We start from the raw sequence: 144,179 nt of genomic DNA, 5'->3' as shown, positions 1-144,179 counted from the left end.
CTTCATTCTTACACTGCGATGACTCACGGGTATCAAGTAAGCATAGACAGGGGCTTTAGAGGGTATTCTACAGTAACACTCGAAAGTTGTAAATTTCATCATCTCTGTGGTGATGTTTACATTTTATTTAGGCAAACAAAGGCTTTATTTGTGGATTTTCTTTTATTCAAAAGATTTTATTGCCCAAGAAATACCACAAGGAAGGGGTATTACCTCAAATAAGATATTCAATATGGTACATTGAAATTATAGATTTTGTTTAGTCATTGAATTTCAACATGGAGGACATTTTTTACAAGATTTATCTCCCTTTCAATATTTCCCATGCAGAGCTAGCATCTTTTTTGAGCTCAGGTTTAGTACTCAAGGGAGATAAATCTATATTTTTTAGTCATAGAATTGAGTTTATGTATTACTAGACACTAATTTCTTCAGTTTTCCTGTATAAATGGAGCAAATTGCTATGGTTGTTAAGAAGATTGGTCATAGGTTGTTATGCAATTCATATCTATTGTCAGATGGGAACTTGGGCTAATACAATCTCCTTTCGTTTTCATAGATTCGTCTCCGAAGCCGTCCTCCCCAAATACACCAGTGTCAGGTAGTAAACGAACACCGATTGATAAAAAGGTGAATAAAAGAAATGATTGTGGGGAAACAGCTCTACATGGAGCTGCTAAACGAGGAGATGTTAAGGAAACGAAGCGATTGATAAAAGCTGGTGCAGATGTTAATGTTACAGATTATGCTGGTATGTCCATCTCTTTTATTATTGCATATAATTAGTTTGTGCTAAACTATGAAAATATAATTTAGTGGGGAAAAAAAATACAATCCTTGTCCTGTTTTGTAAAAATAAGGAGAGAGAAATGGGGATTACAAGTCCACCCAACACAAAGAAAGTTATTTCAGAACTACATGTAACATATGGTACAATTTCATTTCAATAATTCACTCAATACAATGTCAGAAAATTCGGAACAAACATTTGGTACAGTTTTATTTAAATAATTCCCTTGCACGTTGGGGTCTTTAGCACTGGAAGGAAACAGGAGGACCCAAGAAAACAAACGAGGTTGAGGAGGCGAGTAGTGCGCAACAGGTGCTCCGATATGATTTGTATCACAATTCATATCCAGGTGAATATTTACCAAAAGAATACCAGGTTATAGAATGATTGATATTTTAATTCCTGCCAATGTTGAAGAAATAAAACTGTTTTATATTCAGGGCTGTCGGTAATTTTTCACAGCTGATTTGATTAGCAAATTTTAAAAATTGATTAGCAAATTTAAAAAATTGATTAGCAAATTTTAAAAATTGATTAGCAAATTTAAAAATTAAAAATTGATTAGCAAATTTAAAAATTAAAAATTGATTAGCAAATTTAAAAATTAAAAATTGATTAGCAAATTTAAAAATTGATTAACAAATTTAAAAATTGATGAGCAAATTTAAAAATTGGTTAGCAGTTTTTCAGTTTCAACATAAAACACCTAAATAATAAGAAATTACTTTAATTCATAACAAATGATTAGATTTCATTCTCAGATTTTTTTAGCACTGTTAGTGCTACAGGTAACTGTGGCAGTTTGTGAATGTGATGTAGACTTTTGGTTAAGTCTGATGCCTGAAGCCAATTCTTGGCAGTGGCTTCCGAAGCCTCACTCATTTTAATTATTTCTTCGTTCGGTTAGAAATCTTTGTTAGAAAACAATTTCGTCTGCTTTTTATCGTGTGTTACTATTTTTGTTCAGTCGTACACACGCGGAAATTAACGAATAAACTCGATTAACTAGACACACAGGATAGAAACAATAATATATACGGGAATTCTTACCTTGATTTTTCATTTTACAGTACATTTGCATATATTTTTTTTTTTATATTTTATTGTCCCCCGCCTTTCGAAGAAAGCAGGGGACTATTAAAATGGGTTCGTCCGTCTGTCCGTCCGTCTGTCTGTCCGTCACACTTTTTGGGACACAATAACTCTCTTCCTAATTGAGCTAGAATGTTCAAACTTGGTGTATGTGTTTATTAGGTCAATGCCTTGATGGAGTTCGAAGATGAGCATTTTCCGCTTAGGGTAAGCAGAGATAAGCAATTTGATTGGTTGATGCTTTGGGACACGATAACTCTCTTCCTAATTGGGCTAGAATGTTCAAACTTGGTGTATGTGTTGATTAGGTCAATGCCTTGATGGAGTTCGAAGATGAGCATTTTCCGCTTAGGGTAAGCAGAGATAAGCAATTTGATTGGTTGATGCTTTGGGACATGATAACTTTAGTTCTAATTAAGTGAGAGTGATGAAACTTGGAGTATAGTTTCATTACATCAATACCTTGACTAGGTTCGATAATGAGCATTTTCTGCTCAGGGTAAGCAGAGCAATAAGCAATTTGATTGGCCGAGACTTTGGAATACAATAACTCTCCTTCTAATTGAGCTAAAATGTTCAAACATGGTGTAGGTGTTTATTAGGTCAATGCCTTGATGGAGTGTGAAGATGAGCATTTTCTGCTTAGGGTAAGTAGAGGTAAGCAATTTGATTGGTTGATGCTTTGGGACATGATAACTTTAGTTCCAATTAAGTGAGAGTGATGAAACTTGGTGTATAGTTTCATTACATCAATACCTTGACTAAGTTCGATATTGAGCATTTTCTGCTAAGGGTAAGCAGAGCGATAAGCAATTTGATTGGCTGAGACTTTGAAACACAATAACTCTCCTTCTAATTGAGCTAGAATGTTTAAACTTGGTGTAGGTGTTTATTAGGTCAATGCCTTGATGGAGTGTGAAGATGAGCATTTTCTGCTTAGGGTAAGTAGAGATAAGCAATTTGATTGGTTGATGCTTTGGGACACGATAACTTTAGGTCCAATTAATTGAGAGTGATGAAACTTGGTGTATAGTTTCATTACATCAATACCTTGACTAAGTTCGATATTGAGCATTTTCTGCTAAGGGTAAGCAGAGCGATAAGCAATTTGATTGGCTGAGACTTTGGAACACAATAACTCTCCTTCTAATTGAGCTAGAATGTTTAAACTTGGTGTAGGTGTTTATGAGGCCAATGCCTAGATAGATTGCGAAGATGAGCATTTTCTGCTTATGTTAAGTAGAGATAAGCAATTTGATTGGTTGATGCTTTGGGACACGATAACTTTAGTTCTAATTAAGTGAGACTGATAAAACTTGGTGTATAATTCATTACATCAATACCTTGACTAAGTTCGATGATGAGAATTGTCTGCTTAGGCTAAGGAGCAATAAGCATTTTGATTGGTCAAAGCCTTGGAACATAACAACTCTGCTTCTAATTGAGGTAGACTGTTTAAACTTGATGTAATGTTCGTCTTGACTTGAGTTCAAGGATTAACATATCAAGCTAAAGCTAAGCAGAGATAATCAATTTCTTTGGTCGATGCTTTGGGACAAGATAACTTTGATTCTATCTGATAGAGAGTGATGAAACTTAGTGTATAGTTGATAATCAGTTTGATTACTTGATACTTTTGAAAAAAATAGATGTGCGATTAATTAATATGTGTCATCCATTTATTAGGGGATTTCGGCGGGGGACATCAGCCTCACTGTTGGCTTGTTTACACTACGTCGGGGATACACTGGATTTATTTTTTTCAAATTGAATATTACTGATATAATTACTAGAAATTGACATGTCTCGCAACATGAGTGGTACTATTTGATTCCCTATTTCCGGTTTAATAGTCCCTATTCATAAAGTTATGTCCCTGTGTTATAAGTATAATGAATTGTGTCTGGGTAGTTTGAGAAGAAAATTTTATTTGACATTTTATACACATTGAAAGTGTTGAGAAAGCCTTCTAGTCTTCAAAATGTGGATAAATCTTCGGGTTAATACCCAAAATGACAGGCATATTATTGATTTGCAGTTACTGCGAATCAAAAACGTTAGACTTTAATTTTTGATTAGCAACTGACAAAATATGTATCGCAAATTGCGCTGCGATACTGGTTATTGGCAGCCCTGAATATATTTTGCCAGCACTACAGGCGAAATGACCCTACTCGTTTTCATGTACCGGTACCTGCTTGTGATTATAACCACGGCATTTGACTCAATTGCATTTGACTCAATTACAGACTTGATGATCTATAGTCCCCATGTTGGACCAATCAACTACCCCCACCTCCTTTGAAAAACATATCTAGGAAACAATTACCAAAGGCATGATTGAATACAGTTTAATATTTGTGATATGTTTATTTGCAGGTTGGACACCATTACATGAGGCTTGTATACATGGTATGCTACAGGTGGCTAAACAGTTATTGAAAGCTGGAGCTAATGTTAAAGTTGAAGGTTTAGATAATGACACACCCCTTCATGATGCTGCAGTGAATGGACATCATAAGGTAATATGGTCACCAAGATATTCACCATAATAATTATGTTTCTCTAATAACACACTTTTTATTGAATAACAATTACTGAATGCCATTCAAAGAATATATTTGGCATCAGCTGGCAGTCAACAAACCATAGTAATTGTTATTCCATAAAAAGTGTGTTATTTGATTATGTCCCAATTACTAAAAGCCATTAAAGGGACAATAACACTCTTGCTGGCTTAAAAGCTCCAGAAAATAAATAATATCTCTATCTAAGTACTAGATGTTTAAGTGTACTACCTGTTGTGTAAATTATCCATTACATCCTATTTTACTTGTCCAGAGGGTTCGAAAATATTTTTAAATCGAAGTTTCATTTGAAAAGGTTTACGTTAGACGTTTCAAACCATTATGTTGACTTTTTCAAAATGTTTAAAAAAGGTGTGTTAAGATGAAATTTGTATCATCAATTAATTGAAATATTCTAAAATAGTACAATTTGTTGACCAGAATAAAGATTGGGACATATTATTCAGTTACAACAAGAGTGGTATTGAGCCTTTAAAAGAATTATATTTCTGATAGGTATATTAGAGTATATTTTTAAATCATTTTCTAAGATGATATGCAATAAAATGGGGATTAACATTCTATTTTTCCTCTCTAACCGTGCTAATGAAGATAGACATGGGTCATACAGTGTGCTATGAGGAAATATTCCACCTGCTCCTCATCAAATTCCAAATCTGATTAAAAAGATCTATAGTTCGTTTCGGTTTTTTTATATTTTCGATGGCCTTTACTACATGAAGATCTGACCAATTGTAGTGGGAGGTCGGGTCAGAGGTGAATCGAGCATCTTTGGGCCTATGACGCCATACATTTGATTAACCAATCAGCGTTAACATTTCTAGTGGTTTACCCAAAGTTGCGTATATCGTAGGCCAAAAATTCGCTATAACAGATTGTTTCATTGGCTAATCCCTCATATCAACCTGATTGCGGGTTATAAAACAACTCTTCCAGATCCTACTAAAGATCAGTAAAACAAAATTTTGAACTATAAAAAAAACAAAACGAAATATGATCTGTGTTTTAATCATATTGTCAAATTCCTAGTGTTTCTTTATGTGTAGATGATACCTCATTTTTTTTTTATCTCATCCGAATGACTAGAGACAAACGAAGCTTGGACTAGGCTGGAAAACACAAGAGCTATGTATTTTCTAGTTAAACAACTTGTCTGTGAGCAGTCAGCAGTGATTTTGAAATTTTAAAGACAACAAGTATATATATAGAAAATATGATTTTTTTGCAGTTGGTTATGTTATTATTAAAACACGGTGCCAATCCTCATCAAGCCAACTCAGAAGGAAAAACAGCAATAGATGTCGCCAAATCTCCTGATCTAGAAAGACTATTGAAGCGAGAGATAATAATGTCGAACAGTGATAGTTCTAGTGTTGATGATGTTCGTTCCCCGATGTCACCAGAGAGTAATTCCTCTTTAAAAGATGAAGATAGACAGCTAGAAATCGAGCATTCAGAGGGTAATTATTATAATAGAGGAAATTTGTTGTATTAGTAATTGGTTTGAATATGAAATGAAATGGGGTTTAACGTCCTTCTGTTCTGCACCAACTGGGATAATGAATACGGGAATATGCTGTACAATGTGCTATAAGGGAATTTTTGCCTGACAGCAGCAGTACGGCCTTCTCTTATTTTGAATTCTGATTAACTTTTTCGGCCAACACCAGGATTGATGAACATGGAACCTCCAGGCTAGCGAGCGAATGTCTTGCACTTGGGTTATTGTCAACACCACCTAGTGAATGTATCGGTCTTGTGTTATTGGGAGTCCCACATATTTTGTGCGGAAGAGCTTTGTGATAATACTGTTGTGAATCTTATTGACCCTCCACTTAATATTGAGGTTTCAGAGCGTACTAAATAATATACAGAAAAGTGTATTATATATTTAGCAATGTCTCAATGTTAAAATATTGCCAAAAAATGACCAAAAATACAGCTGGTATTTTAGGGTTTTGGTGGTTTTTTTTAATATACTTTTTCTTGCTGTTTCAAATCTTAGTTAAATCCGTACAGTTACAAAACGTTAAACTAAAATATTTTAAAAGAGCAAAATATTCATTGGTTGATAGTTGAAATCCTAATACAAATAGCTCTGAGCCAATAAAAAGGTTGCAGTCTTAAAATACTTTATATTAAGGTTCTGTGATTAAGACCCCCTGGGCCCTGTTTCTCGAAATTTTAACTAAAGATAAAATCCAATTTTAGTAGATACTTCAATTATGATTGACTAAGCACTAAAATCAATCTAATATTATCCAGTCAAATTACTAAAATTTGGATTTTATCATAGTTAAAATTTCGTGAAACAGACCCCTGGTGTACGTGCATGTTACATCGTGTGTATTTACTATATATTGATATTGTTGTCTATTTTAGATTTTCCGATGCGTGGTTTTGGTAAAGATGGTACCGGTGGAAGTGGCAGTCGGCGAGTTTTAATTCCGAAATCGCCAGATAAAACAGGCTCTCCTCGTTTATTAATTAAATTTAAGCCCAAAACTTTACCTGATCGTGATATCACCCAAAAATCAAAAGATACTAAAGAGCCTCAGTTTAAATCTTATAGTGTTACTGTTGATACAGGGGAACATAAGGATAGTTTTTCAGGAACAGGAAGTCCGGTGTCAAGTGTCGATAGCGATTTATACGATCCCGGTCTCGATAACCCACAGTTAATAAGAAAAGAAGAGGACTCGAATAAACAATTTTCTTCTAATTCAGTGTACGAAACGTTCAGCGATAAAAATACCAGTTCTAGTGTAGCGGAGAGACCTTTCTCAGAACTTGGCAAAGAAAGTTCCTCTTTGCAAAATTATGATGAATTAAGCGAAGGAGACGAAGAAAGATCACATGCCACATCAGGCTTGAATAGAGGATTATGGGATTACTCTCACATTCCACAAACTGAGAGAAATCATTGTGTGACATTGCGTAGTTCTTCTGTAGCGATGTCCGGTGTTATTCAAACATCCGAAGCATCATCTGCACCCAACAGCCACCATGTGACTGTCACTCAAAATTCTGATTGGGCAAGTTTGAATCCTGTTAAAAAGAGTGCTATAGGTGTGACTAGTGGGAATAATGTCGCCGACACGAGTGATAGCGCCGACAATAAACGATGGGACTCGCCTCAAATGCCCCAGTTTGAAGACAGTGTTCAGTTTTCTGAAGACAATTCCCAAAGTTCATTAACTAGACCTGAGGATGACGGTGATGAAGTTGAGAGCCGACCTTCATCACCCAAAGTTCCTCCTTTAAAAATTATAATTCCGCCAAAAACAGCCGACAAAGAAAAAGTGTCGTTAAAAGTGACGTTAAAGCCGGGGGCTGGGGCACTACCATACGTGTATAATCCATCACAGGGTGAACAGTCATCTTCAGAACAACCTAGTAGTGCTCCAGCCGAATTATTACGAACTGCCAGTCCGGCAACCTCAAGACCCATGACGTCATCTAGTGCACCTCCAGTGTCAAATGTGGAGGATTACGATAAAAGTGATAAAGAGGACACAGTTAGTGAAAAAGGTAGTGATACGAAAACTGAGACGGCAGAAAGTGCGGCGAAAGCGAAAGAAGATACAGCGAATACAGAAAAAGAGGAAAGACGGGTTACCAGGCAACTCAGGTCACACACTGCTCAGTTACAGCAGCAAAAAGAACAACAAAGTCAACCGACTTCTTCTTCATCTGCCAAAAACAGTGACAAAAATAGTGAGTAGTTTCCCCTGGACTTAGCAGTTTTGATAAATTATTTGGGCTGGAGATTTACTGTATTTCCAGGTGGTCATATGTGTTTATACATTATATTGTTGTTGGTTATCATTGTGAAAATATATCTCAATAGCCAGATTTTTCAAGATTTTTTTTTATAAGTGGCCGTGCCGTGTTTTGTGATTGCTATGGTATCTTATCAATAATCACAGATTTATGTCCCTTGTTGGGAAATTTTATGCGTGCTCTACACATACCTGAAATCGGTGAATGTTATAAAAAAATTTCTTGAACTTGCTGATTGTTTGGATATGGCTTGAATTTGTTTCAACATGCAGACATCAGTAGTTATTCTTGGGCAAACTCGCATACTTGTGCTGCTACTAACTCTGGGACTGTGACTGGATAGAATTTCCGTAACAACAGCTCCACGAATACTGATTGCGGTTCAAAACTCATATCAGCTTTAATTTATTAACAGAATCTTATATTTTACACTTCATGCCATTTACTCACTGTTAACTATATGTGGTTTTTCATTATGAATAGCCTACATGAAGATTTCCCATAGATTTTCATGAAAATGTTTAAAATGTGTACAGTTTTTTTGCTAACATCAATGCTAACAATTTAGTTATGGATTCATCACACTAACTTTCATTCTTCACAATTGATAAACTTGAGGGATTTGGACATTGTACAACAATCAATATGTCATCCAAACAAAGTAAATCATTTTTTATGCCCAGAAAAAGTTGATTGTGATTATGTTTTTAATTTGACCTTTCGAAATTTTGCTTCTTATTTTTTGGTGGAAAAAAATAATTTAAAAACAAAAAGTATTTGCTCTTCTCAAAGGCTTTTAATTCCACATATTAAAGTTTGGAAATTTTGAATCTAAAAAAAAAAAATGTTCACTGGATACAAATGGATATTTATGTATAAAGATCCGAAAAACTAAAAATTGATTTTGTTTGGTGTTAGTTACAACTCAAAGTGTTATTTTAGCAAATAAAAATAGTTTGTGTTTGGACAGTGATAGTCAGAAAATGAGAATAATTATTTTAGATTGTTTTATAGTTGTGGAATATAAAAATTGTATAATATTTACAGATTCAGAAACTGCAGCGGATACCGGCAGCTATCAGAAACCTGAAGAAAATGAGGATTCATCAAGTCATATTCATCCTCGGAAGCGAAAATTACGACCTAAACCAGAGCCAGAGGAAAAACCGGCTGCTACCACGGAGGTAGTTACGATTCCTAATCCTGCTTCATGGTATCAGATGCCTCCAAATCCTTATGAACTATTTTTGAGTATTAGAAGACAGGTATGTTATTAAAGATACATTATGGAAGATTAGATAAAGACCTGGCAGTTCTCACTATAATAGTTAAAAACTAGATAATGTAAAGGCAATTGGCTGAAAATTCCAGTCAAATTGATCCACTATGAACCGAGAATTAAGCGATTGAAGTTTCGGCCTAGCCTCGGGTCATCATTACTAAAGTCTGTACGATAAAAAACATTGTCTCGATCATCCATTTCATGATTAAATTATGAAGTCGAGCAGCAAATAGGATCATAATCCAGTAAATATCGCAGGCTAGTGATGCCATCAAGGTATGATTATAATCTGGATAAGTTAATTAATGTCTAATTAATAATTTAGATAACATTTCAGGCCTAATAAGAAAGTCTTGCAATTGGCAGATTTAGCTCTTGCATAATGCATGTTTAAACAATTCAAGACAACTGATTAGCACTTGTTTAAGTTGCATTTAGTAATTGAACAACAACACACGAAGACTATTTATGGAATAACAATTACTGGTTTATTAACATGCAACGATTCGACGATGATACTCTTGTTTTTATCACGCTTGATAAACCAGTAATTGTTATTCCATAAATAGTGATAGTGTGTCACTGATTAGCAGTTTCCAGGACAAGCGACTTTTCAAAGTGCAATATTGTTGTGCTTGACAGCTTGGTTAGCTGTAACAATCTCAACAATAAGGAGAATACCTATTCTCATGATGTGGGGGTTGGATTGGATGGCTGTATGTGACAATTAGTAGGGTCGCCTGTCCAACCTTGTCGGTTTTCTCCGAGTCCTCCAGTTTCCTCCCACTGCTAAAGCTCCTTATGCACAAGCGAATTATTGAAATAATAATTGACCTGTATGATGTTAGTCTCAAAGGATCTAGTTTGTGTCTAGTGGAGGTTAACCGCCCCTCCCTCTCTCTCTCTCTCTCTCTCTCTTTCTCTCATGAAAAGATATGGATTATGTTATTTGAACAAAACCAGGACATCCTCCATTTATTTCATATTCCAGCCATTTCTCAATCATATTTACTTACATGTATCCATTCATGTAGCTAACTTTACCGTTGAAGACCTGTTCTGAGAATTTTTTCTCGACTAGGAGTCATTTTGTATCTAGTGAATCAGTCACTATATTGTTTGTTAATATCTGGCTTTTTACTCAAAACTATTGCCAATGTAGAAAAGTTACCAATAATACTATAGTCGAGTTTGTTCATGTAAGTTTTTGTTGAATAATGGGCAACGAAAGTGACACAATGAGAGAAATCTGTCCAGCACTTTACAATGTTACCGCATTCAGTAAGGCTGACCCGTTTGACTTTCTCTGCAATATTTGTAACATATTCTAATAAATTGACTTTTCAGTGTAATAATGCAAATATTATTTATGTTATAGATATCGTCACGGCGTAAAAATTTATCACCAGTAACACCAAAGCCACCTAATGGATATAAAGATTATTTGATGGTTAACTGTACATATGTCTTACAAGGAAATACAGCCAGTACACTCTCAGTACCTATGGTATGTGTTATACTAATAAATTCATACTTTCATCAGATGATTTCAAAAAACAAATCATCTAAAATTAATAGCAAAATGGAAATTGTTTGGGTTGTAAATCTAGTTATTCAGATGGTACAAAAAAAACTAATAGAATAACCATACAGAATTAGAAACATTTATTTTTAATCCATAGCAGGCTAACTCCTATTAGCACCTATTTAACCCCTGTGGTTAAAAGCTTTGTAGAGTACTAGAAATTTAAACAGTGTTTGTGATTAAATTGTTTCAATGGCATTTAGTAATTGAACTGGAATATACAGGTCACAATTTTATTGAATACAATTACTGCTTATTACTGAGCAACTAGGTTTCGGTCTCTAGTCATTATTAAGCAATGATATTATGAAATGTAACAAAACAATATATACATGTAAAGCCTAGTTGAAACGTTGCTCAGTAATAAGTAGTAATTGTATTTTATAGAATTGTGACCTCTATATGTTTGTGATTAGTCAAATATAGCCATAGAATGATACATTTATCCTGCCCATATTATCATAGCATCTTATCAGTATGTTATCTGTGCTAGCGATGGGCTTGTATTTCGAGTACAACATGAGTATATATATATGCAAGACAGATCTAATGGATTTGAAAACAAGCCAAAGCTTTTATAAATTCATCTTCATTGAGATTTCTCAAGCTGTCATGGAATAATGATGTGAAACAGCTGGGTTGGAGAAATCTTACAGACATAACTTATTTAAAATATATTGTTGATGACCTGATGTGAGCTTTCATACTAATTGTAATGTTTATTATATTTCAGTTATCATGTCCTCATTCTGTGGAGGGTCCTATGAGAGATTTATTTAAAGAACAGGAGAATGCTAGATATAAATTACGACTACAACATTTAATAGAAAGGGTAAGAATCAGCTGACGAAATCTAATTTTCCCCAGCTCATTCCATAATAAAGGGTACTGGAATTGATTAACATTTAATTAAGAAATCAAAATATGAATGGGTGCGACTCAGATCATAAGGCCTGTCATTGATTCAAATGGCATGGTTTCGATACCACACTTGTACATGAGTTTTCTCCAGGTCTTCCGGTTTCCTACCACTGCTAACACGCAAGCAAATTACTGAAATAAAATTTTACAATACGTTTGTCAAAAATTGATCTATTTTGGTTTGAGTGGGTGTTGAACCCCATGTATCTCTCTCTCTGTCCATTTTCCAAAACTGATATGCCTGGCCATGACACATGTTTTATGTTTTGTAGGAAAAATTGGTATTATCAGCAGAACAAGAAATGTTACGAGAACATGGTCGTGCTGCTAGAGCAGACATGAATCAATCTATTCCTCTCAGTGCTTGTACTGTTTTACGGGAGGAAGAAATATATAACTTTCTACAATTTGATCAGGTACAGTATTTCACTTTTTGATCCTAGTAAAACCTGGGGGGTTGGATGGCCGTATGGTTAGCAGGCGTGGTTTCAAATCCCCGGTTGTATGTGACAAGGAGTAGGAATGCCTACTCTCTCTCCCTAGTAAAACCCTCCACAGTTTGTATTGGGAGATGAAATTGCACATGGAACCAAAGACAGTCCTTCACATTTAAGGTTGGCTTTTGCTCCTGCACGTCACGACATATATCGACTTTCCTTCAGGGTAACTCATAAAAGATGGTCGCAAATTAGCTAAATTTCTCTCCTAAATATTGAGATTAATAAACTACTTTCAGTTTTTATACGCCCACATTTAAATGTGGTCGTATATTGTCGTCGCCCCCGTCCGGCGTCCACAATTGCTTGTGGACGCTCTAGAGGCTAAAGTTGATATCCGATTGACTTTAAATTTATACACAGTGTTTAAGGTCATGAGACGAAGAAGCCTATTGATTTTCAGCGATTTCCAATAATTACTGCCAGAGTAATGGCCCTTGATCACTTCAAAAAATCTTGTGGACGCTCTAGAGGCCAAAGTTAATATCCGATTGATCTTAAATTTATACACAGTGTTTAAGGTCATGAGACGAAGAAGCCTATTGATTTTTCAGCGATTTCCAATAATTACTGCCAGAGTAATGGCCCTTGATCACTTCAAAAAATCTTGTGGACGCTCTAGAGGCCAAAGTTAATATCCGATTGATCTTAAATTTATACACAGTGTTTAAGGTCATGAGACGAAGAAGCCTATTGATTTTTCAGCGATTTCCAATAATTACTGCCAGAGTAATGGCCCTTGATCACTTCAAAAAATCTTGTGGACGCTCTAGAGGCCAAAGCTAATATCCGATTGATCTTAAATTTATACACAGTGTTTAAGGTCATGAGACGAAGAAGCCTATTGATTTTCAGCGATTTTCGATAATTACTGCCAGAGTTATGTCCCTTGATCACTTCAAAAAATCTTGTGGACGCTCTAGAGGCCACAGTTAATATCCGAATGATCTTAAATTTATACACAGTGTTTAAGGTCATGAGACGAAGAAGCCTATTGATTTTCAGCGATAATTACTGCCAGTGTTATGTCCCTTGATCACTTTAAAATATCTTGTCGACGCTCTAGAGACCAAAGTTAATATCCGATTGACTTTAAATATATACACAGTGTTTAAGGTCATGAGACGAAGAACCCTATTGATTTTCAGCGATTTCCGATAATTACTGCCAGAGTTATGGCCCTTGATCACTTTGAAAAATCTAGTGGACGCTCTAAAGGTCAAAGTTAATATCCGATTGACTTTAAATTTATACACAGTGTTTAAGGTCATGAGACGAAGAAGCCTATAGATTTTCAGCAATATCCGATAATTACTGCCTGAGTTATGGCCCTTAATCACTTTGAAAAATCTTGTGGACGGCCTAGAGGTCAAAGTTCATATCCGATTGACTTTAAATTTATAATCAGATTTTAGTGTATTATAAATGTTTCATTACTGAAAATTAAAAATATTTGACAACTCTTGTTGCCTGCCCGGACGATTTAGCTGCTGTGGGCGTATGTTTCATTGCCTGGCAACCTATCTTTATTTATTTTTGAACTGCATACGTTTGAGTAGAGTGGCTTCCTCCTTTGAACTATCAGTGTTTCCATGGTAATTCTGAGGCTGCCATATTCAGCATAGAACTAAATACATGTGTAAATCGAGTTGTTTATGGCTCCCACATGATTTAGTATGGCAATATGATGAACCACATTCTTTTCCTTCAACATTTCCATAATTAATCATTTCCATCTTTTATGTGTTATGTATTTTTATGTAGCCGGAGGATTGTGAAAAGAATGTAAGAGCTCGTTACAATAAAAGACAATTTTTATCCTGGTTACAAGATGTATCAGATAAATATGAAAAAATAAAGGTTGGTGTTTTTACATTTAATAAGCATATCAGGGTAATGGTATAAAATAAAATATTGGCTAATAAAGTTCCTCAGTAGTTTCCAGATTGATTTCTCCTAGTCAATGGTGCAGAACGATCATATACCATGCAGTGTGCTATGAGGGAAATTTTGTCTGTTTAGTGGCGCTATGGCCTACTCTGGTATCGAATTCCAACTGCCAAGTGTTCTTTTATGTGCACTCCACAATGTGTACATGAGACCTCTGTTTTTCGTTCCATCCAAACAACTATACGTTTTCCCTTGCCAGACCCTCTGTCCTGCACAACAGACAAGGGGGAACCATGCCAGAAAATCCATATGAACTTTCTCAGCAAGCTCTGGAATGGAACCCTGGACCTCCAGGTTAGCAAGCCAACCTAGCTCTCTATGGAGTCTAAATAACTGAGGTCCTGTATGTTCCACTGACAATTGGAAATAACAGGACATAGCATCGCTGGCCAGGCAAAATTCCCTCCGCCCCCTTAAAATTGCTTATGTGAACAAATTAAACTATTTTTGTCTCAAAATGACCAATCCTGTCTGCTGGGCATGATGACTCAAGTTTGCCTATGGCGTCTCCTCAGTTGGGCTAAAGCCTTTTATTGGTTCATTCCACTGTTAATGATAATGAGTTTAGAAAGAATGAATAAACCCAATAAAAGATTGGATAGACCTAGTAATGTGACCGGTTATAGATTTTCAGATTAAACCAGTATTTAAACTAAATCTTTATCTATTTCAGAAATTTTTATTGTATCGTCATCGTCACGAAGCGGAATCGTTGAATGCTGTACAAAAATTAGATTGGGAGTGTAAGTTAAAAGAACTTGGTTTATGTGATCACAATGTGACACCAAGTATAGACGAACTTCACTTACCTATGGTTACTGTTAGTGATGAATTTGAATTATTGCCTCTCTGATAGTTTTATTCTCGATCATCATTGTTTGTTTTTTCGTCATAAGGCCATTTAACGTGGCTAGTAATGTGTGTCATAGCAAATTGGTTTCGGATGCTAGCTTTATAGAGAAAACCTGGATAATGGTTCTACTACTTTCATTGTCATCATTATGAAATGGCTGGATATATGTGACTTGCTAATTATTATACGCTCTAGTGCTACAAAGGATTTTAATGTGTGCTCCTAAAGATGTGGATATTCATCGTGTAATGTTCTGTGTATCAACCGATGAAAGATTCATCTTTGGGAATGATTTACCAGGGCAATTTCTACTGAAGTATCGATTGACTTTTATTCCTATCTATTATTTCTAATTGTTCATTTAAAGTAAGAAAATCTTCTCTTATTTTAGAACTTATTTTGTTAAGTGGTGGTTATGTATCTGTAGTCTGCATCTAACTCAATGGAAGCCATTTTACTCCTTGGCCACAAACTATTTTAGACATAGTTAAGTTCAATCTGATTAAAATACAGTCTGTTTATTGGCTTATCCCACACTTCAACCAAAACGCCGGTAATATAACCACTCTTCCAGATCCTAGTGTAGTAAAGGCGAAACGAAATTTTGAACTATAAAAAACAAAATGAAATAAGATCTGTGTTTTAATCAGATGGAGTTAAGTTGAACTAAATGTGATTCTATGAATCATGTAATAATTACAAACACGTGTAATAAACTGATACTAGTGAACAATTGTAGCATTGTTCAGTAAGACAGAGGGGATACTCTATTGTTATTCAGAACTTTCCGAATAAACAGAATTGCAATCAAGTCAGACCTGACAACCAGGGCTCTGTGAGAAAAATTGTTATGTAATTAAACACAACTAACATGTTTCAGCTGTCATGGTTGGTTGACATATTTTCTTAATCAGATCGTACATGCGTTGTAGTCAGAAATCTCACTTTTTAACGATTGTCACTATTTGGGAATTAAGAGAATTCAATTTGGAACATTCAATCCCGGGTATAACTAATTACACAATCACTACAGGAATTGTATTCCTATAGAATATCGGCTCCAAGGTGATCATCACTTTTTTCAGATGAAACCTTGACCCTTCACTCCACATTCTATATTTCATTGTCACGGTTGATCTATCTCACTTGTGTAACCTTGGTGATTCGGCATTTGAGCAAAAGGGGAAAAAATTTAATATTTATTATGTACAATGTCTTTAAAACCAAGTTACAGAAAGAAATATATTTCTGTTAAAAGAATGGTATTGTGACATATCATAACTATATTGTAATAATTACTATGGTAATACTTTAAGTCAATGTTTATGATCGATATTGATGCATTGTTAGACCGAGCTCACATTGGTGGTACCTGAAGTAAATAGCATAGGTTCAAAATTTACATTCACACTTATCATTGCATAAGAATTTTTTGTAGCGGATGAAATGGATAAATCCATTGATGGCACAGCTGTATACAATATGGATACATTTGTATAAAACTTGATGGATTAAGAAAACATGGTGTTCACACTGGGGTGGGGGGTGCTCAATTGCAAGTGGAATGTTCAGAATTACAGTTGATTGACACAGAATTGAGTCCTGTCAAAGTTCCATCTGTCCAGTTAATAGATATTGTGCAAGTAGAGTCTTGACATGACAAAACACATGGAACTTAGTCAAGACAATATTTTATTAAGTTGCACTTGTCTTGGGTTCACTCACTTGTCTGACACTGTGATTGAGAGAATTGAGTGTCATCCCATCAGCATCCTGCTTTTAACGCAATGTAAATTATCCATTTACAATTACAGGATTAGGATCTCAAAGTTATAGTCACGTTCAGCAAACTACAAACATTGTTTCTACAAGACCATCGAGGAAACATTGTTGCCATTTAACTATTTAGACTTTATTTTGACATAATTTCTACTTCGACTTTACTTAAACAGGCATTATGTAAGATTTAGTATATAAAGTAAATCTGCCTCTTGCAGGTCTTTCTTTAGGCCTGAAATGTTATATAACTTATTAGACATTTATAAACATGAAAAGACCATAATCAACTCTCGATGCCATCTTATCTGTCCGATTTTCATTGGATTTGAATCCAATTTTCTGTTCAACGTCTGTTGATGATTAAACACAAAAATGGATAAACGAGACTTTTTTAATTATCGTAACATGACAATCTAGGCTACAAAGGTTTTAAAATAAGGTTTTCTCGGCTTAGAGTGAAGCAATTTGACTGAAACTTTCAGCATATCCCCTTTACATTATCTAGTTTTGAACTATTATAGTGAGAACTACTGCCAGCTCTTTATCCAATCTTCCATAATGTATCTTTAATTATTTAAAACAAACTATTGTCTGTTTTAAGAAAAGTACCATAGATGGAAGGATGTTTATTCAAAGTTTTTAAGTCATTATTTTCATTATTTTAGGCATTATTTCATGTGGTCATAAATTCTATGTTGTTTTTTTAATCGTAGTTCTGTAAATAAAACAACACAAAGACATTTTCGTTTGTGTTTTTTGTGACAAAGAGGATATTGAATTGTACAGATAATATTCCAATGTATATAAGTTGATATATAGTACATAAATATTACCGTAAACACATTTCATTGTTTGTCCTGTCATACCACATTACATCCAGAGTTATCTGTTCATGTCATGCTGTTTTAGTTATCATTTGGTACATATGGCTTGGTGTGCGAATAAATACATGTAATACATGCTACATAGTGTGCAAATAAATACTTGTAATACATGATGCATGGTGTGCAAATTGCTGCGTGGTGTGCGAATTAAAAGAGAATTGTGTATAGAAGCTTGTGAGTTTAGCTTGGCCATTTGTAAGAATCATACAGAATTTTTATAATATCTTGGTTCATGCCATGTATAAAAACTCAGAATCGCTAAAGTTTGATTTTACCTTTTATAAGTATAAAGATGGTCACATTTAAGAATCACCTATCAACTAAATATAGCGTTTTGATGTCTCTAATAGAAGAATGAAGCAATTTGGTTTTGTCATTCTGAAAATACTGACCCACGGTCAAACCATTAGTCATATAGTTAAAAAATATTTCAAACGAACTTCCTACCCAGGTGTGACAATTGATATCTATAAGCATGACAGATACGAAATACTCGGGATGACCCCTCCCCCCCATCCATGAATAGATGAAAGTATAGATGTATGATTTTAGAAATATTGTCAATTCGATTTTTATCACTTACTACATGTATGTTGTTAAATCACATTTTGCATCCTTTGGTTCACTGAATCTTTATTTTTTATATAGTATAAGATTCACGATTTTTCTGTGATTTTGTTGTTAGTTATTTCCTCTCTGTTGTGGAAATAGATACTTTCTTTACTAGAAGTTGTTTTGTTTTTGTTGAATAATTTCAATGAACGTATTTTTCTGAAATTATTTTTTTTATTTAGATTTCAGCTCAAATAGTCTTCTACACTCTTAATACACCAAATGTGAAATTAACAAGGGCAAACCAGTAACATACCCTTTTAGGCTTTTAGCTAAAGCACATTAAAAATTGTTAGCTTTTTATGGAAAGTGGGAATTGTTGTTTGGTGCTCCAAAACAAGTAAGCATACTCTGCTCATAACTGTACAGGCAATCATTAGTGTTAAGTCGCTATTTTGGCAGTTGAAATTATATTTGAAAGCAAGTTAATGGGTTTTTTGGGTTTTTTTTACTAAATTAAGAACCTATATTCAGAGTACACTTTATATTCCCAAATGATTAGGGCTTAATAGCAAGCATTATTAGCTCACCATTGCTATATTAAACAACAGATACGGTCTATTATTTTCATTGGTCTACTATGGTCGCTTACCAAAACACAAACATTGATTAATCTTTTTAGAATTGTAATATTAAGCTCATAGTCCTTATATTGTGGTAATATTATGAATAGTGCTAATTTAAGCTCTTGATAGAGTAAAATGCAGGAATTTCAGGCATTTTATACAAGGTCCAAAAAAATAAGGGAACTCCTGAATTCCTTGTGGAAATACGTTCTGCTGGAATGTTGTGTCAGATAATCAGATTTAGCCATGATCTGCAGGAACACAGACAGGCTTAATGGAATGCAACCCTTGGGATATGACTCCATTCTTATTGGAGCTCAATGTCGAGTTCGTCAAGAATGACTGGTGCAGGGTTACAGAACTAGAACACAAAGTTGCTGTACACTGTATGTTGCTGCTTTAAAAAGTTGACAGCTACGCAAGCACTATTGTCCTGGAAGACAAAGTTGCAACCTGCTCTATTAACCATAGAGTCACATGGGGTCTTAATTCTAACCTAGACCATAATGCTTCCTCATCCATAAGCATCCTTAAAAGTGGTTGTAGAATAATACTCACTACGTAACAGCCAGACATTCACTGCCATATGTAAATCCGTCGCTAAATATCATGTGATGCCAGTGACAAACTGTCCATCCCTAGCATTGTCGAGCTCACTAGACGTCTGTCATCAGCAATCATGATGAGACCTTTGAATCGACACCTTGTTTTTAGGCCTGCTAATCAGTGCTGGAGTAGTGACATTGCAGTTCCTGAGCATAATGATTCTGATATTATCTTGTTGGACAGTGGTTTTACAAGGTCTTCCTCTCCCCTTCCTGATTATAATCTCGTCTGACGAGACGTGAAAGGATGCTTTTGGATTTCCATGAATGAATGAGAAGCTGGATTCTTGGTCCAACCTTGATAAGTATTCTCAAGGTGGCATTTTTAAGACAAAAAATGTACGTCTCATTTTCTTATATCCCGAAACACATGTGCATTACATGTTTTGTATATGCACCACATTGTGTGCAACAATCTCAAGTAGTTTAGGGTCAAGGTTAGGATGTAGTGCCCTTTCCAAGTTCACCTAACTCCAATAATGATTCTGCATTGTCTAAGGGATTTCCCTGATTTTTTGCTCCTTGCATAGTACACAATTTTAAATATCTTCTTTTTTTAAAAAACAAAAAAAACTGAAACTACTGGTTCAGTTTTCATTAATATTCCATCTGTAACAATTTGATGTAGACTTGTTAGAAAAATACAAAATTAGTTCAGTTTTAGGACCAGCTATGTTTTGATTTCATTAATTTATCACTTGACATGTGTTATAACTTATTTGACTGTTTATGGTACCTGAGAGGTATTCATGAATTAGGAAGTCAACTCATTGACATAAGACAAAAGTAATGTTTTGTTTTTGTATTCAGATATCTTGCAGAGGAAATCGGGCTCTTCAACTATATTACGATTGTATATTTTAAGAGTTCGTCTTGAAAGAAAAATTATGCTTAATTCTACATCTCCACCAATCTGATTAAAATTCAGATCAATATTACGTTATGTATATTGTAAGTGTTAGTTATGAGAAAATAATTATGCTTGATTCTCCAGTTCTTCTTGATGTTTTGTTTTTGTAATCAGATATATTGTTGAGAAAATAGGGACTTTTAAATTTTAAGAATATTAATTACAGCAATTGTATGTTTTTAAGTGTTAATCTTGAAATAAATTAGACTTAATTCTACAGTTCTACTTTATAATATAATGAAGTCTTTTCTATGTCTAAATCTTTGTAGTAGTGTTAAAATCGGTCTTTTCAACTGTTATTAAATATTATCCTGTGTAGCTTTTCTTCTATATTTCTGTTCAATTATGTTGTTCTTCAATGTATCTATATTATACCTGGGGGCCTCATTCACGAAAAACTTAAACTAAGATATTTTAAGGATTCAGCATTTTCATTGGCTGAGACTTTAAATTCTAGTAAAAAATTGCAGTTCTCAGCCAATAGAAAGGCTGCATAAGGCCCCAGGACTTTTAAACTTTCATCTAGATTATCATCATCACATGTCAAACTTTCATCTGTCAGTGTTAAAATCAATGTGTAAATAAAATATGGAAAATAATACTGGCTTTTATTATTATTTCAGCTAGAGACAACATTGACGTTATCTGTATTACAAACAGGAGTGAATGAATGAGTGTATGTGAATTAGCTTTATTTAAAGATACATTGGTTAAGAACTAAATATGCCTATTGAAAATCTTTCTATAGGCTTCAAATGTAATAGAAATTATTAATTAGACCTTTATTTACAAAACAAGCCCAAAATCAACTCTGTAGACCCTCAGAGACTGCCGATGAAAGGACTGATAATTGAGGGTAATGTAAGCATTGAGAATGTTACTTGATAATTGAGAATATGTGGGCAGAGTTATCGTCTGTCAATCAAACGATCAGCAAGTCTCAGAGACAGTGCGTAGATAGTTGATGCCTATTTCTGGTCCAAACTTCCAACAGTGATAACTTTGATCAGAATAAAGTAATTTTGATGAATATTCGGTATTTTCTTTTCTTATCATCTATTTTTGATCTTTTATATCAAGAATGGCCAACTCTTTATTAAAATCTTAACTAATGTATCTTTAACATTCGCTTCCACAGAAGTGATATCACCAACAATTGTATGTTATATATAGAAAAAAATATTTACTTAGTCATTAGCCTGAACAAATGAAATGAAAAGGGGTTTATATTCCGTTCTACTTTTCTACCCAAACTGGGCTAATTGAAGACAGGCATACACTGGTGCATAGTGCTATGAGAGAGGTTTTGCCAGGACAGTGGCGATGCGACCTTCTATTCTTTGGAATTCCAATTGTCAAGAAGGGTTCTTTTACGTGTATGCCAACGTGTGCACAGGGCCTTGTTTTTTTAGTCCCATTCGAATAACTATATGATATTCCTTGCCCTTACTCACGCAGCACTGTCAAAGAACTTTCTCTGCCAACACAGAAACTTCCGGGTTAGAGAGGCAGCACCTTTATCACTGAGACACAGAAGTGAACAAAGGTTACTGCAAGTTATTTCCTTTCACCTTTTTTTTCACTCGACTGTAAAAGAGAGAGAGAAATGGGGTTTAACGTCCACTCAACACAAACTAGGTCATTTCGGGACTAACATATGGTTTTAATTTTATTTTAATAATTCGCTTGTGCGTAAGGGTTTTTTGCTATGGGAGGAAACCGGAGAAAACCCACGAGGTTGGACAGGCGACCCTACTCCTTGTCACGTACAACCGGGGATTCAAAACCACGCCAGTTGACTCAATTCACTCGACTGTACCAGTTGTGTAGTGGTCAGATTTACTATCCAGGTTTTCAATCCCTGTCTACCTTATCAGGGGTTTGGGTGGGCCAGGCCACCTGCAGATTTCGTCACGGTCACAAGATGTAAATAGGGTAAGGGCATGTGATTGTTGACGAGATGGTGGGTTAGGTTTAGCGCTAGATCTGTTTACATCTCGTGATCTTGACGGAATCTGCAGGTTGCCTTAATATTTAGAGCTAACCAGGTTGGGTCGTCTAACACATGTGCTTTTGATCATAAGCTCTGTCATTGAGTCAAGTGAAATGGTTTCAATGCAAAGTTATACCCTATGCATTTTCTCTGGGTTCTCCGATTTCCTCTCACTGCTAAAGCAACACGTACAAAACTACACCCGACTGCCCAAGAGAAAACAGTTGGTTATATTTCTTTCAAGAACTCTTAATGGGCCAATTTTCGACTATATTTTGGAGAATAAAACTGCTTAATTTTGTGTGAAAAGCCCTCTATCTTAGGGCCGAGCACAAACTCAATATGCGTGACACGTTTTCAAACAACTTAAACCTGGAAATGGAGACCGGTGTCCCAAACTGTATAAAACGGTGTCTGGTTAAAACGTGTAGGTGAAATTTACCTTTGTTATCAAGTAGAGAACATGCACCAGCACTGTTTTGACCTGTAAAGGAACGGTAATAGATTATCAGGTCAGGTCCGGATAAGTGGTTTTGACGTTCAGACAAGGTAAATACACCAGTTCTCTATATTTTGGCGTTTAATTTTCATACGTAGAGAGAGAGAGAGAAATGGGGTTTAACGTCCACTCGACACAAACTAGGTCATTTTGGGACTAACATATGGTTTGATTTTATTTCAATAATTCGCTTGTGTAGGGGTCTTTAGCAGTGGGAGGAAGCCAGAGGACCCAGAGAAAACCCACAAGGTTGGACAGGCAACCCTACTCCTTGTCACGTACAACCGGGGATTCGAAACCACGCCAGTTGACTGAATGACAGACTTTATGATAAATCGCGCGCACGCTAACCATTCAGCCATCCCCCCCCCCCCCCCAATTTCATACGTACACAGACTTTTATTTTTGAGACTCTGTTAAAATCGGGATGGTCCCTTTAAAGGAAATTGAACTTTAGATATTTTATCCAGTCACTATAGTTTACACAGGATCTTGAAATGCTTAGCATAGATATTTTAAAGTATGTGTACCTCCATTTATTTAACCTACAAAATCATGACAAAATTAATTTGTTTAATTAGTCAAGACCAATATAAACATTCAAACCAGAACTTTGACATATTAATTTAGACCTAACTTGGCACTTTTTTTTTACTTCTGTGTGTTCTTGTTTCACCACAAACAAACCATGTTAACATAGTAAAGCCATAGATCAATTTCAAGAGAAATTATTTGTTTGAAAGAAAAACTAAAAAAAGAAGACAGCTGGTGAACTTGACTTTGCACTAAGTAGAATATGCTGACACACAATTCTAACTTTGAAGAAAACTGGGGAAATAAACTGAAAATGAATTGAAACATATATTTAAAATTAAATGAAATGAAATGGGGTTTAACGTCCTACTGTTCTGCTCCTAACCTGGGCTAATGAAGACGGGCATACACCATACAGTGTGCTATGAGGGAAAATTTGGCCGGGCAGCGGCACTACAGCCTACTCTTATATCGAATTTCAACTGCCAAGGGATCTTTAACGTGCACGCCAATGTGTACACAGGACCTCGGTTTTTTTGTCCCATCCGAACGACTAGACAACTGTCCTTGTCAGGCCCTCGGTCCTGCATGACTGACAAGGGGAAACCACGCCAGAAAATGAAACGCAGGTTTAACGTCATACCTTTCCGTTCCGACTGGGCTAATGAAGACTGGCATACACAATACAGTACGAAATATTGCCCTACACTTATATCGAATTCCAACTGCCAAGGGTTCTTTTACATGCACACCAATGTGTACACAGGAACTTTTTTTTTTTTTTTTTGTCCTATCCAGACAACAAGACAGCTGTCCTTGTCAAGCTCTCTGTCATGCACAACTGTCGTGGTGAAACCATACTGGAAGAAAACGAGTAGGGGGTGGGCGTTTGACTGCTCAATAGTTGAGTGGACTAACATGTGAACTTTAGATCTTAAGGTCTGTCATTGAGTTTAGGGGGGGGGGGGCGTGGCTTCGATCCCATGCTTGTAGATGACAAGAGTAGGGTAACATGCCTAACCTTGTAGGTTTTCTCTAGAGCTTCTAGAGCTCCTCCCACTGCGAAAGACCCCTATGCACAAGCCTACCATTAGTGCCAAAATGACCCTGTTTGGTCGTGGATCTCTCTCTATAAAGGAAATAGAACCCTTGACTTGGTGTTTGGGGGTTTAACAAAACCCATCAGCACCTGACATTGCACTTCGTTTTTGTACATTTTTTTTTTCAAATTTAGGACTAATACATCGATCATTTTGGGACAAAAATAGTAGCCTAATTTTTATTTTTATGAATAGGCCTACATGTGCAATGCGGGTTAGGGGAATTTTGTGACAGCAGTCCCATTTCTGCATGACTCCATTTCTTCGATTTACAATTGCCAATTTAGGGTTCTATGGTTAGCATGTGTGCTTTGTATCATAAGGTCTGTCATTGAGTCAACTTGCATGGTTTCGATTCCCTTGTTGTACATGACAAGGAGAAGAGTTGCCTGTCCAACCTCATGGGTATTCTCTGGGTCCTTGGGTTTCCTCAGCGAATTATTGAAATAAAACTGAACTATATGTTAGTTTCGAAATGACCTAGTTTGTGTCGAGTTGACACCCCATTTCTCTCTCTCTCTCCATTCGATTGACTAGACATAAATCTGACAAATGCAGAACAGGCTTCAAAAATAGATGGCCCAGCTGCTGGATTCAACCCTGTGATTCAAGGCAGCTAGTAGGCTAGTACAGATATTATAGCCTATTTCTTTAGTATACAATAAGGATTTATAATAGATCATGAATGACATTTACTTATTTTTTTAAATAGGCTATAGTATAAATTAACGGGCCAATCTCAATTATATTTTGGAGAATAAAACTGTCTAATTTTGTGTGAAAAGCCCTCTACCTTCAGGACAAGCAACTAACCCAACTTCAATCGGTCAGTCTTCAGCTGTATTATATGGTGTATGGATAAAACCAGACTTGTATTTTAAAAAAATAATGTGTAGATGAAATAGGTTATCAGGTCACCCAACGAAAAAATTGACCTGAAATCTTAAAAGGTTTATGTATAAGCGGTTTTCAAGTTTACAGCCAAATGACTCTATATTTGGATCTGAAATTTTCAGACAAGGTAAATACACCATTCCGCTATATTTTAGCGTTTAAATATCCTACGTACACAGACTTTTATTTCTGAGACTCTGTAAAAATTGGGATGGTCCCTTTAAACAATTATTAATTAATATTAGGCCTATTATTGGCAAGGCTAGCGTCCGAATTTGCCCCTACACTGTCATTCAATGGTACACAGTGAACCGATTATAGCATTACCGAACTTTAAACTCATGGATTTAAGAAATTTGATAGTTCAATACACAAAAGCGTGTTTAGAAAATACGAAACCGAGGCTGGTGAGATGTAAACGAAAACCACCTGAACTGCGTGGCAGAGTAACTAGAGTCTGAAGCGGTTAGTTGACTGGTCACTGAGGCTTTTGTGAGAAGCTCGAAAAAATAAAAATGAACGGATGGCTGCTTGGTGTTTGCCTTTTGGCACTTTATACTGCTTGTCAGGTATGATAGTACATATTATGTCATTGTGTGGAATAGGCTTTTTGTTCTGAAAGTTTGGTACCTAAAAGTCATAGCCACAACGATGTTTCTAAATGCAGTCGGTCACGTGACAGGGTAACCGGTCGCTATTCTTCCGTGGGCATTATAGCAGTACCAGTAGACGGTAGTACTAGTAGAAACGCTGTTAAAGTGAGAGGGTGCTGCGGTCCGAATTTTTTTTATCATTTTCTCCTTGGGATTTTTTTTTTTTCTCTCTCCCTGTGTAGGGGACGAGATATGTCTGCAACTGAAAATGAAATAGGAACGGCGCGCAGGATTATCACATCATGTAACACATCTCAATGTGATTTTTTAACAAATACAATATTATTTATTTATCTCACCGCCTTAAAATAGTGTAATGATACCTACGTTCAGAGCTGGACTACTTGTGGCTAAGTGGGTGAGGCGCTGGCTCGCTATAGCCTGAAGGTCGGGTGTTCGATTCCTGCATTGGCCGAGAAAGTCCAGCGTGGTTCCCCTTGTCAGTGATGAAGGACGGAGGGCCTGACAAGGATATCTGTCTAGTCATTCGGATGGTACGGAAAACCAAGGTCCTGTGTACACTTTGGGGTGCACGTAAAAGACCCCTTGACTGTTGGAATTCGATATAAGAGTAGGAACACTGTAGGCCTATGGTGTATGCCCGTCTTCATTAGCCCAGTTCGGAGCAGAACAGTAGTATGTTAAACCCCATTTCATTTCATTTATTTTAATTTTAACTAATTGCACATCCAAAAAATGTTTTGCCTTGTTATGCTCGGTAAGACTTTCCTTCACCCCCCGGCACCCTTTTTTTTTAAAAAATCATTGCATGTACATGTATGTAGACATATCTACTAGTTCTGGTGGTGTATTAAAAATATCAAGAAAACACATAAAAAGTCAAATCAATGCAGCACAAAATGATGGGCACCAGGAGGAGTGTGTCTGACTATGTCTGTGACAGGGGGCTGAATTCCAGGCTTGATTATTAAGCACATAATTCTTTAAATGGGGTTACATATAGACCATTGTATCTGGTTGATCTGATGTCTTAGATCAATTTGTGATGGTGTTATATAGTGCTATCCTTGTATATCATAGGCCATTCACAATACCAGTTTAGTTCTGAGAGTAGTATCTCATAAATATTCATGTATTTAGATATGTAGAAGGCTATATAAGTTTAGACATTAGTATAGCAATGAGGGAAACAGATATCGAAAGCGTAGCGAGTAGTTCTTTCTGATTATACTAAAATAGTCACTTAGAATAAAGGATATTACTTTAAATGATATTGTTTGTTTTAGTGTTTTCTACATCAACCCCAACATAACAATTATGTATTATTAAATTAATGTTGGAAAACATTATGTGGAAGTTATCTTGTCATCCCACAGAACAATCCAACAAAATCTTTAAATTTTCAGGCAGAGCTTTTTGTCACAAAAAAAGTTTTTTTTGACATCAAAATTGGAGATGAAAATGCAGGAAGAATTGTAATTGGTTTATTTGGTGAAGATGTGCCCAGAACTGTTGAGAATTTTTACCAGTTAGCTACAGGTCAACCAGGGTTTGGCTACAAAGGAAGCAAATTTCATCGAGTTATTCCTAATTTCATGATTCAAGGTATTGTAAGAAAGCTAGTAGTCTTAGACGGAGGGCCTGACAAGGACAGCTATCTGGTAGATCGTATGCGACAAAAAAACGAGGTCCTGTGACCTGTGTACACATTGGCGTGCATTTAAAAGATCCCTTGGCAATTGGAATTCGATATAAGGGTAGGCGGTATCGCTGCTGTCCAGGCAAATTTCCCTCATAGGAAATATGTGATCATCACTATTAATCAGTTACCACTACAATTTAGAAATCTTGCAATCATTTTAAATCGGGATCACCTGCTGTACTAAAAAAACATATCACTTTTAGGTGGTGATATTACTTATGCAAGACTACAATCATCTGCCTATTGCGGGTCTTTCTGTAGACCTTAAATGTTATATAGACTATTAATTAGACATTTATTAACATGACAAGACCATAATCAACTCTCGATGCCATCTGATGGGTCTGATTTTCAACAGATTTGAATCCCATCAGCGGTTAAAACGGTGGTTGATGATTAACCCTAAAAATGGATAATCGAGACTTTGTGTATTACGCTCGTATCATAACGGTAACAATGGCAATCAAGGTTAGACTGTTATTGAAATGGGGATTTCTCGGCTCAGAGTGAAGTAGTTTGACTGAATTTTTCAGCATATTCCCTTTACATTATCTATTTTTTACTATTATAGCGAAAACTATTAGCTCTTTATCAAATCTTCCATAATGCCACTTTAAGTGTTTGTATAAAAGATATACTGTTATTTTAGGTGGTGATTTTACAAGAGGAGATGGTACAGGTGGTAAAAGTATTTATGGTGAGAGATTTGAAGATGAAAATTTCCATTTGAATCATTATGGTCCTGGATGGTTAAGCATGGCTAATGCAGGTAAGAATGTAATAATTTTAACTTGATATCTCCTGACCCAGGACAGGGGCTAAGTGGGAGACGCAATGATGTGCTTTGCATCATGGTTTTGAGTTTTTGTTGCCCCCTTGCAAATGGCAAAAACAATGCTGTTTCAATGCGGTTTTCAACATTACAATCATAATGCTTAAAGGGACAATAACACTCTTGCTGGCTTGACAGCTCCAGAAAATAAATAATAGCCTTATTCTAAGTATTAGATGTTTAGGTGTCCTACCTGTTGTGTAAATTTTCCATTACATCCTATTTTACTTGTCCAGAGGGTTCGAAAATATTTTTAAATCCAAGTCACATTTGAAAAGGTTTACGTTAGGCTTTTCAAATCATTTAGTACAATTTTTCTAAGTTTTTAAATTAGGTGTGTTAAGATGATTAATTGGAATATTATAAAATAGTACAATTTGTTGACCAGAATAAAGATTGGGACATTTTATTCAGTTACAACAAGAGTGGTATTGAGCCTTTAACCAGTATCGAACATATACCGTGGGTCAGATGTGCTACAAATTGACTTTAACATGTTCCACACAGCCCAATATTACCTGGTGGCACTGGGAGGGACTTCCACCCATATAAATATTGTTTTTGGGGACCCGGACGGGACCTTGTTCCTGATACAAAATCATGTCCTGACCCAGGACATAAACTACCGGGTATGTAATAATATGCAACAGTCTAAATAAAATAAGAAATACTTTCATTTAAAGAAACAATATGCACGATTTAGAGAAAGAGCTGGCCAGTTGGACATCGATAGAAGAGTAGACCGTAGTAGAGCTGTCCAGACAAAATTTCTTTTGGTAATTACCTGAATAATTTTTGTGTTTCCATGGAAACAAATATGACTTGGCTTTAGGTATACCAGGGCACAGGACATTGAGTCTTGTTGTTTCTATTTCAGGTAAAGATACAAACGGTTCTCAGTTTTTTATTACAACTGTTAAGACGGAATGGCTTGATGGCCACCATGTTGTATTCGGTAAAGTTTTAGAAGGCATGGATGTAGTCAGAAAAATTGAACAAGTTAAAACTGGCCGTTCTGATAGACCTAACAATGATGTTACCATTGACGATAGTGGTGTTGTTCAAATGGGAGAAAAATTTTCTGTTGAGAGATCATAATGATGGTTTTCTCGTTAGGTTGATACTATATAGTGCAATGAACAGGGTTTATTTGCTTGAGAACCAACTGGCCGTGCCTACTTTAATGTGTGTGTATGATTGCAGAAAATCTTTCCCAACTGAAATTTGATTATTTTTTTTTTCATGCTGATTTTAGAATTTATATTAAAATTTCACGAATCTGTGACTCAAACCCCGCAATCTGTAGGGGAAACACTTTAGTTTAGAATCATGGTCATTCAAAATCGACCAAATGCTTCTTTTGGCATTTTGTTGGTGATCATAACTAAAAGTATTTACTTTATTGGAAAAAGTACTTTAAAATTTCTAGTGTGATATGATTATTATGAGTTGTATGAATGTAGTGAAGTAGATACAACCAATTTTATTAGCAGATAAACACTTGGGGCTTTAGATTGTATTTGTGATATTAATATTAATTATATAGAAATTTATATTTAATATTAATTATATAGAAATTTATATTTAATATTAATTATATAGAAATTTATATTTAATATTTGTTATATAGAAATATGATTGGTATTAATTAAATGGAAATATATTTGATGTTATTATTTAAAAATATAATTGATATTGATATTGTTGATATACAGTACATGTATTTGATAAATTGATATATCTGATAATTAATATTGATATATCTGATAAATTAAAGTAGCTAAGTCTCTAACTCAATATCATCCAAAACCTTCGACATTGGAAACACGAATTAGTTGTTAATTTTAATCAACATTGGTGTTGTGATCTTACCGAGAAAAGATGGGCATCTGATATCCAATATTTAAGACAAAATAAACATTTTACGATTGGTACACGAATCGTGTACCATAATGCGTTTCAGCACAATTTGTAACAAGCGACTCGAAGAACGAGGTTAAACATATTCCACAAGTCATGTCAAACCGTGACTTCATATTCTTATCTAGAGAGCATGCGCAATAAATACTATCGGTGTAGATTGGAATAACCAGACGCTAGAGATTGCCATTCGATTGAGACTACTGGCCTATTTCGCCGAACGGAACTGCTTTGAAATGTAAATGACTGAATGTAAATCAGTTTATTTACATTCATATTACATTATTATATACGTTGCGACCCATTTGTGCCAATTTGTAGGTCCCAAATATTAGCGATTTAGCTCCTTTAATATTGATATATTTGATAAATTAATATTGATAAATTGATATTGATATCTAAGGAAATATTTTTGATAATAGCACTGCTATTTTGGTTTTGAAATTAATCTGGTCCTGATGTTAACAACAATATTTTATAAAACTAAAGGAAATTATAGTCCAATTTCAGTTCGACTGGTAGAACTAGGAGTGGTAGCATCTAATACTGTTCTAGGCCCAACTTGTGTCGTATAAAAATGTCATTTATGTAACTTGGGATATTTTTTCTTGCTGTGCTATTGAGAAAAATATGGACCCTTTCTGTGCTATTAGTGCTATTAAGAAAAATATGGACCTTTTGTGTGCTATTAAAAAAAAATATGGACCTGTAGTGCTATTAAGAAAAAAAAAATGGACCTTCGCTGCATGTCTTGCCAGTAAACTAGTGGAGTAGCATTTAATAATCTGGAGAATGTTTCAGAAACAATAAAATTATTTGATCTATGCATTTAATATATTTTATAGCTATATGTTATATATTTCTTAACAAGTGGATATTATTTTTTATGTGTTTATATTCACATTGTCAAGGTGTAATAAAAGGTGGCTGATATATCATGAACTTAAAAAGCATGGATTTATTTCTACCTAAATGTCTAGTCATTTTGTATCAAAATAGTGCCTTTGTTTTAATGACATTTTGTACTTAAGCTGGAAAAACACTCATCTTCATTCCCTAGGCCAAAATAGTTCATGTGGGTTTTTCCAAAGTTAAAATTGTTAGCTATGTGATATAAGGTGTTCTAGACAAGTTACATTTGTACTTATATATGATATTTTAGAAAGTTGTTTGTTATGCATCTTTTGTAAATTTAACATACTCCCCCCAAAAAACATCAATGCCTTCCCATTAAATAGCTTGCATCCTTCCTGATTGCTTAAATAACCCTCTGCTATCCTAATAGTAACTAATAGCTCCTTTGCCAAAGTTTAGACTTTTATTGATAGTTTTTATACATAATATAAGCTGTTTCAATGTCATTTAGTTCTTGAACTAGATCCACAGTTGACCAATTGTAAGGAACTACAATTCCTGTCTGTTATTGATCAACATTCTGACTACATGAATAATTCATTATCTTAAGAAAAAGTCTAAAAAATGCTAGTCAGGACATTGCTCAAAGATGAACAGCAATTGTATTTCTTACAAATGCTCTGGTCTGGTGTCTAGATAAGAAGCTATTTAATACTATATGGATAGCAAGAAGATGTTATGGCTGTCTTGAGTATTATTATGTATGACATACTCATTGTTATTATATAAGTTTTATAATGCTTTCCATATTCCTACCATTGTAATCATGTTAAGCCTAGATCACAATCCGCTGTACGTGTTTTGACACGCTCGGGTTGTAGGGTTTGGTAGATCGCAAACCAGCCACAGGAAACCGGGTAAAAATGTGCAGGACCAAAAGTCTCTACGACCAGTCTGTGATCTTAAACGGTGCCGAACACACGCAAGTGATGTGTAAGACTCACACACGGTTTTACTAAAATTCCCTCTCGTATTAGCATGTACGGCAGGTTGTGAGCTAGTCTTTAAATATCCCCTCACAGTTAGATATCAGAATAAAAGTAGGCTGGAGCACTATTGTCCAGGTACAACTTCTGTGCTTATCATATGCCTGTCTTCATTAGCCAAGTGGTTGCAGAAGAAAAGTATGAGGTTAAAAACACTTGTTTCATTTCTACTTTTGTAACCAGTTCCTTTTCTAACATAATCTTCCATTAAACTAACTTTTCACCAACGAATTTCAACTTACAATTTATATTAATGTCCATGCTATTCTTTTAATAAACCCATCATTCCATCCGAACTAGTTTGTTCTTATGAGCTATACAATTGTCAAGATTCATTTTCATAATGATTAGGCCTACAGCTTGAAGAAGTATGTAAAACTCTTTGTAGGTGAGAGGAGTAATTTTATGGACACAAGGGTCTATGAACACTGACACCTTGTAAATTTGAAAATCGTTCAAAAAAGCAATCTTATGCCTAAAGTCTATTAAATCGTACTATAAGGGACTAAGGGAGATAATCAAATTTTTGGCAAAAACCTCATGTGAAGCCTCAATCTGTAAATATTTGCTTCTGAATTTGATTGTCCCAATAGACTTCAATCATATATACTTGGCTTAATGGGGTTTTTTGACAATTGTCTATTTTACCAAGGCCTTTGTCTTTGAGCATTTTTAAAACAATATGCACCATTCTCTTTCCCCTCTCACAAATCTTCCCTTGACTAACAATATTGACAAACATTCTACAGACGTATATCATCATAGAAACGCAAAATCTACCCAAGTCATTTACACAAATCATTGTACCATTTTCGATATAACATGGGGAGTTTTGCCCCCTCATTGACGATAGTTAATGTGTACACGGGACCTCGTTTTTTTATGCCATCCGAATGACTAGACAGCTGTCCTTGTCAGGCCCTGGGTTCTGCACCACTGACAAGGGGGAAACCATTTCGAAAAATCTCGAATTTTCTCGGCCCTCCGTTCTGCATCACTGACAAGGGGAAACCACGCCAGAAAATCCTGATGAACTTTCTCGGGCAACACTGGGAGCGAACCCGCGACCCCCAGGCTAGCAAGCCAGGGTCTTACTCACTTAACCACCCAGTAGTAATATAATGGTAAATGTTGAATGACTATTACATCAGAGACTGAACTGTACTAGTTGTTAACATGAATATTCATGACCTTTGTATATATGAATAGTAATGAGATATTTATATAAATAGTAATGAGATGTGTGTGTATATGTGCACCCGTAGATCTAGTTGTCATAGTAAAGCATGCACAAGTCTTCTGTACATCAAAGCGAGAACGTGTATTGTAAGGGTCTAATGGAAGTGAGAATTAAATACCATTAAATTTAATATAGTGTGGTTAATTAACACTATAATCACATCCTCGTTATAACTAAAGTAATTATTGCCCCTTATTAATATATCGAAATGAAGTCAGTATTATTTTACACATTTCTTTTAATAGGTCAGGATACAAATGGATCTCAGTTTTTCATCACAACTGTTAAGACACCATGGTTAGATGGTCGCCATGTTGTTTTTGGTAAAATATTGCAAGGTATGCAGGTTGTCAAGCATATTGAATCGGCACCTACAAATTCAATGGATCGACCAATCGAGGATATTGTTATATCGAATTGCGGAATGCTAGCCCTTGAAGAACAACTGACTGTAATGAAGGAAGGCGTGGAAGTTGATGATGAATAAACAAACAGAGCAATGTGTTCACCAATCAATTCATTATTGTCCAGTAATTGAAATGTCATCAATTTGAAGTCAAAGTGACACATACGATTAAATCTATCTCATGGATTTGTAATGGGTTTTTCTTTTTAAATATAGTTTAGTAATGGTTTTCATAACACTTTTATTATATCACATTTAATATTTCAAACATATTTTACGAATTATATCTTAGAGATTTTGCAACTAGATTTTAGAACTGTGATTTATTTTCAAAACAATGAATATTAAAGATACGAAACGTCATTTGCTTTTTCGCTAAAATTACTCATGGCTTAATCCACACTAAAAATGTACTCAGATTGATATGATCAAAATACCAACGCTACATAGATTACCTCCTGGCTTTGATTTAAGAAGAGGTTTAACATTTCAGTTCACCCACAACAAAATGGTTATGGTCTTATTTCATACAACACAGCGTCTGTCATTGAGTCGACTGGCGTGGTTTCAAATCCCTGGTTGTACGTGGCAAGGAGTAGGGTCGCCTGTCCAACCTCGTGGGTTTTCTCCGGGTCCTTCAGTTTCCTCCCACTGCTAAAGACCCCTACGCGCAAGCGAATTATGTAAATAAAATTAAACCATATGTTAGTTCCGAAATGACCTACTTTGTGTCGAGTAGACGTTAAACCCCATTTCTCTCTTTCTCTCTCTAGCATACAACACAATTTCAATTCAACATAACTCAGGAAATACTGAATGGCAATAAACCATTTTTTGACTTCCTATTAGAGATTCACCTTTCACAATATTGTAGTTTGCAAGTTATTCCCACTGCGCAATATTGCTTCCTGCTTATTACATAGCAAACAGAATAGATCGATGAAATTTCAATTCAACATAAATGTAACTGGACAGAATCAAGCCATTTTTTTTTATTGATTCATCTTTCACAATATTGCAGTTTGCCTGTTATTCCTTCGTCACTAAAATGATACACCAACACTTTAACATCTTACTCATAAAATATGAAACACCAAATGTGCCAAAGACAAGTTCAAATAATTTTACTTAATTTAGACCAATGAAGATTCATTTTGTTATGCAACATTTATTTTTTATATATTTAAGATTGCATATACCTCATGTTCATTATATTCTCCCAACATTAACATAATTCTGTATCTATTTTTATACAACATATATTATTGAATTAAATAAATAAATAAATCAGAGTTTATGAATATAGAAATATTGTTTGTAGTTACCACAATGGGAGAAGGAAGGATTTTCTGATTCCTGAAGGTTTTTTTTGAGATTTTGCCAAGGTTTAACAGTCTAACGGGTGCATCTTATATCATTAGGTCTGTGACTGTCATTGAATCATGTGGCATGGTTTCCATCCCAAGCTTATATGTGACAAAGAGTTGGGACATATGCCCAATCATGTGGGGTTTTTCTTTTCATATCCTCCAGTTTCTTAGCACAACTAAAGATGTGTGAATTATTGAAATGGCAATGATAATATGTTGGTCCCAAATTAACATAGTTTGTATTGAGGAGCCACGGTGGCTAAGTGGGTAAGATGCTGGCTCGCTAGCCTGGAGGTCGAGGGTTTGATCCTGATGTTGGCCGAAAGGTTGACAGAGATTTTCTGGCATGGTTTCCGCTTGTCAGTAGTGCAGGATGGAGGGCCTGACAGGGAACTAGTCATTTGGATGGCACTTAAAAGATCCCTTGGCAGTTGGAAATTGTAACGGTAGGCCGTAGCACCGCTATCCGGGCAAAATTCACCTTATAGCGCACTGTATGGTGTATGCCCATCTTCATTAGCCCAGTCAGAGTAGGAAGTTCAACCCCATTTCATTTCATAGTTTGTACTGAGTGGAGTTAAACCCCATCTCTCTCACTTATCTCTGACCAATGTAAACTGGATAAATACTGGTAGGATATGCAGCCTATAAAATCTGTACCAAAACTTATGAATATTGCAGAGGTGAAAACATGTGTTCTTTGTCACCCAATGCTTGATATGCCTATTGAGGTTGGGTGGCCGAATGGTTAACGTGTGCATCTTGTATCATAAGATCTGTCATTGAGTCAAGTGGCGTGGTTTCGATTCCCCACCTGCCTGTCCAACCTCATGGGTTTTCTCCGGGTCCTCCGGTTTCCTCCCACTGCTAAAGACCCCTACGCGCAAGCAAATTAATGATATAAGTTTGAACCATGTGTTGGCTCCGAAATGATCTGGTTTGTGTCAAGAGAAACGTTAAACCCCATCTCTCTCTCTCTCTCCCTATTGGGGCTTCACAGACTAAAGCCCAGTACTTCAAGATCTAGGCAGGCTCTGACCAAAGTGTATAATGAATTTGACATTCATTAAAGACCACATAAGATGAAAAATCTAAATTGCATGTATGTATAGCCAATGGTTACCCTACCCACTTTACGGCAAGTTCACACCAATCCGATTAAAATGAATTCGGCTATTGGCGTTTTGCACTTTAGCCTTACACATCTGTCACCATCCTCGGCTTTGTTCAATTGTGTTTATAACACACTTCCTCTAGTTGAGAGGGTGGGCGAGTGGGACGGACCTCGTAAGATGAATAGCCTAGGGCATCTTCATCTAAATCAGGCGCTAGTGTCACTATTGCCAAGTTCCAATCTAATCTGGATGTTGGATCAACCTGGATTGAAGGACACTCAACCCTGTGCTTTTTATCTCCAAAGTGAGAGAGAGAGAGAAATGGGGTTTAACTTCCACTCGACACAAACTAGGTAATTTCGGGACTAACATATGGTTTAATTTTATTTCATAATTCGCTTGTGCGTAGGGGTCTTTATCAGTGGGAGGAAACCAGAGGACTCAGAGAAAACCCACGAGGTTGGACAGGCAACCCTACTCCTTGTCACGTACAACCAGTGATTCGAGACCACGCCAGTTGACTCAATGACAGGCCTTATGATACAGCACGCGCACGTGCTAACCATTCGGCCATCCAACCCCCCATCTCCAAAGTGACCTAAATATTGCAGTTGTACACTGATTTAACCTTAAACAGGTTCTAATTCCCAATTTTTGCAAAATAATATCAAATAATCTGTCTGTTGTCTTCTATAAGGTTTTACGCCTTCTGTACCTTCCAGACAGACATTTTATGTCTCAATTATAGCCCACTCTCAATTGTGTGTCTTCTACCCTCTAATGGAGATCAATGTTTGTCCCCTGCCATCAAATTTATACCTGTGTCCTTTATTTTCTTCTAGGGGAAACTCACCACAACCATCTGACAGATGTTTGTCTGTCACATGCCTACAATTTTAGCCCAGTTTCAAATGTGTGCCCCCCTGCCCTCAATTTGTGTCTCCTGTGCTCAATTTGTGCATCCTGTCCTCAATTTGTGCATCCTGTGCTTAATTTGTTCCTCCTGTCATTTATTTGCTTCTAGAGGAAATCTTGAGCAAAATAGCACATCCCTTTTGCTACACCAGTGTATTTGCCAGCTGTTTGACTATCACAAGCCTGAATATTTGTCACTAAATCCAATATTTAAAGGAAAAAAAAATATAATTTCTGTTCATATTTTATTACTATTTCCATAACAAAGTTATTTACGAAAAAAATTGTAAAAAATATAACAATAATTCAAGCAATACTTATCATTGCTCAGAAATAAAAATGAAAATACAAATAAACGCAACTACAAACAATGGAATATATGTACATTTGTGCCATGAATTAGAAAGAAAACTGTTTGTCCTGAGGAAGCTATAATTAAGGACAGTATGTAGGCTTATATGTTCTAAACATTACAACATCTATTTAATTTTATTGTCACTGTCACCACTGATATAACTACTTCGTTGTTCGTGGTAGCTAGAAATCTAAATATTCGGACGGAAAATTAAACTATGACAATTTCGCTTTGAAATTAAAATGTGAATATGAATATATATTTTTACAAAAATTAATACAATAAAATACGACCACATAAAATGTATTTATACAAGTTCTTAAAGCACAAGGATTTTTCTTCAAGTTCTTTCGATTGGAATTTATTTCCATATTTCTTTGTTCCGAGGATTTGATCGATGTTTTGATTTAAAGTAATTAAAGCCAATGATTGACATTTGAGTGATTTTGAATCCCTTCATAATATTGTGAAAGTTGGATATCTAAAAGAAATATCAGTCCAAAAATGGTTCAATTCCATTCAGTATTTACAAAGATATGATGAATTAAAAATTTCTCAGCATTCAGCATCCTCTGCAGATAATATAAACAAGCCAATATCTTCCCTTAGTCTTAGGTAAAAATTTTGATGTTCATACTTTTAATCCAACTGGTTTTGTTTTCTTAATTAAATGTGAAATAATCATATAGAGTAAAACTGGGCATGAATAATTAGATATTGTCCCAAAATTGCAGATCCGCAGCTTTATATATTAAGATAAAGGGTCGATTTCAGAATCTGTCTTTTTCTAACAGTGATACCTTTCCCAAACCCAAACCCTTGTTCACTTCATGTGTAATATAGATAAATATTATGATTGGTAGACAGATTCTGATATGTAGCCAAAATATTTCATGATATATTTCTTAAATAAAGTCTGATCTTTATACACCAATTCAGTATTTGTTGTCGTGAGAGTTCAAAATAATACTGTTAGTCGTATTTTCATAAACTCTTCATGCAAATACTTCAACGCCGCTCTTCTCTACAGGGAATGGAAGATCTGTCTCAATGGATCCACAATCTTCGATAACGATGTCTATCTTTGGTCTGTCTAATTCTGGGTCTGTGGATACTTCTTCAATACGTTTAACGACATCCATACCTTCTAAAACTTTACCGAAGACAACATCTTTACCGTCCAACCAACTGGTTTTAACCGTGGTAATAAAAAATTGAGATCGGTTTGAGTCAACACCTGAAATTAAAATCACGTAAAAAATTTAAGAAATATTTTGATATTTTTTTCTAGTTTGGTTTGGCAAGTGAACAAACTTGATGTTCTAAAATATTTTTCAAAAATTAATTTTTTAAAGTGTTTGAACCTTTGTATTTCATAGTTCATATGAAAAGTTTTTTAAAGGTAAAGTTATCGAAAATAAACCCCAAAATTGGAAAAAAAAAAAGTTACTTTCTGCTTTTAATCTGAAAAGTAAATTCCTTAAAAATCGGAAATTGTTACTCCATTTTAAATCACCAATTCACCTCCCATCAATGTGGACATATCTCACCAAAACGGAGGACATCTTGAATCAAGAATGATTTCTATTCTCGATAATTTCACTACATTTGTACTACATTTAACCTGCTAAAAAAGATACAGGAAACTATATGCTGTATGATTATTTTCATATAGATAACAGATCCTTTTGTTAAATATATATATATGATATATCCAGTTGTGGTGTCTGTGATCTATACTATATGTATGATCTATCTATTTATCTATACTATATGTATGATCTATCTATTTATATATACTATATGTATGATCTATCTATTTATCTATACTATATGTATGATCTATCTATTTATATATACTATATGTATGATCTATCTATTTATCTATACTATATGTATGATCTATCTATTTATATATACTATATGTATGATCTATCTATTTATCTATACTATATGTATGATCTATATATTTATCTATACTATATGTATGATCTATCTATTTATCTATACTATATGTATGACCGATCTATTTATCTATGCTTTGATGTGAAGTGTAGGAGTGCTGGTGGGATCCTACACTCCTTCCTTCTTTATGCCATAATTTGTTTTAGGGAGGTGTGAGGGGGCTTATTTTCCATTGAGATTTCTGGTCTTAGGAGTCCATCAGTTGGGCCTCTTCTGGATCCAACCACCACAAACACAATATGTCTGTACTACTCCTGACCTTCTTACAAAACAGCAATCGCTCGTTGTAAGACCATAGCAAAATAATTTGAATGTAAAACTATATGCTTGTCAATTATTTTACCTGAGTTAGCCATGCTCAACCATCCTGCACCATAATGATCCAATTCAAAATTTTCATCTTCAAATTTTTCACCATAAATGCTCTTTCCTCCATAACCGTCACCTTTAGTAAAATCTCCACCTGTAAATTAAATAGATTGGGCTATACACTTATCCTTTCCATCCAAGATCAAATGAATTAATAGCTTTATCTCATTATATTCAGGAGTCGAAAAATTGCCATTTCAAATATTCTATCTTTAAACCTACCCATTTGGAAAAGTTTAAGATCACCAATTGGCTTGTGAGGGTTTTTTTCTCCTCCTATTGCGTCACATTACATCAGTTTAGAAGTCATTGTATCAAGGTGAAATAAGCTCTCAGGCCTATAAAAATTTTCACTAGCCCAAGGTTTACTTGATGATTCCTACTTAGCACCACCACCCCCCCCACCCCCCCACCCCCCATTCTATTGTGAAAACTGTCAATTTTTCTTACAATGATCTTGATTTCATTCAGCCAGCATTTTTGGACCAGCTGGAAGAAATCTGTATGGTGTGATCTGTACATTTGCTCTATATAAATCTAGCTCTATATAGATTTATTTGTATGTATCTTAATCTATTTCTTAGAAGAGTAGACTGCAAATTGACTGATTCTCCAGCCTATAAATTTCACTGCCAGTCATTTAAGACTAGCAAATAAGTCTCAAACAAGTGTCCTGCTAAAGACAAGGGGCATTTAAAACCCATTGATTTTAAACTACTTCACCTACCTTGAACCATGAAGTCAGCAATAACTCGATGAAATTTGCTTCCTTTGTAACCATAGCCTGGCTCACCAGTAGCTAATTGGTAGAAATTTTCAACAGTTTTAGGAACAACATTTCCAAATAAACCAAAAACAATTCTGCCAACTTTTTCTTCTCCAATTTTCACATCAAAAAAGACCTGCTTGGTTACCAAAAGCTCAGCCTTTGAAAAAAAAGAATTAAAAAAAAAAATTATTTCAAATGTTATTTCAAAGATTTTATTAGGATCCCTCATTTCTCCAGGTAATAAATTCTCCCTACAAAAATGGCAGACACGACCTTTGGGATACTACATGTACTTATAACAGTGGCTACCTTGGAATAGAAAACAAATGTTGCCAAGACATTTCCAAAGATTTGGTTGAAACTTGACCTATTTTAACATGATAATATATTATGCTTGCATCAGTGGATAGACAGAGACAGAAAGTGTTTACAACAGTGTTTACGTTTTCTAGCTTCTCTGGCATTGACTTTTCGACCTAAAATTAAAGTGCCACGTGTCGGTTCCATTACCATTTTCACAATCTGAACCAATGTTTTCTACTTATTTTTTAATCTTACAATTACAATTAAGCCATTCTTATGCAATTCAGAACTAAATAAACTACTTTTTGTTACTTTTCTTCATAAAAAAGACTTTAGAATCACCCCAACTAACTTTTCTTACGATAATGATCGCATTTTTTTGTTTGTGCAAACGTCGGTCAATGTGACCAAATATGATCAAAACTTGTTTAAATATTAATAATTTCGTGAGTTTAAATCGATGATTCAGCATTGCAATAACTTCAAATCGAGCAATGGTTTTACCAAGGTGAATGACCACCGAGCCACTGTTTGGAATTCGTGCAACGTGGCACCGTTATTGGACAACGCGCTCTATCTATATGGCGACCGGTGAAAGTTTTGTACTACTTTTGTACAAAAGTTTATTCTTGAAATCAAAATATCAACTTTACCTGAGTAAATGTATAACAGATCAAAATACAGAGTCCTTGTAATAAATTCTTCATTTTGTCCAACTTATTCTTCAATTCCAAACCTTTCTTCTAAGATGTTCACTTCTTAATGCCACGAATATACTCTTCAAGCTTCCACGTCTACAAAAAGAACTATATATAACCAAGCCAATGGGGGTCAGGCAGCAATGGAATAAAGTAAACCCACGTTCCTGGTTTGCTACTAGCACCAATCTTATTCTGCACAAACCTGGTTAAAGCCAGGCAAACTGAATAAGATGGTAAAATTGCATGGGTGCCACATGTACATCTTATGTGTCAGAAGTGGGTAACATGATATTAAGCTATACTACAGTAAGATGGCTGTCCCGAAATTAAACTAATTTCATTGTTTACGTTCACTGAGGCAATTCGACACACCATAAGATTACATATTTCTCAGCGGGAGACTAAATTCCTTTTAAACCTATTTCCCCGTTTCCCGCGCCATCTTTGTCTTTCCATCGGAAATAGTTTTAATATGAGTTACATTAATTGTACAACTTTTCGTCTGTTCTCGTTTAATTCAACCACAAGTAGGCGGAAACAGTCACGACCACTCTAATTAGGAAAAGTACGTATGAAGAAATGAAATTTAAGGTCTTACTTTTCTGCATTTACTGGGATAATGTATAATAAAAAAAAATCGTTCTCTTTGAATGTTATTCTGTTTATTTTTTGTCGAGTCTAGCGAAATCCAGAGTAGGCTTTTTTACGTGTAAAACAAGTTTTTGGGTTTTTGTTTTTTTCGAGAAACGGTGAACAACCTGGAAAACCGGTCAAAACTAAAAATATCTTTTAAATCCACTGTAGACCAGTATGTTATACTATGAAACCCTCCACAAGAAAGTGGACACTGATATCCACAAATTATTTGTTAATATTGTAGGCTCTATCTCAAATATTCGCATAATGGATAGAAGACAAAATACGATATCCGTGAATATCTGTTGTCTACAGAAAACTATGATATACTGTTATATTTTCTGTAAAGATATGGGGGTTATTGTTCGGGTGTTAAACCCATGGACATGGAGGACATATACTAACACAGGGCCGTAACTACTAGCTCAGAGCAACGTCAGGGTGGGAAGTGTTCTCAGGGGTATATCTATTTTTATATGGTCGACAATTTTTTCACGGGAGGGGGGGGGGGCTAGTTACGGGCCTGTATATATACACCTCTGTGGTTAAACCCAATGTCCAATTTATAACTTTTAATACTCCAAGTTTTGGTGTATTCCTCAGCTGGTTATATATGAACCTAAATTATTAATTTAGAACACAATTATAAACGGTAGCACGATTTACCCACATCTACCCAAATCCACCATTATTTCAACTCGTATCATAATGATTTATGTCTATATTTGATTATATACAGGAACCAAGGGACATAACTCCTGTATTAGTCGAAATCTCTTGCTTGGAAATCGCATTTTGAGGGGAATTTTTGTTTGACACAAAAAAACAGTGCAATTTTCAATTAAAAATGACAGTCTGGCATAAATAACGGTATATTATCAAATATCGATATAAATTATTGTCATATGAGTTGAAATAATTCTTGATTTTCACCCTACGCCCTTTTGCGAATTTTGTACTTTTACAACAACTTAAACAACGCAAAAAAACCTCAAACAAATCGTTTGAGATTACAATAAGGTACCGAAACAACACATTGGACATTAGATGAATGAATGAACTAATAAAGGGACATATGAATTACTAAAGGGACGAATGAATATATCCACGAAACATACTGTATCCTCATTACAGTATGATGCAATTCGTGTGGAACTATTGAATAGTTTATTAGATTATCTGGGGGTCACGGTGGATAAGACGCTGGCTCGCTAGTCTGGAGATGGGGTGTTCATCCAGATTTTCCGGCGTGGTTCCCTCTTGTCAGTGATACAGGACGGCGGGCCTGACAAGGACAGCTGTCTAGTCATTCGTATGGGACGGAAAACTGAGGCCCCGTGTACACATTGGCATGCAATTTAAAGATCCCTTGACAGTTGGAATTCGATATAAGAGTAGGCGGTAGTGCCGCTGTCCAGGCAAAATTCCCCTCATAGCACACTGTATGGCGTATGCCCGTCTTCATTAGCCCAGTTTAGGAGCAGAACAGTAGGACGTTAAACCCCATTATTTATTTCCTTACTTTACTCAATCTCATATATTCTGTTCTTTCTCTGTTTAAAGGGACCATACCGAGTTGAACAGAGCCTCAAAAATAAAAGTCGGTTTACATATGAAATTTAAGCGCCAAAATTTAGAGGAATGGTGTATTTACCCTGTCTCCAAATTTCAGCTCAAAATATCGAGTCGTTGAGACGTGAACGTCAAAACCACTTACCCGGACACGTAACCCTTTTAAGATTTCGGGACAATTTTTTCATTGGGTGACCTGATAATCTATTGCCGCTCCTTTAGAGGTCTACAGTGCATGATCAATGATAACGAAATATAAATTTCACCTACACCTTTTTTTTTATAAAAGAAAAGTTTGGTTTTATCCAGTCACGGTATAATACAGCTTGGGACACCGGTCAACATTTTCATATGGAGACTGGCGGGTTAAAGTTGTTTGAAAACGTATCACATATTGAGTTTGTTGCTCGGGGTAAGGATTTTTAATACAAAATTAAGCAGTTTTATTCACCAAAATATAATCAGGATTTGCCCTTTAACTCAACCTCATACATGTATATTCCTTATTTCCTTACTTTTTAACCCGATCTCATATATTCCTTATTTCCTTACTCTTATATCCAGTCTCATATATTCCTTATTTTCTTACTTTTATACTCAATCTTTATATTCCTTAAATTGTTTCCTTATTGTTATTCCTTTATTAAAATTGCCCTTTCTGTAGCACCATGGGCCTTTCTGTCTGACATGGAAAGCGGGGATACTAAAAACCGGTCGCCACATCCTACGTACCACCCATGCATCTTTTCTTACTACATATCTTAGTAGCCTTGAGATGATCGTCTAGAATTTGCCTCTATCTGTCTTTACTTCTGCTTCACGTTGTGTATTTACTTCTTACTGTTTTCTTAAGACGTTTGTCTTACCAGGAACAACAATGCAACAGTTCGCTTTTATATTTTATATATATATAGCTGCTTACATGGATATAAGCATAATAGAATAAAGTCATTCTCAAACCCTAGCCAGCCAGACTCGATATGGGCGAGTCTGCTGAATAGAAACTTCTACATCTTTTCCCTTCTAGAACCAATCTGCTGTCTGGTGAATTCTCACGAACATTATAATTTTGTATCTACTGGTTTAGGACATTCATTTATCTAATTGGTCAAATATGATGTAAATAATTTGAGAGATTGGTTAATTGAGCACGATGACGTCGAAACTCACCCTTATATGGTTATATGGAAATTTACTGAAGAACATTCCCATGAGATATCTGTTAACATGTTGTTGACATATAGATCTAGCTATGTTGTGGCTATATAACTCTTTTTTATATCACAATATGTCATTTATACCCTAAGTTGATTTAATTACACACACTATTATAATATATATGTGAATATGTTTGAAACTCCTAACTTGCCAAATATATTAATTAATGAAATATACAGCTATCTTATTTCTCTATTCTTTGTCTATAAATTTAAAAACAATGTCGCCACGACTATATTGCTACATTTCTTCTATACTGAATCTCCTATATTCACCTTTGTAAATTTTCGCTAGCCCCTGTTATCTATATACATTTTTTTTATTATCTATAGTCAACTATTTACTCACCTAAATCTGTATTGCAAATATTTTTTTTTCTGTCTTTATTCAAATTGTGTCTGGTCGTTTTGATATTTTTGTCAATAAAATATTTAAACAATGATAAAACACCTGTTAATCAGATAAAACTCCAGACAGAAATTTAATTTCATTTATCCGAGAACAAAGGAGTTAGTGCCACTATTAAATTTTGAAATAAATAAAAATATTGCATCATTTACCATATCTTTTTTCTAAAATGTCGAGGTCCGCAATTATATTTAAATGGGGTGAAATTTATCAGACAAAGTGTCATTCGAAATATGCGCGCTGTTGACATTAGCACAGGGAAAAAATTCACACTAAACCAATCCATGGTCACAGGCCGCAAATGGCCCGTTAATGACATATACATGTTTGAAAGTAGATCTACATCTGTTTAGTTTTTCATGTCGTCTAAATTATATTTCCTGACCAGTTCGAAGGTGGGATTATTAAATAAAGACATTGGGGAATAAAACGCAATCTATAGCTTCGCTGTGATTATCAGTGTAACAACAAACACATTGATTCCCTTGCTAGCATTACACACACTACTGTATTGGTGATATTCGTCATCTCTGAGCGCTGTCTGCTTTCGCGAGCTTTATAAATAGAGTTGTTTCCCTTAGTCCACTGAGGCGAAAATACAAAATTATACTATGTTCTGAAACACTGGCTATTTTTCCTCTTGCTTTGTTACAGATTATTTTCAATTACAGTTTCATAAAAAAAAAATAACAACAGAAATATAGGAAATATTGCGATACTTGGATCAAAAATATTTAGCAAAACACAAATCACACTTACCTATTATCTAAAAGAAAATAGAATTTTACTGGAGGTGACGTTTATTCTACAGGAGGTGCTTCTTTTATATAGCGTAATGCATCTCACTCCCATATTTATACCTTAAATTGTACAAACTCTTGTCATCAATACTGAGTAAATTTTAATCCTCTTAAATGGTGGGGTTTATCAACTGGTGCAGTTTTAGGAAACAACAATTAATGATAACGATGAAGACGTGTATTTGTAAGAATTAAATATTTTACAAGATGTATTAAAGATGTTTATGTAGTTATAGAAATGTAGTTAGAACAATAAGAGTACGCGGGTTAGTATGAATCAGTTGTTTCAGCGAGTGATAACAATTTGGTTAAATCAGCACTTCTTATCATAACAACATAAATGATACTTAAACGTGAAAATATAATTTATCTACCCCACCCCACCCCCTCTCGCCAATTTTCACCATCAACTTTCCTATATAGCAGGGCGTGGCTAGAATTTGTGCCGCCCTGGGCGATTATTTAATTTTAGTTGAAATGAAATAGGGTTTAACATCCTAATTTTCTGCACCGGATGAGCCAATGAGGAGAGACATACACCATACAGTGTGCTATGCGGGAAGTTTTGCCCGGACAGCGACTCCACGGCCTACTCTTATTGCGAATTCCAACTACAATGTGTACATGGGGCCTCAATCTTTTGCATCATTCGAACGACTAGACACTGTCCTTGTCGGGCCCTCCGTCCTGCACCACTGACAAGGGGAAAACGGGTCGGAAAATCCTTGGGAACTTTCTCAGTCAACACCGGGATCAAACTCGGGACCTCATACTCACTGAGCCGCCACTGCTCCGAATTTTCGTGGAATAATAAAATAAGTGTCGGGTACCTTTAATCATTTTACATTCACCGATAAAAAAGAAATCGCTCTCTACTGTGGCGGAGAATCGAGGTTCAAAAGGGTACAGGAATGATTATTTGCATTATACTGTACCCAAAATGAGGTATGCTCTTAGAGGGTAAAATATGTTTAACAAAACAATAATTCGCCAAAGCAGACGTGGGAGGAATATTTTGAATATGATTAAAACGGTTTTTGCTTATTAAATTATTAAAACATGAATTCACGACAATGGCGTAATATGAAACTTATTATGCTATAGATAAGATAAAAAGATATATGTAAAGAATTAATAACTCTATGTAATTCAATACACCTGTCGACGGGAAATATGAACAGTTCAAATTAAACTTCGCATGGCTTGCTTGTTTTATACCTGACAGAAGAATAGAACAAAAGAGGATTTCAATTAAATTATAAGACTTGAGCAGTGTTCTCTATGATATCAATATTACACGCGGTTTAACATCAAACGACTGGGATTATGCAAATGAAAGATCAAAGGGAATATTTATAAGCTACGGAAGGCCGAGCGTGTCATTTTGTTAACCGTGGATAATAATCAGCATGATGCACAAAGTAAGGTGATACAATCATAAATTATTACTCACCAAACGACATATCATGCACGCACGTGTACCTGGTATGGGGCCGTGTTTGATCAAGCAAAAAAAAAAAAATAGGCCTATTCCGATTTATCTGGAATCCATTTGCTTCGGTGATTCGTTTTAATTATTATCAAAGAAAAAGATTTCTGCATAAAGTTTAATTGAGTTACACGGGATTGAACAATCAGTGAATTATCTAACTCGCTAGTTATTTGAAAGGTGACGACATCACGGTAGAGTACCGGATATATTAACCTATAATTATGACGTCATTTATCGATTTATATTTGCCTTTGGGCTAAAATGCATAGGCCCTACGTACTATATACATAAAAACTACTAAATGTATAACAAGATCTATAAAAATATGCGTCAGCTATGTGAATTTCTTAAATAAATATTATTTATTTTTAGACGGGGGAGATGAGAACTTAGATTTAAAGGAGCCAAATCTCTATTCTTTGGGACCTAGAGATGGACACAAATGGGTCACAACGCATAATATAATAATTTAATATGAATGTATATAAACTGATTTACATTCAATCGTTTCTTTTTTTACTGTACTTTCTAATCAGTTATGTTCGGCAAAATACGCCAAGAGTGCAAATTGAATGGCGGTCTTTGCCGTCTGGTTATTCCAGTCTATACCATTGCATCTTAATGTTTAGTTTTGTTCATCGAGTCGCTTCATTACATATTAATACGTGAATTGTGTGCCAATCTTAACATTTTCATTCTGTCTTAAATACTGGATATCGGGGGCCTGTTTCACGAAATTTTAACTAAGATAAAATCCAAATTTTAGTAATTTTATTGGATAATATTACACTGATTGTAGTGCTTGGCCAATCAAAATTGAAGTATCTACTAAAATTTGGATTTTATCTTTAGTTAAAATTTCGCGAAACAGGACCCAGAAGCGTATCTTTTCACGGTAAGATACCAACATCAATGTCGATTTAAATTGACCAATAAGTCGTGTTTGCAATGTCGAAGATTGTGGATGAAACTGAGTTAGTGACTTGCCTCCTTTAAGGTGTGTTTCGGTCAGGTGTCCTTCCTCCATAATTCCCATCGATCACTCTCTATAGGTTGTGGTTTTACAACAGAATTAATCGCACGGTGATATGTTTTAAAACAATATAGCTCTGAGTCATTTGGGAGAGAGAGAGAGAGAGAGAGAGAGATGGGGTGTAACGCTCACTCGACACAAGCTAGGTCATTTCGGGACTAACACATGGTTCAATTTTATTTTATTTCAATAATTCACTTGCGCGTAAGGGTCTTTAGCAGTGGGAGGAAACCGGAGGTTCCGGAGAAAAACCACGAAGTTGGACAGACGACCCTACTCCTTGTCATGTACAACCGGGGAATCGAAACCCACCAGTTGACTCAATGACAGGCCGTGTGATACATCGCGAGCACGTGCTAACCTAGTTACTTAGTGCTAACCATTTGGCCATCCAACCCCCTTGAGCCAATTGGGAGCCACGGTAGCTAATTAGGTGAGACGCTGGCTTGCTAGCCTGGTGGTCACAAGTTCGCTGGCGGTGTTGGCTGAGAAAGTTCATCGAGATTTTCCGGCATGGTTTCCCCTTATGCGTGCTGCAGGACGGAGGGCCCGACAAGGACACATAAAAGATCCCTTGGCAGTTAGAATTTGATATAAGAGTAGGCCGTAGCACCGCTATCTGGGCAAAATTTCTCTCATAACACACTGAAGTATGGTATATGCATGTCTTCATTCTACTTTAGCCCAGTCGGAGCACAGTAGGACCTTTAACACCATTTCATTTTGTTGACCCCGTCTTTCGAAGAAAGCAGGAGTCTTAAAATGGATTCGTTCGTCTGTCTGCCCGTCACACTTTTTGGAACACAATAACTCTCCTTCTAACTGAGCTAAAATGTTCAAACTTGGCGTAGGTGTTTATTGGGCCAGTGCCTTGATGGACTTCGAAGATGAGCATTTTCTGCTTAGGGTAAGTAGAGATAAGCAATTTGATTGGTGGATGCTTTGGAACAAGATAACTTCGATTCGATGAAACTTAGTGTATAGTTTAATTAATATGTGTCAGAGAGAGAGAGAACCATATATTAGCCCCAAAATAACCTAGTTTGTGTCATAAACAGGTCACAATTCTATGGAATACAATTACAATGTACATGTATATATTGTCTTGTTATATTTTCATATTTTATCATAGCTTGATAATGACTAGAGAAGCCTGGTCTAAACGTCGCTCAGTAATAAGCAGTAATTGTATTCTATAGAATTGTGACCTGTTTATTCCAGTTCAATTACTAAATGCCATTGAAACAATCTAGTTTGTGTCTAGTCCACATTAAACCCCATTTCTAGATCTCTCTCTCTCACTTCTTAGTCCTGCAGTTACTACCCGTTACTGGCTGGAAAAATCCAGAGAGCGAGAGAAATGTGATTTAAGGCTTCTCGACACAAACTAGATTGTTTCTCCTTGTCATGTACAAGCAGGAAATCGAAACCACACCACTTGACTCAATGACTGACTTAATGGTTTCTTGCGCACATGTTAAACTACCAGACTACCCAACCCCCCTTGCAAAATCTAAAGGTTCTTCTTGGTCTACACCTGGATCATTATAATCCAGTGTCCTTACAGCACTAGTACTGTGGCCACCTAACTGCGTCAAATGTAGGCTGTATGGTAAAAGCCAGGAAGCCAGTTAACACAAACACAATCAATGCTATTTTGTGCGGACTAATACTCGCTGTACTCAGTGCTAAGACAATATGAAATGGTGTCATCACGACAATGACTTGCACACCCATTGAGAATGAATGAATGAATGAAATATGGTATAACATCCTACTTTACAGCACCTACCGGGCTAATGAAGTCAGGTATACACCATACAATTGTGCTATGGGGAAATTTTGCCTGGGCAACGGTTAGGTCTAAATATTGAGGCCAACTGCAGACACGGTCAAGGTCATGAGATGAAATCTGCAGGTGGCCTTAATATTTTGACCTGACACTGTCAACATCTGAATTCCAACTGTTAGAGTTCTTTTATATGCTTGCCAATGTGTACATGGAATCTTGGTTTTTCATCCCATCTAGACAACAGAGCACTGTTCTTGCCAGGTCCTTCCTTCCTGCATCACGGACAAGGGGGAACCATGCCGAAAAATCCCCAGGAGCTTTCACAGCCAACACCAGGATCGAAGCCTTGACCTATAGGCTTACGAGCCAGCGCCTTCAATGAGCCACTAAGGTTCCCATACCCATTAAGAAACTGAGAAATATTTGTATTAATTTATAGGTTTATTTGAGTCTTGCAGTGTTAAGATACTGAGGTTGACATCACAAAACACAGAATTAAATAGAATAAACATTTCAACCACTCACAACTCACAAAAACTCATCAAAAACAAGAGAAAAAATATTTCAATAAAATTACAATTTAGGCGATCGCCTTCATAAAAATAATGGAATAGGTTCTTAATTAATAAGAAATTTAAAATTATTCTGTTTTAAAATTATTCTGCTTGAAAATTCACATAATTCTTAAAATTAAACCATTCAAAATTTCTAAATAAAGCGAAGTGATTCTGTTCCCAATTTCTAGGGAATAAACATTAACAAATCTTTATTAGCCATCTTAATAGTAATTGTTTTAAAATACAAATTTATACAATGGTAATTTGCACAAAAGTTGAAATAAATATAACAATTGTAAAATTAATTTCTGAAACTAATCGTAAGACCTTCTTGTCAAATAGTTTTGACAACAAAAAAAAGTCTTGCAAATGTTTTCAATCTTAATAGAACAATGGACAAACCCAAGCATACCTACATGTGTACTTATAATTCTCAAACATGATACATTCTTAGGTAGAAATTCAAAACAAATAGTGCGTAACCATAGTAACACAAATAATCTCATTCAATGGTACAAAAATGGCAGTCGGAATAATTTATATCTCTCATAACAGCCTTCTTGACCATTCTTACATTGAGCCAAAAGTCTTTAATATATATCGATAAACGTTTTATCGCAATTAAAGGAAATCCATACAATTCTCAGATCTTTAATTTGTCAGCTGTATGTGTATATCATGGCTTGGATATTTTCGTATCCCTCGATTTGATAATTTTATATTGCTTCTTGGAAAAACACTTAAACAGTCTTACCATCACTGGAATAAGTATTAGCTACTTAAAATTAGAATGTGTAATTGAAGTGAAATATTATTTGAATTGGATGCAATTGCAATTAGCAAAATATGACACATTGGCCGATAATACATGTATTTGACCTTGCTGGGAGAAAATAAATAGCCACCGATGGATCACGCTTCCAAGATTTTATTTGAATATAAATAGACATGCGTCATAGCTTACAAAGTGTTCAGTATGTATACTAATAACTCAGTGATCTGTACTATGGCCATGGTGAGTGAATGGCAGCTTTCCTACTTTTCATACCGAGTTTTAAAAGTGACCGCGAGTGATCACTGTCTTTACAGCAAGGTCAGTATACACTAAAATACACAAAAATTGCTATGGATATGGTATTCAATTTTCAATAAAGAGCAAGTACACACCTGCTTTGTGCATATCACTGTATCTAAAATCTTTTTCTTTTAACGAGCTAGTACCGGTATACCTCGCCATGTGCATCGCACTATAAATTAAAATCTCAGTCAAATATGGATTTCGTTTAAATGTAACATTAACTGTGCATCGTGTTATATTCATTCAAGACATACATGAAGTACTATAGAATAATATTGAATCTTTTTAGAGAATTATTTACAATATATATATAGTATGACTAGGTACATTATCTTATTTCAATCTCTGTACACTCTCTTATTATAAACTGTTTATGAAATAAATCCTAATATTGCCAAGCCTGAAAATAAGGCACCTGTCATAGACATTGTCAGGTACAAATTAAGGTTGGATCAAGCACAATCTTTCTGGTGTCTGTCATTTTGTTCGGCACTGATTTGTCTTATTGATATTTTTGAGGAATGTCCCGCAAAAAGTTAAAAAAGTCAGGTACTTGTTCGTTCATGACAGTTTGTCCGGTACTACTAATGTCTGTGATAGGCCTGAATGTTGTCCTTCTTGTTTACATGGAGCTGGTTTCCATAGCGCTCTAAACCTATGGGGCCATGTACCATATCGCTATGGTAATATCATTAGAACTTATGGGGATATGTACCATATCGCTATGGTAATATCATTAGAACCTTGTAAATTTACCTACATATCAAATCAATATGGCGGTCTACACCTTATGAGAAGCTATTCCATGAAATATTGAACTTTAACCAGCCTTTTCAACAATCATTAACTATCAATATTGGTAAAAAGCATACAACTTAAAACTATTGCCAAAGCCATATCTGGCTGGAAGCATAAAAATCTATTTTCGATTCCAATATTTAAAACTATTGTCCAAACTATTAGGTTTTTGAACCAAAATTCCATCTGTACTCCGAAAATATAAATCTGTCTGGAAGAATAAAAATCTAATTTCGTTTACGACACCAGAGTGATTGCGATATTTAACGGTTGAATACTGTATCAGACAGTAAACATCTAATATTATTAAACAGTAACAGTATCTCAAAATTACACAGCATACAACGACGATTTAAATTCTCCATTTTCATCAATCATCGTGCCCTTAAATATATCTAATTTACAACAAGGAACTTAATATACAAAATAAATCTTAACTTATATCACTGTACAATATAGCGGCAAGTGTGAGGAAACAAATTCTAAAATTAGGCCCATATTAAGGAGGTAGATTAATAATGTCCTTGCCTAGTTGCTAGGCATAACAAATGTCAAAGGTCACTTTTTAAACTAGCCAATCAGAGAAAGGCAGTGATCCATCATGTTGAAATGTCTTTTGTTGATATCTGTTTGTTTCAATTTGAAATATAAAAGATATCAGGATTTCTTTGAGTGATATTTTTTTTTCTTTTCTTTTGCGTAAAACAAAAATCTATTTCTTCACTGCTTTTTTTCCGATTGTCAGAAATGATTGTTGTTCAATACACTACAAATTTCTTTAGCGTAGTTGCACAGTTCAAATATCTCGTCAAAACACAAAATCCTTAAAAAAGATTAATACATTTTTTTTCGAGTGAAAATAGTTTGAGTGTAACCAAATTCTGGAACCACAAAATATCACGGACAATAATCTCAGAAGTAGAGGAATCCTCTTTGTCGCACATTCAGTCTATTTGAGTAGTTTCTTTGCTTGGTCTTCTGACTCCACAATTCACAAAGTGTCAATGGAACTTAATTGTAAAATAATACACCGCAGCAAAAACAACACCTCAAATGTGCATTAATTGTTCTTCCCAGTTTAAATTGAGTTTTACTTTCATTTTATTTACAGTCCAATAAATGGTATTTATTAAAGATGTCTGACTTGTAATAAATACTAAAGTTTATAGAATATTAACAATTATATTTACAACTTTATAATTTGACTTGAATTAATTAAAGTGAGTTTGTGTTTGAATTTGCATTATGAATCATCACTAATTGCATTGAACCAACATATCACCATCACCAATACCCGCCATTAGTATATCATTATGCCTCATAATAGTGATGATAATGATGATGATGATGATGTTCATGAACATGATGATGCTCGTGACGCTGTATCACAATTTTTTCTCCATCCACATCCCATGTATGCTCGCGTTCGATCCATTCCGCAACTTGTTGCATCGCCATGTCGTGATTCTTTTCCCGATGACGATGTCGACGGTGATAGTGAGGAGAAACTGTGTTTGGTACGTGAGCGGGTAGACTAACAGGTCGATACTTTCCGTGTTTCTGAGGAGAGGTCACTGAGGTAACATTTTTATGTCCTTTCGGGGAGCGTTTTTCCGTTGGTTCTTCCTTTATTTCATGCGACCTTGATTTGTGGTCCAATTTCGGACTGTCAATTTGTTTACACAATCTATCAGATTCACGTTTGGCGTTATCATACTTCTGAGTCGTAACATCATGAGACCTTGACCTGTGGTGGCCATTCCCAAGATGCACCACTCCTGATCCTGCTGTTGGCATTGAAGGAGTATTTTGAAACTCAGTCGCATTATTTTCAATGCCTGCTAAATCCAAATAATAATTTCTTCTATCTTGACTCTCTTTGGGTGTTTCATCAACTATCTGAGGAAGACGGTTCCTATGGCGACGTTTGTGATGTGACCCTTCTGTGTTTCGACAATCACTGTGATGTCTTCTGCAAAAAATAAGAAAACAAGAACTATTAAAAAACAATAAAGGGCATTTTAGAACAAAATAAGGATAATAAAATAATAATTTCCATTAAACACCTCTGTAAAAAATAATCATACACAATGCCAACAGAATAATACAATAAAATTTGCTGCTCCTCCATCTTCAAAAGCTATCAAAGCACAACATAATAAATTCAACACACACAAGATTTTTCAAATAGATCAAGGGCCATAACTCTGACAAATCAGTATGCTAAACTTGAATTTAAATTAAATTTCAAGTCTATTGGAAGATCACTTCAGTCCCTCGAGTGTTCACAATTGATCAGATAACAATTCCGTTTTTTCAAAAGTAAAACATATATACGATATCCCCTCTCAGTTGGGTAGACATCTTTGTTTTGGTATGTTGTTCTTAAAATCTTGGAAATACGACAAACAAGGTGCATGCTCCAGTGCTTGTCTTGGACAGCAGGTCTTCTCTCATCTATTGATTCTCTTAAATACAACGAACAAAGAAATAAAACCCATGTCTATCCAGAAGTGAATCGCATAAAAATCATTTACAACTCAATTCCTTTTTTCACTATCTCTTTGCTGTTATTTTTTATCTGTAATTCTAACAAATGGAACTTTTCTTTAAGCCTCTTTCACACAAATTGATCAGATTAACCAGATAAAGTTATATTTTCTTAAAAAACAGACTTTTCTACATTATCTTGTATTGATGGAGTTCATTAAGTTCGAAGCATGGTTGTGTGTTTTTTTAAACTATCGTGATTTAGTAGTGAGAGAGAGCACCTTGCCGTGTCTCGCATCATTACATGTAAACTCACCTACTTAATCATGTACGACCGAGAAAAATCAACAACAACTTATAATAATTAATAACAAAAATAAACATTGAGTGCATTTCTGAAACATGAATGAAAACAGTCAAGTTTATATTTTGATGGAAATTTAATTTCTTTTTTAACTTTTAGATATTTATCTTTAGGTCATCTTGATATTAAGGAAGAGAGAGAGAAATGGGGTTTAACGTCCACTTGACACAAACTAGGTCATTTCGGTTCTAACATATGGTTCAATTTTATTTCAATAATCTGCTTGAGCAGGGGTCTATAGCAGTGGGAGGAAATCGGAGGACCCGGAGAAACCAATAAGGTTGGACAGGCAAGGCGACCCTACTCCTAGTCACTACAGCTGGGGAATGGAAACAATGCCAGCTACCTCGATGATAGGTTGTTAAAGGGCTGCTGAAACAAGTCCTGTTCTATATCTTTTAATTATCTATACAGTCTTGTTAAGTTTCTTCATTATGCGTTAAAATAATGAAATGAAAAGGGGCTTAACTTCCTACCTCTTCTACGACTGGGCTAATGAAGATGGGTATATGCCATACAGTATGCTATGAAGGAAAACTTGCTCAGGGAGGGGAGCTATGGCCTATTCTTTTTTTGAAGACAGTGTCCTTGTCAGATCCACGACTGACAAGGGGAACCACACCGGAAAATCCAGAGGAACTTTCTTAGCCAACACATGCAACGAACCTGAAGCTTCCTGGTGTTTCAATACGGACTCATTTAATTTTCTACTGAACAAATTCAGAGTTCGGTGTTTGTCATAAGTATTGGTTAAACTCCATGAAAACCTCTTTTAATGTGCACGGTCTACTAACAACAATTTGGTTGATTATCCTCAAAATGTGTATACGGCGACACAAGGGCGACTTCAACTTCGCCCTAGGTTCTTTGGAGGGCGAAATCAGCGGTGGTTGGGCGACTATTTCACCCACATCGTCCACTAGTTCGAGCCCTGTATACAATATTATGCCAAATAGATTTTTTTTTTTTTAAACGGAAAGAGCATTAATGCCCCTTTAAACATCATTCTGTGTTCTGTGTCAAAATATACGAAATTCAAGACAACTTCTATCTTTCCTTGTAAATTATTTTATAAGTACTAGAAAAGATTTACAGAAAAAGAGCAAAGATCTGAAGTAGAAGTGGAATCTAAGTGGGCTATAAACAGTGGAAACATTCTCCATATGTATCCCAATATAACCATAAAACCCTCGTAAACCATGTCTATCATATTAACTGGTTATCTAGAGAAAAGGGGTGTTTGGCTACAAGCAGTATGATTGGACAGTTGCGAGGATAAATAAAGATTAGTGGAGAATATTTATCATCTTTCAGGGTGGTTCCAGCCATTTCTTATCTCCATGATGCTTTTAATTGTTATTTTAAAGGCCCAATAATACAATTAGGGTGGTCTGATATGCCGTTTCTGAGATAGTTGGGATTTTTAGCAGTACTCGGTACTGCACACAAAATCATTTGCCAACATTTTTACTTATTTTATGCCAATGGCAATAAACTTTTTATGAACTCATTCTGTCTGATAGGATATTTTATTGTCGTGATAGTCAAAGAGAAAATAACTCTAAATGTTTGTTCTAATCAGAATTGGAACCATTTTAGGAATATTATTTTTAAATGATTGTATGTGGTTTTTTTTTTTCTTCACTAAAACAGAAACAACATTCCACATGGGTTCCTTACTATTCAATACTGTTCACAAGACTGAGCTCAGCAGTATTCGGGGGGGAATGGATTGTCGAATGGTTAGCACGTGCGCACTGTATCATAAGGTCTGGCATTGAGTCAACTGGCGTGGTTTCGATTCCCCGGTTGTACGTGACAAGGAGTAGGGTCGCCTGTCCAACCTTGTGAGTTTTCTCCGGGTCCTCCGATTTCCTCCCACTGCTAAAGACCCCTATGTGCAAGCTAATTATGGAAATAAAATTGAACCATGTGTTAGTCCCGAAATGACCTAGTTTGTGTCAAGTGGACGTTAAACACCATTTTTCTCTCTCTCTCTCATCAGTATTCCCAACTGTGTTATAGTGATAACCATGCCAATAATAAGAGTCTCACTATAATACAAATGTGCTTTTAATGATATTCTCGAAACCCCAAGTAGTGGACTTCTGAAGGGATTTAACTTCAACAGGAACCAATCTAATTTTAAGATCAAGAAGACCACCTTTAATTGCATACTAAACTTATGCTGTCTGTCTACAATTAGCTCTGCTTGAGAACAGACACTAAGCTAGTTGACCGACATTTTAAGTCCTAAGTCGAAAAACACTAAGTATACTTTGAGACTTTTAAGAAGTATATATACATTCTGCTTTTATTTAATAAAATTGAACCGTTTCAACAGATGTTAACAGATGTGAACCTGGCCCCAAGTTCACAAAGCATTCTGAGACTTAAGTTGAGAATTTACTCAAAATTGTTTGTCTTATTTTAACTAAAATATAGAATTTTATAAAACGTTTGTTGTTTTAATGTATCAAATACATCAATAAGAAACTATGTGCAAAGTTTTGTGTTTCTGGATCAAAGATATTTCTCATGAACAGTGATTGAAAGTTGAGTAAATTTTTAACTTAAGTCTGAGAATGCTTTGTGAACTTGAGGCCTGAGTAGGACTGCATTACAAAACAGTATACTAATTGTTCGAAATGGTGGCCATTTAGGGCAGAGATCTATTCTCAAAGTAGAGTAGATAGTTCTCGGTGTGCAGAATGCTTTAATTGTTCTAGAAACAGATGAATATTTGTTGGCCAAATGTTTCTGGCTACTGGCTGTACATTTTACATGTTTACCAGATAAGAAGCATTAATAAAGACCGAGCATTTCTTATCTTAAAGAGCTACGGTTCCACTTATTATCAGCCTTTTAACATTACAGTCACTGCTTGTACCTATGTTATGTTTATATTATAATCTTCATGACCTTCTAGAGCCAGAACAACACAATAACGGTTATTAGCCGTATTGGCATAACAACTGGTCAGATTTTACACATTCCCTGCTTGTCTTGATAACCTTATCAAAAACCTGCAGCTATCAGCATTAACTTCAAGATAACTTTCAACAAATATAGCTAGAACTTTCAGGAAATATCTATGTTTTCAGGAACAACAAATACAGCTAGAACTTTTAAGACATTCGCTCGTATCTATGTTTTCGGGAGGTGTTTTTCTTATTATTCTGTACAAATAAATCCATTAATATCTGCAATTTGCAATCATTATTGAGACATTCAAACTTTTCATTAAAACAATACCATTGGACGTAACAGATAAATAGGCGTCAATTTGAAACATCTTGAATTGAAAAAAAAAATGTGTGGAAAATTTAATGTAGAACTAACCAGTCATTTGTTTGTAGTGACCACAGATTTGGTTTTTTTTTGATAGGCAAGTGAAAACAGACACACAAAGAGAAATGGTATTTAACGTCCATTCATCAAACACTAGGTTATTGTGGGACTAACATATGGGACGATTTTATTTTAATAATTTGGTTGTAATTGCGTGCAGGGGTCTTTAGCAGTAGGAGGAGACTAGAGGACCTGGAGAAAACCCATCTGTTTCAGCAGGTGACCTTTACTCCTTGTCGACCATGATGGACCTTATGACCTAAAGCACATTAGACCCCCCTAACTGGAGTTAAATTTACGTACCTGAGTTGTTTAATGTGATTTCTCTCCATGTTCTCTTGAACTAATTCTGCTAATTGCTGTTGATCCTCAAGACTCAACTGATTTCGTGTCTTGCCATTCGGCGTCTGCTTCTCATTGTTACATTTTACGTTTAACTGCTGAGTCGTCAAATTATTCAACTTGGCGAAATCTTTCGCTTTTATTGTTTCTTTGGTTTTGCCGTCTTTGACTTTCGGACTATCTTTGGATTTAGCAGAAGAGATTCTGGCGCTGTGAAGTTGAGCGTTATCTTGACCAACTGTTAGTCGTAGCTTCAATGTTTTGGTGCCGTTATGTGGAAGCTTTATGGAGGACCCGACTGCATCATACAGAGCTTTTAATAAACTGGCCAAGTCCTGAAACATTAATGAATACAAATTAAATCAAAAATTCAGAATGCTGTATTTCGAAAATATCAGTTGTAACCCTTGGGCAAAAACAAGCCTGTCACCAATTCAAATTCTGGTTTTGTCTGTCAGGTAGGCACAATTTGTCAGGTGCCTGCTATTCTGTCAGACACAATTCCTCTGAGGACTGCTATTCTGTGAGGCACAAATTTTCAGCCTATCTTGATTTTTTTTGTATTTTCAAAGTTATAAATTTCAGGTACAACTTAAATTCGTATTTCTGCATCTGCTGATGCCAGAAACCACAAGGACAGATAACAGAAACAAAAATGTCCGTTTATTGAGTTGAACTAAAAACCTTAGCACCATAACCAACACATAATATAAGAAAAGAAACTCAGTAAAAAAAACATTAAAACTTCATTTCTACTCATAACTCTGTCATTAGAACTAAAAATATTTACAAAAACTGCTGGCTGAAAGCATTTAATTAAAACATCATTTGAGCTTCTGTTTTACATAAAGATAACAAAAGTTATGGCGAATGTTTTTCTTTATGGTATATCTTCTGTATCACAGTAAATCTAAAGAACACATTAAACTCAACCAGTTATAAAACAAATCAAAGATGAAAAGAAATTTCTAGCAATAGAACAATATATCAAAATTCTCTTGACAGATGGAATTATGGCTCTGATAAAAAAACGGAGTCTCCCTAAGGGGTCGGCTTCAAATCACATCAGGATATTTCACCACACACTGATCATAAAATTACGCAGTAATATCAAAATAATCAGGACTTGTAGATTTCTTCCTACCCATATTTTTGATTTTATCTAGAAATATTTCAACTTGTCTCAGTTTAGAAAAAACAACCACATATATAACTTATGATTGTATCTAGAAATATTTCAACTTGTCTCAGTTTAAAAACAAACCTCGTATATATCTATGTATCTTCGGTTAAAACATAAATGAAAATTCTCTAGTGTAAATATATAAAGATGTTAATATTAAGATTATCTCAGTACGAAAGAAAAAAAAATGATGTTTAATGATCTGCTGTCCTGCACCGACTGCACTAATGAAGTTAGGCATACACATACAGTGTGCTATGAGCGTAATTTTGCGGCACTAATATTTCATATTCCAACTGTTAAAGGTTCTTTTATGTGCACGCCAATGTGTACACAGGCCAACAATTTTTTTCCCCATCCCAATGACTAGACACTGCTTCATGTCAGGCCCCAATATGAAAACAGGAAAACATTATCCTTTCACTATTACCTCTAATTTATTTGTAAGCATGGATACGCTTGTCTGTGGTTAGAGGGGTGGTGCAGATACCAGATGATGATCCTAAATTCCCTCTGACAACATAAAATTTCTTTATTTATATTGTTACTTGTGCAATTTGAGACAGGAGAATTTTGTCTGAGCAGCAACATTTCCACCAATCCTTCTTTAATTTTGAACTAGGTTCTTTTACATAAGTGGACCTCGTTCCTTTGCCCCCTTAAGCTGCAGGTGAAATTATGCCGGTATACTTGCCAGAGGTTTTTGCACAGAGATGAAAAAGTTCGACTAGCTTAATATAACTGGTAGGTTCTTTTTTAACTATACCACATACTTTTTGAAAACAGCTACTTTAGAAGAGTATTCTCTTAACATTATCAAGCTAACAGTGACATTAAACACACTATACGAAAATGTATTAGTACTAATACTTTATGTCTAATTTGTGTCATTCCTTCTGTTCTTTTATGACAAAACATGACATTAACTGAGCATAATCCAATGTTGGAGATAACCTTTTGACATGGTAGACTAATTAAACACACATAAATCAATACGACTATATGTATACTATAGTAGAAGAACCATCTGTTTCCTTCCTGTATATATAATATTATATATTCATATTGATAGATTCTATGTCTGATAAGAACATAAAAACACACACTGTTTTATCTATTTGCTGTTTTTCTATAGATCACGCACTGCCAGTCTAGCTACGTACGTATATGTTCAACAGCAATGAAAAGGTTTTAACATCCTACTTTTCTGCACTTACTGAGAAAGAGCGATAAATCGGGTTTGACATCTACACAACACAAACTAGGTCATTCCACATTTTGGGACTAATATATGATTCAATTCTATTACAATAACTCGCTTGCACATTTGGAGGACCAACATAATCCCATGCAGGGTGCTATAGAGAGGAAATTGTTCACAGACAGCACCATTTTTTGCTTACTCTTTATCGAATTCCAAATGTCACAGGTTTTAATTTCATCTGTCAGTCAGGACAGATTAGAACCAAGGACATTCTAGTAGAGAATCCAATGCCCTTAGTTGACAGAAATGTAGGCTATGTACCAGTGCCCTTAGCTGATACAAATATAGGCTGTGTACCAGTGCCCTTAGTTGATGCAAATATAGGCTATGTACCAGTGCCCTTAGTTGATACAAATTATGACGGTTTACCAGTGCCCTTAGTTGATACAAATATAAGTTGTGTAATTATCTGCTATTTAAACTAGAGTATTATTATTTAGTTCCTGTTTAACTGAATAGAAACCACCCAGTTGAAATTTATAAAAAAGGATACTGTGAGCAGCATTAATTTCAATATCCCCCATAGCACACTCATGCACAGCATCTTCATTAGAGTGGCCGGTGCAGAAAAGTTAGATGTTAAACACCTTTTCATGTGATTTCCTTTAGGTTGAATTAATTTCTTGTTGCATTAATTTCTTGTGGATTTAATTTTTTATTGCATTAATTTCTTGTGGCATTAATATCTTGACACATTAATTTGAATTTCTTATCTCACAGTATTACAAAGAAAAAAAATGTCCATATTGATTTATATTGTCGACACTAGTTACCACATAGTCTATAGAAAATTGAATTTGATCAAGCATGACATGTAATTCTTCTCATATACTTATTCCATTTATTAACATCTTAAAAAAATAAAACAATATCCTGGGGATTTCAAAAAATTACATCCAGTATAAAAAAGATTTGACACTCATCACCAACATATTGATTGACATCCATCTCCTGATAAATAATTCATATTTGTATTATGTTGCATATACCACTTAATAACATTATTATTATTTTATATATTCCAATCCTTGGCATACAAACAATTAATCATTACATGTTTAACTTCTTCAAATTACAGAGAAATTACGCAGGACTCCTTTCAATCATAGAAGATCCACTTTTTTGAATATTCACCATCTGAAAATCATTATCTTTGATTACAAAGTACCGAAGGTTTAGGAGAGTCATTACCTTGTAAATAAAAACATTTAGTCAATTACCATTATTAGACGCGATATATGATGAAATTTAGACGATTGGTGATTGTAAGAAATTCTTAACACCCTGCGTAATACGCCACAAATGAGTAATAGAGAAGTTGATTTATAAAACAATTAACTTTGAGCCATGGGATATCGTATATAAGCACTTTAATACTCATAAAAACTAACAATACAAAGACATTTCTCTTCAGATTCCTTCGCTATGGTTTGGCTGGTGTTTGATCTAGATTGATCTAATGGCTATAAAATTGACAGGAATTCCTTTAATCTTGGAATTGTTCCAATATCTGATGAGTCAAGTATGATAACTCTTATCAAGGCATGCATGTATTTCATCCATATTCAAAGACTATTGTAAGACAAGATGACAGATTGTATGGACATTCTTCTACACACACTAATACTTTAAGTTGCTTTTAAATCATTTGAGTATACGGCAAGTTAAAATCTCTGAATGTCATTAAGATTTTAAATCATTTGAGTGTATGGCAAGTTAAAATCTCTGAATGTCATGAAGATTGTTTACTGCATTACTTGCAAACCACAATAATGTGAAAGTTGAATCTCTGAAATTTGGCAATATTCAACATACTCTGCAGAATAAAGGATATTGTCAAAAGCCAACATCACATTATAATCATAAGCTTAGCTTAAATCTATTGAATCTGATTGAATCCAAGCAAGTATATTATCTACCGACGATTTCTTAATTAAATGTTAAATAATCAATTGGATTGTATTTTAGCATATACTGAGTCATGGAAAATTTGATATTTTCCAAAAAATAAACTGCCAGACAGAGATCATAACATCCAAGTTGCTCAGAAATAAAAATAGTAAATTGGAAATGGAAAGTTTGGAAAAACTCAACGAGTTAATAAGATTATACCAGGAATGTCATTTTGTGGCAGATTGATGTTGTTGCAATCACCTTTGAGAAGTGAGAACTGGGTCTGAAAACCCTTGCTTGACCTTTACATTACATGCAATAATCTAACCAATTTCTATTTTACGTCAAATACTGTGTACACCCATCCTCACCATTACAGGTATCTCTTGTTAACAGAGAGAGAGAGAGAGAGAGAGAGAGAGAGAGAGATGGGGTTAACATCCAATTGACACAAACTAGGTCATTTCAGGACTAACATATGGTTCAATTTTATTTCTATAATTAGCTTGCACGTAGGGGTCTTTAGCAGTGGGAGGAAACCGGAGGTCCTAGAGGAAACCTGCGGGGTTATACAGAAGACCCTACTCTGTGTCATGTACAACTAGGGAATCGAAACCACGCCAGTTGACTCAATGACAGACTTTATGATACAGCGAGCAGCACTAACCATTCAACCATCTCCCCCCCCTCTCCTCTTGTTAACAATAACAGAGAACGATATCATAAAGATTTTTTTTCTCAAGTAGACTACAGACCCAGATTACTAGCGATCCAATTTCACGTAATTATGTAAAGATTCGTGAGAGAGTGAAAACAATTATAAACATGATAAAATACTTTAATTAGTTCTATTTATCAGTTGAGATCTAATTACAAAGTCATTACCTATAAAAAAAGTATAGAAAACAATCCAACACTCCTCTAATGAGATGTAATAACGATCCTATTTCACCCGACACACCGAGATAAATTGTCACCAAGAATAAATGGGTGTAAATTCAGAACAATTAACTAGTCATTAACAACTAATTGTCCTATATTATATCTAATTGATGTAATAGATATTAGCTACTGTAAGTCCAACTAGTGTGTATCTCCATGAAAATGGGTATACGCCTGGTTAGAAATAAAGCATAATCTAACAGAATGCCCAAGCCCGCTTTGGTGTGTACCACCAACAACTTGAATATAGATACATGCCTTTGTTAGAAATAATGCATAATCTAAAAGACATCACACACACACACACACCCGTCAAAATGAACTTACATTGGATGGGCTTTCCGCATAGCAAGTCAAAACTGGGTTTCAGGGACTTGTCAGTGGAACAATTTCTAAATTAATAAACCCATATTTGCAAATTATTGAAGCCCCTGCTCCCCCCTAATTTCGACAGCCCTGACATACCAATCCAGAATAGGAGCAACTTAGCTGAGCCAATTAGGATTTTTATAATTAAAGGGAAGAAATTTCCACTAAACATATCCATGGTCAAAAGTCGCAATTGGAAAGACTGCAAAATCATATTGTACTATACAGAAGCAAGTTTTAACTTCTCTTAGTTCTAAGATATTTTTTAAAAAGAAATACGACAATAGTAGCATCATCCTTATATTTATATTTCTTTTCAAGTGTTTTTCCCCCAAAAAAACATAAATTCAACTATATTTACTTTGATTTAAAGGAGGCAAGTCTTTAATGTCATGCACAGTCTTCGACATTGCAAACACGACTTATTGGTCAATTTAAATCAACACTGAAGTTGGGCTTCTGATATCCAATATTTAAGAGAAAATAGAAATTTTAAAATTGGCACACGAATCGCATGCCATAATGCTTTTGAGTGCCATTTGAAATGAAGCGACTCGATGAACGAGGCTAATCATATCCCACTGGAGATTACTACTGGTGTAAACTGGAATAACCAGACACCAAAGACTGACATTCAATTTGGACTCCGGGTATTTTGCCGAACATAACAGAAACGACTGAATGTAAATCAGTTTATATACATTCATATTACATTATTATATGCATTGCGACCCACTTGTGTCCATTTCTAGGTGCCAAAGAATAGCGATTTAGCTCCTTTAAGGTTAAATTGTTTGGGATTCTAATTTAGTGTCATAGTCACTATCTATTAAATATTACCGCAAGAAACCCCTGACACAAATTTGTCTTTTTATTCATCTTTTTAATACATGTCTGGTACAAAATTAATCCTGACAGTTAGTGCCTGACATTATTTCCAGGCCTGACTGGTCCAGAGTGATTAACATTCCATATATAACACATTAACTTATAAATACCGCCTTATTCAATACTAGACCAGACGTCAACTATTGGCATTTAAATCTTTTATCAGCAATAACAAATTCCATCTGATTATCAAAAGAAGGTTGAACAAAAAAGTTTCAACAACAAAAGAAAAAGGTGTTTTTTAGTCTACCAGAGAAAATGATGGTATTTTCTTAGTAAATAAACTTGAGATGGTCGAATGTATTTGACATACTAGCCAGTTGCTACTATTTATTGTGAAAGAGAATATCTCAACCCAGAATTGGCTAGAAATGGAGAATCATATCAATTTTCTCTCCACAAAGATGTCGACACTCTGGCCTTTATCTGAGAATCTGGAAGTCAGAAATAGATGGATATTTCAACACGCTTTCATCGACTGCTACATTAGCCATTTTGATCAACAATCATGGCGGTCTTAATATTCTAAATAATTACCCATCCCTATCTCCTATCACTCTAACCACCATTGGTCTATCTTTCAAACAGTTCTAGAACTGTAAGATCACTCAGTTACCACTCTGATGTACAGAGCTTTGATTAAAAGTACTAAACCATCCGAGTCTGAGGACCATTCAGATTGGATATTTTTGTGTACAGCATCCCATTAACATTCAAATCTTTGTATTCTACATTCCATTCTCATCTCTTAATGGAAAAGTACAATAAATGGGAAGTGATATCAGATGTTCTAAAAACAGTAAGTGATCTGAGACTCGGACTCAAAATTTTTGCTAAACACGAATAATAGCAATCCATGAATATTCAAAAGTTTGAATTCTTAAATTCCACTGTATTTTCATCCTTTAATACAAAAGTAAAACCAAATCGGGGAGCTTTGCAAAGTTTTCAGAGAGAGAAAAATGGGGCTTAACGTCCACTCGACACAACTAGGTCATCTTGGGACTAACATATGGTTTAATTTTATTTCAATAATTTGCTTGCGTGTAGGGGTCTTTAGCAGTGGGAGGAAACCGGAGGACCTGGAGAAAACCCACGAGGTTGGACAGGCGACCCTACTCCTTGTCACATACAACCGGGGATTTGAAACCACGCCAGTCGACTCAATGACAGACTTTATGATACAGCGCGCGCACGCTAACCATTCAGCCATCCAACCCCCCTGCAAACTTTTCAAGTTGTATCGGGTAAATTTTGCCCAAACAGCAGCATCTCCACTTACTGTTTGTCCAATTCCAACTGCCAAGGGTTCTTTTATGTGCATGTGCATAACACCTGACCTCTTTTTTTTTGTACCATCTGAACAACTAGATACTGTATCCTGCACCACCGACAAGGGCAAACCAAGGGGAACTTTCTTGAACAACACCAGGATCGAACCTGGGCCCTTATTTTGTAACACTTTTGAACTATTTATGTCTTACCAATAATTAACGTTTCCAGCCAGGAATGTCGATGAAAAAGAAAATGTTTATCCGTCTGCTCGCCTACATGCTGCATGCATTCAACATGATGTAATATAAAGTAGTTTCAGTCTACGTAATTTTACATAACCTAAGTTTTTATCAAAATTATAGGCAACAGATGGGCCTGAAGTATCAAATTAACCTTAGATCATAAAATATTGATATGGTAACTTGCTGTTTGCTCTAACAACATACATGAAGATAATTTTCATATCAATTATTAATGTACAATAATGAAACCTGTATCGTCATCCAAAAATAAGTAGGATGTTAAACCCCATTTCATTTCATCCAAAAATATTTAAATTTAATAAAATGTTTTATTTCCATGGAGTAACTCTGATAAAAAGTTTCAAATGAATCAGCCTCGTTAGAAGTTTACATTATATCGATCTTACGTTACTGTATAATTTTCATAACTTTATATTAATGTGGACACGTGACATAAAAATGAGTTGGAATTTGCAAGTCAATGTTTCAATATGGACTCGTGAGTCATGACATAAAAATGAGTTGGAACTTGCAAGTCAATGGTTTAATGTGGACTTGTGACAGAAAAATGAGTTGGAATGTGCAAGTCAATGTTTCAATGTGGACTTGTGAGTCGTGAAAGAAAAATGAGTTGGATTTCACAAGTCAATGTTTTACGGTATGAATAAAAAGGTCAAAATAGGCTAAAAATCTATTTTTAATGACCTGACATGAATGATATTTTTAAACTATTTCGACCTTAAGGTTCATATCGTAAAACAAACGACTTCTGACTCCGTTTGGTGGGTGTCATATTATACACAATACACACATCTTTAACAAATTAGACTTCTGTACATGTTTAACATTTTACAGAATTTTACAACTGGCTCCCATAAGGGTTCTGTTTAGAGTTTCGCCCCTCTCTACGGGTTGTACCGATCTCTACGGGTTGTACCGATCTCTACGGGTTGTACTGATCTCTACAAGTTGATCCACCTCTCTATGAGTTGTACCCCTCTATATGTTGTACCCCTCTACATGTTGTACCCCTCCCCACATCCAACAGTATATCTCAAACCCATCTGGAATCTTTCTCTTTAGTAAACAAAAGAGTATCTACTGGTCCTTAAAACAAGGCCCATGTTCACAAGTCCCTCTTCAAAAACAGGTGATAAAATATGTTGCCTGTGGCTTTATTAGATATTGATTTGATATCCATAAATAAAAGATTCTAAAGAGATAATGTACGTACCTCTTTCGTGATCTTCCCATGACCATCAAAATCATACAACGTAAAAGACCATTCTTGTTTGGATGATTCCGTTCCCTCAAAATGAACGCCACATTCAAACTCCTGAAACAACAAAAATAAAATCATGCAGGAATTAACAAAAATTCATTTTTTCTATCCATATCTTAAATCAATAAATCTGGCATTCTTTCCATGCCTGTTGCAGAAGACCAGATGCCTAATCCTAGTACCAATTATGCATACAACTAGTAGTAAAAAGTTTAATAACTCTAGCTTAGATATTACTATACAGATAATGCACAGCGTTAGAAATAATTGATTAGTTAAATTCAATCAACCAGTTAGACTCGCTTCGCTGCTAGAAATTCATGTAAAAGCTACGGCAAATAATAGAGCACAAAAAGACATTCCAATTTATCCATTTGGAACCGTGATTTTTTTTTCAAATCAAGCATCGGACCGATGATGTCGGCTGAAAGAATTAGAATATATTTATATTAAATAAAAGAAACATTACATTAGTAATCCTGATTATGGAAATGGCTACCGGTATGTCGATACATAATCTGAAAAACAAATAGTATCGCTGTCTGCTGAAACATTCATATCTTGCAGTTGTCAGTGAATAGGCACATCTCCGTACTTGTACCCGAGATCAATATTTTATTTTATACACACTACTATCACAAATATTGAACATTAAAACAATCATATTCACGAGGTATCGCCATGGAGATTAGATGCAAACGCATTGTGCAACTGTCAACTTTTGTCGATAAGTTTATTGAATTTGTTTTATCCATCATGTTAGGTATTGAAATGCAATTATAGCCCAACACAATGACTCAATCTAATCTTTAATGTTATGTAGACCACGCAGCCATCATGGCGTGACATCCTGGTTTTTTTTTCAAATATTATTTTTTGAAAATCTATAATAAGTTCTTGTACCTTTTAAAATTATCATTTCTTTGTGCTATACACAGCCATCATGGTTTGACATCTTTTTTTTTTTTTTTTAAATATTACTTTTTTTTTAATTATTATTTGAAAATTTATAATGTTTGACATCTTGTTTGTTTTTTTTTTTTAAATATTACTTTTTTTTATTTATTATTTGAAAATTTATAATAAGTGTTATCCTTTTTTAAATTATTATTTCTTTGTGCTATACTTTTTAAAAATGCTTTTATGCTAAATTAAAGTCATTGTCATTTGAAAAATTTTGAACTTCACATAAAATAAATAGTAGCTGTTTTCCGTAAGTATGTGTTATAGTTTATTGCTCTATCCAGTTACTAAATGCCTCTAAAAGATTACAATATTAAGGAGATATAATGAATTCAGCATCCTGTACATATGATACAAACAAGCCAGTGCCACATATAAATGTTGAGTAAAACCCTTTGATGGATCTCTTCTTAATCCGATTCTAATGTTGATATAAATATTAAGGTATTAGTTTTATTTTCTTAATGAAATGTTAAATAATCAATCCAACTAAATTTTGGTGTGGATTGAGCTGTAAAAAAATTAAGATTTTATCCGAAATATCAAACGACGATCACCAGCAATATGTATCAACACATTCTTTTATTATTACTTTAAAATACATTGAACTTCCTAAATCAAAACATTTCACACATAAAACAAATCCAAGTTTACCTTCATCCTAAACTTTTATACCACTAGACTATATTTTCATGTATTTTTCATTCAACCATTCAAGTTAATAGCACTCCTAGTTCTCAATGAACCACTTCTAAATTCCTACACCAGAGTTTATACAAGTTCAAATGTAGTACGTAGGTCTAAAACAAACCAAGTCTTCTATGATGGATACACAATTTTCACACTAAAAGCAAATACTGTTTTTCTTCCAGATGTTGAAGTTGAGATCAAGTTCCTTAATTTTAACACCTTAAAAATTTATACTAATTTACGAAAATAACTAGTTTTTTCTTTCATTTATCAGTAATATTATTCCAGTACAACCAAAGACCGAGAGTCTTATTAGACATCAATGTAAGAGAAAACGCCAGAGTTTTCTTCAGTTGTCAGCTTCCTTGTAAGAGTGGTCACACCTCAATCAAGGTTCATTAAAAAATACCATCTAAGTGCTTAGATAACAGCGAATATTCTTCATATGACCATCAAACAGCATCAGTTCCAGTCTTGATTATTGAATTTATAGTTTTTACCTTCCTTATAATGGTGATCACACCTCAATCAAGGTTCATATAAAAAAATATAGTCAAAAAAAATTCATCATATCACCATCATACAGCATCACTTCCAGAGCTTTGTCAAATAAATCTCGATTCAATTTTATGATCAACTATGCACCAATAATTGTATTTAATCAGAAATTAGTGTAATCATCAACTGCAAACCATATCCCGGATCGAAATAAAGCCACTATTCAATTTTCTTTCAATTAAAATCGTCTTAGCTGCTTAGCATATATTATTAACAGCGACAAGAGAAAAAGAGAATGTTGGTTCATTGAACGCTCACAAAAATTATTGTAGCACTGAATAAAAGAATTGAATATTTAATCATTTTTGATGAACCAAGCTTGTGTGGCCACGCTTCAAGACCGATGTGTAATGTGTAATATGTGGTACAGTCATTCGATGCCCCTTAAATATTACTACTGATTCAAATCATCTGTTACAAAGCCTGAATCATATCATTGATTTAACTCTCGCTGTCTTTCACAAGATCCAACAGGTAGAGAGAGGTGTTATAACATAACTACTACAAATTGTCGTCTGCTTCAAGAACAATGGCAGATGCACGAATTAAAATGGCTATCCAAACATCTGTGACTAGAATCTTTTCCATCAAAAAATAACACAATGGACAATATGGATTAAAATTGCATTGAAACGCGATAATGAATTTTATCTATAAAAGGATTGTTAGAATGAGTCCACTGATGACACACTAGATTTTGTGATGAATGTTGTCTGCTAACAAACCATGTACATGCTATGTCTGATTGATTCTATAATCAATTAAATGGTTGCTGTTCCTTCTAATTACTGTAACTGGTTCTATCTGAGATCAATGGAATAACTCAAACAAGGTTTATGATTAACAATCTCTCCCCACTTCAGAAGTTACGATAATTTAACGGCTTATGAAATTATGATTTTATAATAATCAATTTTAAAGTTATTGTTATAATTTAAGACAAAATTGAAAATTCCCAAAAAACTTCATCAAAAATTCACATCCATATAAGAATCCAAATTTTTCTCTTTCATAACGTTAATGTCAGATGTGGAAACATGTGTCCAACTTCACTAATTGTCTGGCTTGAAATCAACTAAAAAGTCTCAATCTCATTTCCACCGCATCAGGCTTCCACTAATGTCGTCTGTGAACTGCAACATTTTCACATACCCATCTTAATCAATTTCATAATTACATGTAACACAATGCTTATATCCGTTGAATTAGTCTGTGTCTCGTATTCTTGTATCGAAATTATGATTTGAGGCTAACAGCAAAACTTTACAAACTCTTGTCCAGATACATGTAATTATTCACAATTAATCGTGAGCCGTTATTAGACTTCTGCTGCAACACGGACTTAATGGTAGACATGTACATATGTAACTCATCTCAAACCTTCAAACTCCTTTTGAACTCGGCTGTTGATTGAGTATTATATTAAGGCCTAACTCCTTAAGAAATAAGACAACATGTCTCTCCACACAACAGCAAGACTAAAGTAATTAATCAAGTGTAACAGGATCTCTGGGTTACTACTACTACCACCACTACCATAGACAAGAGACCAGCAGTCATTCATCATAAAACTTAACAACCTCAACAGATTGTGTAACACCAAACAATAACACTTTTCATTAAAACACAATACTGTTAAAACTTTTACTACAAAACTCCACCATCATCAAACAACTTTAAGCCTTGTCTTGGGGGCAGGTTTCGACCAGTCAGAAGTAATATTGACAATTGTTTCCAATAAAGACATTTAAAGAAATATATTGGCCGTAACGTAACAGGCAAATTAAAGCCTTTTGTTTTAAACTTCTGTTGTGAGATTTTTTTTTTTGTTCTTGCACCACATGGAAGATTTTAAATGGTTTTAATGCTTGAAGGCATTATTAACCCCTTTCTATATGAAGGACTAGGTCCATAATAAAACAATAAATAAACTATTTTTTGTTCCAGTTTTATGAACCTTCACATCATATAAAAACAATTTCACTTGCATATATGTTTTTTACAGTTCACAATTTATGATGCAGTAAAAAAAAAAGAAAAGAAAGAAAACAAAAGAAAAAAAATCTGAATGACGAAATAAACGATCTTAGAAAAAAACAAAATGGGTGTAATTGAAATAAATGTTTGTTGAAGCTTCCAGAATTCCATATTACCAGTTCATTTATTTGTAAAGAAAGTCTTCAATCAATATTATCTGGAAATATTTTCTTTCATTTTGCAATCTGTTTTCTAAAATTCGCGATTAATTTAATTTACGATAATCAATACAAATTAATGTTCATGTTCAGAACTTGGCTAATTCGAAGATTAATCTGATTATTATAGTACAAGACAATTATAATATTAACTAATAAATCTGCCAAGACTAATGTTGACATTTTCCCGGACTCTGATTAATCTTCTGATAATAATAAATATTAGAAAAGTAGCTCATAATACAACATAAACACCAAGAATTCCCTTTTTCATGAATAGCTGTATTGTGTTTTGAATGACAATTAAAGATTAATCAACACTCTTCCTTATAAATGGGTTCCCCAGAAAACATCCCCAATTTTAATCTAGTAAAATTATTGTTTGAAGTGTTCCAATCTGTTAGTTGAACCCCTCAGGGAGAATAATGTACTAATTATTAACAATAAGGAGATAAATTATGACAGGTCTAAAGTCTTAATCCATTGTTTCTAGATAATCTCAGGTAATTTTGGGTAATTTTAATCCCAGGTAATTTTGGGTAATTTTAATCCCAGGTGAGATTAAAGGTTGAATGCAGGTAACAGATGAACATCATAGCCTTAGTTTATTTTGGGTAATTTTAATCCCAGGTGAGATTAAAGGTTGAATGCAGGTAACAGATGAACATCATAGCCTTAGTTTTATCTGCCTTAAGGCTATCAAATAGATCACAGGTTTAAACAATTTATTTTAGCAAAATATAAGAACAATATTTTGATAAAATGAAATGAAATGAAATGGAGTTTAACAATTTATTTTAGCAAAATATAAGAACAATATTTTGATAAAATGAAATGAAATGAAATGGAGTTTAACGTCCTACTGTTCTGCTCCTAACCTGGGCTAATGAAGACGGGCATACGCCATACAGTGTGCTATGAGGGAAATTTTGCCCGGACAGCGGCACTACGGCCTACTCTTATATCGAATTCCAACTGCCAAGGGATCTTTTACGAGCACGCCAATGTGTACACGGGACCTCGGTTTTTCGTCCCATCCGAACGACTAGACCAATATTTTGATGTTATGACAGAAAAAGCATTAAGAATAAGAACGCCCCCCTGCCAGAACAAACTGGAGCAATGCAACTGGTCTAGAAACAACATGTTGCACACTAACTGCCAAGGTTTAAACTATTAGGGCATTCAGAAAAGGGTCTTAAGACTTTTAGAAATACATATGTAATCATAAAATGTTTTCTTACACTGAAACTAACTAACACTATTAGGGCTGTCTGAAAGGGGCCTTAGAAATACACATGTACTAATAAATAAAACTAATCACCAAAGTCTAAACTATTAGGGCTGTCTCAAAGGGGCCTTAGGAAATACACATGTAATGATAACAAAATCTCTTAATCTGAAACCAGATGGCTGATTTTTTTGCAAAGTTTTCATTTGTAAAATTCATTGGTAAAGAGTGCTCATAAGTCAGTTTTTACTACACGTTTATTTGAAAACCATGTTTAATGATTCTGATATGTTTTGCAAGAATTTTTTTTGCGGAGCCTAGAATATGATACTTCAGATTTACAACTTCTTTCGTATGAGCGTTGAAACATTTACCATCGTAGACAAGTAAAACATCGAGCATGCTTGCTGCCAAAGAGATCACTTCTTGCAAATGTTATCTTTTGCCGTATTTTAATTACCCTTATTACGTCCTAAAAAAGACTTACGAGTTCTTCATGCACGATTTAGTTTTTATACTCATGCTGTCATCATTCATGAGATTGCATGCTGTATGGAAATAACATTTATTTGACAGATGAGTTCCTGGGTTTCTTTTAGAAGGTAGAAACACCGCATAAAAATAACCATAGTCATAAATATTATTCCAAAACTTGCAAAAACAACTTATGGCGAATTACAGACATAGTTGATTTATGACTCCATTTCAGTTTTGCACTGCAACCAAAGACCTGATCTATGAGATTATTAGGGACCTAAAACTTCCAACTCTAAAATAAACTTCAAATAAATCTCTTTCATGGGCTCTTTTAAAGATTCTGGTGGAAGGAAAAAAAAACCTCTAAAAATCAAGCTAAAGTTCAAGATTACCAGCCACTGTTCTCAGAAGCTTAATGGTTTGGAGTTTTCGCAGGAGAAAATTTTAACTCATAATCACAATAAAGTTGGTATTTTCCAGTCTAGCTGTGCCATCATGGTGCTAATTTGGACAGGGCAGGGCAGGGCAGGGCAGGGCAGGGCAGGGCAACCAATGCAAAAATCTTGCACTTCCTACTCTCAACTAATTTACCGCTGAATGTGCCATCATACTGAATGGTAGAACTGAATACGTTATCATTTGCTTTGAGAAATTGGGTTTAATTTCGTCACAAGACAACTAGGGCATTTTGAGACTAACACAAAATAAATTTTTATTTCATTCCATGACATTGTTCTTTAGCAGTGGGAATATCCTTGCCATGTTCAATCATGTACAATAGATCTGTGGTTGGCAGCGTAATGTCTTTAACCATTCACAACTTTTGTTTGGACGAATGGATAGTCTGTACCATTTGTACTAATGACCTTAGGTATTCGATCTCCCTCTTGTACCTGACACAGAGAAGCGTCAGCTACCTGGGGTTTCTCCATGACGTACCAAATTGAACCTTAGTTATTAGAGAGAGAGAGAGAGAGAGAGAGAGAGAGAAATGGGGTTTAACCTCCACTCGACATAAACTAGGTCATTTCGGGACTAACATATGGTTCAATTTTATTTCTATATTCCGTTGTGTGTAGGGGTCTTTAGCAGTGGGAGGAAACCAGAATACACAGAGAAAACCCACGAGGTTGAACAGGCCACCTTACTCCTTGTCACATACAACCGGGGATTCGAAACCATGCCAGTTGGCTCAATAACTGACCTTATGATACAGCCCGCACATGCTAACTATTCGGCCATCCCCCCCCCCTCTTACATATTGGTGATTGGTGGATAAACTTTCTCTCCCTCCCATTCTTCATTATCACTAAGAAGATGATTGATGGTGTCAATATTGACAGGTATGATACAGGTCTGGTACTGACAACTCATAGATCTACATAAAATTGGTATCCTGTTCCTAGGAATCTGGTTTCATCTGAGTGAATCACCAAATTAAGGAACATTAATAGTACCGGTAGGTGTTACAACACATAATAATCTTCAGCTACCAAAGTCTCCAAAATGGATGAATGATTAAATTAGAAAATAATTGTTTCTGACAAGATTACTAATAAAATGATGTTGTCGGCCATTAGTGGGTTATAATCAGGAGGCTGCGGTTACACTGTTATACCATTAGAGATTGACAACTGACCAGTGCAGCTGTTAATAATGTTAATAATGGCTTCCATCTATATCTGACGCTGTTATTTTAGACCGTGTACCATAATATTACTAATAGCTAGTCATAATATTCAAGGTACCAGACTTCATCTCTAATTTCAGATATGACCATCTTCCTAAATCCATACTTCGTTCAACAGCAAGGACAGGTGAATACCCATAAATGGGTAGATGTACTTGACATGAATTCATCACCCTCCCCACCCACCTTCTGCAGCATTCTTGCATTGTTTTAATTTAGTCTGTATTTCGTTCTGCAGTTCTAAATCCATCTGCTATTAGTATTTGGATAACTTTCAAATTGTACTTGGCACTGCTTCGGTAAATCCGATATTGCACTAAATATCTATATAGCCATTAATTAGAAACTAAAAACACTTATATTATGTAATCAAATTATTAAAGGGTAAGTTGGTCTGATGTTGATGTAATTATATTATTATAAATAATGTTCATAATGATGTAGCTATAAAAAAATTAGTTGTAGAAAGTCAGCACGTTTTTCAGAAGCTTCAAGAAGTATCAAGCAACTTCATGTATTCTATAGCCTTTAATCAATAGTTAATTATTTTTCTACCTTTATGAAAGTTATAAACAGAGAGACAATTCATGATTTCTTTGACTTTTAGTTAATTAAAAGAACTATCTCTCCTATCCATAAAAAAGAATGGTGCTCCAGGCATCTCCACAAGCGTACATGACCCTATTTGATAAGAAGGCATGAACAAAATTCTGTCACAATTTATTGTTAAAAATGGATTCAAAATAGTACTTTTGCCTAAAAATCGGATTACTGTCTAAATATGTTATTTTTGACTTGGTATATTTTTTTTTGTCAGACACTGTTATGGGAGAGGGGGGGGGGGCATCTTTGATATCTGAACAAGTTAGATACAATATTTAAAGGTGTAAGTATGACATGACTACAGCTGACCCCCCCCTCCCCCCCACAAATTTGCGATGGGTATGACTGTGGACCTGTGGTATATATTCATGTTATTAATGGCTGATTCCCACATGACAAAATAATAATTTAAAAATGTGTAGAATGGACTTAGTAGATGTAAAAGGTGGCCGTTTAATTTCGCATATTTTACCGATCATAATTGATTAGAAATTACAATATTTTTTTTAAAAATGAATACAAATCACTTTACATACTAATTATGTGCTTTTAGACCCAATTTTGTCTATTTCAAGGTTCAAAAGATTAGAGGCATACACCCTTTAAATTTGCGACCTATGTGATTATGGTATTTATTGTTTCAGGTCCATGTTTAAATATAGCCTATCTTACAGACTGTAAGTTACATCAGCAGAGTAATAATAACATGGCTGCAGACATAACAAATACAGACATATCCCTGGTACAATAATCTTAAAGTGGTATATATGATAATTAGTTAATTAGTGGTCAGTTAATGACTGAATATCTACAGTTTAATTAGCCAGGGTACCTAGTGAGGAATAAACTTACATCCATCCATGCATTTTCCCATATATATATCATCGTAAAAATATGAAAATTAGATATTTTTGAATTCGTTTTTCGTTTTCTTTTTTTAAAAAATATTTTACTGACTCAATTTCATTATTTTTATCTAATTATTAGTACTTTTACACATTCTCCTCTACAATTCTAACCGAAGTTATATCCATTTAAAGTTTACTTTGGTTTCTATTAATTTTATCTTGCCATCTTTATGTGTCTTAAGACAAAAAGTAATAATAATTCTACTATCTTTTTCGTACATACCAGACCATTCTTCATGAAGATTTTTTAAAAATAATATTATATACTTATATGCTTATTTACATAACAATATACGTTCACATTTCCATGTGGACGAATAAAAACAGTCTTTAGTAAGACTCTTTACATCAAAATATAATATGTTGAATGATCTGGCTTATTATGCCTCTATAGATTATTTACAATATCGTAAAAATCTTTATCTTACAGTTCATAATTCAATGCAGTCTTCTACCAAAATAGATTTAAGAGAAGTTCTTGAGCAAAAAAAAAAAAAAAAAAATAATCCATAATATTTTGGAATAAATGGACTCACCAAAGAGGACATTCCTATACACTGGCCTACATGAAATAGTCTAGTAATAATAATTAGCCAGGCAGAACAATAAACAGCTTGGACCATTAACTTGATTTTACTAGTGCCATAACTATCTCTATCACACATAGAATCTAATTATCAACAAGCACACAGTCGCTGACTCATTCACTCACTCGTAAAATCCACCAAAAAGACTGGATACACAAGGCTCGAATATTGCAGTTTCGAGAGTTGAGAAGCATGTTTCAGGAAATTGTCTTGAAGTATGCAGTTGGAAGTGTTTATTTCAATCCAAGTGCCATATGGTACCACTTTTATTTCACTTTTTATGTTATTCTTCATTCAAATATTTTTAATGGAAATGGCAATCATTCCAAATTAATTAACTAAGGTAACAAAAATATCAAAGCAGCGCTTTCTTTTTGTCATTTGGAATATATACATTTACAATTATATCTGAATGTAATCGTACCATTATGGAAACATCCGTTTGAGTTAAATAAAGCAGAATTAATTGGTTTGTAGGAAGTGTAGTGCACGGAAATGTAGCCAAATTTTGTTTGATGTTGTAACTGGTGTACTAGAGGGTCATTATAGATGTATGTCTGTCATGAACATCCTGTGTCAAGGGGGAACTGGGTAGTTGAACACAACATGTACATGTATTATCTAGTAATAGAAATATGAGAGAGGCAGAGAGAGAGATAGAGAGAGAGAGAGAGAGAGAGAGAGAGAGAGAGAGAGAAAGAGAGAGAGAAATGGGGTTTAATGTCCACTCGACACAAACTAGGTCATTTCTGGACTAACATATGGTTTAATTTTATTTCAATAATTCGCTTGCGCGTAGGAGTCTTTAGAAGTGGGAGGAAACCAGAGGACCCAGAGAAAACCCACAAGGTTGGACAGGCGACCCTACTGCTCATCACGTACAACCAGGGATTCAAAACCACGCCAGTTGACTTAATGACAGGCCTTATGATACAGCGCGCACGTGCTAACCATTCGGCCATCCAACCCCCCCTAATACAAATATACTCGTCTACATCTATCCAAATGCAACATTATGCATTTTTCATTTCAAATTGACCCAATACCAAATAAGAATTCCAAAACCTTTTAAAAAATCTCCTCATATTTGACCTTTGGATTAATAATATATGTTTAAACGAAGTGGATGTAAAATGGAAGGGGTCACAATTTAACATAAAGTAGCAATGCCTCAAAGAGACTTCAATTAAACTTACATTATGCAAGAGCTAAATCTGCCTCTTGCAAGTCCTAATTTAGGCTTCATTATTCTTTATTAAACTCTTAAATAATGTATCTTTAAGTTCAATTTTATTATGTACAAAGATTTGATCTCCTTTGACATATTATTTGGATGGAATACCCGTATTCATTTCTGCAAAAATCAACATGGCATTATATGGTAATATTTAAACATACAAGTTGCAATATTCCATCAGTTGTCTGGTTGATGATGATGATGCATGAATGAATGAAAATTTCTTGAGCTGTCATGTTCTGGTGTGAGACTGGTTAATCATAGCATTGTAAACATATTTATTGACACCATGGGGGAAAGCAAATCAATGAAAAATGTGTAGTTATTCATCCTTAATTATACATGGTCCCTGTGATTCATACATAGTAATGGTCCACATTTTCACACATGTTGCAAATTACGGCCATTTGGGAAACCTAATAAATAATTTACTTTCCTCCTGCTCTTAGACCTCTAAAATTTCTTTTTTTTTTTAAGTAACGAATTAAAGAGTGGCTTTAGGAATTTTATGATCATTATTAATGCACATCTGTACATGTGATGAACGTGTGAAGTTCCATTAGTTTTCAACTCTTCGAATCATCTATCAAAATCTATTTTTTCATTTTTATGAAACCTGAATACGGGATTCCAGAGACCATAATCAAGTTACATACAGAATACTTCACACCTAACAGTAAGTTGAAACTCAATTGTCAAGTCCACACACTATTATCTTACTATTTTGTAAACCAGACTGGAGTCTTTTATTACTTTTACAGATCAACTATTTAGGCCATAAAAATGTAACATTCTGGCTCTCGGACAATCTTTACAAAAAATTTTGATACAAGAGGGAGGTTTTTAATTTTGTCACTACTGGGCTAAATGAATTCTCACAACACATTTCAAGGCACTAGTTCATCGGGATTTTCCGATGTGGTCTCCCCTTGTCAATGAAGCAAGACGGAGGGCCTGACAAAGACAGCTGTCTAATTGTTCGGATGGGAAGATAAACCGAAGTCCTGTGTATACATTAGGGGATCACGTGGTAAGTGGCTCGCTAGCCTGGAGGTCGAATGTTCGATCCCTGCACTGGCAGAGAAAGTTCATCCAGATTTTCCGGCGTGGTTCCCCCTTGTCAGTGATGCAGGACGGAGGGCTTGACAAGGACAGCTGTCTAGTCCTTCGGATGAGACGAAAAACCGAGGTCCCGTGTATACATTGGAATGCACGTAAAAGATCCCTTGGCAGTTGGAATTCTATATAAGAGTAGGCGATAGTGCCGCTGCCCGGGCAAAATTTCCCTCATAGCACACTGTATGGCGTATGCCCGTCTTCAATAGCCCAGTATAGGAGCAGAACAGTAGAACGTTAAACCCCATTTCATTTAATTTCATTTGTGTATACATTGGCGTGCATGTAAAAGATCCCTTGGAAGTTGGAATTAGATATAAAAGCAGGTTGTAGTGCCGCTGCCCAGGCAAAAATTTCCCTCATAGCACACTGTATGGCGTATACCCGTCTTCGTTAGCCCAGTCAGAGCATAACAGTAGGACGTTAAACCCCATTTCATTTCATTTCATTCAAGACACTGATTACATCTATCTCATCATGTTGTTTATAGGAATGTATGATTATCCAGTGTCATTCATGATTATCCAGTATCATTTATGATTGTCAGTAACCATTTATTAGAGTTGCGTACACCTTTTGCTTCCTGTCACTGATCGAAAATAAGACTTTTTATTTTCTATTTTTTAAAATAAAAACAGGTCATGCGGCACTTTTTAATTGACACAAGATTAACTGATAACCAGAATATATATTTTTTATAAGGCCTTAATACTACATTTTTTTTATTTGTACCATAAATTGCAAACAGTCAGTAAAGTCTCCGGAGACGACGACAGATTCTCTGACTCAGTAGTACAGAATAAAAAAAACCCATTAAAACATAAAAATAAAATTATTTATGAAATCCAATACTTGAATATATAAAATCCACATCCATAATAAACCCAATCTAATTATATATAAGCTATTCTAACATAACCTATTAAATACATGCCCCATTAAATTTACAACAAACAAAAGATTGTGTATCTTCCATTTTAAAAATTTTAGTCACCTATAAAAATACTTCAAAGAAGAAATATATTTAATATTTAAAACGTTATGTATTTCTGTTCAACTCATTTCACTCCACTTACAGTCATTTTAAAATTATCATAAACCATTTTCTGACTTTCTTTTGATGTGGGGTCTGGAATAAATAGGTCTGTAGCAAAGTATGATGGTTGCTAAGTGCATTTCATTATATCAAGCCATGACATAAATTTAGATGAATAAAACAGATCATAAATTTTACTTACTTACTTCACAAGAAAACATGAGAAAAACGGGCAATGTCACAATTTGTTTAATAGGAAAAGATGGGCCTATCAAAAGAAAATATATACAAATCCAAAAACACTTCTAATCTCATTAAAAGTTTCTTAAAATATATGAAAATCTCAACATCTTTGCACTAAAAGATAAATATTGTTGAAGAATTTGCAATGTGGATTAAGCTATTACTTGAATTCTATTTTTGCACAGATAAATGCAGTTTCTGATACAAGAATGTTCGTGTCATATCGCATTGTATCGTTTTCAAGCATTTATGCAATACAGGCTGCCAAAGACTGAAACATATTTCTTCAAAATGAATGCTAACAAGATCATAAAAAAGTGTGATAACTCAGGAATTCTGAAAAATTAGGCAAATACACGTTTCAAAGCAGAAACCAATACTGAAAGAATTTTCACATACATGTTTATAAATTAAAAGCCAGAAGTTTCCAAATTTTAAAAACTTAAGATAATGTAAACCATCACTATCAAACTGCTCCAATGCACGATTTTCGGTTAATACTGGTACAAGTATCAAACAAAAACACATAAATGTTTATAACTTATTCGTCAGATTGCAAAGTAGAAATGAAATGAAGGCTAATGAAGACGGGGGCTAAATTAGAAATTTCCTAATTTCAAATCAAACTGTTGATATCCTCAACCATCTATACAAAAATGTACTATGCTTAATTTTAATTTATCCAAAAAAAAAATACGGTTAAAAGTTACTGCATGTTCAAACTAAGGTAGCTGCACAACTAAAACAAGAGAAATCTTCGCTGTACATCTGCTAATCACTATTGTATTAAACATTTCCTGTTATTCAAACGACCAATCTCGACTGACATGTTTCAAATCCAGACCTGATTGTTCGGAGTAGAATAATTATTTTTTGCTTGAGTAAATGTCAAATGTGACAGTAATAAAAATGAACTATCAAATATTTTGACAACTATTTATCCCCAGTCCTGATAATCTTGTCACAATTTCTTCTCGTCTGGTTCAATTCGGCTAAAAGTCCACAGAGAATATCCTTTGTAATTCTATTTTAGAATCAACTGACGTTATTTCATAACTGTCAAACAGACGTCAAATCATCTCTATTTATAAGCTATGTCTTGTCCTCAATGTCAGAAAAAAAACCAACATCAATAGCATACTAATTCTGACATTCATCGATGATTGTCGAAACTTCCAAGAGAACGGTGTGACCGTATTCTTGAAAACTTGAACTAAAATATCTTAAGAATGTAGCCTTTTCTTTGGTAGTGAGCTTAAAATCTGGGCTAAGAATTTTGTACCCAGTCAATAAAATATTTCAAGTTTTCATGAATATGTCCGTTACATGTAAAAGTATATGAAATAAGGTTCTAATAAGGGTTCGTACAAGGGCTTCCACTTTGTACTCCACAAATTCTACTAGTTAATCAATACTTCAATAATCTAAGGATGAGGATTTTCAGCATTAAATAAATTTATAAACATAGTTTAAAGTGTTTTATCTTGTTTTTATCACCCCATCACAAAACTAGATGATTTTCTTTGCCAGACACTGAAAACTAGACGATTTTTCCGGCCGGATCCTACACCTTGTCATGTACAAACGAGGAATCGCAAACCAGACTACTTGGTTCAATGACAGACCTTATGATTTAAAGCGCATGTGTTAAACCATTCAACCACCCCACCCCCCTGACAAGTGAAAAATTTAGCTATGTAAAATAAATACCTCAATATTCAACTTCTGTTCCACTGTTCCTTCGTCCATGTTTTCTTTCTTTTCTTCATCTTCACCCTGATCTAATTTTAACACTCGGGACGTATCAGTATCTAATAACTTCTGTGGTGGAAGGTCAACTGAAAAATAAATTTAAAAATTTCAATAAATTAAGAATGTATATCTGTCAATAATCACTTAAACATACATTATGCAAGAGCTAAATTTGTCTATTGCAGGTCTTTCTTTAGGCCTGAAATGTTATCTCAATTATTAATTAGACATTAATTAACCTATCCACATCATAATCAACTCTAGATGGCATCGCTAGCCTGCGATCTTTAGTGGATTATGAGCCGATTTACTGCATAACTTTCCTTCACGATTTCACGATTAAATGGATAATCGAGACTATGCTGTTTATCGTACTGACTTTAGTAATGATGATCGAGGCTAGGCGGAAATTTCAATCGCTTAGTTCTCGGTTCATAGTGGATCAATTTGAATGAAATTTTCAGCAAATTGCCTTTACATTATCTAGCTTTTAACTATTATAGTGAGAACTGCCAACTCATTATCAAATCTCCATAATGTATCTTTAATAAGATAGAAATTTTGAGAATCTTTATTTTTCTCAATTTTCTTTCAATCTAATCTCTACATATTTTAACATGGAAGCCTTGTGACGATAAATAACACAAATTTTTACATCAAGATAGGAATAGAGTACAACATCTCGTCAACACAATCTTTTGGTCATTTTGAAACTAACATATGGTTATTATTTTTCTGTCCAAATGTGCAATGCTTAGGAGGAGAATTTTCGACAGACAGTGGCATTTCAACTACCAAGAGTTCTTTTACGTGCACTGCAGTGTGTACACGGTGGGGATGGCAGTTTTTGGACCCATCCGTACAACTAGGCAACACTTTCTTTGTAAATGACATAATGTCAATACTTTAATACATAGTTAGAGCCTTTGATAATATTTCAGAAAATTTAGATATTTTATGCATTTAGATTAAAATCTTTAACTGGATTTGCATAAACATCTTTTTGTTACAATATTTCACAAAGGGTAAAATAAATGACTCAAGTCATACAAACAATGCAGCCAATGAGTCAGAAAATGCATTTCAAATTGAAACTAATTTGAAAAACCATTTCTCCTAGATTATGCACATCACAAATTTATAAATGTATGATTCAAAGTTCTCTGGGGAGTTCAATAATCAGAGCTTTTCTTCTTTTCTTTCGTATGAATAAGATATGATAATAAAGACCACATGTTTGACATTATAGAAAATGAATAGAATTTTATAATTTCTAATATTTGATAATGAGAATCAAATAACTGAATCATATTAGAGAGATGAGTTTTAATGTCCACTCAACACAAATTAGTCATTTTGGGACTAACATATAGTTTATCTTTAATTGAATGATTTAAAATTGTGTGCAGTGCAGTTGGAGGAAAAGAGTGGGTTTGAGGTAGGGTGGGGTGGGGTTGAACAGGCGACACTACTCCTTGTTACATACTATCAGGGAATCGAAACCACACCACTTGACTCAATGCCAAGACTTTCTGATACAATGCGTACATGTTAAACCATTCGACCACTCAATCCCCCCCTTCAATGTTAAGAGATTATACTAATGATCTACAAAGCATGCGTTTGACCACTATGGCTGCGGCAGAACATAAATGAGCTGAAATGAAATGGGGTTTAACATCCTACTTCACTCCAATGACTGGACAAATGAAGACGGGCATACGCCATGCAGTGTGCTAAGAGAAATTTTTTCGAATTTGTAATGTCAAGGGTTCTTTTACATGCACACCAACATTTACACAGGACCTTGGTTTTCTCGTCTCATTCGAATGATCAAGCTCTATATCCTTCACCATTGACAAAGAGAAACAACGCCAGAAAAATCCTAAGGAACTTTCTTGGCCTATTCCAGCTGCGAACCCAAGGCCTTCTGTTATCAACTCGGTGCCTTACTCACTGAGCCACCACAGGGCCAAATAGATAAGCTAGACAGCATACCCTGCTTAAGTCAATTGTCAGATCAAATACAGCTCTGATGAAATGGGGTTTAATGTCCTACTGTTCTGCTCCAACTGGGCTAATGAAAAGAGGCATACGCCATACAGTGTGCTATGAGGGACATTTTGCTTGGGCAGCAGCACTACAGCCTACTCTTATATGAATTCCAACTGCAAAGGGATCTTTTACATGCAGGCCAAAGTATACACGGGACCTCAGTTTTTCGTAGCATTTGAATGACTAGACAGCTGTCCTTTTCAAGCCCTCCGTCCTGCACCACTGACAAGGGGAAACCACGTCGGAAAATCCCCATGAACTTTCTTGGCCAATGCAGGGATCAAACACACGACCTCCAGGCTAGCGAGCCAGCGTCTACCCACTTAGCCACCGTGGCACTAAATACAGCTCTGAGGATGGAAGACATGTAGTGTACATGTAGAGTACAGCACATTAAACTACTTGTCTGATCCCATAATAACAGCAGAAAAAAGAACAAAATAAAGAAAAACTTCACATTCTAACCTGTATTAAAAGTTGAATCCAGTAAAAACTGTTGAACCGATTGTTTTGTATACTTGTATTTTTGATATTTTTTACATTTAATTTTTGACATAATACCACCCATCTCCACACTTTTGTTCTCTTCAAACAAAATCTCAAACTTCACAAAAATATTTCATTAATACGTTTCTAGTTGTCGTTTTTTTCGTCTTCTTTTTCCGAAATTACAGATTAATCACAAGAAACTATAGATATTCTTCATCAAATTTCTACTTTCAATTTGTCGATCAAAAACATGACCAAGTTGAATCCCCACAAGAACTATAGATCGTCTTCATCAAATTTCTACTTTCAATTTGTCGATCGAAAACACAATTAAATTAAATCCTCACAACAAACTATATATATATATCTTCTAATTTCAACACTATCGGGCTTAATCCTCTCAATCCAGTATTTCAGGTAAGAGATTTAAGATAAGATCACAGCATTATCTATTAAGACAGACGTTGTGTAAGACCTTATATCTACATCTCGACTACAGGTGTATACTATTAAAACAATCTCTCAGGTATGATAATTAACTGTAACTTCTACTACTAGGCTTGTTGAGTAGATTCTGTCACTGTAATAATTCAAATATCTTCCACACAGTCAAAGATTTAACAAGCTTTCCTCATTTGTCACTCTACTTCATCAACATGTACTACTGCTCATGGTAAATGACAGTCACGTACAATATGGTGACAGCTTTCACTTATTTAACAAAATTTAATTTTCAACACTGAAGACTTTTTGAAAGATAAAATTATACTTTACACAGGTTTGAATTATTGAGGATTAATTCTTTTAGTGTTAAATTTAAATAAATCAGAAAGATAACTTCTTAAATTATTATTATTATTAAAAGTCCAACATTAACGAATAAAGGTTAAATAGATATCCAAAAGAATCATTCTTGAGTTTTACATTTAATTATGTTAAATCTGTAACATATCAAGAAAATATAGATTTTGAGACCATACCACAATAAAAATTACTTGTATTAAAATTTAAAAAAAGCATTTTGGTCCAACAATTATTCAAGTCAATCAATTCTAATGTAAGTTATGTTCATTTCAAGTTTATATTTGATACTACAATCTTTATAAGTGTCTTAGATAATAATTCTATATTTCATTCATACAATTCACCCCATTCTTCAAGATGGGTTCTTTTTATATCTGAATAAGTTTTTACATTAAATTACTACATTTTCAATATTTGCGATGATCTGACTTACTACATTTTTACTTTCTTCAATATTTGCGATGATGTGGCTTGCCTTAGGTTTAAAATGGTATTTAGTAATTGAACTGGAATATACAGGTCACAGTTCTACGGAATACAATTACTGTTTATTACAGTCAAAACATCGTTCAGGAGAGAGAGAGAGAGAGAAATGGGGTTTAACGTCCACTCGACACACACCAGTGGGAGGAAACCGGAGGACTCGGGAGAAAACCCACGAGGTTGGACAGGCGACCCTACTCCTTGTCACGTACAACCGGGGATTCGAAACCACGCCAGTCGACTTTATGATACAGCGCGCGCACGCTAACCATTCAGCCATCCAACCCCCCTCATCGTTCAGGAATAAGCAGTAATTGTATTCCATAGAATCGTGACCTGTATATTTATTTATCTCTCAACATAATTCACTTTTAAAGAGTTTTTTTTTTTTTACACCTGTTATGAATTTTATTTCCGTGTTCTATTTAGTTCTGAGACTATTAATTAAAGAAATTTTGAAGGAATTTAGTTCTGAGACTTCTGAAGAAATGCATTTCTGAGATTTTTAAAGAAATTTAGTTCCAAGACTTTTAAAGAAATTTAGTTCCAAGACTTTTAAAGAAATTTATTTCCAAGACTTTTAAAGAAATTTCTGATTTTTAACACTTTTAAAGAAATTTATTTCTGAAACTTTTAAAGAAATTTATTTTTGAGGCCTTTTAAGAAATTTCTGATTTCCGAAACCTTTGTTGAATAAAATTATTTCTGACAATTGAAACTCACTATTTCACCGAGAGAAATATCCTTTTAAAAAACCTTTTCTCCAAAGGAATGATTCTTCAATATTTCAATATAAATTTAAATGAATCACAAAGTTATTAAGGTAAGAAACTTATAAGCTTAAATGAATCACAAAGTTAACTACTGCTGTAAAACATCTGATGTTTTATAATCAACGTCAGTTCTCATGTCATTATAATATAACAATCTAGCTAAAGTCTCTTAATACAAAAACCTTCTAAAAGCTCATTAACCTTCTTTTAATAACGTATGCAAAAGATATCAAATCAAAGACGTAAACCACCAAAAGTATATTTCAATCAGGTTGATACAGCCGGAGATCAAAGAAAAACCAATGTTATCGTCTCTTCTCTTAAAATAGGCCTAAAATAATATCCAAAAATAACAAGCCCGCAATAACAGAATATCATATTTCTAGCCTGCAAATATTCTCATCTCTTTTAAGTCTGTTTTCAGTTTATAAAATAAACAGAGGGTACAAAGGAAGAAATGTTGTGGGATGGCTAAGAAGATATGTGAGTCCATGTTATCTTTTAGAGGTATATTATGACAGTAAACAATCGGTATGATAACGAACATGATATACGAGAAATAGGTCCAGATACTAATAACTTCATGATCAATTGTGGTCATTGTCCTTCACATTGACCACCGACCACTGTCCACCATCATCATGGCAGGGATGGTGTCATTGGTGTCAAAGTAAAAGAAAGCAATGAAATAGGAGTTATTGTCTTTTCACCAAATGTGTTTGTCTTTTTGATGTTAAAACATCGTAATGTGGGAGAACTGTCAAATGCACGACCAATTTGTACCAATGACTTTGTTTCTTGTGTACCATTTAAAGCACCCAACAGCAATAAATAATTCTGAATATAGGTAATCAATGCATTGTCGTGATCACAACCCCTCCCCTTCCCTACTCCAAATGTTGATTGAAACTTCATCAACAGTATAATTGTAATGTATATCATTTTGAGACTAATTTCTGTTGATTCCTTAAATTGAAAGGTCGACTTTCCAATAAACTAATCAATTCATTTTCTAATCAAACAATTTTTTAAATCAGTGTGCCGAGGGAAGTTTTGTCCAGACAGCGGCGTTATGGCCTACTCTTATATCGAATTCCAACTTCCAATGTGGACATGGGGTCTCACTTTTTGTCCCATCCAAACGACTATACATTGTCACCTTGCCGGGTTAAATCAAATAAGTATATATATACATTTATTGCCATGACTCTGCTATGTATAATTACATGTGAGCCTATATTGGGTCTCATATTTTGCCCCATCCGAACGACTATACCTTGTCCCTTGGCAGGTTAAATCAAACAAGTATATATATATATATTTATTGCCATGACTCTGCTACGTATAATTTCAGGTGAGCCTAGGGTTCCCTTTTTTTGCCCCATCCAAACAACTATGCATTGTCCCTTGCCAGGTTAAATCAAACAAGTTTATATATAAATTCAAAATTCATTGCCATGACTCTGCTACGTATAATTACATGTGAGCCTATATTGGGCCTCATATTTTGCCCCATCTGAACGACTATCCATTGTCCCTTGCCAGGTTAAATCAAACAAGTTTATATATAAATTCATTGCCATGACTCTGCTACATATAATTACATGTGAGCCTATATTGGATCTCATATTTTGCCCCATCCGAACAACTATACGTTGTCCCTTGCCAGGTTAAATCAAATAAGTTTATATATAAATTCATTGCCATGACTCTGCTACCTATAATTACATGCGAGCCTACATGGGTTCCCTTTTTTTGCCCCATCCAAACAACTATATGTTGTCCCTTGCCAGGTTAAATCAAACAAGTATATATATATATATATATATATATATATATATATTTATTGCCATGACTCTGCTACGTATAATTACATGTGAGCCTACTTGGGTTCCCTTTTTTGCCCCATCCGAACGACTATACCTTGTCCCTTGCCAGGTTAAATCAAACAATATATTTATTGCCATGACCCTGCTACGTATAATTACATGCAAGCCTACATGGTACATCATTTGTGTGTTTTGTAGTATTGTATCAGCTTTCATGGCTTATATTTATACAAGAATGCATTTATGCAAACAACCAGAATGTAACAAGATTAAAACAGAAAACACATTCCATAGGTAACTGCGTACAAACCAAGAAATAAAAAGACAAGAACATGTACTCTGGGGTATTTAAGAATCCATTAAACAAATAACTGTCATAAAGTACAAGAAGGGAGCACATCAAATTTATGCATTTATAAAAGAAAAAGACATAATCTTCTTGTGCATGTAATTAAAACAGGTTCTTCTCTTAATAAATTCTCCTGGTACAGTCCAATGGAGTTTTTTTTTTATGGAGAGTTATAACAGTTTTATGGGGAGATAAAAAATTAATGTATCTTTAATACAAAGCGACAATTGAGTAAGACTGATGCCATATTCTTATTATAAACAAATTCTACGTCAAGGATGGGCAAAGTGAGTGAAGGAATTTATTTGATAAGAGATTGTTTTTAAGAAAACTGTTTCTGAATATTTTGTGCTATTTTCTCCAATAAAGTCATTGGCGGATTCTGGTAGGAGCCCTTCCAGGGTCCTGAGACCCCTTAAATAATAATGTAAAAGATTTAACTTATTATTCTGTTTCTATGAAATTTGAATGTCCTACTCCTATATCGAATTCCATTTGTCGAGGGATCTTTTACGTGCGCACCAATGTGTACACAGGACCTCAGTTTTTCATCCCATTCAAACGACTATATGTTGTCCCTTCCCAGGCCCTCCATCCTGAACCGCTGACAGAGGGGAACCACGCAAGAAAATCCTGATAAACGCAGGGATAAACACGGAACCTCCAGGTTAGCGAGTCAACGTCTTACTCACTGAACCACTTTACCTCCCTCTTGTTGGTAAGCGTGATCTAGCTGATGTGCATCATAAATCACCATAAATATTTTTCAAAAGATTTCTGAGGAGTACCCCTCCACCCCCTCTAACCAAATAACCTGCCTACGCCACTGAATAAAGTTGTGATGTAAATAAGTTTGTTTTTTTGTTTATGATAAATGATAAATAAATATGATGTGCGTAGTAGTTCTCTCTGATATAAATTACACAATCACATTCCAAGCATTCTCGAGATAAATTTATCATGTTTATAAGTATTAATGTCTAAAATGTAAATAATCTATTAAATTGATGAGAAGGAATTTAACAGAAAAGTAGATCCTCATTATAGGTGTACCTGGCTCTTCTGTGAGATCCTCATAACAGGTGTACCTGGTCCTTCTGTGAGATTCCAGGTGTACCTGGCCCTTCTGTGAGATCCTTATTATAGGTGTACCTGGCCCTTCTGTGAGATCCTCATTATAGGTGTACCTGGCTCTTCTGTGCGATTCTCATAACAGGTGTACCAGGCCCTTTTGTGAGAATCTTATTACAGGTGTTCCTAGCTCTTCTGTGATTACCGGTGTATCTGGCCCTTCTGTGATTGGGAATTGAATGCGGTTTAAAGTGTCGTCGATTCAATACCTAGTTGTTTTTTTTTATTTTTATGGTTGTGTGGCCAAAGCGAAGTAGAAGAATTTTACCAGGACAGCAGCACTTGTGCCTAATCTTCTTCGATTTCCAACAGTCAAAGGATCTTTGACGTGCACTCCAATGTGTGGACCTTGCTTTTCTGTCCCATCCTATTGACTAGACACACTTTCCTAGTCATCCAACCAAGCAGGCGCAACCCATCATAATTCCATTAATTGCGATTTCTGTAAAAACTTTATGAATAATAATTGCCCAATTACTGTCCAGATCACATAAAAGAGAACTTGACATTAAGATTTTGATGAATCAACAATGAAGTTGCTGATTGGGTAGATTTCTCTCCTCCATAACACTGAACAAGTGTTTTGAAAATAAAATGCATTTTGGTCGGAAAAATTAGGGCATGGTTTAGAAACTTTAAGTAAAATGTACATAATATGTCATCTAGTTTGACAGATCAAAGGATCTTTTTTTAGAACTTTTATTTTTAAATCAACACCTTTCAGGTTTAAAACAGGTGTTTGGTATGACAGTATATTTGTACTTAAATGGGATGTACCTTTTACACATAAAATTTGTAGGAAGCAGAAAGTGTAAATTGTGCAGAGATTTTGAGAACAGAATACCAGACCATGAGTTCAAAAAGCATTCTCAGACTTAAGTTAAGAATTTACTCAACTTTCAATCACTGTTTATGAGAAATAACTTTGATCCAGAAACATAAAACTTTACACATAGTTTCTTACTGATGTATTTGATACATTAAAACAAAAGTTTTATAAAGGGCGATATTTTAGTTAAAATAAGGCTAACAATATTTTATACAAATTCCAGATGTATACATGTAGATATAGAGTCTGACAAAAGGACCCTTTTAATACAAATTCAAGATGTATACAGTCTGATAACAGGACCCTTTTAATGTGAATTTAAGATGTTTAAAGTCTGACAACAGGACTCTTTTAAATACAAATTCAAGTTTTTGAAAGTCTGACAACAGGACCCTTCAATACAAATTCAAGTTTGACAAAAGGACCCTTTTAATACAAATTCAGGTTGTTTTTAAAAGTCTGACAACAGGACTCTTTTAATACATGATAAGCGTGGACTTTTGTGAACATGTGCCTTTTTGAGTAAACAACATTAATAATGTAGTAGTTTTGAACCAGAACATGTAAATATATAAACGACAAATAAAAATATTACCTATTAATATTTCCATTTGATAAATCCAATGTTTACAAATGACCAATAAACATTAACAACACACAGTGTTTAAACTTCAACTGTTATTCTCCACAACTTCTGCTTTGAACGTGTGTTTCACAGGCAAACTCTCATACATTATTGACAAATCGCTAGATTTTCTTTGTTCTTCTCTTTGCTTCAATGATTTGTTTGAAGATCAAAGAGTTTTCCAGCTGATTGATTAAGATCAAAGGGAAACCTGTTCCTATCAATTGAGTAACAACATTTGACAGGTACAGCTATTTGTTTGTGGTGGTTTTAGTCACCATGTATTTTTATCTATCTGTATCTGTCAATGGTGGGGTTTTGTACATTAAATTACTACACATAATGGTAAAGGACAATCAATTATAAATATTCAAACATCTGATAGATTTTTAGATTGTCTCTTATTGAACAGTGTAATAATCATCCATTTAATAGTCTATTGTTTCCCGAAAACTCTTGACATTTCTGATGACGAAAAGTCAAATAAACATAACGACATGTCCTGTGTATTGACTCGAACTTGTTTTCTGCCCTTTGATGAGCAGAAATCTTTTAATTATGTGAAAGCATGGGGTTTTTTTTTTTACCTTTTAAACCAAATTTTTATCGCAATTTACCTATTAGCCTTCAAATCAATTCTTTAATAAAAACACCTCAAGAGATGCTAATGGATTTTTACTCTCAGAAACAATTTAATTTACATTATCTAGATTATAAAACTTTGCTTCTCAATTTATTTTCTGGTTTTTTTTTTAAATACTTAATTGCATTCTGGAATTCTTAAACATCAAAGAAATAACTTACCACGTAATGGGGATCCATCTTCTTTGTCAGCTACGCATATGGATAATTCCTGCAAAGAAAAAATAAAAAAAAAATAAGTAAAAATATTTATAACTCAATCTAATAAACATTCATTTAAATTCATGTGCAAAAAATACATAAAGTGCATTAAGATCCATTTCTATTATAGTTATACCAATTAGATATCAACCATCTCACAGCATGTGGGAAAATAAAATTAAAATCATAAATTATCTCCCTTTAACCCTAATCAAATTCCAGCATTACATGTAACATTCAGGTACAAGTTCATACTGCCAAGTTACCATATGATGTATTGAGCTCCAATTCAACTAAAACATATCTTGTGCTATAAATATGAACAATATTGTTTAAATGGAATATTTATCCCTGAATGACATTAAGGCATCAAAAGGAATTTAAAATATGTACTAGGGAGATTTACTATGTGAATTTAGCGATTCACAGATTCCGGTCCGTTTTACATTTTACACCTTCCCTATAAGGGGCCTTGCCATCCCCTAATCATTTCAATTCTTAATATAATGAAGTCTTAAGTGCATAAAAATTCCTTTTAATATGAAATAAAGTAGAGAAATGCTGGAGATTTGAACATCTTGACTAAATATACTCAATTTGCAGGCATCATTTGATTTAAACATCAAAGACAAGACCATTATACAGATCTGTATCATGATGAAGCGGTGCCAATAATCCATTACACCTTATATTCGAAGAATGTTAATTGCTAGATAAATAGTCAATAGACCTTTTTATGTTCAAGATCACACACCCAACATCAAAATCAAACAAATTTCCTCACACAAAAAGCAGATTTTACACATAAAAAAACAACCCTTAGTCTTAAAATTACGTTCTAAACCTTATTTTTAAAAAATGAAACAACCTGCTGTTAAAGGTAACAATCTTGATCAACCACTAAACGGGAGTTTCTAAATAATTGTCGTTAAAATGCAAACAATTTCCTCATACCAGGAGATCTTATACATTCATTTGTATTTTGTTTTTTATAAAATATCATTTTCTTTGAATTACTTTCTAAATACTTTAAAAAAAAAAAGAAACATCCTGCTATCAATGATAACAGACCTGTTCAACCACAGAACAGGAGTTTCTGAATAACTGCTGTTTGAAAAAAAAAAAAGTTGCAAAAGTTTTGCTAACAGATTCCGTAATTACTAATTCAACATGGAAAAGGAAACTTGTAACTAATTTAAATATTCCACTTGAAATAACAAAAATATACACAACGCAGTAGATCTAATTATAATTTACCTTTAATTGTATATATACATAAATTTAAATCTGTTACAGATATTCAGAATAATTGTTTCTGTGTGTTATTTTCACTATAATAAATGTATGTACAATGAATATTTTGAGATATTTTTACGAAAACAAATGATTGTTAAATCTAAATCTGTTATCATCGGTGAAGTGTCAAAAGGGTGTATCTCGGGGAAATTAGTAAAATACAAACACAATTTTTGCATTTTTCAAATCTCCCAATTAATATGCACAATTCTGTCTAAGCGGTGTATTACTACACAGAACTGTTCTGGGTATCATGTGTCCAAATGTTGTATCTTGATTTGTGGAAATTTTGAAATGCAAGAGCTTATATTTCTTAATCTTTAGAGATTCTTAGATGCGCTCTTTTGACACTTCACCTACGTTATGCTGCATTTAAAATAAATATTTAAAGATATTTTTACTAACAAGAAATGATTGATAAATTGAAACTACCGGTATAGTTTAATCTGACATGGCTAACAAGTTTGTAAAACAAGTATATAAGTTTTTACATATTATCTATGTGGTAGGTATGGTGATGGGTAGACCTATATAGACAGGTGTAATATATCATACAGAGACCTGTAACTTACACCTCTATAATAGGTAGGTGTATATATCTACACATCTAACTTGTTAGATCTCCTGACCACACACTTAACAACCTGACTTCAACAACCCTAAAACATGTCATTTAGTTGTCTTTTCTTTCATTATAGTGCATGTTCTTAAATATCAGAGATTAAGGATAAATAGCCTCTCATGATATGTGTGTAGTTTTGCGAGAATGGAAATGAAATGATATGGGTTTTAACGTCCTACTGTTCCGCTCTGACTGGGCTAATGAAGACTGGTATTAACCATACAGTATACTATGAAGGATATTTTGCCTGAACAATGGTGCTACGGTCTACTCTTATATCGAATTCCAACTGCCAAGGGATCTTTTACGTGCACTTCAATGTGTACACGAGACCTTAGTTTTTCATCTCATTCAAACAACTAGAAGCTGTCCTTCCCTCCGTCCTGCACCAGGAGGTCCTTGGTTTCAGTCCAGTAATGGGCGCGAAAGTTCCTCGGGAATTTTCAGTCTGGGTTCCCAGTGTCAGTGGTGCAGGATAGAAGGCCTGAGCAGTATCTTGTAAATCCAAATAAGAGTAGGCTGTTGAGCTGCTGCCTGGGTCATACATGAAGCAGGATATGATTACACTTTCTAGAACACCTGATATCACTTATCAGTTAAATTATTCACATAGTTAAATATTAGAACCACTGTAGTCTCGATTGTCATTGTTACCATTGTTATGATAACCCGGTTAATCATGAAGAATCATTGAATCGCAGATCAGATACAAATCTGTTTAAAATCAAACTCATTAGATGACATCGAGAGTTGATTAATGTCTTGTCATGTTAATAATGTCTAATTAATAGTTTATATAGGCAAATTTAGCTCTTGCATAATGTATGTTTAATTTAGCAGATCACAACAAAAAATAAACAAAAAATGTAACAAGTCTCCGTGAGCGGTAAAAAAAAAAATCTTATCTTTATTGTGGATGTTCTTTCAGTATTTTTATCAAATCATTTCCAGAACCTATCTAGATCACCGAATCACACCAATACGGCAATAAAATTATTTTAATTATGGCAAAGAGTAGTGATAATAAAAAAGTATGTGATAATGTGACCGAATTTGATGAGAACGATAAAATTGTCTGGAAAAGATAACATTTACCTTTAATTTCCGCCATCAGAAAATTTGTCAGAATGATGAAAAGGATGCAACCTTTTATGAATTTGAAAACCTTGAAATTCTTTTTCCTCTACTTTGTTTTAATTCAACGTTTTAAGTCGTAATTTCAAAGAAATTTCTCTTTTTCAAAATTAAAGTAAACAAACTTAAACTGAAAGTAAACCTTTTTTCTCAAAAGACAGATAAAAAGAAGCATCAAATGCCATAATTTCAAAGACATAAAAGAATAGGAAATCCGCTTTTTAAATAATTTATTTCAAATAAACTTCATTAGTACACGATGAACACAAACAAAAAATGCAAAAAGTTTTAAATCGCACAAAAATAAGGAAAAAACATGAAAAGGAAAAAAAAAAAAAAAAAAAAAATCATCAATTGAATGAAAACCAAAAAACTATTTTTCTTTTTCATAAGAAACCTAATAAAAGAGAATGTTTGAAGTGTAAAAAGGCAAGGAAACGAGATATTGTTGTGAAAATACGAAACAAAGGCTATATTTTTATTATGATAAATGATGGCCTCTAGTATCAATACCTTGCAGTGTTTGTAATTTCATACAGATCTTCAGAAAGATATTATCCTTTCAGATATTCCTATTACTACTTATTAATAATAACTTTTTTCTTGCTTATCTTAAAACTTCAAAGGATCAAACAAGTAGTTCTGCAAATTATCATTCTGGGTTCTTCATGCTAATTGTTTGCGTCTGCTTATACAGCCATTTTGAACTAATTTGAAAATTAAAGGTTTAGTTTTTGTAAATGATTCATTGATTACAATGCAAAGCTTTTTATTTTGACTCGGAACAAATTTCCGACAATTTTAATATTTAGATGCTAGAATGTATGTTTTCATAATTTCTTTTTGAGACTATAACTATTTTTGATTTTAAACAAATTTCAATTTATTTATTGTCCGTTCCAGTATTCAAATGTTGGGGAGAATTTTGCCCAGACAGTGACATTTTAGAGGAGAGAGAGAGAACGAGAGAGAGCAAGAGAGGGGTGTGTAAGTCCACTCGACACAAACTAGGTCATTTCGGGACTAACATATGGTTCGATTTTATTTCAATAATTCGCTTGTGCGTAGAGATCTTTTGCAGTGGGAGTAAACCAGAGGACCTGGAGAAAACCCCCAAGGTTGGACAGGCAACCCTACTCCTTGCCACGTACAACCGGGGAATCAAAACCACAGCAGTTGACTCAAGGACAGACCTTATGATACAGCGCGCACACGCTAACTATTGGGCATCCCCCCCACCCCTGTTTTCACAACACTGCACCAATGCCTATGAGGGTAACCTGTTTTTATTTTCAATCAACTTTTACAATACCGATATTGAAAAATTTATTCATAGCTCCCTCCTGTATGTTACATGTATGTGTGTGATATGCGAATGTTGAGGAGAATTTTGCCCAGATGACAAAAGAAAACGTTTTCACTAATCACTTTCAATGAGCTAGGTGGTGCCTACCTGATTTTAGTTACAATCAATTACTCAGAGTAGCGAGATTGAAAACAATATTTGCCGCTCCCTATTGCAAAAGGATTGGTTGTAAAAAGGTCAGGATGCCAAATTAAACAATATCTTGATCAGAAGTATATTACGCACAATTACTCTGCGATCGACATTTACCTATGGCTTATTCTCCTCCATCTTAAAGTAAAGATGAGTATCCATTGATGACATTTATGCGTTATCTTACATGGTAAACAACTGTGCGTTAAGCCGTAAATTTATAAGCTAATATCAACCATTAATAACCAGTTTAACCTTTTCTTATCAAATAAACGCTAATTATAAAAAAACAGATTGAACAGTTTATAATTCCATATAAACTCATAGTATTAGGACGACCTTAAATAAATTCATATGACATTTTCAGTCTAACTTTATCTTGAATGCAAAATTGTTCCGTCAGCCCGGCCAGAACTGTGGAATACTTTTTGAGTTAGAGAAGTCTAAAATGAAATGAAATATATAAAACAATATAATTTAGCAACCCCTCAATGTTTATTTTGTAACTTTAACCAGGCCCCGATGTTACAAAGCATTCTGAGACTTAAGTTAAGAATTTACTCAAAATTATTCACCTTTTTTTAAACTAAAATATTGCCCTTTATAAAACTCTTGTTTTAGTGTATCAAATACATCAATAAGAAACTATATGCCAAGTTTTGTGTTTCTGGATTAAAGATATTTCTTATAAACAGTGATTGAAAGTTGAGTAAATTCTTAACTTAAGTCTGAGAATGCTTTGTGAACTCGGGGCCAGATTCTTCTAAGAAATATGCCAAGTAAAAAAAGTAGTTCCAGAGATATGACTGTCAACATATTCATAAAAAAAGTAGTTCCAGAGATATGACTGTCAACATATTCATAAAAAAAGTAGTTCCAGAGATATGACTGTCAACATATTCATAAAAAAAGTAGTTCCAGAGAGATGACTGTCAACATATTCATAAAAAAAGTAGTTCCAGAGAGATGACTGTCAACATATTCATAAAAAAAGTAGTTCCAGAGAGATGACTGTCAACATATTCATAAAAAAGTAGTTCCAGAGAGATGACTGTCAAGATATTCATAAAAAAAAGTAGTTCCAGAGAGATGACTGTCAACATATTCATAAAGTTAGAAGTGTGAAAAATTATAAATCTAACTAGATTGTACCTAAATGCCACAAGAATAAAAACTCTTTGATTTAATCAGATTTTATGACAAGAAAATACACAAGGATTTGATACAAATATATAATGCTCTTCTTCTGTTTAAAGGGAAGCCACAGTGGCCCAGTGAGTAAGACGTTCATTTGCTAACCTGGAAGTCCTAAGTTCAATCTCAGCATTAGCTGAGAAAGTTCATTAGGATTTTCTGGCGTAGTTCCCCTTGTCAGATGTGCAAGACGAAGGGCCTGGCAAGGGACAAGGTATAGTTATTCGGATGGGATAGAAAAAAAACAGGTCCTGTGTATACATTGGTGTGTACGTAACAGAACCCTTGACAGTTGGAACTTGATATAAAAGTAGGCCATAACGCTGCTGTCCGGGCCAAATTTCCCTCTTAGCACACTGTATGGTGTATGGATGTCTTCATTACCCTAGTCAGAACAGAGCAGAACTGAAGGACATTAAACCCCATTTCATTTCATTTTTATTTAAAAAGATTACAAAAGTGCAATGACTTCTTAGCGACAGTTGATGGTGGTAATGAATCAATCTTTAAAATAACTAGTAGATACACTATAACTAAATATTGAGTTCAGTAAACCACATTCTGTACGTGTTTATAAATAACACACTGCCCGATATATATACAAGTATCTCCCCACTGCCAATAAAATCCTATTGATAAAAAGCTGTAGAAAGGCCCTCAATCAAACATGAAAAGGAGATTGTGCACTGGATGACCTAAGATCATGTTTTGTAAAGAACGACCAGTCTTTGAACAGTTATCTTTACAAAGTAATCCAGGTACTTTACTAATACTTAGTAAAGGCATGCTTTTTTTCTTATTTTTGATTTTGTATAAACATACATATACTTTTAAAAGAAAGCCAAACAAGACGTAACCTTTGTGTCAAATGGAGACTAAACTTTAGATCTTTGTAGTTTTAACATTATCAAAATGTTATTTGGTTGCACTAATATGCAGTACAAAGCAACAAAAACTCTTTTTGTCAAAACCAAAAACAATTTGATCAGTTACACAATCACAACATCTATTGTTTGAGAGAGAGAGAGCACAGAGAGAGAGAGAGAGACTAGGTTTAACCTCCTACTTTTCTACTCCATTGGGGCTAATGAAGACCGACATCAAGCCCATGCAATGTGCTATGAGGGGCAATTGTTTTTGTCCCATCTGGACTACTAGACCCTCCGTCCTGCACCACAAACATGGGGAACAACGCCAGAAAAACCCAAGGAACTTTCTTGTCCAACATCAGGATTGAACCCGAAACCTCCAGGCTAGCGAGCCGACTTCTTACTCACTGGGGAGCCACGGTGGTTAAGTGGGTAAGACCCTGGTTCACTAGCCTGGAGGTTGCGGGTTTGCTCCCGGTGTTGGCCGAGAAAGTTCATTGGGATTTTCCGGTGTGGTTTCTCTTGTCAGACGTGCAGGACAGAGGGTCTGACAAGGATATCTGTCTAGTCCTTTGGATGGTACAAAAACATGAAATCCTGTGTACACATTGATGTGCACGTAAAAGATCCCTTGGCAGTTGGAATTCGATATAAGAGCTTCCTATTTCTTGTTTGTGTCAAGTGGACATTAAACCCTATTTCGCTCTCTTTATTTATTCTGTGAAGGCACGTTGGGAGGGAGTTACAAGAGAAAAAATTGTTTCATTTGATTTGTTTGTAAGTTACACCCTGAGTTACGAGTCTTATGATTATTGGGGGGGTTGGGTGGCCGAATGGTTAATATATACATGCGTATTGCATCATAAGGCCTGTCATTGTGTCAAGCGGTGTGGATGTACATGACAAGGAGTAGGGTCACCTGTCCAACCTTGTGAGTTTTCTCTGGGTCCTCCAGTTTCCTCCCACTGCTAGACTCTTACGTGCAAGCAAATTATTGAAATAAAATTGAACCATATGTTAGTCCTGAAATTACCTGGTTTGTAACAAGTGGACATTAAACCCTATTTATCTCTCTTTCTTTCTCTTTATTTATTCTGTGAAAGGCGTGGGGGGAGGGAGTTACCGGAGAGAAATTGTCTCGTTTGATTTGTTTGTAAGTTACACCCTGAGTTACGAGTCTTATGATTATTGTTATAACGTGTGAGGAATGAACTATAATAGCATTACGTTTACGTTTATTTAAACTGTATATTATACGAGGCATATTTAAACGACTTCTTGTCTTTTTTATCCTCCAATAACTAAAGAGCACCTCCTGTAACCTTGATCTCGATGACCCCTAGAAGATCTCTCCCAGTTTAAAATGCCAGTAAAATAAATAGACAAGCAGTTAGAGATCGGGCCAAGCACAAGTAAAGGAATTCCTTTCTATGGACGCATCCTCTTTGATCTAGCTGCGTTTATAAACCGGCCCTGATCCTTCTGTGTGTCTTTCTGTTTGTAGGATAGTTAACTGGTTTGATGTTCAGGATATGAAGAAACTTAATGACATACAGACAGAAATAACCAACTATCTCTTACAGAACTGGTCACTGTGGTCATTTTGTGAAAAGAAATAAAATGGGGTTTAACATCCTACTTTTCTGCACCAACCAAGCTAATGAAGACAGTTAGACGCCCTGCAATGTGCTGCAGCGTAGGCTACAATTATTTTGAATTCCAACTGTCAGGGGTTCTTTTAAAAGCACGTAGATCTCTGTTTTTTGTTCCGACACAATTCCTAGTCAGAACCTCTGTCCTGCAAGGGGAAACGACACTGGAAAATCTGTTGGGAACTCTGTATTCCATATAAATGGTTGTTGTCTCTATAAGTATCACTCCAATCTAATTAAAACACAGATCCCATTTTATAGTTCAAAATTTCGTTTTACTTTGTCTTTATTACACTAGGATCTGGAAGAATTGTTATATAACCTACATTTTGGTTGATGTGAGGGATTAGACAATGAAACAGTCTGTTGCAGTGAGTTCTTGATGTATGATGCACAGAACTGTGGGTATCCTACTAGGAATATCAACGCTGATTGCTTAATCAAATGTCTGACGTCATAGGGTAAAAAATTGCTCGTATGACCTCTGACGCAACCTTCCACTACAACAAGTCAGATCTTCATGTAGGAGAGGCCATCGAAAGTATAAAAAAAACGAAACGAAATATAGATCTAATCAGATTGGCATCACTCCATTTGGCTATATTGAGATGCATCATGTAAAAGGCAGAGTATGCATGTTCAATCTAAAATCCCTGAAACCACTTTTAAAAAGTTGAACTTCTGTACTCAGATTAAAAATATAAAATATATTTTTCAAATTCTTCTTCTCATTGTTAATATTTACCTGATCAATTTAAGACCTTAACATAATCAAATCGTTTTGTAGAATTCTTGTTTGCTATCAAATTTAGATTACATAAATTCCAAAGTATTTAACTTGCTTTAAAGAATTTTGAGCGTACGTACTGCAGTAGAGTGTCAAATATATTCTACACTAGAGTTGTCTCTAGTTGCACTCTGGTACAAGTTTGCCCAGATTAACCATTTACAGAAAAAAGTCCCCGAAAATCCTCCATTTTAGTGAAGCTTGTGTCTGCCAAATCATTATTATCTTATTTTAAACAAAGCCAAGACAACCCACAAAGACATTCTCTTCAATATGGATGTTGGCGGTATTTACTCCCAACAAACATATGGGTATTTAAAAATGTCCTAAACTAGCGCAGATGAGTTGAACCACGCGGTAAACTGAAGTCAAGTACACGATTTTAAAACGATTTTAAATTGAAATCCGTAAATCAGGACATTCTTTCATTTACCTCTGTCAAGGCAATTATAATCTTTTGTTGAAATCTTCTATGGATTATGTAGCTGCACTCGAAAACAAGAGTTTTGGCAGGTTTAGGGTTGCACTAATAAGATTGTCAATAAACTTTTGCAACGATTAAAATGTATACTTTATTTTCCTTTTTGACGGCAAGAAAAATATCTATTCAGGTTTACATTTATCCAGGTTAAGAGGAGATACCACTAATTAAATAACTTCAAAAGGTACATGTATCAAACGACCGAGAGTTGCACCTAATAAAATGTCTGGCATTAATAAACCTTATATTTTTGAATTTTTTGCCGGACAGTGATTTCATGATAAAGGGGGCCTCTGGACAAGGTGTATAATATTTTTGACAGTGTCCTAAGCCTTTCTTGCATACACTACAGTTTTAAACATCTATCAGCATAATCGGCTTTACTCAATTATGTTTAAAACACATTTTCATCTTCCTGTAGTTGAGAGGAGGGTGGGGGGGATAGGGAGAGGCCTGATAGTGAAATAGCATAGGGCCTCTCTATAAACATTAAGATAATACAAATCTGTGTCTGATAAAAAGACATGCCCCTGACATTGTCTGTGACAGGTGCCTTATTTCCAGGTTTAACAAACATGGCATCCTAAAAGGAAAAAACAGACATGATTTGAATCATTATTCCTTCGTTTCCTTAAGAAATGCCTATATAAATATGAATGAATGAAATAGGGTTAAACACAGCCTACATTTCTGCCTATATAAATGATAAAGATATGATAAATTGAAAATAAAACTGTTGGATTGACACACACCATGAAACTTACTTCTATCAACAATCCACCAGACTTAAACTCTAAACAAATCATAATGTTTAAAGCAAAATGGTGGCATTTTTGTCGATAAAGGTTTGCTCACTTCGCACTGATTTTATTTGGATCCTCGGGTCAATATTCTACATCATGGCACGTTTGACAACTAGTTTCAACATGACTGTTTTCTGGTTTGCTTTAGCCTGTTCTAGTCCTCTCTAGTCCAGTTCAGCCATTAGTCTTTGAGGTACTGGTCTTTGAGCAAACATCCTTCATTTGGTTGGGTTTTGATCAAATCTTCTCAGATTTTCAACATACTTTTAACAACAGGTGCCCCTAATATCACTGAGACGTAAAATATCTACGCAAATAAATTGTCAAACGTTTGAACAAGACCAGTCGCATTGAATGTTTGACTTGCCTCCATCTTCTAAAAGTCATGATCCAATATCCGTAGCCTGATTTCTGTTCCCAACATTTTACATTTTCATGTTGATTGGACGAATATTTTGTTTTACTAAAAAAAAGGGATCCACAGTGGCTTAGTGAGTAAGACGCTGGTTTGCTAGACTGGAGGTCATGGATTTGATTCCGGTCTTGGTTTCCCCTCGTCATTGGTGCAGGATGGAGGGCCCGATAAGGACAACTGTCTAGTTGTTCGGATGGGATGAAAAAAACAAAGTCCTGTGTATACATTGGTGTGTACGTAAAATATCCCTTGGCAGTTGGTATTTGATATAAGAGTAGGCCATAGTGCCGCTGCCAGAGCAAAATTACCCTCATAGCATACTGTATGGAGTATGCTCGTCTTCATTATCCCAGTTCGGAGCAGAACAGTAGGACGTTAAACCCATTTCATTTCATTTCATTTTTACTAAAAAAAAGTATTTTAAAAACTAGTTCATTTTCCCTCCAAATAATATTTGATTGTCATTCTAAATAAATAAGAAAAGGATCTATTAGCATTTCAAAGCATCATAAAATCTTTTTCTTTCATTGATTTTAAATTGCATGTTTGGGTGACCTTGGATATCAGCTGCTTGCAGACGGTCAACAGATCTCTTCATTCATTTACACTTGGTTATAAAGTACAATGGGACGAACATCAGCGGGTGGTAAAGTAGCTGAGATAATATCCATTACACAGGAACACCGTGTTAATCCCTCCTCCCGCACCCTGCGTAAAAAATGGATCAGTCCATGAATGAAGCGTGTAATGTTATAGAAACCTGTTCTACCAAACTACAGTATCCTTTACACCGTGTTTTAACTTTATATACAACCAAAATTGACAGTCATCGACCACACATCTTGTGTGTTTTCGTAGTAACAATGTGACTTTCATTTACCATTAAGTTCTTCTCACAGTCACCAACCACTATGATATAATGTAAAACACTACAATAATATAATGTCCGTGTTTGTCAAACAAATATGTTTTCATTTTTAACTGGGTGTGCTATTGTTAAAACAATTCTATCGTGACAAGAATTCAATTCATTTAAAATAAACTTAATTACACTACTTCAGTTTAGTGACACCCACATACCTACTCTCTGATTCGAATAAAATTTAGACAACATGTGTACATGTATAACCATTCTGATTAGAACCTTAAATATATTTGGAAATGTTCTGGAAAACGTCTTTAGGTGGAATGCTTACTTAAAGATTTAGAAAAAGAGCTGACCATTCTTACTATATAATAGTTCGAAAATAGATAATGCAAAATGAAAATATTGAAAATTTCATTTAAATTGCTTTATTCGGACCCAAGTTATCACTGTTTGTAGTTTTGACAAGATGTGTGCATTGTGGTAACCAGAGCACTGGTATATTAGAGGTTTTAATCTGCCTTTTGTAGGTCTTTCTTTATGCCTTAAATGTTATATAAATTATTAATTAGACATTTATTAACATGACAAGACCACAATCAACTCTCTATGCCATCAGATGCTCGAGATTTTAAATGGATTTAAACACGATTTAAATACGCTAAAATGTACTTGATAATTGATAATCAAACATTTATTAAAGAAAACGAAACCAAAATACCAATGGTATTTGTCACACATGGCCGGCCTTGTCTTCATAAATAATCTATAAATCACATACTTATATTATTTGACTTATTATTGTACAAGCTGAAGCAAAAACATGTTTCACAAAAAAATTTACAAATGACATATGGAAGAATTCAAAACCATCCAAAGACTGGTGGAGAAACACACCCGTAATATCTAATAGATCTTCTGGCTTTATAAAGTAACATGTGTTTCTAGTTCATATTTTTTTTTGTGTATCATATGTTTTGGCGAACACTCACTCTAGTCATCTGGGCAAACTCCATCATGAATAAAACGTCAACATATGTGTACTTTTATTTCAAGTTTCTTAACTGTGAAAAAAAAAAAAAAAGATTCTTTTTTTTTCGTTCTTTTTTTATCTTATGACAAATTCACCGGAGTTCAGGTTTTTCGGTACAAGCTGCAATATAGCTTATTAGAATTTTATGCTAATTTAACTTCTATGTCTTGGTGGGATGCTTACTTTTAAAAGTCCCTGATTTTAATCAATATTTACAGTTTACACACAATATTTAATTTTTCAAGGTTTAATTTGAGTTAAAATGTACTAAAATTGATGATTTAACATTTAATTAAAAAAAACAAAAACAAAATATCAAGGGTAGATAATCTCTGGGCATCAGTTCAATCAGATTAAACATAGGACCATGAAAAGATTTTGGGAGATGCGGATTGTATTTTGGGGAATACTTACCTTAACCCTTGGATCCAATTTACCTATTACTCCTCTTAAAATGGTTATGGTTAGGGTTAGTATTCCTCAAAATACTCATTTATATAACGCAGCCATTGTGGACTCCAGAAATTCCCAAACCTCTCCAACCGACCTACAATTAGCATCTACCAAAGATTTTAACCCACACTAAATAGTTGTTTGAATTATTTGCAGCGTGCCGAATATTATAAAATTTTCAATTCACCATATATTTGTAAATACTGAAAACGGAATTGAACCATTCTTGTTATGACATTTAAAATCACTCAAATGGCGATTATCAGCCTTAAATCAACTATACAGATAAAAAGCTGTAGATACATACTATCCTTACTGTCTCATTGTTAAAATTATTTATAAATTAATTGATAAAATCAATTTGGTGTAGCTTTTCCACAGGAATGCCTGAAAGGCATTTTTGCATGTATTCTACATGTATTTCCATAAAAAAAACAAGAACTTGCTAGAGGAGTAATATGATTTTTAATTATCAGCAAACAATTAGATAATAGGTAATACGCCGGTGGATAGCAACTAATAATTCTCATTGTCCTCTTAATTGTTTACCTGTGACAATATTTTACCTTTAACGATTTACTCATTCCTTTGATCTCGATTCTCGAACAATTATAATTGACGATTAGTTTACTGTAATCGTATTGGATGTCGTTAAATATGTATAACAGTCTCACAGTTAGTTGTTAATGGTTAAAGGTAGGCTATACATGTAGCTACTTTAAAATTGTTAATGGTTGCACGGTTGCACGGTTTCTATCAATGACAATGTTTTAAGAAGTTGGAAAAGAGTTAAGATCCTGTTAGTTCTAAAACTGCCCATACACTGGGTAACAACCTGCCCACACACTGGGTAACGATCTGCCCACACACTGGGTAACAACTTGCTCCCGCACTGGGTAATGACTGGCCCAAATACTGGGTAACGACCGGCTCAAATACTGGGTAACGACAGGCCCAAATACTGGGTAACAACCTACCCAAACACTGGGTAACGACTGGCCCAAACACTCGGTAATTATCGACCCAACACTTTCGAACACAATAATTTTAGACGTACTTTATTTACAATATGTCGGGCAGTAATAAACCTGAAATTTTTAATTATGTGCTGGAGGAGTTTCTGACAAATCTCTGTGACTGGTGCCTTTTACCAGGCCTGATGACACCCCAAAACATTTCAGTCACAGCCTGAATTGTAACTAACTGTCCATAGGACAGGTGTCTTTTCTCCGGGCCTGATGAGAACCTAGTAGTAGTATATTGAGGAATTTCAGGCACCAATGTGAGGGATTGTGCCTGACATCATAGCCTGAATTTGTGCCTAACAATCCATGGTGACATGCCTTTTTTCCAGGCCTGATGAGACCACAGTAGAACCAAATATTTCAGATTATTTTATGATAACCACTAGTATACAGAACATAAAACTATTATGGTACTAGTTTATCTATATAGTATATATGTAAAAAGACTGTGTGATATACATACATATATACACTATAATTGGATTCCCATGTTCATGGAATGTTAATCGGTTCAAATAGTAGCAGATTAACTCTAGATGTCTTTTGATCAGTGGGCGGAAAAAGGTTGGCGAATTTTCACATCAAGAGTAACCCACCCACCTGTGGCTGAGTTAATTACGCCTAATTTCACCCCGACATCAAGGTTTTCACTCATTTAGCTGAGAATAAAGGCTCTGTTTAAACAGTTTAGATTCTAATGATATGAGAATTTGATTGTGATATCTATTACAATATCTAGGTTCCAACTATCACTGAAATCATGGTTTTAATCGTGGAGTAATCGTGGTGATCTTATCAGGTCTTATCATATATTGAGGTCAGTCCTGGTGTTAATTGTATCAAAACGTATACGAACGTATCTGCAAGTACCAGATCGTGGACTCAATGGAGACAATTCTATCCAAACGCATCGCAAAGTTTGAATATCTCAACTCCACAATTTCAATTTTTGTCTACTTTCACTTACTTTTTACATAAGATATCAATAAAAATCTAGACTGACACACAGAGAAATATTCCTTGATTCATATAAAATACTCTTTATGTAAGGGGGGGTGTGGATGGCCAAATGGTTAGCATGTGCGCGTTGTATCATAAGGTCTGTCATTGAATCAACTGGCGTGGTTTCGATTCCCCAGTTGTACGTAGAAATGTATTTTCTCATATCACTGCTCTTGAAAATTAAGTAAGCCTCTTCATAATGTTCTATACCAAGTGAACGAACCACACGTTCAGCAAATATACATTTATGTAATAATATGCATTTTCCTGCAACAACTTGTAGAGCCTATTAATGGCCAAGTATAACCACTTAAAAACCAAAAACTTTAAAAGACTTTGTGGTTATTTTAGCACTTTGTAACTTCAGTCACCTTTTATGGGTGATTTTTTTTTTTTCGACAGCACTCTTATAAACTTGTATCTTAAATAAACAACATACTCTATCGATCAAAGTGTTCGAGAGGATTAAAAAGCTGGGCCGATGATATTGGCATTAACATATCAAGTGGCGAGATTAAACGTGTGTTGATATTTGAGATTAAATAGTTGAAATAAAGGCAATAGCTATTTGATAACACAGCAGATATCCGACTAACCACAAGAACGTGAACTCATAGAGATAAAAATCATTTTCTTTGAAGATTTGAACAATCCGCAAACTATGAAGAATGACAATATGTAATGAAACAAACTTGTGTACTGATTATTGTACAGGTTTCATAAGCTGCTTAGACATGTACATCTAAATGTTTCCACGATTTTCCCAAATTGTGCCAAAACTATGGAACTATATTAAATTAATCTAGTTTGAAATCAATCTGGGAGAATGGTTGGCTGAGTGGTCTACGGGCGCGTTTTAGATCATGTACATGCCTAACTTCAGAGCTTTTTCCAGTTTCATCCCCCTACTAAAGAGCCCTGCTCACAAATGAATTACTGAAATAAAATCAACCATGTTAGTCCCAAAATGACCTCATTAGTGCTGAGTATGCATAACACTCAATCTCTCTCTCTCTCTCTCTCTCAAATCAATAAAATATAGGACACCATACTTGATTCTATTTATAGAAATTTTATTTCATGTATTTTATGCATGATCTACTTTTAAATCTCCTGCTGACACAGATTATGTAAATCTGTTCACATGAATCAAGATAAAAGTCACCAGTTTGAATGTTCTTTCTATTTATAAGACTATTTATCAAAATTTGTATTGATGTTATAGAGAAAGAGTTTCACTCATTTCTGTCTCCGTGGACATAAAAACTTATTTCTCTCACTCAATATATTGAATACGAATTAATGGATTGACTTTCAGTCTATTATAACTTTATGGAGCGTTGTAACAGTTAGTCTGAGATTTTTATCTCCTTTTAGGCTTTGTGCTGTTTCTGAATCGTAAGATTTGATCTCTTTTTAGGCTTTTGCTTTGAGTTGTTTCTGATGATATTTTGTGTTGTTTCTGGTGATATTTTGAGTTGTTTCTCATGATATTTTGTGTTGTTTCTGATGATATTTTGTGTTGTTTCTCATTATATTTTGTGTTGTTTCTCATTATAATTTCTGTTCATATTTTGTGTCTGTTTATATTTTCTGTTGTTTCTCATTATATTTTCTGTTTATATTTTGCGTCTGTTTATATTTTGTGTTAATTCTGTAATAAACCTGATTATATTTTGTGTTGTTTCTGATTATATTTTCTGATTAAATTCTGTGTCTGTTTATATTTTGTGTTGTTTCTGATTATATTTTCTGATTTATATTTTGTGTTGTTTCTGACCATATTTTGTGTTCTTTGGGTTGACCATATGTATTATACTGACCACATTTGGTGTTGTTTAAGTACTGGGTTGACCAAATGTTTTATTTATGATCTTGTCCATCCATTAGACTATAATGCACTAAAGTCTTTTTTTTCAACACAACTGCGTGAGATGCTGTGCTGCCTGGACAAATTTCACTCATTCACATAACTTCAACATGGCTATAGAAAACTGAGTACATGTAATGAAATAAAATATACCATTTCAGTCCAAAAATCAACTGACTATGTTCAATATCTATTTCTCCTTCTGTCTTACGCTAATATCATGATTTTCCGGCTTGGTTTCCCCTTGTCAGTGGTGCAGGATGGAGGGCCTGACAAGGAAAGCTGTCTAGTCATTCAGATGGTACGAAAAAATGAGGTCATGTATGGTGTTCGCCCGTCTTCATTAACTCAGTTGCAGCAGTACAGCAGGACGTTAAACCCATTTCATTTCATTTCATTTCTTACACTAATAGCCTACTAGGCTATAAGATACACATAAACACAGGAGATTAGCGACATAAAAAAGAATGGATTTAATCTACAAAGTAAAATAAGCTTATCTATATCCAATTACTATAATTTTGTTCATAATACCCAGTCAATAAATAGATTACAACAACTACACATTACTCAATCAGAAACACACACAACACTATCATATTTCAATTTTCTCCAAATAAATGCATTCAGTTTTTAAGTCAGAGAGCATACATACGGCTTAAAATAGCTTTAGTAATTTCTAATAGTATAATTGTACGAGTCTATTCAACATGTGTATCTATGGTTGTTGTAATGCCCCCTCGTCATGTTTACATTTTCCGAGTTTAAATCAAGAGATATAGATTTCAGCTGCGAGGCTGAGCAAGGTAATCTCCCTAGTTGTCTTTTGATCTTAGTGATAATCGTGAGTTTGACCTAGTTACTGACGGGACATCAGAGAGATGACGAGTAGATCCGAGATTGGTTTAACAATAATCAACGACTATTTAACGCCAATCAATATTATTGTTTTCTCATTAAGAGGCTGGAAAATGTCCAGTTAGCAAAATAAATTGAAGGTTAAAGTACGTACGAAGATACTTAAGTTAAAGGTATCTACTTTGATCTGATGGTGATTAGCAGACGATCAGGTCTGGAAATAATGATTCTAGTCGTATCTGACGAAATATCAGGCACTAATGAACCAGGATCTGACATTTTCAACTTTGTGCCAAACAAGAATATTAAATACTAACTAGATGTTATAAACGGAAATTGCTGAAATTCAATAGGCTTCTTCGTTTGACTAATTTAAATGATGCATATAAATTTCATACAGATCAGATGATAACTTTTGTCATTCACAAGGTTCAACAAAGTGAAACAAGGTCTATAACTCCTGAAGAAATAAACGAAAATTATTGAAATTAAATAGGCTTCTTCATCTCACTGATGTAAACAACATGTATCAATTTTAAAATAAATCTGTGACAGACAAAATGACAGGCACCCGATGGATCGTGTCTGAAATTGCCTGAATTTGTGATCGACAATGTCACCGATGTGCACTGTATATCACAAGGCCTGTCATCTATTGAAGCCAATGACTTTGATCCATGTTTTGGACGTGACAAGGAACAGGTTTTTCCTGGGTACTCCGGTTTCCTCCCACTATTAAAGCCTTACAATATTATTGTAACAACTGTTGTTATCAAAAAAACACCTTCTTAAAGAATGGGCTGGCTTATACGAAAATAATAGCACAATTATTATTGCCATATTTGACTAGGGGGATCATGATGGCTAAGTGGGTAAGACCCTGGCTCGCTAGCCTGGAGGTCCGGTGTTCAATTTCAACATTGGCCGAGAAAGTTCATCCAGATTTTCCGGCCTGGTTTCTCTTTGTCAGTGATGCAGGACGGAGGGCCCGACAAGAACAGCTGTCTAAGTCATTCGGATGGGATGGAAAAATCGAGGTCCCGTGTACACATTGGCATGCACGTGAAAGATCCCTTGGCTGTTGGAATTCGATATAAGAGTAGGCCATAGCACCGCTGCCCGGGCAAAATTGCCCTCATAGCACACTGTATGGCGTATGCCTGTCTTCATTAGCCCAGTTCGGAGCAGAACAGTAGGATGTTAAACCCCATTTCATTTCATTTCATAATTGACTAAGATACAAACACTGCAAACTTCAAATGGCAAACTTAATAAGTTAAAATTAATTGTGTTGAATAATTTATGGACCAACATGTTTTTATTTTTCAATAATGATTCGAATCTCTATTTTTAACCTTTATTCTAGCTTTGATGTCATCTTTGTTTCTGACACATTTAATCCATCATCAACAACAACGAAGCATAAAATACGATTTTTATCAAATGTAAATTTAATGAAATACAATAACAAAGATATCAATAAATGATTAAATTCAAATGACAACGACAGAGTGAATTCAAACACATTACATTAATCACATCGGCAATTAAAAAAAAATGTAGAGGAAATTCTTCCTTTGATGCTGCAACAGCTTGTATACAAATAAAATATAGAGACAGAAAGTACATCATCTGGTGTGAAATTAAAGTACCACTGATTGGAAAAAAAGATTAATGAAGATCAAATGATTTAATTCCTCTTCCAACGCTTTATGAAGGGAATCTTAAGACTGACATATTTCTTCAATGGAGAGAGAGAGAGAGAGAGAGAGAGAGAGAGAGAGAGAGAGAGAGATGGGGTTTAACTTCCACTCACGTCCACACAAACTATGTCATTTCGGGACTAACATATGGTTTAATTTTATTTCAATAATTTGGTCTTTAGCAGTGGGAGGAAACCAGAAGACCAGGTGAAAACCCACGTGCGAACCATTCGGCCATACAACCCCCCATTTCTTCAATGGAGCTGGGCGTAAGTTATGCTGTGGGCTATGAGGGAAATTTAGCCCCAGACGGTAACTTTTCCGCCAACCCTTCATTAAATTCAAACTCGGTAGAGGTGTATGGATTCTTTGCCTGGGGTCGTGGACACGATTCCTGATAGGCGCATCCTGTTGCACTTATTAAAATAAAATAAAAAGTTTTTAAGATTCTGTTTATTATATTACCGTATATCACGTAAAAGAACCCTTGATAGTTGGAATTCGAAATAAGTGGAGGCTGTAGTGCCGCTGTCTGGGTAAAATTTCCCTCATAGCACACTGTATGGTGTATGCTCGTCTTCATCAGCCCAGTCAGTGCAGAACAGTAAGAAGTTAAATCCCATTTCATTTCATATCATTTATATTATATGTATAACAATTTGTCTAGAGTGATATCAGGTAAATATTAATTAATAAGTATATATATACAACAGGTATATAGGTAGATATATATATACAACAAGAGGTATATATCATGTAATGTCTACAAGATCTAATATCATCAACAACTTTGATGTTTCTCATAAATTAGACATTTTTAGTGTTGAATTACCACTCCTTTACCGGCTGGCTGAATGGCTTGGTCAGACGGCTTATACTACAGCTGCTAAAATAGATGGTCAACACCACCCCGCTTTCAACAATACAGATTAAATAGGTCGCATGTTTTCACCTGGTCATATCTCATACATCAAAGGAAACTGGTGGTTGGTCAGGTGTAATATAATGTCCTTCTGGTGGTAACAAAAACTCATTAAATTCAACTACTCCACATCAAATGTTTCAAATACAACTATGTTTTACAGTTGGATAATTTTTTTAACGGCTATTTACAGTTGCCATTTAATTTGATAATTCCTACATACTGAGCAAAACTTTCAAATATTCAAATAGTGCAACAGCATTTCATAATTTTGTAAATCATCCATGATTAAGAAATTCAGGTACAAATATCACCATGATTTTAAGAGCTTAGGCTGAAAAGATTAGGAGTTATACAGGGGGAATCTTGGTTTTTCACCCCATCCAAATGACTAGACCCACAGCCGTTACCCTTGGCAAGTGTGGACCAGGTTTAAACTATAACTAAATACCACAGCCCCACCATACACTTTACTTAAAGACATGTTATTAGACATCGGTTAGTCAGCAGTTAATGGCTTGATGAATCTTTTAGCAACATAGAAATCTACAGCAATCAACAATATTGTGTAAGTTTAATCTATAATAGGAATATCAGTCCAATTCCTTTCAGTACTCGGTATTTACAAAGTTATGATAAACTGAAATTTCATCATTCCATGCTGTTCGCATATAACAAGACACTGCCTAGTTTAAATCATGTTCCTGAAGCAACGACTGCGAGTTTTACAACATCTGGACGTTGCTTCTTTACTTTAAAATTCCCAAACTTATAGCTTTGTTATCTGCAGACGCGTGAGCAGTAGTGTCCAATCAGAGGTTGTGACATCGCGACCTCCACGGAAACCTTGACACTGAATGAACCTTGAACTTTGGAACTCAATTATCACAGTAGGCAGACATTTTAGCTTGAAAGCGCGAGACTTGGTATTCGCGACAATCGAGGAATCTAATAGGCTCACAAGCTGGGTGAATACCAATTCGAAATTGGTGCCAAAATATGCAGGGTATTACGTGAAGGCCTTGATAAGATGTACGTAGTTAAAGCGAGATCAAGCCTTCTATTGAAGATGAGTTTAATTTTGACAGAATCCAACCCAGGTGATTATCTAGCGTTGATCAATTTTGATTTTGTTTTCTTAATTTAATGTTAGATAATCAATCTGAGTACAAATTTAACGAAAATTCAAATGATGCATCAAGTCTTTAAGTTTGTTGGTAATAAATGTTGTGCTTCAGGTTTGTATTAAGAAACAAGACGGATAATTAAGTCAGTGTTTTCTAACAGGTAGTCTTGTTTACAGACATTCTTTAACACTTATACAACTCGTTAACCACTTCTATCGGGAGTCACTCGACCCCTACAAAGGTGGCTCTAAACCAAAATAAAATAACACCGACTCCAGAAAGCACATAAACTTTCACGCTACTGTGAACATGACTATTTCTAGTCTTTGTACTTTGACTCAAGGTAGTGAGGTGTTTCGCCGGCCACTGTTTTTTTTTTTTTAACTAATTCTTGTTTTAAATAGGTGGTAAGAAAAAAAAAAAAAGATGAAAGGATTAAATGACTATTGATGTGATGTTACAGGGCGTAATACCATCCATCAACAAATCTTATAAACTACCTATAAATAACTTCTGTGTATTTCCTGTTAAGTGTTCAGTACAATAGAAGATGGAAGATCAAACAATCAGGTCAATAGCTTTGTAGCTTAAAATGTAATTTAGACAACCAGTCTACTTAATAATAATATATAAAGGGTAATTAAATAGTTTTGTTTTTTAAATCAGGTTTAGATATTGTATATTGCTTTAAATAGATGAAACGAATAGGGTCAAATTTTTCTGTGTTAAAGACGTATCCACCTTCATGTAGTCTTCAACAAGTACACAGGTGAACCTTGGTTTTATGTGCAATCTGAAGGACTAGACAATTTTCCCTTTGACAGATCCTCTAACAAGAGTAAACCTGACTCGAAAATCTTAAGAAACATTATAGCCCAAAACCAGGATCAAACCTCGAATCACCTCGTTACTCACTGTATTCCAACAGAATCTTCCATAACATTTAATTCTTAGGTTTAAATTGAATCAGTCCAGAGTGAAATTCAATTTTCTTCCAATTTAAAAATTTTCCTCAAACAAATACTTAAAAACAACCCAAAAACTATTACATCAATTAAATGTGTTTTTTTCAATAATTGGATTGAGATAATACAAACTATTGAAAATACCTAGTGCTCACTCTTTAAAGTTTAAATTGAATAAGTTAGACAAAAATCCAATTTCCTTTATTTCAAGCATTTTGTTGGGTTTTTTTTTTTCAAGTTACATACTTTGAAGTAAATCAAAACAATACATCTTTTAAGAAAAGAAGCAACTTTCCGCCTAATAATGCTGTACGTGATAATGACATGCAATTTACAAAGACAAGTTTTTATGCATTCAACATCTTGGCCATTCAAACAGAGAATTACAACAAAATGAAAAGAAAGCCAAACAATTACGTAAAATTCAATGAAGATAAAGAAGCCATAGAGAGCTTGTTATTTGTAGCTTTGATGCCTAAAACTACATTACGTCTTTAAAAAATTCACTAATGGCTAAATAATTATGATGAAGTGTTTGCTTAAATGTCAAGCGATTTAAAAATAATTTTGTACAAAGACAATATAAGCTACAATAAGAAGAGCTGGAGGTTCATGTAAAATTCATTTTCGAGACAGAGCCGTGGTACTTAATTTCTCCTCAGTTTCTAATTATGACTATAAGTGTTGTTAAAACGTAAATATTGAAGCAAGTTTCGAACCATTACAGATCCATTAAAATACAATGATAAGGTAATCTCCGTAAGAGAATGTTATGTTATTAATTTTCGAGCACTGGATGAAGGAGAATTTGAAGAAGAGATAATGACTGGTTTATCTACACTAGATAACAATCACTTAGGTAATAAACATTAATATTACCTGTCAACCAAACGGAACAATTACCTCCCTTACTTCTCCTATTTCTCCAGGTAAATTACCTCATTTTTCATTTTTACTCAGGTCTGGAAATTACAGTTCTAATCGTACCAGATAAAATATCAGGCTCCATTAAACTAGCACTTGACAGTTTGTGCTGGATATGTTTTATAGATATCAATAGAAATATTGTATCAATAAATCTGTGCCGGACAAAATGAACTACAGGGATGGAGGATGACAAATATAGAATTTCTACTGGATAATGTCTGTGACAGGTGCCTTATTTCCTATGGCAGAAGGTCAAACTAGAGTGTCCACAAGATTTATTAAAGTGACCAAGGGCCATAACTGTAACAGTAATTATCACAGATAGCCGAAAATCAATAGTAATCTTCTACTCTTGACGATTGCACTGTGTATAGCCTCTAGAGCAATTGTGGATGACAACAAATATACGACTATATTTTAATGTGGTTGTATAAAAATGCATAATAAGTAAATCCACATCACTATCAACAGATGAAGCACAACGGTTTTTCGTCCCATCTGAATGACTAGACAGCTGTCCTTGTCAGGCCCTCCGTCCTGCATCACTGACAAGGGGAAACCACGCCGGAAAATCTGGATGAACTTCTCAGCCAATGCAGGGATCAAACACCCGACCTCCAGGTGTGACCCTAAAATAAATCGCCTTTAGACGTTTAACGAATCATTAACATTTTAAGTGTGCTATGTTTTGTATGAGACAAAATTTCCTGTCAACAGGATGAAGCACAACGATTATCAGTGATATCATTGAGATTTTCTAGTTTCTGGAGAAAATAGTGCTACATCCTCATAGTTGAACCAATTGACCACAAAATACTGATAATCTTATCAGCACATTGCTTTTATTCTATGCAACTTCGGTGGACTTGTCAGCTGTCAATCAAATGGGATTAACTTGATTATCTCCCTTTGTTTCCCAGAATCTGGAGGAAATAACCTGGAAAAGGCTTTTATTGTTACAGATCAGGATGATTGAATTTGATTTGATTATCGGTGTGATCAACCAATACTTGTCTGATTGACCTGTACTTGCTTGAATGGTAGGGCCTATTTAAATTAGCACTAAGATAGATGTTGTTGCTAGTCAAATGGACCTACACGACGGAAAGTTATAATAAACCATGATAAAATTGGCAGCAAATTAAAAATCATTATTACATTTTCATGACATCACAACACAAGTCTTTCTTATCTGTTAAATGTACCTACCAGTATATACAATAAATAAAATAACCAATGACATTCACTGTTACATTAACAGAAGGAATTATATTAATTATAGTCCCTTTAATAAAATAACCAATGGCATTCACTGTTACATTAAGAGAAGGAATTATGTTAACTTTTTATTCTGTGAAAAGTCCCTTTAATAAAATAACCAATGGCATTCACTGTTACATTAAGAGAAGGAATTATATTAACTTTTTATTCTGTGAAATCCCTTCAATAAAATAAATACCAATCGCATTCACTGTTACATTATGTGAAATCCCTTTAGTATACAATAACTAAAATAAACAACAACATTCACTGTTACATTCAGTGAAGGAACTATGCTATCGTTTTATTCGGTGAAATGTCCCTTTATTGTACAATAATATATAAGGTCGTAATAAGCACTGACCAATGACCTTTACTATTAGATTTAAATCAAGAATAATCACCATGTACATGTAACAATCTGACATTACTTGAAATTAGATAATGTCATCTTTTATTTATGACAGTAATTAGAAAATGTGAATATGGGTGAAATTACATTCATTTTAACTAATCAGCCATAATCATATATTAATGTCCGATATAAAATTTCAGAACGCTAAATAACTTTCTAAAATTTCCCATATTCAAAAAATAATGCTTATTTTTCTGTGTGCGTAAGTTGAAAATTGCATTAAAAATCAAAAGGTATCTGTTTTCTGTTGTAATATAAGGGCATCCAATATGAAAAAAATGTCTTTACTTTTTTCTTAATAAAATATGTCCTCCAAATAGTAGCAAAATTATATTTTGGGGTTGTTGGGTTTCTTTTTGCTTGAATTAAACATAATATTAACCATGACTTTTCTTAAAACATGTCATCCAAAATAAAATTTAAAAAATCTCTTTTTGCTTAATTCTTAACAGATGGAAATAAAAACTGAAGGAGAAATGATGAAATCTTCTGTCAAATCAACGGATTTTGAAGTTAAGACTTCATTAATTCATCATTGCAATGTCCCAACATAATGCTCCCATTTAGGCAACACTCAGACTTAATAATTGTGCCCTGCTGTGCAACTAATGGCAAACTAGGCTGGATATTGCTTCATTTTACCACCAACTTCCTGTCTCAGGTGTTATGGGAAGGATTTTAATTCACAACTAACCAATTAAGGAGATCTGGACAACCTTCCGTCTGTCACCATCGGCAACCCATCAATTGAGGACACGAAGACTCAAGGAGCTGGCCTCCATGGTGTTACTAGGCAACAAGAAACACATGTTTTGTTTTTTTTAAACAGAATTTAAATGGCTTTAAAAACAATTGCAGGGGCAGGCACTTTGACTTCAAGGCCTTGAACTCAGGGCTCTTAAAGGCAGCATTAATTGTCCAGCATCAATTGTTAAAATAAGTTTTCATTGTCCCTGATCTGACAATACAAACATTTCAAACCACGGCTCTTGTTTCAGTCGTAATTGCCAGCCTTTACTGATGATGGAGAATTTGAATGGCTTGAAAATTTACCGGTCAGTCAATTTACATGCCATAAACTATGGAAATTAAATGTCTTACGTCATAGGGTCAAAAGACGTTCGTATGACCTCTGACGTGACCTTCCATTACAACCTGTCAGATCTTCATGTAGTGTAGGCCATCGAAAGTATAAAAAACGAAATGAAATATAAATCTGTATTTTATTCAGATTGCAATAAATACAGTTAAATTTATAGTTTTTATATGAAAAATCAAATGATTTATAAATTTACATAATGCTCAAAATTGTCCTATACACTCAATCCTGACTATATGTATATAATTCCATCTAATTTCAGATCAACATAACACATGAAAAATTGTCTGTCTGGCAAAATTTGAAGTGAGAGGGCCAATTCGAAGTTTATTGAAAATGTTGTAACCTACTTTATGTTGATTCAATTTAATGTGTACAATTTATTATTCTCCAAGCATGTTAAACAGAATATGTTTTTATCCATTACCAAGCACTGATGATACTTCAGTCAAGCAATTGAGCATATTTTTGTTTTCTTGTCAAAAGACGCTTGACAGATATTTGGCATTAGAAAATAATAAGCAAAAAAAAATGTGAACTAACGTTTCATGTTATTTTACAGAAGCAAACAGTAAATCTGATAAATGAATGAAGATTTGATAGAAACGACATGAAAGAATAAAAGTGTCTATTATATTTCTTTAATGATTATTCAACAGAATTTACGTCAAAAAGAATTCAATATTTTCTGGGAAAAAAATTTGCTCTAAATACAAACTCAATAGAAAACACAGATCACTGAAAATGAATTACATGTACAGATTACGAAAAAAATTTACATCAAACATAATTCGTCAAATGAATTTTTTTTGTGTTCCCAGATCACTGTAAGATGTTGATGCCAATTTTGTTTTATACTGTTATGAAATTGTGTGTATATAATGGAAAATTCTATACATTTTTGTATTTGTATTTAAATTATTGGGCAGCCTTTAATTAACATTTAAACTACTGGGTAGCCTTTTATATTTAAAGTACAGGGCAGACTTTTATATTTAAACTACTGAGCAGTCTTTTATATTCAAAGTACTGGGCAGCTTTGGCTTCTGACATTCTGTGAATATCATACTTATATTTTATGGAACACTCGATACCATTTCTTAATAAAATATTGAGGAGTTCACATGGCTAACACATTTTTCCTTGTACTTACGTATTTGTCAGAAGAAATCTATATTTACCCTATATCAAGCTCAGACAAAGTATCAATTTTTTTACAAAGAAATCATCTGACTCATAGTTCAATGACCGTCTTTTCTGATATATGTAATAAATAAAATTGATTACAACCAATTTAAAAAGTTTTTTTTTATTTCTTGAGATGTATGATATAGAATAGAGATATGTAAATCTATTTTGAGAGAGAGAGAGAAATGGGGTTTAACGTCCACTCGACACAAACTAGGTCATTTCGGGACTAACATATGGTTCAATTTTATTTCAATAATTCGCTTGCGTGTAGGAGTCTTTAGCAGTGGGAGGAAACCGGAGGACCCGGAGAAAACCCACAAGGTTGGACAGGCGACCCTACTCCTTGTCACGTACAACTGGGGATTCGAAACCATGCCAGTCGACTCAATGACATACTTTATGATACAGCGCACGCACGCTAACCATTCAGCCACCCAACCCCCCTTGGGTGACGAGAGCAAGATGTATCATACATGAAAGGGAATATAATTGTCTAAGACATGGCACTCATATTGACCTTACTTATTTAGGATCTAGCCCCGAGTTCACAAAGCATACTCAGACTTAAGTTAATAATTTACTTAAAATTGTTCACCTTATTTTAACTAAATTATAGCCCCTTATAAAACTTTTGTTGTTTTAATGTATCAAATACATCAATGAGAAACTAAAGGAAAGTTTTGAGTTTCTGGGTCAAAGATATTTCTTATAAACAGTGATTGAAAGTTGAGTAAATTTTAAACTTAATTCTGAGAATGCTTTGTGAACTTGGGGCTAGATCAGGCATATGGTACAATAATTGTTTTCTTGATCTTATTGTATGAAAGCGTTCAACAAGTCACCCCTTCTTATTGTCGAGTCACCCCTTCTTATTGTCGTCCAATTTGACTTAATGGTTTCACATCCTAACACACAGTCATCCATTTCCTACAGATGTGTGTGCGCCAAGAGTTAAATCTGTTCAGAACATCGACTTCAAAAGTTTTGTCAATCACGCGTGGCAAATTTTTTTTGATTACTGGAAAACATCTAACTAAAATGTTAACATGTTTCCCCTGGAAACACACAATCATTAATTCCAAGAAATATTTAATTAGCAAAGGACACAAGTACTATAATAGCTTGATATGTGTGCAAAGTTTCAAAAAGATATCTTTAACAGTTTATGAGATATGTTCTTGAATCATGTTCTGGAAACAAAACCTTGACGAACAGACAGACAGACTGACTACAGAAGCTTATTTGAATAATAACAGGATAATAACAAAAAGGTTGTGTTAAAATGCAGATTTATTACACCATTTTTCCAAATTAATAAATAAAATAACATAATAAAAATTCAACATTAAAGCCTTATTCGATGAAAATAAGCTATTAAATAAGCCATTATGATCGAACATCAAAAAATGGTGATATAATCGTAGCTCAGTCATTAATAAATTCTTTCACTGGTAGACGATTCATTTGCAATATAAAATCATATTAAATTTTCATGTCGTTTTTATTTACTATATTTATAAATGGAGAGCTCATTTTGCGATGTTTTCAAAATTAGAAAGAACCATCCTATAAGCCCTGAGGAATAACCAATACACATTATCGTTCATAATTAACCCATTTCAAAGTCAAGGCAATTTTACACCTCAAACTTCAAAGGCTGCAATCTGTTTGATCTGTCGATGAGACTAGTCACTACCTCGCTTAACCCATTGCTCTCCATATAAAAATCCAATATTAGTAGCAGAAAAAAAACCTCATTCTGATTGCCCTATAGTAGTTGAGCAAAACTTTAAAAGCAATTAAGTGCGTTTATCTATTATTAATGTAGAAGTAGACATTATTTAACATAATAACGTATAAGTAATACAAATTCAAATCTAAGTAATTTAATATGTACCGGTACACCTAAAAGTTGCTGATCGTTATTTGAGTGATTTTTAATCCCTTGCAAACTACAGTATTGTGAATGTTGGGGTTTTAAAAGGAATACCTCTAAAATGGTTCAAATCGGTACAGCATTTACAAAGATATGCATGAATGATGAATTGAAAATTTGTCACCCTTCAATATAAATAGAGAAAGAGCGAGAGAAATGGGGATTAACGTTCACTCGACACAAACTAGGTCATTTCGGGACTAACATATGGTTTAATTTTATTTCAATAATTCGCTTGCGTCTAGGGGTTTAGCAGTGGGAGGAAACTGGAGGACCTGGAGAAAACCCATGAGGTTGGACAGGCGACCCAACTCCTTGTCACGTACAACCGGGGAATCGAAACCACGCCAGTTGACTCAATGACAGACCTTATGATACAACATGCACACGCTAACCATTCGGCCATCCAAACCCCTTCAATATAAATAGGATATGGTCAAAACAAGCTAGAGCCACCACTAATCTTCACCAAAATCTTTTAATGGGCCTCTTTTTAATTTGATTGAATCCAACCCAGGAGATTGTCTACTGTTGATATTTTTATTTGTTTTCTTAACTAAATATTAAATAATCAATCCAAGTACATTTACATTGTAACATGGATCAAACTGAAAAATGAGATAATGTCTCAAAAATTAGATATTTTATTTGAAAAATTCAAAGAAAGATCAGAAAATTTAAAGTATCTGAAATTGAATTACAGAAATTATTTAGAAGACACAAAGACGCTACCAAAAAGTCATAAGTGTATGACTGTACAAGTTAATGTCAAGAAAAAGAAATCTACATTATGGCACAAGATAGTTCTACATCAACTGTAATCAATATAAATATATAAAAAATAAGGTAGCAATATTTATAAGTTTTATTATATCTATATTGATTGTGTGTATCACATGCATATCTATATCTGTATACATATGGTGTAATAACACAGTCAATAACTTGTTACAGTCATCACGGTTACATACAAAACACTCCGAGGGGGGAATAAAAACTGCCAATAAAAATACATCATCAAAGATACTGTTACTTTATTTACGATCAATAAAAGTATGTCTGATCTATCGGCCTTTTAACAGTAGATATCGTGTAATTCATCAAAATGTCCAAAATACATTATAAAAGAGTTTTTTTAGTTGACTTTTTATTTATTTTCTTGGTAACACGGATGTTTGACTAACATTCTAAATTTGTCCTATAATAAAATCTGCTTGACCGTGTCTTCAAATAAACTCTTGTCGTCATTAGCCTTGTTGATACAGAAAATTAGGGTTGGAGGGCGTAGAGCGGTAGCAATAAATACACGTTATGAAGATGTTTTCAGTCAAGAGACAGAGGGGAAATAGGGTTTAATGTCCACTCGACACAAACCAGGTCATTTCAGGACTAACATATGGTTCAATTTTATTTAAATAATTTGCTTGCGCATAGGGATCTTCAGCAATGGGAGGAACCCGGTGATCACAGAGAAAACCCACAAGGTTGGACAGCCAACCCTAATCCTTGTCACGTACAACCGGGGAATCAAAACCACGCTAGTTGACGACTTCTAAGAAAAGATGCTTTCATGAAGCAGGGATATGAGGTTTAACATATCATCCAGCCAGACACCTGTCAAAATCCCCTCAGACTATGTGTAATGATTATCCAAAAAAAATTTGGGGGTTGAGAAAATCGGGCATAACTTTATACAAACCCACGAAAACATAAATAAATTATCATTATATAACCACATAAAAAAATCAACATCTTAATCTTACAATAACTGATATCAACTCTTTGACCTCTAAAAACATAATTCAGAGAACTGGGGGAAATCTAATATAATCATGAAATCTTATGTTTTTCCATTCATTCACCCATTTGGGATTTTTTTTGTTAGAAGACCATGTTGTATAATCTTAACAAACCATTACTTGAAGTCAACTCTACACAAATATTTATTTTCAAGATGCATTTCTTCTGGTCTGAACTCTTTCAGAAATTTGCAAAAAAAATTGATTTTGAATTATCTCCCTTGGTGGTCTGCTTGTAGTTGCACGTAAACAATATCAGATGTGTTTATCCATTGTAAACATGTAGTTGTCTTGTACAATGAAATGCATGTGAGGATGAATGTGCATCGCAGACGTGTACATATTTATTACATATGTTCGTTCTCTACTTGAAGAAGATAAGAATAGTAGTCTAGAAGTACTTTAACAATGATGTTCATAATATCAACACGTTGGTCAGATATTAGTAGCAAGAAAAACAGAAAACAATTCTTAATTCTTGGCAGTAAGTGATCGCTCTAAAAACCTCACATCACACAAACCAACAAATTATACTAAAGAATACCCGAAATTGGACACAATATTTTTAACTTATTTCTAAAAAAAAATTTGACTTATTTTCTAAAAAGAATCTGACTCATTTCTTAAAAAGATTTGACTTATTACTAAAAAATTCAAAATATGTATAGAAATAACACTCTTTATCTGTTGTATTTTAACTTTACATTTAATGTGGGTTAAAATTTCAAAATTGCCTTAACTGAGTATAAGAAAGGGCCCAGGGGTTGACCCTGCTTTACCCACTAACATTTACATGAAATTCAAAGGATCACATGTTTCAGCTAGAAAATGGCAATTTTAATTATATATCGTGCCATTGACAGAAGGTTCCTTGAATATAAAAGTGCACATGAAAGATCCCTTTTGTAAATAGAATAAGTGGAAGTACAGTGTCCTGGCAAAAAAAATTCACTCCAAATTGCAAATTTAACCCTAGTAAAATAGAAATAACGATTTGTATCATCAATCTCAGAATGAAGTAAATAAAGTGTCGATTCATCAAAGACTTGGTTGTCTTGGGTTATAAAATAGATGATATGAGACCTGATATTGATTGTCAATATGTGAAATTATTCTCCGCCTACATGTGTACAGCCGGCATACTCCACTACATTTCTAAACAATATCAGATACCAATCATGGCTAGGAAGCTACTCCTCGCTGACCACATGGCACAGGGGAATAACTTGACCTCCTACAATAACAAAAGGTCAGCTACGACCAAGTCAAAATCTAGATGTGTCCTTTCATTAAATATAAAAGTTGTAGTTGGAAATTCTTATTTCATTTACGATCTAGAAAAACTTAGCAACATTTTTTTCAATCCATACTGTAACTCATTTTATAAATCAATTCATGTCCAATCTTTGCATAGTGTGAATACACATGTAGTACAGCCATTACTCTATCCATTCCTGTATGGTCTCAAATAAACGTTTTAAATTGCAATTTCTTAATTAGTTGGCTACCAAAATGAAAGTATCTACTAAAATTTGGATTTTATCTTTAGTTAAGATTTCGAGAAACAGGGCCCTGATTGAATTCATCATTAAAGTTGTTGCTTGTTTAATACTCTTGTCAAAAATAATTATATTGTCCTAAATTAAGACTGAAACAATGGTCTTATAACCTGTGTAATAAAAAATGTTTTTTTGCGGCAAAGATAAAGAAGTGCATCTTAGTTTATTTAATCTAAAACCATAATTCAATTTTTTCCACAAGTGGTTTCTGGGTTTTTTTTTTTGGTTGTTTTGAGTTTTGAGAGAAGAATACTTATAAAAGCCTACAAGGTTGTGTATTAAGAGTTTCCATGAAATAACGACTGTTGGTCTCTCTGACAGCAGGTGGTCACCATATGTAGAGATCGGCCGGGGTTAACCCTGTATCAATAACACAGAGGAACATCCCTGGCCTCACTTCAAACAGCATACACTCTCCCTGTACTTCTTAACGCACATTCCACTCTCCCACATCAAAGAGCTGTTGAACTTCTTGTCAATACGTGAGCCAACACAAACGGGCTGTTTGGCCAATGTCTATTATAAGACCAAGATAAAACTGCCTCATCCATTTACAAGTTTTTAAAATACTTTTTACATGCATTTAGCAGTGTTACAATGATCAAAAGAAAAAGCAAACTATACATGTGCATAGATGTAGGTACAATGAAACTTGAAGGCTATTTCCGTCATAATGGAATCAATTAGATAAATAAACAGAAACGATAACAGGACTTCTCTTGCCGTTTTGTTCGTTTCGTCTGTTTTTTTGCCGGTAAGAGTTTTCATCCTGTAATAAATGCGTAATATGAAGTGAACGATTAAAGGAATTCATTGCTTGTATTGTTCAGGTTTAACTGTCTTTGCATTATGCTGTTGAATACACATGTTTCAGGCAGTGCATATGGCTTGGTGTTGTTGAATACACTTTCAGGCACATCATCAATTGAAGGCTTGGTCTCCCTTTAACTATGTACATCTTATCAAGGCCTGCACATTTCGGCACTAATTTCGATTGGGTACAAGCTCAGCTTGTGAGCCTATCAGATTCCTTGATTGTCGCATATACCAAGCCTCGCGCTTTCAAGCTAAAATCTCTACCTGTGATAATTGAGTTGCAAAGTTCAAGGTTTGTTCAGTGTCAAGGTTTCCGTGGAGGTCGCTATGTCACAACCTCTGATTGGACGCTGCGATTCACGTGTCTGTAGATAACATAGCTATAAGTTCGTGAATTGTAAAGTAATCTAGCAACGTCCAGATGTTGTAAAACTAACAGTTGTTGCTTCAGGAACATGGGTTGATAATAGACCTGTACTGTTCCTGTATTACACACATTAAATCATCACCGATTACCTCATTTAACCCAAGTCGATTACTGTTCTTTTATTTACTAATTGACTTCCTATTTAAAAAAATATGCAAAAAAAATGACACACTTTTCACAAACATTTACGATCCTGTGTACACATTGGCCTGCAAGTAAAATAACCTGATAAAGTTGGAATTGGAAATAAAGAGTACCGGTATAGACTGTAGCGTCACTGTCCAGGCAAAATTTGCCTGATAGCACACTGCATTGTATATGCTCGTCTTCATTGGCCCAGTCGGTGCAGAAAAGTAGAACTTTAAACCCTATTTCATTTCTTTGGTTTAAAAGAGTTAAATCGCTAATATTTGAGACCTAGAAATTGACACAAATGGGTCGCAACGCATATAATAATGAATGATTGACAAATAATTTGTGTTTTCAATGTCGAAGACTGTGGATGATATTGAGTTAAAGACTTAGCTACTTTAAAGTAAACTCAGGCCACCCGCTGAGTAACTGGACTACCAAAACTATTTAATATCAAAATACATAAGCAGAAGAATATTTTTAATATCACACCCAAATATTACAACAATAACTACAATGTATCATTTCCTATCTTTTTATCCACCCTCTCTGTTGGATATAAACTCTATATACCCCTATAATATCTTTTCCTACTGTTGTTGGTTTATCTCAGTTTTTCCTCGTATTACTCAATAATACAGTGGGTGTAACTTCCGATATACTAATCCACTTAGTTAAACATGCAAGAGCTAAATCTGATTATTGCAAATCTTAATTTAGGCTTCAGATGTTATAGAAATTATAAATTAGATCTTTATTTAAACAACAAGACCAAAATCAACTCAGTAGACCCACAGATGACTCGGCTACATCTCGGATTTAAATAGGATTTCACTAATTGATTAAATCAAATAAGGGGTAACCTGATGAAAATACGTCAGTTAGATCGAGGCTAAATGATAGAGTGTACTTTGCGAGGCCGCTGTAAAGCGTTTCCGTATGCCATTGAAAACTTTACTTGATAATCGAGATATGTAGGTGGAGTTAACGCATGTCAATCAAACGATCAGCGAAGGTGAAGACACAATTCGCTACCATTTCTAGGCAAATATTACAACGATGATAACTATGTTCAGAATAAAGTAATCTGACTGAATTTTTCAATAATTCTTCTTTCATCATCTACTTTTGAACTGTTATAGCAAGAATGGCCAACTCTCTATAAAAATCTCCCATAATGTATCTTTAAGGGTGTACAGGTTACAAGGCAACCAAACACTATGCCCACCGACAACTCATAAATTTTAAAAAGATCTGATCTCTAATGTGCTAACAAAGTTTGTAACAATGGGGGAAAAGTCTGGAAGTTATAACTGAAAATCAATCGAGTTTTTATCTTTCAATAGGTTCATACAGAATTTATAATGTAAATCTGGAGGATATTGTTGAAAATAAAAAGCAAGCAAAGAATCTTCATTTTAGTGTAATTGACAACTTGTTTCAATTTCAACAAGATATATGTGCTATTGTAGCCTCTACTGTACTAATCAGAAATATGAAAGATAGACTGACAGACTGGAAGGGTCATGACATCATTAAACGGCCATATTAAAATATGCATAACATGTAACAATTTAGTGAAATGCTATTTCAAAATTTAAATTCCATTTCCCAACGCCATTTCCATAGTTTTCTCTATTTTAAGAGTGATTATAGTTGCTAATATACATGCTATATCTATAATGCACTGTATACTTATTCAAATATTGTTTATAATAATCCATAAATAATGTTTGTTCTTTTGATGTGCAAGGATCAGAGGTAATATTCAAACTACTGGCATCCTGTGTATCAAATATCAAACAATCTTTCTGTTTGAAATGCAATCAACAATGTAACTGATAAAAATCATGCAATGGTTAGTAAAAGATAATAAAATCTTTTAAATATAAAACTCTATTTGAATGAATAGGTTTAACAATTTATACAAAAAATTTAACAGCATAAAAATTGCAATATTTATTAATATTAAAAAAGGCATAGAGAATTCTATATGGTAACTTTTGGATCAAACACTTATTTGTTTTGCCACGTTTGACTAGTGGGGGGTTGGATGGCCAAATGGTTAGCACGTGCGTGCTGTATCATACGGCCTGTCATTGAGTAATTTCGGGACTAACATATGGTTCAATTTCATTTCAGTAATAAACTTGCGCGTAATGATCTTCAGCAGTGGGAGTAAACCTGAGGACCCGAGGAAAACCCATGAGGTTGGACAGGCAGTTCTATGGAATGCAATTACTGAGCGAAATTTCGACTAGGATTCGCTAGTGTTTATCAGGCATCGTTTGTCTGTGTTTGACTGTTTAGGGTTGGCGGCTACACTAGGGCTGTCACGATACTGAAATTTGGTGTATTGGGGTAGCTCGGACCGGGGAGTAACATAGGCTAGGTGGCGTTGGCTTACTGCCAATCTGATTAAAACACAGATCCAATTTCGTTTCGTTTTTATAGTTCAAAATTTCGATTTTACTTGTCTTTACTACACTTGGATCTGGAAGCGTTGTTATTTAACTCGTGTTCTGCTTGAAATGAGGGGTCAGCCAATTAAATGGTCTGTCGAATCGAGCGTTTGACCTTTTTTGCGCGGAACTGTGGGTAGATATTAGCGGCAATAGAAATCAAAACAAAGCAAAAGTAGATAAAAAATACATGGTGGTCGCTAATTGGTTAATCGATGACTGACGTAATCGGGTCAAATGTCGCTTGCTTGGTACCTGACGTCATAGAACGTGAACTCCCACTATAACTTGTTAGATCTACATGTAGTGTAGGCCATCGAAAGTATAAAAAAACGAAACGAAATATAGATCTATATTTTAATTAGATTGGCTTACTGCTTCTGCTTTTGGAGTTATACTACTTTCCTCCCGTGCAGTGCCGGGTCATCCATAGCTCAGTAATAAATAGTAATTGTCGTCCATAGAATTGTGACCAGTTTAATTACTAAATTCCAATCTTTCTGGTTCCCTATTTTAACCAGCTCCATGCACCTCGCTCCTTCCCTATCGGCCAGTGGACAGATCTCTATGTTTGTTCAACCAATGCCCTGATGACTTTCATTCAAACACCTCATGAATATTCATCAACTTATTATTGATTCAAGGTAATTAAAATAGATGACCAGTGTCATTGTGACCTAAGGTTAATCTTATTGTTAAAGCGGAATTCCCATAATGTGTTAATCACTTGTCAATGTTTCCTTGGAGAATATGTCTTTAAATGACTTTAGAGATGGACTTATTTATGATGGGTCTTCTCAAAGCCATTAGCACTTTCAGAGATCACATTACATGAATTAGGCTGCATGTAAATGATAAATGTGATAAAATCATGTACAACTGAGGAAGTTATACACAACAAAATATTACAAATCATGAAACTACATGTACACCCCTACATACCAGTCAATTAATCAATTATTTGAAAACCATGCTGGGCCCTGTTTCTCGAAATCTTAACTAAAGATAAAATCCAAATTTTAGTAGATACTTCAATTTTGATTGGCTAAGCACTAAAATCAATCTAATATTATCCAATCAAATTCCTAAAATCTGGATTTTATCTTAGTTAAAATTTTGTGAAACAGGCCCCTGATCATAGTCAAAATTTATATCATAGTCCTAAAGTCAGGATGTGGTTTAAGTTCTTGTAAACACAATAATTTTGTTACAACTAATATTTTTTCTATGGTATACATGTGCAATTCAAGGATGAATATTTTACCCAGACAATGATTTTTTCATCGAATTCCAACTCTGAATGGTAAAGCACGTGCACGCGTTAGATCATAAGGCCTGTCATTGAGTCAAGTGGCATGGTTTCGATTCCCTGCTTGTATGTGACAAAGAATAGGGTCGCCTGTCCAACCTCGTGGTTTTCTCCCGGTCCTCAAGTTTCCTCCCACAGCTAGACCCCTAGATGCAAGCAAATTATTGAAATTAAACTGAAACATAGTTAGTCCCACAATGACAAAGTTTGTGCTAAGTGGATATTAAATGCAAAAAAAATATATTTGAAAATTTCATACAAAATACTTCATTCTGTTATCACTGTTTGGAGTTAAATTTTGACCATATGTGTCAATGGTACTTGATGTTCGAGACTTAGCCACGCTTCACCATTTTAAAATTAAATCATTAAATGGCCGCACCATTCTAATCTACTTAAAATTGGAGTCATCCGATGGTCGAGAGAGTGGATTATAAGCTTGTCATGTTTATAATTAAATGTTTAAATAATAGTTTATATAACATTTGAAGCGAAAATAAAGACCTGCAATAGGCAGATTTAGTTTTTACGTTATGCATCTTTAACTCTTTATTCCTTTAAATCTTTTTATATTTATAAAGATTATAAGCTATCAGAACTATTTAAATCTTTTTATAAAGTTTATAAGCTATCAAGATCTATTTATTCAGCCAGCTAAAAGCCTTTTAAAGAGATATTTTCTCAGTCCATTTCAGATGAATTTAGCTCAAGTAAAAAAGAGTTCAAACTCTGTGACATGGTCTTTACAAAACCTTTGACCAGAAGGGAGAGAATCCTGTACGAAAGTGATTTAAGACTAAAATGATCACGAGATCAAAGAAAACAAAATGAAAGGATCAATTCAAACTAAGGGTCAGTGAAGCACACCCTAATTCTTTACTTGAACTTGAATCCATTTTGACCTGTGTCATACTAATGAATACGATATACAGATTACTGGTCTAGGCTTTTCTCACAAAAAGCACGAAAATCAAATTAAATGTTTATCAACTCTCTCCTTAGTTATTTTTGCATTGAACAACTACCATCTACCCAGTATTATAAATCTACATTGTTTTCTCATCATCTGTTGAGGCATGAAATAAAATGGAGTTTAACGTCCTACTGTTCTGTACCAACCAGTCTAATGAAAAAGGGTATACACTGTACACCATGCAGTGTGCTAAAAGGGAAATCTTCCCCAACAGTGGCATGTCCAAGAGAGTTTATTCCACTTTGTCAGTGGTGGCAAGGAACTAGACGCATGCACGTAAAAGATCCCTTTGCAATTGGAATTCAATATAAAAGTAGGTCATAGAACTGCTGTCCAAGCAAAATTCCCCTCATAGCACACTGTATGGCGTATGCCCATCTTCATCAGCCCAGTCGAAGAAAAACAGTGACATTAAACCCCATTTCATTTCATTAACAGCATTCCCGTCTAATCTACGTCAAGTTCTAACTATCAAGGGTTCTTTTACGTACATATCCATGATTTTTTGTCCCATCCCGAGTGTTTTTTTTAAATTATAATTATATTGTTTCAGGATTCCAATTAATACAAGTATTACGGTAAGTCTGTTATCCAGATAACTTAAATCTTCTTTCAAAGTTTCAAGGGGAGTTGGATGGCCGAATGGTTAGCACGTGCACGCTGTATCAAAAGGTCTGTCATTGAGTCAACTGGCGTGGTTTCGATTCCCCGGTTGTACGTGACAAGGCGTAGGACATGTGTTGGTCCTGAAATTACCTAGTTTTAGTCGAGTGTACGTTAAACCCCATTTCTCTCTCTCTCTCTCTTTCAAAGTTTCAAAGTAATTTCACAAATAACAATATTTCTGTTTCAGCTTTTTTTTTGTTATCTTTGACTTCATACCTATCTACATGTATGATCTTTATTCAACAATGTCTTGACCTCACGTGAACCCAGATTATTAACTGATATGATTTGCTGAATACATGATTTGATAAAATCACAAATATACAGTACACCATCAGATTGACATGTTGACAGAAAGTAGAAATAGGGTTTATAGTCCACACAACAACACAAACCAGACCATTTCCAGGCAAACATGGGGTACTTTTTATTTTAATAATAGTGGTCATTAGAAGCTGGAGGAAACCTAAGGGCCTTAGAAAACCCACAAGTTTAAGCAGACGACATAAATTCTCATCATGAACAAGCTTAATATTGAAATCGTCTCACTTGACTCATTCATTGACCATATGATATAAAGTGTATCCATCAGAATCAGGACCCTTAGAAATAGTTAATAATAATCTTTATTCCAATCTTCATCAGAAGATACATGAATATATAAAATACATAATAACATACAGTCGAACATGACAATCAATCTTTTAAACATTTACCTACAGCTCTTAGTTGAAAATAAGAGCTCATTAATATTCTGACATTCATCAGCGTATTATTAGTATTCGTCTATATGCCCTGTCTAACTTCCGATCTGCTTTTGTCACCCATCCATTGCTTACAATCTGTGCAACAATGTGTATTGCTAAAAATCTACATATATGCTTCTTTACAATTTGAAGAAATAATCCTCGATTCTATAAATATATTGCTGTCTAAAAATAAAATTTATGAAAAAGAATAACAAAAGCAGAAAAGAAAAAAAGACAGAGAGAGAGAAACAAAATTAACATTCATGTTCACATATTTATGTACAGTATAATTATTTTATTCCCAATATGGAAAGTCTACACATATAATGGAGACAGAGAGAAGTGACAAACAATAGAATTTATTTTCAGAAATAACAATGGATTCATGACATGGTATTCTCCCATTATGGTCGGCTATAATAAACTAATTCATCTTGTGTTTAACCCTATCTTTCATCTGCTATATATTTTATGGTTATTCATCCTAAGGGATTAGTCTTAATCTTCTAATATATATTCACATCAGTTCAATTTTATCATACTATATCAATTGCTATACACATATAAGTCATATTTAATGCATCTATCGACACAGAGAGAATTTATTGACTTGCCACAAGATTAACGCAATTTCAGTTCATGAGTTCGATACCCTTTTTAAGGTTGAAATATGCAGCCGTATGAAAGAGAAAGAATTGATTGGTTCACTGCAAGATTAAAATGAAGTTTAACAAAATCTACGCTTCAAGAAGACGAGCTTAAATGCTATCTCACTGTCCATCATCATACAACATTAGGTTTAAGTGCTGATCAATATATTTTTATAACACTGGATACAATTTTTAACTAAAGCCATTAAGCAACAACTAACTTTTATGTCATCGTTTTTCATTTATACGGAAATAATATGACAGATTACAACAATTATTCCAAATATTACAAAATATCATAGAACTCTATCTCTAAATCACTATTTTACATGGCGTAGTAGAACTTATTTACACTAGTGTTTGGAAATTTTGTCATATTTCTCTGGTATCTTCTGCGAGATCAGTTATACCTGGGCGCGTACCTTTTTATATCATGTTAGTAATCTTTCATCAGGTATCCATCCAGTATTTTCAATAGAGATGATAATATTAGATTTCACAGGTTATTTAACACAGTTGATAAGTATTGAATTACAATGTATCACATCCATACTACATGGTTTATTGTATCCTTTACAGCCCTTCGATCTTTTCATTTTTATAACAAAAACAAGAAAGTATAATATTCCAGTCAGTCAGGCATTCAAACTATTTCTGAAGCTGATATCATTATGAGTAGAAACTGTAGCAAATTAAGAATAACCAAAGGGAGAGAGAGAGAGAGAGAGAGAGAGAGAGAGAGAGAGGTGACATACACTCAACACAAACTAGGTCATTTTGAGACTAACATGATACAGTTTTATTCCAATAATTTGCTTGCGCGTAGTGATCTTTAGCAGTGGGAGGAAACCAGTATAGCATTGCATTATATTAATCATTTCTAAGCACTTTACAAAATGAGTAATTTTCTATAGATTTATAGAGTCAAATTAAAATGTTACCGGTTTCATGGAAGTGTCCGGGTAAGCTTACTCTTTCTAGACCACATGATACCACTTTTCATTTGAGTACTCACTTTCTTTACAGCTAATTATTTTGCTAAACGCTGTGTCTATTCTGTCGACAGAACAATGTCTTTAGTATGTTGTAAAATTAAGCTTGATGTTTATCTCCAATAAATGCCAATTAAGTAACATTAATTAATATCAAAATAAACTCAATGGCAGCTATAACCCTGTCAGTTCTTGTAAAGTAAACAATATCTAACCACGTATTGTTGATAGTCTAACAGTAAACATGGCAGTGTATATTCTTTTATAAACTTATTATGATGTTACATGCTAGGTATTACATCATATATAAATATTTATTTTGTCAATCATGCCATAAATACCAGAGTTGTTCACAATTTTTGTCTTGCCTGTGATATCACGGTCGTTGAAAGCTGACCTTAACCCCCACAAAGAAACAATTTTGTCCACTATCAATTGGGGCAAATTGGTCAGTTGAGCCCCTTATGTTTTTCTAAATAAAGGGATGATCTTTCCACCAAACCATCTATGGCCATGTATAGCTCATAGGCAGCAAATGAAATGAATGCCAAAAATAGTCAAATAAAGAGCAGTAAGTTTCTACTTCTGCTAGTTCTTGTCTGCGATATGCCTACTGTGGAAACAGACAATAAATACAGCTACAACTATAATTTTTGTCTGCAATATTACCTCTGCGGAAGCAGACGTTAAATAGACCTCTCACAATATTGATATTATAAAATAATTTGCCATCTGGATGTAGATATACAGTAATATAGACAGAAATACTGTTTGTTTTTATTTCATTGTGCTATGGTTGTTATTCATTGGGTGATAAAGAAGAGAAAGAGAGAGAGAGAGAGAGAGAGAGGAGGGCCTGGCAAGGACAGCTGTCTAGTTGTTTGGATGGAACAAAAAACTGAGGTCCTGTGGATACATTGACATGCACGTAAAAGATCCCTTGGCAGTTGGAATTCGATATAAGAGTAGGTCTGAGTAGGCCATAGTGCTGCTGCCTGGGCAAAATTTCCCTCATGGCACACTTTATGGTGTATGCATGCCCTTCTTCATTAGCCCAGTCGGAGCAGAACAGTAGGACGTTAAACCACATTTCATATCATTTCTCCAATGACTCAATGATAAAAGATATGGGCATGTTTTGAAATACTGCCTTTCAATTTTAAATCTTATCTAAATCTAAACCTGGTGATGTGATTGATACATGTATGTAGATGACAAAAAAATAAAATGATATATCGTATATTGATAAGCGTGTACTGGAAATAATATATGCATGCTTAAAATTCTTCATATTTTTTTTGCTTGTTTACATTAAACAATTTGTAAATAAATTCACAGCTTGTGAATGTGTGTGCATATAGATTATATATGTGTACATGTATGAATAGAGATTTTATTAACGCCAGAATTTTACAGTACTGCACTATCCTAGAGAAATATATAAATTGATAAGCCTTCCCATTTTGCGCTGTACTGTGAATGTATTTATATTTATTTAGTACTGGAACATGTACATGAATAATAAGTGGGTGTAAATGTTCATTGTCTTTTAGCATCTTCTGACTGGATAATCATGAATAAAGGAAACGGGCCAATGAAGTTCTGGGTTTGGGTTAAAATTATCAAGTCCTTTCATGACGTGGGTCCAAGTTACATGTAGTATGGTCAGTCAGGATTATCAGCCTATGTTTCTATCGTCATTCTGTGTGCTATTTTTTGGACATGGCAGCACCAGAAACAACTGTGCATCCCCCTGGGGTATAATGGTGGGCTGTTTCCCCAGTTAATTTATTCTCCTAATCTGAACTGACGAGTTTTTCCAGAAACACTTATCTGCGATATTAAGCTTCGTAGAAGTGGATGTAATCACACATAATGTAGTTCCAGTAGCTTCATGAAGATATTAACTGTACGGTTAATTCAAAAGTGTTGTGAAATAAAATGTTAGATTTATGTGTAGCAGTTCGGATGGGACGAAAAAACGTGTATACTTTGATATGCACGTAAAATATCCCTTGGCAGTTGGAATTTGATATAAGAGTAGGCCATAGTGCCGATGCCCGGGCACTATTTCCATAAATTGTTGTGAAATAAAATGTTAGAATAATGTGTACGGTGCGCTTTGCAAAGAAAACAAGGGATTGATGGTTGGCTGGACTAAATTTCAGATGAAATGATGAACTAAGCCAATTACTGTGAATCTATTTGTATCATGGTTACCATGGCGTTATATATATATATAAGAATATAAAATATGACTTACCGATATGGTATCATCCATGTTATAATTAGCCAAATTACATCCAGTTTTCTGCTTCCAGATCTGGGCTTCAAGTGCCTTGTTTAAATGAGCATTCACAAAAATACATTCTGCTAAAAAAAAAAAAAAAAAAATATATATCATTGTATACATGACATTATCTGGATTAATTAATTATACGTGACATTTTAATTGGGCCCTAATTAGATGATCATAACTCGTGTTACTTGCGACAAATGGCAAGAGTTAGAGTATCACAGGTGGTTATTGACCCATTTGAAATCCTAATATTATGAGCAACAGGCATGCACACCTTTTGTGAACTCATTGATTGATGGTTTTCAATAACTATGGTGGGAGAGACAGAGAAATGGGGTTTACCATCCACTCGACACAAACTAGGTCTTTAGCAGTGGGAGGAAACCGGAGGACCTGGAGAAAACCCACGAGGTTGGACAATAACTATGGTACCTATACATGTACTGAAACTTTATAAACTCATTTACTAAGAACTTTTTTCTAATATAAATACAGAGTTCTATCCAATTCTGAAAGGACTTATAATATAGTTTACAACAAAGTCAGAGAAAATCCAAGATTCACAAGTACAAGCTCAAACCATAAACCATGATTTACAACAACTGCATAAATGTATATTGAAACTTCACAAACACAATCATTATGAACTTTTTTTTCCGAACTTCATATAAATGAAGACTTCTATTCAGTTCTCAAAAGGATGTTTCTTAGCATAGGCTAGTCTACAGCTTCACAGAAAATCAGTTCTAAAAGTTCAAGCACAAGCCATAGAGTCAATGTATTCTGTTACAGTTATTGAGAAAGAAACCTTAAATGAATTCATTCCCCATCTTTGAACTAAAGAGATTAGCTGTCATAGCTGTATAGCTGTCATGTCAGACTCAGTAATCAGAAAAAAAACACTGACTGGGTGATCAAATTTACAGCCATCAAGCAGGACTCATAGTCTTGGTTAATATGACATATGACAGTGATGATGACTGTGATCAACCGTTACAGAGTTGCTAAATAAAAAAAATATTCATAAGTTTCTTTGATGTGTGAGGGTGATGCATTTTTATCAGTACTACATGAAATGAAATGAAATGAAATGAAATGAAATAAAATGAAATGGGGTTTAACGTCCTACTGTTCTGCTCCGAACTGGGCTAATGAAGATGGGTATACACCATACAGTGTGCTATGAGGGAAATTTTGCCCGGACAGCGGCACTACGGCCTACTCTTATATCGAATTCCAACTGTCAAGGGATCTTTTACGTGCACGCCAATGTGTACAAGGGACCTCAGTTTTTTGTCCCATCCTAACAACTAGACAGCTGTCCTTGTCAGACCCTCTGTCCTGCATCACTGATAAGGGGGAACCACGCTGGAAAATCTGGAAGAACTTTCACGGCCAATGCAGGGATCGAACACCCGACCACCAAGCTAGCAAGCCAGCGTCTTACCCACTTAGACAACGTGACCCCCCATTTTTATATATTCAAGCAAGCCAAATCATTTTTATAATATATACAAGCCAAATCGTTTTTCACAGTAAGGTCAACATGGTGAATCATGTCTATTATGCTTATCAGAATATTGTAGAAATTGTGATTGAATATCATTTTGAAAATCATGAGAGAGACAGAGAGAGAGAGAGAGAGAGAGAGAGAGAGAGAGGGGGAGGTTTAATGTCCACTGGATGCAAATAGGTCATTTTGGGAATAACATATGCTTCAATTTTATGTTATTTCAATAATTCAGGGGTCTTTAGAAGTGGGAGGATACCGAAATACCCGGAGAAAACCCACAAGGTTGGACAAGTGACCCTACACCTTGTCACGTGCAAGTGCGGGATCAAAACGCCACTTGACTCAATGACAGACCACAAGACAACCTAACCCCCACGAAAATCATGTGAACTCCATCGCTAGTTAAGTCCTTAGATTATATGTGCAAGGAATAATCTATGAAAAAGGATACAGGCCAAGTTTATGAGAGTATAGTACAGTACACAATATATTGACATAAAACAACAAGAAACTGGGTTTTCTGGATGTAATTGTGTGGACTGAAACAGTGGATATAATTATTGATTGGTGTTAATACCACACATGAAGGTTTCTTATTATCAATATTGATACAATAATACAATGTGTAATACAGTCATGTACAGTGTGTGTTTCAGCCTTTCTCAAATTCTATTAGTATAATTAACATTGTGAACTTATAACAGAGAGAGTGAGAGAGAGAGAGTTTAATATCCACTAGACCGAAACTGTCATTTTGTGACTAAAACATGATTAATTCACTGTTGTAGCCATTTACAGTTACTTTCGGGTTTTCAAAACATTTCTCGAAATTAACATTGTCAACTTATCCTATAGAAATCTTGTCAATATCAAGCATTCCAATATTGCAAAATATTTACAGGGGTGTTCCGAAAAAAGTCTAGGTTAGAAAGAGAGAGAGTGTTAGATGGCGTTTAGAATTAATTATTCTAGCCAGATTATCGCCCTTATTGTTAAAATTGTTTGACGTTCGAACTCATGATGTCCACTGGTAGACTATCCCCATTCAAGAGACGACCACTGTCAAGATCGGTTGCATTATTTCTTGTAAATATTTTTTTTTCATCTTGAGTGAAGTCTGCATCATTACAGGCCCGGAGCTGGCTGCACCCGCCCCATCCCCATACATTCACTTGATTTGATATTAGTTGTTTATTTCTTGCAATGTCTATACATTCTGTCTTGTCCGTAGATTCACCTTGTACTTGGGTATTGTTTTGTATGTAGTGCAGTCCTCCTGCGCATACTAATACAGTGTACAGTAGGCCTATATTTGTATTTTGATATTTCAACATTATGCATACCGGTACAAAAAATTATTCTTATGATATGGTCGCACGAACTGATTATTCATCTTGGATATTTTGGTTCTGATTTCTTAATTAAGATTTAAATTATCAATTAGAGGAGACAATAAATGCTATATGCGCAGACATTTAATAATTTTATAGAACTATTAGAACTACAAAATTTCAATCTAGTCATACATGTATATGGTTAGTTTTATTTTCTAACATATGAATATGAGGTGGGGGGCCGGGGGATGGGCTCTAATCTTAGAATAGCAGAATCAATAAAAACATGCTTTTTACATCCTCCGAAGGACTTGACACACTATCTGGGATCAATTTATACATGTGACAAGTGTTTTACTTTGAAGAATAAATTTGATTTAATGGACTCATACATCCTAATTCCAGTCAGTGTTAAACGCGAGTTCCTTGAAAGTTTGTCCCCTAAAATATGTTCCGTTAAAAACAATGTCTTTTTGACTTGTATTTTTCTGGCAAATTAATTGGTCCCTCATGTTGTGTGAGAAAGTTGGGGAGTTGGGTCTAGATAGGAGAACCCTACCTTCTGAAGTAATCGGTGAAGATGGGCATGCTTTAACAATTCATCCATACAACAAGCAAAACACCAAAAAACATGAAAATATAAGAAAATGCACTACACTGAGACTGAGTTTCATTGGACGATAATTCAATTTCACACCAAAACTTTACTGGGAAAAAATGTAAACAAAACACCAAAAGGGTACACAAATTAAGCCAAATATAAAGATCAAGAAAAAAGGCATAAAATCGCAACGACACACACAGAATAAAGATCTTCGTTCGACCATAACACAGGCTTGTCGAAGCGCCATAGCTGAGTCTGGCTTCGCGATCAGTGAACCGGGTTCATGCCCTCTCTAAACGGAGTGACCAAAATGTTCATCACACGAAGAAAAACACTTTGACGTTCATCACTTACCATGCTTGCTTTGCAATTTTCCCATCTTTTTTACGACTCCCCAGTTTCCATCAATATTAAGCACTCACAATGTACATATCTTGAAACAAAAACATACTCCTAAATATCCAAGTTTTTTGAGGTAACAAGAACTTCCAAGGCTTACTTCGATACACTTTACACATTTATTTCACATTCTCTCTCTCATGGGGGGCGTGGCTAACTCACTAACCGCAATGATTGACATCCTGACTAGTCCATTGTGAATCAAAGGGTAGCGAAGGAGTCTTCAACATCAAAAATATAAACGTATTACACGTTTGTAAGGGCGATTTAGCCTTCCCTTTTCCTTTTAAATGTCTCCATAATTTGAAGAGCCAAAGATTAATTTCTTCTTGTTTATTTTTCTCTTGTAAATCATTTAATTAAATTTCGATAATCCACTATTTCTAAACGATAACTGGTTTGATCTATGTAAGAATGTGTTTGATTGGCTTATTGTTGTTCCTTTCTTTTGTTCTCTTTTATTGGTTCAGGTTTATTCAACTGGTATCTCTTTGATGTTACCGACAGACTATAAAGCTGCCGTCAACGAACTAAAGCTAGTTAATTTTTCATCACAGCTCAACAATAGGGGTATACTTATTTCCCCCAATCATCTTATTTAGTGAAATATACCATTCCCTGATGAATTGGTACAAAGCTGAGTTGTTAAACCAAACTAAGATTACTTTCACAAACTTGACTGCTTCACAACTCATCTGTTAAATAAAAAAAACCCTCAAAACACTGTATTGTACAATTTTAAAGGGATTTATTTATAAGGCGGGACTATCTATAGATTACAAGGAATGGCTAATGGCTTCCAATGTCGATTACAAAGATGAAAGAGAACTTCAATGTTGTTTTTGTGTGCCAAGGATGCAGTTTAATTTGAGGAGTGGGAATCTTTTCACCAAAATTTGGCAATTGAAAATAATAATTTTAGCTCTCCATATTGATAAGGCGCATGATGTTAAAGGCGGACAATATTGTGGGCATTATTATTATGGGCTAGACCCACGCTTTGACTTTTCTTTTTAAAAGTCAAAAAGGCAAATTTTAAAACTCGTTTTGGCAACATGCTGCCAAGTGACCAAATTGAGCGACGTTGCATTTGTAACTTCTGTTCCCTCTTCATCACGTCCATTTATTTCAGTTT

General features: G+C 34.5%; 4 protein-coding genes across 12 annotated transcripts in view; 2 read left to right on the top strand and 2 right to left on the bottom strand.

Annotated features, from left to right (window-relative positions):
• Nucleotides 1–15,848, top strand: part of LOC126815098 (ankyrin repeat domain-containing protein 12) — a gene marked incomplete at its 5' end in the record, with an annotated part of 23,049 nt that extends 7,201 nt beyond the window's left edge. Inside the window, 10 exons of the mRNA XM_050540635.2 lie at nt 560–751; nt 4,262–4,404; nt 5,699–5,930; nt 6,853–8,187; nt 9,301–9,518; nt 10,914–11,042; nt 11,854–11,952; nt 12,314–12,457; nt 14,303–14,398; nt 15,162–15,848. Of these exons, the coding sequence (XP_050396592.1) occupies nt 560–751; nt 4,262–4,404; nt 5,699–5,930; nt 6,853–8,187; nt 9,301–9,518; nt 10,914–11,042; nt 11,854–11,952; nt 12,314–12,457; nt 14,303–14,398; nt 15,162–15,341 (2,768 nt within the window). The remainder of the gene's footprint in view (nt 1–559; nt 752–4,261; nt 4,405–5,698; nt 5,931–6,852; nt 8,188–9,300; nt 9,519–10,913; nt 11,043–11,853; nt 11,953–12,313; nt 12,458–14,302; nt 14,399–15,161) is intronic.
• A 10,271-nt stretch (nt 15,849–26,119) lies between these two features.
• Nucleotides 26,120–34,506, top strand: LOC126816938 (putative peptidyl-prolyl cis-trans isomerase). Of its 2 annotated transcripts, none has more exons than XM_050543729.2 (4): nt 26,120–26,286; nt 27,738–27,936; nt 28,683–28,802; nt 34,172–34,506. In XM_050543729.2, exons 1-4 carry the CDS (start codon nt 26,233–26,235, stop codon nt 34,411–34,413), a joined length of 615 nt encoding a protein of 204 aa, XP_050399686.1. In that variant the 5' UTR covers nt 26,120–26,232; the 3' UTR covers nt 34,414–34,506. The 2 variants fall into 2 exon arrangements, with proteins under 2 accessions (XP_050399686.1, XP_050399687.1); XM_050543730.2 differs by lacking the exon at nt 34,172–34,506 and adding an exon at nt 29,743–32,978 and having other exon boundaries at nt 26,124–26,286.
• Nucleotides 34,507–37,963: 3,457 nt separating this feature from the next.
• LOC126816939 (putative peptidyl-prolyl cis-trans isomerase) lies at nt 37,964–42,287 on the bottom strand. Its single transcript, XM_050543731.1, has 4 exons — nt 42,147–42,287; nt 41,149–41,347; nt 40,396–40,515; nt 37,964–39,324 (listed from the first exon to the last, which is right to left on the bottom strand). The coding sequence occupies exons 1-4, from the start codon at nt 42,198–42,200 to the stop codon at nt 39,083–39,085; spliced, it is 615 nt and encodes a 204-aa protein (XP_050399688.1). The 5' UTR covers nt 42,201–42,287; the 3' UTR covers nt 37,964–39,082.
• A 9,280-nt stretch (nt 42,288–51,567) lies between these two features.
• On the bottom strand, nt 51,568–143,276 carry LOC126814976 (protein naked cuticle homolog 1). 8 transcript variants are annotated; one of them, XM_050540466.2, is made up of 7 exons: nt 143,000–143,276; nt 139,159–139,268; nt 94,921–94,969; nt 84,708–84,835; nt 69,416–69,517; nt 60,087–60,460; nt 51,568–55,550 (listed from the first exon to the last, which is right to left on the bottom strand). In XM_050540466.2, exons 1-7 carry the CDS (start codon nt 143,022–143,024, stop codon nt 54,890–54,892), a joined length of 1,449 nt encoding a protein of 482 aa, XP_050396423.1. In that variant the 5' UTR covers nt 143,025–143,276; the 3' UTR covers nt 51,568–54,889. The 8 variants fall into 8 exon arrangements, with proteins under 8 accessions (XP_050396423.1, XP_050396424.1, XP_055955528.1 ...); XM_050540467.2 differs by having other exon boundaries at nt 139,159–139,265; XM_056099553.1 differs by lacking the exons at nt 139,159–139,268; nt 143,000–143,276 and adding an exon at nt 105,257–105,512.
• Between the last annotated feature and the right edge of the window lie 903 nt (nt 143,277–144,179).

Source organism: Patella vulgata, chromosome 3, assembly GCF_932274485.2.
Source record: "Patella vulgata chromosome 3, xgPatVulg1.2, whole genome shotgun sequence".
NCBI lineage: Eukaryota > Metazoa > Mollusca > Gastropoda > Patellidae > Patella > Patella vulgata.
The sequence above is the reverse complement of the archived record's forward strand: the minus strand, read 5'-3'. Positions and strand labels throughout refer to the sequence as shown.

What these genes read in the sequence shown, in the direction of transcription:
- LOC126816938 (XM_050543729.2), top strand. Translation starts at nt 26,233, where the DNA reads ATGAACGGATGGCTGCTTGGTGTTTGCCTTTTGGCACTTTATACTGCT. An exon ending in CACTTTATACTGCTTGTCAG is followed by an intron (nt 26,287 to 27,737) that starts GTATGATAGTAC and finishes TTAAATTTTCAG; the next exon opens with GCAGAGCTTTTTGTCACAAA. An exon ending in GTTAAGCATGGCTAATGCAG is followed by an intron (nt 28,803 to 34,171) that starts GTAAGAATGTAA and finishes TTCTTTTAATAG; the next exon opens with GTCAGGATACAAATGGATCT.
- LOC126816939 (XM_050543731.1), bottom strand. Translation starts at nt 42,200, where the DNA reads ATGAAGAATTTATTACAAGGACTCTGTATTTTGATCTGTTATACATTT. An exon ending in TGCTGACTTCATGGTTCAAG is followed by an intron (nt 40,516 to 41,148) that starts GTAGGTGAAGTA and finishes TTTAATTTACAG; the next exon opens with GTGGAGATTTTACTAAAGGT. An exon ending in GTTGAGCATGGCTAACTCAG is followed by an intron (nt 39,325 to 40,395) that starts GTAAAATAATTG and finishes TTTTAATTTCAG; the next exon opens with GTGTTGACTCAAACCGATCT.
- LOC126814976 (XM_050540466.2), bottom strand. Translation starts at nt 143,024, where the DNA reads ATGGGAAAATTGCAAAGCAAGCATG. An exon ending in AAAATTGCAAAGCAAGCATG is followed by an intron (nt 139,269 to 142,999) that starts GTAAGTGATGAA and finishes TTTTTTTTTTAG; the next exon opens with CAGAATGTATTTTTGTGAAT. An exon ending in AATCACATTAAACAACTCAG is followed by an intron (nt 55,551 to 60,086) that starts GTACGTAAATTT and finishes TATTTTTTGCAG; the next exon opens with AAGACATCACAGTGATTGTC.